This window comes from Limanda limanda, chromosome 6, assembly GCF_963576545.1.
Source record: "Limanda limanda chromosome 6, fLimLim1.1, whole genome shotgun sequence".
In the NCBI taxonomy this organism is placed as follows: Eukaryota; Metazoa; Chordata; class Actinopteri; order Pleuronectiformes; family Pleuronectidae; genus Limanda; species Limanda limanda.
Genome location: NC_083641.1, coordinates 21,870,211 through 22,014,389, shown reverse-complemented (window position 1 = coordinate 22,014,389; position 144,179 = coordinate 21,870,211). Strand labels below are relative to the sequence as shown.

Genomic DNA, 144,179 nt, shown 5'->3' with positions numbered 1-144,179 from the left:
TGGAGAGAGAGAGAGATCCCTGCCAGGACAGAAACAGCTTTACACTCTCACAGGTCAGAGGGGGTTCTGTTTGAACACTTCAACAAACCCTTGATGGCATTTTATCTTCCTCATGATACCACTTCCATATTTGTTGATATCCTCTCTTATCATCCCTCCATGATTTCTCTTTGAGTATGAAATTCTGCAAGCCCATCTGATCACTGGACAACTGGCCTGTGTTTACTGGCAGCCACTGGGCGCCTGGATTGGGTTGGCCGCATCTGTATTATTACTCTAAACACTTAAACACATTAACCGACATCCTTTATGCACAGGATTAGAGAAGCCAAAGCTGCCCCCTTAATTATTGCAGTCGTAGATGTTGTGCAATAGCAGTAGACTTGACGTTGGCTAATTATTAATAATCATGAAATATGATTATAAAAATAATAAGATTATTTATTAACAATAATTAAAAATGATAAGGCCATAACTTATTGTAGAGGGGCACCACCCTGGTTTCCAGGGACCAACGAGTCAAACTATAATTATCAGTCTCATAATGATAAATGTTAAATTAATAATGTCAATATTTTAATATTAACAATTACTTAATAAACAGTGAAGGCTTCTAAGTTCGAGCACAGGCAATCATAATCCAGCTGTATTCACACACATGTGCACAAATAATCACAGACTACAGATACTTTAATTATAAAAGTATTTATTAAAAAGGGGAAATAAAGTTATAATGTTATTCAATGATTCCTCATTTTAACAAGCTCCAATATTTCAAAGATAAACACAGCAGCAGCACTTATCACAATTCAGACAATACATGTAAAACCGGCGGTCTACCTATGTATGTCTGTCTCTATGTGTGTGTGTGTCTGTGTCAAAGTGTCTCTCTGTGTGTATGTGTCTATGTGTGTGTGTGTGAAATAAAGTTAGTGTTATTTAATGATCCATCATCTTAACAAACTCCCATATTTCAAAGATCACAACAGCAGCAGCATTTATCACAATTAAGAAAACACATGTATTCATCTATGTGTATCTGTGTATGTGTGCATCTGTCTGTGTCTATCAAAGTGTGTGTGTGTGTGTGTGTGTGTGTGTGTGTGTGTGTGTGTGTGTGTGTGTGTGTGTGTGTGTGTGCGAGAGAGAGAGAAAAAGAAGGGGCGTGGCGATGACGCAGTCACGTAGTGACATCACATCTAAGATGGAGGCCGATCATGATTCGTGGAATCAAGGCCTAAAAACTCTCAAAATGGCGGATTGACTACAAAACAAGATGGCGGAGCCGTTATGAATTTAGAGCCAGGATGGGAGGAGAGAGAGAGAGGAGGCGTGGCAATAATAGACTCAAAATGGTTGGTTAACTTGCGTTATTCAAGATGGAGTCTATGTTAATGATACCATGTGGCCGGAACTCACAATGGTGGTCGCCAGATGAATTACACAAAGGAAATTTTAGACAAAGAGAATTCTTATCTCTGCTTGGCTTTGGGGGCCGAATGGTTTCCAGATGTGTTCAGCCTCTCTAAGTATAGATTTAACTATGTGACATGAACTGTATTATAAATACAGATCGGAAACGGGGGTATACTAGGTTTAAGAGAAGAGAGAGAGAGAGAGAGAGAGAGAGAGAGAGAGGGAAAACATGCAAGGAGAGTTCAAAGAAGCTCTTAAAACACGCCAGAGATTAACAGTGATTTAACCACTCAGCCCCAAGCGGACGTTGTGGGCTGAGTTTCTGATCGGTAAACTCACTGCAGACTAACACAGACGTTAATAGCGTGGCTGGAGGCTTTCCTCGCGGCGCTCAAACACTAACACAAAACCCAGAAATGAACCGGAAGAAGCGGCTCGTAGTAGCCGGTTAAACAATGAGACTCAGCGGTCTCGCAACAAATACAATCAAATATTAAACAATATGCTACGTATCTGCCCAGATAATCAAGTCTCTTACTGTACAACCCTCGCGATGTGCCTGCGCGTCTGCGCGAATGTGTCGGGGGCCAGTGAATCACGTGGTCTCTCTCACGAGCGGAGCTCCGGGCTCGGCCGCTGGACCGGAAAGAAGCGAATTTCTCTTGCTGCCTTGACGGAATTAAACTTCGTCTTCTTCTGTAACAGCGGAGATCGTGCTGTTTTACAGGAACGGAGTGGATTGCCTCTTACTCCTCAGCGGGATGAACGTCGCGCTTCTGCAGGGAACGGCTTTGTGGAAGCCGTTTGTGGATCGTTGGAAAAAAGAAAAGTCTATGGAAGTGTCGAAGTCCGTCCAGCGGGGCACTTCCTGTTTCGGTCTTTCAAGTTAAAACAGCAAAAAGTCCTATCAAGATAAAACTTTGACTGAGATAAAAGAAGAAAATGAAACGACTTCAAATAAAATGATATTAAACAAACGTCTAATCGCCTCCTTAGTTACTGAGTCGTGTAGTTAGGCCCCTGGAGGGTCTGGATATGACTTGAGCAGAGTAGAAAGAGAGGACAAAGAGAGTCTCTTAAAAATACCGAGTTAACTAGTAAGACCCCTAGGGGTCTTGTTGTCGCTTGGGCATCTGAGTGAAAAGAGAAAGGTTTCTGGGAGCTCAGCCTTTTTAAGTCATGTTCCAGGTGACTCCCCCCTGGGAGGAGGGGTCAGGGGTCAGTGTGGCCCCCGGCCAATTAACTATCAGAATTTGGCCCCAAGGGGCGGTTTACAGTGGGGGACCCAGGAAGTGATCTGCTGCCACATGGAGATAAGAGCTCCATGCTGGATTTTTCATGTGAGGGGTCTCCCTAGGCAAGTCTCACGCTTTATGACTCATTGTTCTAAGTCAGATCACTGGGCCTTCCCCAACATAGATTAGTTTGAACCATTCTCCGGTGTTTCTGTGCGAGTGCATTCACTTTCTCTCTTCCGCACGGAGGCAGCAGAAAAAACATACACACGCTGACATGTCATCTTTTTAGTCGATGGGGCAAACAGTCACTTTGTTGTGCATCCAGCAAATATTAGCATTCGTCTGGAGTCAAGTCTCCCAGCACCTCGGAATGTAAGTTTCCCTTTTAGCTCTGTTTTGCTCTGGACAAACTCCTGAGGGAGATATCTGCCTCTTTAGCTGCTACATCTTCACGACAGTTTCCAACTTTGTTTGCTATTCAGTGCTGGTCGAGTCTTTTTGGTGAAAAAAATCTTTCTGCTGCTTCTGGAAACGATAGCAAGTTTTTATTCCAATCAAATTTGAAGGTTAAAAAACCCAAACAATGACCTGCATGATTTGCAGAGATGAAGGGAAGTGCATAGGGGGCTGATAACTGAAACTCACACGACACAGTCTTCTAATCTTCTGTTAATATAAAGTGGTGGTTAAAAACCGTTTTAAAAACACTAATGTTGTTATTAATTAATTACTCCCGAGTGCATGTTGTAGTGAATTCAGACACATTTCTGCTTCACGTACGAATGCCACTTCTTTTGCTAACAAACCTAAGCAGCCGTGTTGCAAGCGTTAAATCCAAAGTTTGGCACTGGAGGAATTACACAGGAACTAAAGACCTGCGCTGGTGCAAACTAAGCACATTCGATATTAAAACACAGACAACTAAATCAGGTGACAGGGTTGTGCAGTAAGCTTTGAATTCAAATTCTCCTTCGCATAAATATCAGATGCTTTTTGAATTTTTTTGGGAAACTGAGCAGAGAATGTGTTTTTGTTTATTTGTCATTGAAATCCCTCATTGCTTGGGGAAGAAATAAACTTAATCCTTGTATTTCTGATGTCAAGAGTCCATGAATTGAGGACTCTCACTTTCACAGGACAGGAATACAAAAGAGCTTTTCATTCACTGTTTACATACTGTCGCCCTTTTCTGAGAGAGGAATAATAAGCACGATGCTACGTAAGCCCTCCCCCCCAAAATCGCTTTTGTTTTCAGCCCTCTCATCATTTCAAGAGGTGATATCTGATTATGGTTTGTGTGTATTCTGTCTCTTAACCTCATACGTCGGCTGGATTTCTGAGTGGCAGAGAGTAAACCCCGTTCACCTCGGGGGTTGGAGGCCTCTGTCGTGTCGAGTTGTGTATTTGTGACACGTGCTGACAAATGCTTTGTGCCGTGTGCGGATGCAGGAAGACATCTGACCTGATCTCTGTCAGTGTGAGCTGATGGGGGGGTGGGGGGGGTGGGACACTGTGTCGGCCAGGTGGCTGGAGCAGGGACGGACCAAACCATTTGTTTTCCTCAGAAACCCAAGGGTGGACTTCTGTTTCTTTCATTTATTCGTTCTGGTGAAACGTGGGAAAAACCTAAAAGTATTAATTTTGCTTCTTTGTTTACCAGTTGAACTTGCTGCGACATTTCATTTGCTCATTTTATAAAGTCAGGAGAAGAGACTTGGGAGCGTCGCTGTCTTTGTTTGATTTGAAATCAAAGAATTTGATTCCACAGAAACAGCGGACGTCCAAAAAGTTTTGTTGTCGTTTTGTTTTTTGAAAGTAATTATGCTTTTTATTAAACTTCTCACTGGGCCCTGATCTCATCTGTCCTGTCAAGATAAAATACCAATTAATCCTCTATGACGACTTTATAAGATTTTCATTTGATCACTTTCGGGCCGTGTTCGCTCTGGGTCGATCGTCCGTGTTATTAATCCAGAATATTGACATCTTTTCAGCGGCACCTCAGAGACACAGGCTGCGCTGCCTTCAGGTAAAATCTGTCATTCACACGCTGCATTACCTCCATCACAACAGACTCCTAATGGACAGCAGGGCGGGTGAAATACTAACAAGGCAAAGTGTGTGTGTGTGTGCGTGTGCTCAAAGAAACTTTCAGATACTTTTAACGAGTTTATCGCAGACACTACTTCCTGTAGAATAACAATAATTGTACCATAGACAGATTACATGTATATATAAGGAACAGTAACTGTGCAGCAGTGGTGGAGCAATCTCGCATTGAAACACCTTGATTCCCTCCATCTGTTTTCATCCTTACAGGACTCTGTGTGAGCGCTGTGTTCTTTTGCACTTGTAGGAATAAATGCTGAGTCATGTCCCCGGCACACGAGAGCAGATCAAAGCCTTGAACTGGGCGTGTTGTTAATGGAGTGCACTGGACAGTGTGCACGTGACATCACAGCGTCTCTGGGCAGAACTGACACTCGTCCGCAAATGTCAGCTTTCTTCTCCTCACCGGGATTTAAAGGCATCGCCTCTCTCTCCCCCCGTGTCCTTGTGAGTGTGTGTGTGTGTGTGTGTGTGTGGGGGGGGGTATTTGCGTGCAAAGTAAGTCTGTTTGATCTGACAAGCTTGAATTTAATTGCCTGTGATGGGGTCTACAGAGGACATATGAGAAGGACGGACAAGAAGCAGAGAGTGTTGCCTTTTTTTTATTTTTTTTTTATTTATCTTTTTGGCTCAGCTCTTTTGCAGTGTTGACAGAGAGGGAGAGCAGAGAGTGGTGTGCGGCTCCTGTCACTCTGAACCCCGGTAACAGGGTGTGTAAGCCTGGCAGACTTAGAGGCCGGGTTCTGAAGGTGTGAAATCAAGTTTATCTGCAGCCACAGAGCTTCTGAGGTGCGCCTGGAAAAACTCTGCTAGCCGCCGCCGGGAGTCGGAGCCGCTTCTCCGCCGCCTGCATCACAGCGATCGCTTTCTGGTCCTTGTTTACTAATCACAGTCGCAACCATCCTGAGATATTCCTCTAAGTCTTTGAACAGAAACCTTGCTTCATGAAAAGATGCATCTCCTGCACACCGCACTGATGTGAAGCTTTTCAGAGGTAATCATTTCAATGCACAACATTCCCCCTTCCCAACATTTTCAGATTCTGACAGTTGCCTCCCTGGTGTCTGTGGGAGAGAGAAGAGTTACACCAAAGCTGCATGGCAGAGATGGAATCTCTTAGAGTCTCCCTGTTGAGACGACTTAGCAAACGAAGCGATATGGGAGGCAGGTTTTTTCCAAGGGTTTAAAATCTTATTTTTAGCGGCGACAAAGAGAGAGGCACGCTGCCACACGAGTAGCGGCTCCTCTCGTCCCCTGTGATGGAGTCGCACTGGCAACGCCGCCTCACCGTTTGCTGTCAGCGCCGTGGGGATGTGACGTGGGAGCTTGATTCTCCGGTTCAAACTCCCCGGGGAGACGGCAAAGGACACTGCCGGGTACATTTTTACATTTTGATAGCACGCGCGCCGTGAAACGCTACCACATCAGACGGCAGACCATTTCCCCCGCCATTAAATTACAGTGAAAAGGGAAAATCTTTACTTTGTTGAATGTTTTCTTTGTTCTCTGTTTGTGTTTCCATTTATCACAGCTGTCACCGAGACCATTTTCCCATTTAAGCCACAAGATTCTGTATTTTCACAGAATGTTATTCGCATAATTTTGTATATTGTATTACAATGCACATATTACATCGTTTTACAAACTTTTTATTTCTTTTTATAGTTATTGTCTTGGTCTGTATACATTTATTTTCTTGGCTGGGGCGAGCAAAACCTAATTTTCTCCTCTTGAATCAATAAGGTATTTCTGATCATGATTAAAAACTCTATACTAGGACGCTGGCCAGTAAAGGAAAAACTATGATCTCCAAAATGAGCAGAATTTAATCAACTCTCCATCACAGGCTCAAAAGGAAACTGCCACAAGTTATAAAGCCGAGTTTTTTAAAAGTCCAGCTGATTGGATTTACCTGGATAAACCCGTTGGAGATGCAGGAGCTCTATTACATTACCAGCTGTATTAGAAGTCCACAGGGTTGTGGATATTCCTCTGATCGACCCACAGCACATACTGCATTAAATCATGGACATCAGGGAGCAAAGAGACCTCCCTCACCTGTTGGTTGCACATCTGTGTCGGCCAGCTGTGCCGTCCCCGAGCCGGGAGGAACCTGATGGCTGAGGTCGGCCGGGGCCGGACTTCATAAGAGCTTCACCCCCGAGTGTGGAGACTTCAAAGTGCCGTGTGGAGTTTGTAACCTCGGCGGACGAATGCTTTAATGAGTCGATTGGTGGTTTGTATGAATCCGATCTGCTCTGTGTTATTCTGCATGAGTACACTTACTATGACAGAGGGTTTTTTTTTCACACTTTTCCACTGATCAACAGTAACAGTTCATGTAAGCACAGACGGGTGCACCTGCTGGTGCAATGGAGCCGACCGGGTCATCAGCCAGGAGCCACTTCGTGGTTGTTAATGCTCATGGATAAATGGAGCCCTAAAGCAGGACAACAATTTATTGCTTTTCAAACATGTCTTGATGAAAGAATAATTAGTTTGGGCTGATAAATAGAATAAAAAGTAATTTTGTAAATTCAAAAGAACTACGTCCACATCTCTCTGAAGAGATTCTTCACACTGGGCTGAAAAAGTGTTGTTTGACAGGCACGCTCACAAGGGCTTTGTTGCACCTGTCACCAAATTTGATAAAATCCATGATTTTTTGAATGTTTTCATTGTTATTTTAAGTTTGCACTTTTCCCCATTTCGTATTTTCTTGGTTAAGGATGCAGCACCCTGTGGGAAGGACACACACCTCTTACTGGATAATTGACAACGTTCAACCCTTTTTGTCGTGTGCAGCTTTCAATTAATCACGTACAACAACACGATAAAGAGAAAACTTGCTCCTGTAAGTCAGCTAGTTTTGCCAATTTGCTAGTTTTTGTCATTTTCACACCTGCAGCCACATCCAGCATAACACATCCTGGCGCACTGTTCTGCATCACTGCTGCAAGGTGGGGAGTCGGCGGTGGAGGTCCGCAAGGTCGTTATGTTAGTATTATTTATCTGCAACAACATCACCTGCAGCAGCCCACTACTTACTGTAACAAGGATGTTTGTAACTTCACGGCTATTGACCAGAACTCCTGCCTCCGAGATGATATTGGTGTTTGGAGTTGTCCCACCAGAGACACTTGGGTTATAAAGGGGGTGCCTGTCCTCTGCCACCGGCCGGGAGTGATTATTCTGTGCTGAGCATCACGCTGCCCGGGTCCCGGCAGCGAGTCCTGAGCCGCCGCGGCCTCACGCAATTAGCTCGGGGGACTCCGCATGCACATATCCAATTAAAGCGGAGCCTGATTCACTTGTCACAAAATCGATGCAGATCTGTCCCCAGATGCGAGAGGCAGCTGTGCCTGAAATGGTTTGAAACAAAGTGCCCCCCCCCCCCCCCCCCCCCCAACCCCTTGCTCACCGAGTGTGATTTAACAGCCCGGTGGTATTGAAGTACTGTCAGGGAGCAGCAAATGAATTGTTAGCGCAACTGCAGCGGATCAAAGATGAGTATTTTGTTTTTCCTACTCTTTGTTGTTTTTTTCCGGGGTGTGGTGTATTTTGTAAAAATAAATATACATTTTTGGAATATTCTGACCTGAGTGCCGCCTTCCATCTCTGCTTCCTGCACATTTCAACTCTGGCACATTTCAAGACTAATGAAAAAGAACTGACAAATATCTGAGGGGAGTATTTCTCTTTGATGTCACATGTTGGTTTAACTCCATGCTTACTTAACTTTTGGCAGTTGTTGGCCTTTAATCTTTCTCATCTTATTCTATTCTCTCCCTTTTATTGATAATAAAGCAACTGACTTATTTTCTCTCAAAACATTTTCATTATTTCGAAGCACATAAAGTAAAAACAGGAACAAACAAAGTTATACGTTGTGAATCAACACTGTTTTCTTCCGACCGTCATCGTTTCCAGGTTCAGGAGGTGACTGACAAATCTCCTCCTGCTTATAGAGACGTCAGAAAAGGCTTGTGTCACTCTGGAAGACAGTGACCACCTTGTAGATAGCTCTGCAGACTCGTTACGATTAACATTAGACTCAATAGCGCCTCTAAAAAAGAAATATGTAAAACATAGTCAATTAGCTCCGTGGTATAATTCCAAGACACATGAGTTGAAACAAATATCAAGAAAATTAGAAAGGAAGTGGCGCTCCAGCAACAGTGTTGAAAATCTCCTAGACTGGAAGAGTAGTGTTAAAGAATATAAAAAGGGTCTGAGCTGCCTATTATTCAAAACTAATAGAAGAGAATAAAAACAATCCCAGGTTTCTCTTCAGCACTGTAGCCAGGCTGACAGAGAGTCACACCTCCACCGAACCCAGTATTCCTCGATCCCTAAATAGCAATATCTTTATGACCTTTTTTAATGATAAAATTCTAACTATTAGAAATAAAATCAACCATCTCCTGCCCTCAATTGGCACTAATACCCACCCAACAACAGAGATCTCAGAAACGGCTGAGAATCCTTCCCATTATTTAGACAGCTTCTCTCTGATCACCCGTGATCAGTTTACCAAAATAATCTCATTTTCTAAACCAACAACCTGTATCTTAGATCCGATTCCAACTAAATTACTTAAAGAAATTCTGCCCCTAATAGATAGTTCGTTACTTAACACAATAAATCTGTCATTATCATCAGGTTATGTACCACAGTCTTTTAAAATAGCTGTAATCAAACCCCTACTCAAAAAACCCACCCTAGACCCAGAGGCTTTAGCAAATTACAGGCCAATATCCAATCTCCCCTTCCTCTCTAAAATCTTAGAAAAAGTTGTAGCCAATCAGCTGTGTGAGTTTCTCCAGGAAAATAATATATATGAAGACTTTCAGTCTGGGTTTAGAACCAATCACAGCACAGAGACAGCCCTGGCAAAAGTCACTAATGACCTTCTAATAGCTTCAGATCAGGGACTTGTGTCTGTCCTCGTTCTGTTAGATCTCAGTGCAGCATTCGACACAATTGACCATCAAATTTTATTACAAAGACTAAAACAGTTAATTAACATTAAAGGAACGGCCCTAAACTGGTTTAAATCTTATTTTTCTGATCGCTCCCAATTCGTACAAATCAATGATGAGTCATCTGTGCGCACCAAAGTTAACCATGGTGTTCCACAGGGGTCTGTGCTCGGCCCAATTTTATTCTCATTATATATGCTTCCAATAGGAAACATTATCAGGACACACTCGGTAAATTTTCACTATTATGCGGATGACACCCAGTTATATTTGTCAATAAAACCTGATCAAAGTAATCAATTAACTAAACTTCGAGCATGTCTCAAGGACATAAAAACCTGGATGACCCGCAATTTTCTCTTATTAAACTCAGATAAAACTGAGGTTATAAAACTCGGCCCTAAACACCTTAGAGAAACATTATCTAATGATATAGCTGCGCTAGATGACATTGCCCTTGCTTCCAATGAAACAGTCAGGAACTTGGGAGTGATCTTCGATCCTGATTTGTCCTTTAATAGTCACTTAAAACAAATTTCTAGGACCGCCTTTTTCCACTTGCGTAATATCTCAAAAATCAGACATGTCCTTTCGCAAAAAGATGCAGAAAAACTAGTCCACGCCTTTGTTACATCGAGACTGGACTACTGTAATTCATTATTATCAGGCTCCAGCAGCAAGTCGTTAAAGACTCTGCAGCTGGTCCAAAATGCCGCAGCACGTGTCCTGACGAGAACTAAGAAAAGAGAGCACATTTCCCCAGTATTAGCATCGCTACACTGGCTTCCTGTTAAATCAAGAATAGAATTTAAAATTCTCCTCCTCACCTTCAAGGCCCTTAATGATATGGCACCTTTTTACCTTAAAGAGATGTTAATACAATATCAACCTACTAGAGCACTCCGATACCAGAATTCAGGTTTACTTGTCGTCCCTAAAGTCTCTAAAAGTAGAGTAGGAGCCAGAGCTTTTAGCCATCAAGCCCCACTCCTGTGGAATAATCTCTCACTTTCAGTTAGGGAAGCAGACACGCTCTGTTCGTTTAAAAGTAGACTCAAAACCTTCCTTTTTGATAAAGCTTATAGTTAGAGCTAATTAGTGGAATTTATGACACAAGACACACGGAGCTTCTCTTTCCTGCTTCTCCTTCCTTTTCTCCATCCCTAACACATCAAGGTAATTCTTATCTCATCAGTACATGTTACTAACTTGACCCCTTTCCCGGAGTTTCTGTGCCTAAAGGCTCTTATATACTTCTACGTATCCGTTTCTCGGAGAGGTCTCAGCGACTACTATCCGTCTAAAAACAATTCCCCGCCAAACCCATAGGTGGCGCAACGGAAGACGAGCTCAGAGAAGCTTACCCCATTTGGGAAGAAGAAGTCCACGTGTCTCTGTTGACATGTTAGCTTGCGTCCCACACACTGAACCATGGCAACTAACAGATCTAAATAAAGTGACACCCAGCGTGTCAAGATGCTGATGTAATCGTTTCTTAGCGCAGCGGTTCCCTGGTCTTGTTTCCGAACTGTGTTGCTGATTCCACAGCTTGAATCTGCTTGAGGCTACATGTAGCTAGAAGCTACCCGGAGCTAGCTCCCCCCAGCTTCCACACACAGTCAGCAGGGACTCCCAACACTAACTACTACCCAGTGTTTGCTTCTAACCTGACGGTATTATAGAAACAGTGTCATGATAGAAGTGGAATTAAAGTCGTGACGGCGGGTTCTTGCACTGTTACCACCGCAGTTAGCATGGTGGCTAGCCTAGCCCGCTAGCCTAGCCTGCTAGCGCCGTTTTGAAAGCTCGTTATAACCGTATGTGACCGTGCACACATGCCCTCAGTGCTCTAACGAGCCACCGTCAGCCGGACAACTCCGCTGGCTTAACACACACGTCACATTAATCGTAGAATCATAGTTGTGTTCATATCTGTGGTTGTGTTCGTGTTTGTGGCTACAAGTAAACAGGAAGTTTGAGGTCCGGAAATACGGAAATGACGTCATACGGAAATGATGTCGTTTGCGGACCAATCACAGCCAAGAGCGGTCCGTCGGGTCTCCAACATGAAGACGGATAGTTAGAAAAATCAGACGTGTACGAAAAGCTCTCCGAAGCACTCGGAGAGGGCGTTTCACGACGGATAGGGTGGTCTTATCTGTCCGTAATAGAAAAAACGGAGAGGCATAAATTGGCCTTTAGCACCCGCCGATGCAGGGCCACAGCTGTGGCCGCACCATGGATATGATTGTGGATCGCGCGTCAGAGGTCGCAATGGTGGATCCAGTTCGGTGGATTCTGTATCGTGCCTGCTGATCGTAGTGGTAATGGAAGATCCTTTGTCGCGTTGGCATCGGATGATGGTGGACCACGACCCAGGCGGCAGCTGATAATGGATTCTAACTGGCGGCGGTGGACAATAACTGTGGATTATAGTGGATCCCATCCTGATGCTGGATCGTGATCTTGCTGCTGACCAGAGACTATGCTTGCAGCAGGACTGCTTCACTTATAGTATTGAAAAAATGTTTACCCTCATCGATGCTGCTAAAAACTTTAATCCTGATGATGTTTTCTTAACACTTGACATCTATTGGACTTCTGTCCGTCCTGGGAGAGGGATCCCTCACATGTGGCTCTCTCTAAGGTTTCTACATATTTTTACCTGTTAAAAGGGTTTTTAGTAGTTTTTCCTTACTCTTGTTGAGGGTTAAGGACAGAGGATGTCACACCATGTTAAAGCCCTATGAGACGAATTGTGATTTGTGAATGTGGGCTATACAAATAAAACTTGATTGATTGATTGATTGATAACATATTTGTCAGACCTTTCAAATGTCAGTGTCATTGTTGAAAAAAGTGGTTTCTTCGTTTTTGGGAAGAAAAACAATTCCTAAAAGTGAGTGTTTGCACATTCTGGGCGAATTGAACTAACATCCCTGAAGCGGTGGAATTCAGTGTATCAGCGCTAAAACACACATGTCCTCGGGGGGTTCTCTGGCTCCTGCCTGATCAGCTATATCCAGGTATAATGTTAGAAGACTTTTAATACTGTGTGATGGATGTTTCCATCAGATTTTGTTGACTTTATAGGTTCCTTTGTTCTGTGTATTGTTTCAATCTGTTCAAATAAAGATTCAAATCATTTCTTACAGTCAAATGAAATAAAAACATTTTTTGTTGTTGTTTCATTCTTAGGCCTCATTTATTCCCCCACACAAATTTGACTGTTTAACGTCCGTATCTTGGAAAACCTCGGTAAGCATCGTGTGACCTGCAATTCTGACAGTGACCACATGGCAGAATTGTTGCAGAACCCAGCGCAGTGGACGGATCCATGGAGGCTTGTTTGACTTCACTTTGCCTATTGATGGTATCATCAAAGTATGTGACTCAAAGTCTCTGAAATCTATAGAAAATGATTCCCATAATTCTTAAACATCTGTGATCACGTCCTCCAACCTGAACGACCGTACCTGTGTCTGTCTCTTCCCTCTGGTGCGTCCCTGTAGGAGTGTCTCCTAAAATGGCGTCCCCACAATAATATACACACGGTTAAGGAAGAACGTTCATAGTTAAGAGAGACACAAATAAAAATTATCAGTTTTCGTCTCTGGTGTGAAAGTCCTGTGTTTTGTCGACTTTCTCTTCCTCCTTCCATCCCCTCATGACTGCTATGGTCGACTAGAGGTCTGTCAAAATTTAAAATGGCAATGTGACAACTCTAATTCCATTTGTTGAAGGCTGTTGTTGACCAAGGCACTGGCTCAGAAATGAGTCTGTAAAAATCCGTGAAACTATAAAGAATATTAAAATCATGTGAAAAAGACACGCAGATTGAGGTTAATTGGAGATGCTAAATTGACCGTGTTGGTGAATTTGGGTATGAGTGGTTGTTTGTCTCTGTGTGACCGCCCTGTGATTACCTGGCACCTGCCTCGATCGATTTCAGCCGGGATGGGCTCCAGCTCCCCTCTCAACCCTCAGAGGATCAGCTGTTTAGATGACGGTTGAAAGGAGGCTTTTAGTTCCAGAATCCCATCTCACTCGGCTGCTGTTTTAGACGTATTACCTCTACTTCTACATGTTAGGAAACATTGTTCATCGTGTTTGTAAATCCGGATATAGCACGAGTGTATGCAGAAGGAAGCCTGGCATTTGTCCACCGTCTCTGAGTTCATCTGCAGGGTTTGTTTACTGTAAACACAGCTGGGGTCTGCTGCTTGCGTGGGTGGTACAAATCTCCTTGGAAGCCACACACAGACCCACAGATACACCCGTGCACGCTGGTGTCTCAGAGGAAAGGGCAATGAGCGTCACATGTACAAATACGTGTTTTTAAGTGCATGTTTGTGTGAGTATTATTGTAATGTGCAGCGCTGCGTGTCAGTGTGTGTTTGTGTGTTTATCGGAGTGATGCGTTTGCCGCAGGGCAGGAGCGCCGAGCGCGGGAGTGAGCCGACGTGAACTCAACCTCAGAGTGGGAGCGGGCGGATGTGAAGGGACACACTGGCGGCATCTTCTTTTGTTGGAGTGGCAAAACTTATGATGATCACCATAACAACTAAGATACAATATTCCATCCACCGGGGTTGTGTTTGTGCCTGTCAGTGTTGTGTAACTCTGCCAGCAGCTGTCACAAATTGAAATGTTATCCACCGCTGTTTTTTTTTCTGATGCTCTTTTTAGATCCTTGTTGTTTACCTTCAGTTTTTAATTGGGAAGAAGAATTCAGCCATCGGACATATGAATCTGATATTTGTTGTGTTTGTAGCTGTTGTTAGTAAGCCCGTTTGTTTTGTTTTGATGAGTAACAATGACATTCTTTCTGTTTTTGTTCAATCCACTCTGAATATGACTTTCAGGCTTCCTTCCAGCGTTTTATGAATTCAGAACGAATGTGGTTTGGACATTTGTTTTTATCAAGTTGTTTATCCATGTTGAAACCGTTAATGTTAAAATAATAATACAATTTAGTTTTGTTTACAATATGTATTTTATCACCTACCCTCTGCAACTGTGCATGCTCCTTTTTTTTGTCTTATCAAATAGGTTTTACACCAGAACTTTGAGAGCAGCATTTAAAGGCTTATATCATCTTTTTTATTGATTTTACACCTACATTACTGTTCATCATCAATCATCAAATTCAACCGAAACGCATAAAATCGATGTTATTTGATTAAAAAAAAACGTGTATCTGATTAAGTCCAAAGTGTTTTTTCTGTTTTTATCAGTCCAACTTAAACAAAGGTGTTCCACAGGGTTCTATGCCAAGACCACTCTTTTTCACTACCTTCATAAATGAATAGGTTGTAAACATTAAAAACAATTCAATTCGTCTGTATGTATCAATGTACAACATCACCCTCTATTTAAAGTGTATCCTATGGGTTATTGTGTTGATGATGAGTTGTCCTTAAAAATAAATTATTATTAAAACATGTGTAATCTTGATCTAAAGAAAGCTAATTATTAAATCTTCTGCTATTATGGACAAAGTGATGCAATTAATTAGCATTTTCCTGCCTCAGCACTTTTACATATTGATACATTATCATTCAGCTTATATAATGGGGCAGCAACTTATTTACTTTAGGAAGAAGTTGCATGTCAGTCATCGTCAACATTGAGAAGACACTGCATTTTATCTTGGCCTTCTTGATGAACTAACATGTGTTTTTTTTATGATCAACTGTCACACTGGCTTTTAAATACTATGCTGAACACAAGTGAAACAATCTGCAGTAGCTTGTAAAACTAGACAAGTTAATCCCTTTTAATCAATTCAAATCCCCTCGGAATGATAGAGCAGCGTGAATGCATGTGTTGTCTTTGAATTGATGCTGTCCCTCATGTTGGGGTCCTTGTCCCGTTTGTCGTTATGTACAGTAACGTTTGTATGCTTTTATTTTTCATGTTTACTATTGCTTTTTGTATTTATGTCTGGTCGTCCTTGTAAATGAGAGCTTGTTCTCAATGGCTTTTCGTGTTTGTATAAAGGTTATAATATTGATTTAGAAATGGCAGCAGAGATGCCAACATCATAGGGAGAGATTTACTCGTAATGTTTTTTTTAAATGAAATGTGCTCAGGTAGTGTTTATCTATTTCTTTGTCACTTTTAATGTTATATTTTGTTGTAATCCTTGGAACTGAGGGATTTCGCAATTTTTTAAAGGGCAAAAACAGAAAGCAACAATCCCCTCTTTGATTGTTAAACGGTATTCTGTTGTAGAGCACAATCAGCCCAAAGCTTCAAAGTATTGGCTTTAGGAGTGTTGTCATTGTGCTATTGAAATATGTGCAGAATATATCACTATGATTATCCACACTGCTGGCCGGTGATCAGGCCCATCAGCTTCAACAGACACCCTTCATCCCATTTTAAACTGTGTGGGAGTGAGCCGACTGCTCTGTGCTCTGTGCTCAGAGAGGAAGAGAGGATGAAGTGGCTCAGGGAGGGTCTGTCACCGGCTCGCCTCAAGGTGAGAGACAAAATCTCGACCACATCAGCACATTTCATTCTCTTTGTACCCGGCAGTTTGAGCCGAAGAGCCAGTTTGTCAGGCGATCTGAGTTTTATTCAAATTTAAAAGTGGGAGATATCTGGACTCCCAGAATGTGCCGTGAAAAAAGCTCAAACTTTAACTTCTCACTGGTGTTGAATTTATCAGCGGGTCATGGCTTCCTGGAGAATTTCCTTGACAGAATACAGAGTTTAAAGTAAATGTCATGTAAGACCAGTAACTTGGAGATCAATCAATCAATCAATCAATCAATCAATCAATAAATAAATAAATAAATAAATCAATCAATCAATCAATCAATCACTCAATCAATCAATCAAACCAAACAATCAACAATCAATCAAGGAGATTACATATTGCAGGTAGGTGGATTTTATCCCCTTGTTTCTCAACCTTGTGCTAAACTATTCATCTACTGGCTGTCGCTTCCAATCTGAGCATGAAAGCTATGGCCGGGCTGATCATCTAAGTCTGAGCAGGAAAACAAATAAGCATATTTCCCATAATGTCAAACTCTTCCCTTGAACCCAAGGTAAATTTGTATTAATTATTCATTTGGGCTTTGTAAGTGTTTCATTTAGTGTGTGTCTGTGGGCAAATTTCAGGTCTTTTCATGTTCGGGTCACCTGCTGTGCTCTGACTAAAAGACTGTCGAGGTTTCCTTGGCAATTAATCGTAGGTGTAGGAATAGTTAACTTCAGTTCAACACTTTATTGTCTATTTCACGAGGTCAGTAAATTGCAAGGTTTATTTTAGGAACATTTCTATGAATTTAAAGTCACAGAATAGAAATGTCATAAAAAATAAAGAGCTACACAAAATATTCCCACTTTGCAATGTAACAGGTTTTAAACAGGTTCATGGTTGAAAGTACTTATTGTAAGTCGCTCTGGAGAAAAGCGTCAGCTTAATGAAATGTAAAAATATGGAAGTAATACAGAAAAATGTTTTTATCCCATCATCTCCTTTTATCTGTTTTCTTATTTGTAACCTTTTAAACCAATTTATATTCAAAGAAAGTATCTTGTTGATAACCTGTTTAATTACGCTGTAATGTACATGATGCAAGAGGCTGCTCTTGATTTCCTTACACTTGTGCCTATTTTGCTTCTGTTTGAGTGGGAGTTTGTATTTCTGACCTCTGAGTTGTGACTAACGGAGGTTCGCACGTTAAATAATTCAGAGATAGCGCTGAGAGTACAAAGGTCATTGGATCCTTTTAAAGAGGAGTCGTCGGTAAAGCTTTATTCTGTTTAAACTGATTATCACAGTCTTACGGCAGTTTTTTGCACAAAATTTCAAAAAGACAGATGCACACTTTTATATAAATTACTCGAAATATAATATGGATTTGCAATCTCAATTATTTTTGTCACCATGCTCCAATAACAACACCTGAAGGTTTGCATTGATTCTCTGCAGAATGTCAACAGACCTGATCTTGCTGCTCTCAGGAGTTTTCCCTCTGCCAGTTCCAGCAGAAGAGTGATTGGTGCTGAGAGCCGTGTGTGTGTCATTAGCCTCTCGACTGGAGCGTGGACCCTTTCAGGACTGATGGGCTCCGCGGCTGCTTCGCACTCAAAACACGACATCTCTGTTTTACAGGCCTCCACCGATTGACTGTGTGCGTTAATTGTGGTCATTGATCTGAACGAAAGCCTTTTCAGTGAGTGCTCCAAGACGAAGAAAAAGAATAGGGGGAATTCGAGTTCAACACAATGTGGATTTCATGTCATAGTTTTGTCCATTAATCTCCTCAGTAATAAAATCATACTCACCAATTTTATATGTGGATGAGATCTGGAAAAAAAATTGAAATAAAAATAAAATGAAATAATTCAGGGGCACGACACAAACAAGTTAGCAAAGCCTATTTGAAGAAGAAAATTAAGCTGAACTGTGATTTAATGAACAAACGGCCCTATATTAAACAGTTTCAGGTTTGACCTTGACAGAGGAGGAAGTTGCAGTAGCTGTGCATGCAGCCACATCCTGTCAGGGTGGATGTGACGCGTCTGCTGGAGATAATCGGTTTCCATTCCAACCCAAGTGCCAGTGTCCTCGGGATGAGTCACCTGAGTGCTCCCCTCTCTGCTCCTCCATCTTCACAGCCTCTGCCAGAGGAGCCTGCAGCTCTCTGAATCCATATGTTAACGTTCATATTTTCAGGAGCACTTGACCTGAATTTATTCACTACTTTCAGTACTTGTTGATTTAGTTTTGAAGTTATAGGAAACTGCAGCAGAACCGGCTTCATGGAGACGCTGTGATACTGGACGTATGAACTGAGATGAAACTGGATGGAGCAACTGCATCTGTACTGATTCATTTGGCGGAACTATGTATTATTTTTATATTTTTAAAAACCAGCTCCATTTATCTATTTGTTTCTTGCCTTGTTTTTCTGTGCGTCTGCAGATTTGAATAAATTCTAAGTGGAAAATAATTTTCCTTTAAATGGACACTGTCAAATCGACAAGAGGGAAACGTGATTCTTGAAAAGTATTTCAGTCACCAGCCCGTCCCTCCTCCATCTACCTACAGCAATATCAAGATCCTGAAGAAATCATTTAACCCACATGCATTGTTATGGAGAAACGTGCCTTGCTGACTGTCAGTAATTTCTCTTCACTTTCTCTCTGACTTGGGGTCGGACACGAGAGGATTTGTGAGTCTCTAATCCATGCAGGTGGTGCTGTGGCCTTGGGCGGCTCCAGTCCTCTCAGTTTAGTATGCAGCCTGTCTGGTTTTTGCAGAATTGGAGCACACCAGCGCTCTGGGGGAACTTTAAGCTAAATAAATAGACAGAATAAAAGAGCTGGAATAAGAAAGGGTTTCAGAGAAAGAGGTGATATTAGCTTTGTGATTGAGTAGGGAGAGTGGGACTCGGCGAGGGAGAGGGAGCCGTGCGAGTGTTGTGGCTTTTTTTTTTTGGTGGCGTTTCTGCTCCTAATTATCATGTCCTCCAGTGTGCCGTCTCCCCTCCCGGCTCACCCACTTTCCTCATCTCCTTTTCAATTTTCTAATTGCCTGGTTTTAATTAAAGCCACACAGTTGTGACAGCGAGTCAATTAAAAGCCAAGGAATGGGCACAGATAGTCAAAGGCTGCATTTTTTCCAGGGGGTGGAGGTGAGGCAGGAGGGGAGGTTTCCTGGGAGAGCGGTGTACTCTTAATACTGTTTCACCTTCGGGTAACTCAACAAGCTGCTTCACTCTCCATGAATGTACGAGGTGTAATCTCACGTGCTGCTGCTACGTGAGGAGACCTTGTGGTGTGTGAAGCCCGTGTTGGTTCTGTATCTGCAAGTTAGTGAGGATCTGCTAAAGCATGAGGTAAATTCCATCATCCCAGGGGTTTGAGGGTCTGTGCACATCAAGTGCCGTGTCAACATGGACACGGGTACTTATGCATGCAGTCCACCACTCCCCTTACCTCTGAATCCATCTTTGACGTAAATGCTCTGACGTCTTGCTTTTCATTTCATGGCCCAGGCTATCAGGTCAGCTGCTCTCGGGATCTCACTAATTCCCTTTGTGTCCCGCGCCTGGCTATGAAAAAGAATCCTGAATCTGTAAACTTCCTGTTCCCGCTTTGAAATAAAAGCCCTCTAAGTGTTTCTGTTGATTCACTTCCATTCATTTGTTTTCAAAAGGTTTTTATTCTCATTGCAACAGATACGCTCCCTGTTTGAACAACAGACACGTGAGATGCAGCGGGTCAACTAGGCCAAAACCTTCTGCACATGCACCCAGTTAGAGATTAAGACAATGTGCTTTTTATTGTGGCTCATATTGGAATATATAAACTGTGGCCCACTCAAGGTGACATCATTGGCGTCCTCTGTCCACTTGGTCTCCTATTCGCCTCACCATCTTGTCTTACTCTGACCTTAGCATCATTAGCTACGTGGAGCTTTACAACACTCACTGTAGCTCGGCCTGCTGCACATCTAGCTCTAGAGCTTCGTCTCTAACAAGCAATTAATCCTGGGACAGGTTCCTGCCCACCAATTGGATCCCTGCTCTTCTTTCGAGCTTTTCAAAATGGGACACTCCGCTCGTGCCGCCGTGACACCATCGCTTTTAAAACGCAGCCTCTGAGGAATGAGGCTGAATTGGGACACAGCCGACACTGATCTACTGCACGTCCACCGAACTCGTCCTCCAAGTGGACTCCACGCGAGACGTCATCAAAACAACTCCAGCGTCCCTGAGGGAGTTTAATTGACGTAGAGGACGGGCTTTTTGTGTTTGCATTTACATGCACGGTGTATTTATAGGGACGGCTCCTGCAGTGTGGTGACGTGGCTCGCACCTATTTATTTATGCTATCTCCTCACTTCCTTTCTTCTCTGATTCATTACCGTGATATCATGTCGGGCTGTGTTCCCTCTGTGTGTCATTTGAATCCCAGTCAATTCCCCTCCCTCCCACTTCTTTCATTACTGTAGCCCCCCCCCGCTCTCTCTCCCTCCGCCTCCTCTCATTTTGTTTATAACACCACATTCCACATTTAAGAAGTTTATTTCTCCCCAATTACATCTTTTAATTATGCAGCAGGGTTTTGGCTTCGGCTTCTGACGGCCGTGTCCTACCTGCTCCTACACGGAGGATGTTCCAGCTGAACTGAGTCCTCCTGACTGAGAACTGATTGCTCCTGGATCTCCTCTGCAGTGAGACAATTACAATTACGTCCCGGTCTTTGATGTGCTTTCCAAATAAGTGGGTCAATTCATGTGAGAGCCTGTGAGTCAGATTCCAATTTACCCCCATGTTGAGCAAAAATCAAAGAGTTCTGTGTAAAACTCGCCACCGACAAGACAAGCTGGAAGAGATCGCCACGGTGCTGGAGTGCCCCAGTTGTGTGGCTGCCATTTGTTTTCAGGGTCTTGTTTACATCTACTTCAGCTTCATTACTGCAGAAATAAACGTAATTAATGTGTTTCTTATAATTCTCGATGTGGAAAAGCTTGCGGAGCTCAGTGAAGGAGATGAATTGATTTCACAGTGAAGTGTTCATACCTAATGAGTCAATGGAATCTGCAGGATAAACCAATAGATAACAACCATGGTCTTGAAGTTTAACAATTTTTCATGTATGAAGACATTTTCAAAAGTTTATAGTTGCACATGGGAATTCTGAGTATTACTCTTTAAAAAAGACATGCATTAAATATCTTAGTCTTGATTTTATGCTCCAGTCATTTGCTGTTTCAGACCTTTTTCTCACCACATCTCATCATCTCCAGCACTAAATAAAAACCGGGCCCTGTCATTGTCATAAAACCTGGAACATTGGTCACATGATAACGATCCCTGTCAGGCTCCTGTGATGAATGTGAGCTTCTTCCCTCATTTTCTCTCCAGTGTCTCCGGGGCAACAGGTTTGGCTTCTACCACAGTTGATGCCGGGACCAATTTCTGATAAGCAGCTGATGTTCGGAGCAGCTGCTCACTTGCTGAAACCTTTTCAGTAGAATAATTTGACATTTCAGCAAATAACCTCTAGAGTTTCTGTAGATGAGAAGTTAAACCATGTCTATATATGGTCATATGGTACAAATGGCTTCAGCTTGAAGGGATAGTTCAGCCAAACATGAAACTTCACTCATTATCTATACTCACCACTGTATCGATGAAATGTTTGAGTCCACAAAACACTTTGAAAGTTTCAGGGGTAAACAGTGTTGCAGCCAAATCCTATAAAATTGAAGTAGCTGGGGACCAAATGTAAAAAACACAACAGAAAAAAACATAAATTGGCTCCATACCGCTCCTGTGGTGGCACTCAAATGGGTTGGCATCATTAACACTATGTTTTTAGACTGAATGTCTGCTGTTATCCTCTGATCCTGGAGCCGTGTTCACATACATAAAAAACGCACAAGTTCTCGCCCCTACATGCTGTCGCCCAAGGGATCAGGGAGAACTTGCGAGTTCTGTTGCGAGTTCTGATCTTGCCTCGTGCCCCTTGGGTGTGAACTTATGCAGTGTGTGAGCGCGAAGGTAAACGCGGCTCCATCGGCAAAGTGGTGAGTAGATAATGAGTGAATTTTTATTTTTAGGTAACCCTAACCCTCCCTGTTAGACTGGAAACTGGGGCAAACAACACCTTATCAGCACACCTAAACCTCATCAATTAACATCTTCCATCTTAAAAATGTTTCCAGGCTTGATGCTAAGCTAACACACCCCCTGGTTGTGGCTTGATATTTAGCAGACAATTATGAGAGTGATGTTTAAAAGATCTCAGCTGCTAAACCGTGGACACAGAGGAAGAAGTGGAATGACGCATCACATTAGGTGCTGCAGCTGTAAGAAACACCGGTTGAGGCGTAAAGATAAGACTTTGCTTTCAACCACATCTCGTGATATTCATCAGTGAGCGGAGCTGGCTCCGATATCCTGTCGTGTCTCGGGTTTAGCTGTCAGCCATGATGTCGTTTGAAACTTCCAAAGTGACCTCGAGATTATTTTCTCACACGAACTGATCCAAAGATCAAAAATGACCTTGCATCAGTTAAAGTGCCAGTATATAAATCTGTTAAACTAACGCTGGAAACACAATCTATAAAACAGTTCTGAGCTTTCATTAAAAGTAAAAATTTGTTTTTTCTTTACCCTGCAGTAAATAAACTGTCAGATCTATATGAAAATGTCTATATCAAATGTTCCATTAACCAATGCTGCGATGGCTGGAAATGAGCACTTACATTCTGACATGCACTTCTGTGCCCATCACGTTAGTAAGTGCATGTTTCCATCTCCTCTCTTTACTTTGCATTAATGGATCTTTATGTGCAAACTTATTAGAGAATCCACGCCCCATCAGCTCCTGTAAATAGTTACAAATGGATACAAGGATGCCGTTGATTTTTCGTGACGTCCAGTTAGCAATTCATTCAGCTGGTACCAGTGCAATGGAAAATAGAAAACCATTTTGGATATGATCACAATAGAAGGCATTGACATTGACACTATTTGAATCTATATCAACTGAAGCATATTTATATTGTAACTGTGTGCATCATATTTAAAACCTGAATATTGGCAAGGTTTGGAGTGTGGGCTCAGACCAGCATGAGTAGGCCAATTTGTTAAAGTTTAAGTGTAAAAAAATCGGATTCAGCTCTTTAATTTAATTGATTCATTTGGTTTTTGCACAGTTCATAGGATAAAAAAGTTTAAACAATTAAAACGAGGGGATTTAATGAGTAATGATAACAAAAGCGCAAAAGCATTGGAAGATGCAGAGTAAGAGTAGCTACACCAGCTGCGAGACCAGCTATCAATCTAAACATAATTACACAGCACTCTTATCCATGCACATCACCAGTCCTTCTGGGCTCATTTATCATTTAACAGAATATGAATAAAAAAATTAAATTGAACACTTACTCGTGGATCAATTTCCATCACAGTGAGGGATATTTAGAGAAAAGGAAATAGAATTTATGTTCTAAAGGCCCATTAATAATAATAATAGCTTGGAATATCTACAGATTCCATGTGACACTTTCATTAATAACCTTAGTGTTTTTTAAATGATTTATTGACCTGCAGTATTTCACATTACAGCCTTCACGAATTTCCCTTTTTTTCGCCCCCCCAGGTGGCCAGGTACTTATTTGCTGTGTGTTGGTGATAAAATCCCTTTTGCAGCAAATATTTCTCTAATAGTTACACTGTGTAATGCACATAAATCCGAGATACGCACAGGGGGAGTTGCAGGACGAAGCCGTTGTTTAGACAGCGAGGTCTGATCGGTGGAGACAGATTGCACGGCAGAGCAAAGACAGAGGGGGAAACAGGGTGCAGGGAAAAAAGCTAAATTTGCTGACAGAATCAATTTCTGGTTTAAATGAATTAAAAGGAGCGAGAGGCTGGAGAAGGGGATTGAGCATGCATGCCTTCTCCCTCCTGTGGGTAAGCCCATAAAACCTTGGGCGCAACAATAAACAGACTCAGACTGCAACGGTAGACATAAGAAGATATAGATTTTAATATCTTTATAAACATTTTTGTACTGTTGTTCTCCGATGATAACTTACGGAACGACTGAAGTATGGCAAAGAAAGAGGACGATGAGGCATACAGTCGAAGAAGAAAGAAGGAGGTGAGGAATTTTGTGCATCGACAAAGCAAAGGTGCTAAAAATATAACGATGAAAAAAAACAAAAACGTAAATAAACATCTCACCAGGAAATCCAAACAATGTAAAGACTCCCCCCGCCGACAGCGGGAGGAGCAGAGAACCCTGTTATCATCATTGATGTCACTGATATTGTTTTTGTCATAGTAATACAGTAAATGATTAAATATCAGCACTGCAAGAAGTCCTCGTCTCCATTGTCTAATGGTACAGTTCACATCACTGATACAAACACCGTCTTATCCGTGGATCCAAGGGAGGCACCCCCGCTCCAGAGGAGAAACAAGATGTCCGCCTGTCTGTCCGCACTGTGCTGCCGTCCCCTTGCTCCTTCAGAAGCGATTGTCTTGGTCTTGGAAGTCCTCACGTCCACGGACAGTCACGTCACTTAATTAAGAGGCAAGATTCTCTCGGCACCATCCCTGTTTTGCCATGCTCCAGTTTTTTAAAATCTTTTTTTTCTCTCTCTCTCTCATCACAAGTCATTTTAGGTCCACGCAGATTTCCGCCCCCTCATGTTCTTGTGTTCCTCAGAAGTTACGTGAAAAAAACAAAAACCTGTGTTCCTCATGTTCTCAATGAGGGAAATACACCCGTGCCGAGGAGGGATCCGCCCAGCACGACCTCACTGGGAAACTGAGAAAGCCCCGGTTGACCCCCCCCCCCCCGGGCCTCTAAGGCTCCTGTCGTCTAGGTCCATTTTGTGTCTTAGAAAAAATTAAATGAACAACATCTGACACAAGATATAGACAGACTCTTCAATATTCACAGCTTGATCAACCAGAGACAGTTTTTTTTCCAAGCAAATGAAAATAGCACATGGCAGTTCCCCGTCATCTTGAAAAAACAATTAGCAGCTTATTATTCAGTTGCACGGAGGAGGAGAAAAGTGGTGAAAGTGAAGATGGAGGCAGAGTTGTGTGTAGAAATGTGGTTAAATACGCAGAAAGCTTGTTGCAATACCTGGGGAAAACAAAAAATGACAATTTCCATTTGTTACAGATTCATACAGTGTATGAGCAAACTGCTTGTTATACTTATGGCCTTAATACATCTGTGGCTATAGATTTCCATTAGAGAGACACATCCCCATGTCTGACACTGACGGACAATTTATTGCCGAGTTCACACGGAACCTCTGTGAGTATGAGAAACTCATGTTGGGACATACTGTGAGAAAAGGGTGCAACAGAAAAAACATATTTGGCAGAAATCATGAGACCAAGAAAAAGACCGATACCAAAGGCTTTACAGCTCCGTAGCTTCTTGACAGCGACTAACAAACTGAAAATTAAAGCTGGACCGAGCACTTAAAGACCAAGCTCCTCTGTCTCGGAGCTCACCAACAAGTTCTCCCTCTCGTGCTCTGTCATCTCCTATCCGTCGCTCTCTTCTCACCAAACAGTTTGGTTCCGTGAGCTCCGGCCGAGGGAAAAACAGGAGTTACAAAAATAGATTGGACGACGAGACACATGGAGATGTAGTTGTTCTGGCTTCAGTGGCAGTGCAAGCTTGGTCTGTGTTCATCTTCCCATTCCCAGTCCCTCCAAAGTTTTGTGCTGCGAGTCTCTGTGCTGATTTTTTTTTCAGTCTGGACAGTTAAGCTCCCTACACAACATTTACACATATAATCACACACACACACACACACACACACACACACACGCACACACACACACACACACACATAAGACACACAGGCCTTGTAGTGCAGGAGCAAGAGAGGATCTGAGGGCTGTGTTTTTTTGTTATTAGCATTAGCAAAACCCTCTGAAGGTCAACGGAGGATATTGTCCAGATTTGCTGTTATCAAGGCCACAAGGAGGGCGTAGACATGTAGTAAGGAATGGGAGGAGCTTGCCCTGTTGGCTTGCTGAACCCCACTAGGGGGACGAACAGTGGTCCGGGGGGGGCACTTGTGCTTCCTCCTCGTGACGGTGCCGTCTGGGGACGTGTGGTCGTGTTTCCCCCCGTCTGTGAAGTCTGGGGAGGAATCCTCCTTGTCGGCCATGACCTCCTTGGAGTGAACCTCGTTGTCACCCTTCCCCTTGCTCACCCTGTTACGAGACTTTGTGCAGTTCCGAGAGCGGCCGGGCCTGGAGGGGTGCACGATGAGGGTCTGCCCTCCAGAGTCCCCCGCCACGCTGCGGTTCAGGGACGGATTCACCGTGCCAGATAAATTGTTAATCTGGGCTCTGGACTCGGAGTTGGGAACAGTTGGGGAGCAGTTGGGGAAATCCTCCTTGCGCAGCTCTTTGAGGTCTTTCCCGGCCAAATCAGCTGGTGCCTCACAGCCCACGGAGGAGGTCGACCCTCGGAAACGTTTCAACCATTCCCAGAGCGTCAGGGCCTTGCAGTCGCACGTCCAGGGGTTGTTGTTGAGGCGCAGGTATTCGAGGCCGGGCAGCATGTCCAGGCACTGTCCGGACAGCTGGATCAGGGAGTTGTTGAACAGAAACAGGGTGGTGAGACGTTTCAGGTCATGGAAGGCCAGGCGGTCGACCCACTCGATCTGGTTCTGGTGCAGGAGCAGGCGGTCCAGGGCTCGCAGGCCCCGGAAGGTGTTCTGGTTGATGCTCCACAGACGGTTCCCATGCAGGAACAGGTGGCTCAGGTTGTGGAGGTCCATGAATGTGTCATCCTGCAGGAACTTCAGATGATTATCCTGAGGAGAGAGGAGAGAATCCAGTCACAAATTACACATCATGCAGTATTTTTCACTTCAATATTGTACTGTTATACTGTAACTTTAATAGTTTGCCTGCAGGCCACGTTAAGCATTCGTATAAATCTAAGTTTAACGAACCTTTTAAAGTACAATCGTAAGAGAGTAACAAAATCAGGTCACTGAAATATGTCAGGGTACATTTCATTTTATCGTAAGGACATAAAAAGGGTCTTTATGGTTTTGGTTGTAATTCAGTTGTTTCAATGTACATTTAAGTTGTGAGTTAGAAAATGTCTACAGAGAAACAATGATGAACAGAATATTTTACAAAACTATGCTTTTTTTCCTCCCTCTTAATCTAGTGAATGCAGTAAACCAAGAAAATCCATAAAAAGGGTATTTGGTTATTTGTCTGCACGCCACTGTAAAATCAGTTTGTGCTGTTTGTCCGTGGACTACAGTTTAAACACAGGAACTAATTAAATATTCAACATGTTTGTAACCCAGGTTTCCTTGAATTCTGAAAAGGGTCAGAGAGAGTTCACAAATGTTTTATAATAGTAATTGATAATGTGTGGATGTTTGTGCCATTTAAAGAGCGGTAGGAGGCAAATTACACAGAATCTCAATGAAGAGATTTATATTTTATTTCTCAGATCTCAGTTTATTTTCTTTCTTATGCGCCCAAGACTACTGCAAAGTAACTCGACTGAACACACTTACAATCATGAGAGATTAACAATAACACGTCGCTGAAATAAGTATTTTATCGTTTGGACATAACAATGGTCTGTATGATTGTGGTTGTATTTCAATAGTTTCAATGTACATTTAAGATGTGAGTTGGTTTAAGAGGAACTGTTAAAGAACATATACAATGTGCACAGAGAGACGAATGGGATTCATTGTTTTGTTTTAGTTTTTTGCCATGCTATCGAACTGGGTGTAGAGAATTGTGGAAATGTTATGTTAACTGAATCGACAACAAAGTTTTGGGTGTTGTGACATCCCTAATGCACATAAACACATGTATCCTCAAACAGAGAATACATGGGTTGTATTTGAATGAATTTGAATTATTTACACATTGAGTGACAGCCCAACTAGGTCTTAGTGATACACTGAACCAGAAGCATCGAGCTTACCTGCAAGTAGAGATACTGCAGGTTTCTGAGGCCTTGGAAGATGTTATTCGGGAGCGAGCTGAGTCCACAGCGGTACAGGTGCAGCGCATTGAGCCGACTCAGGCCGTGAAAGGTGTCTTCAGCCAGGGAGCGCAGGTGGCGGTTGTCTCCCAGATCCAGCTCCTCCAGCAGCGTGAAGCCGTGGAAGGTGGAGGGCTCAATGTATGTGATGTTGTTGGAATAAATCCACAGAGTGACTGTGTTGGCGCTGAAGTGGCCCCGAAGCAAGCGGTGGATCTTATTGTTCTGTAAGAAGATGCGCTCGCTGTCGGGAGGGATGCCTTCAGGGACCGACAGGAAGTTGTGGGCCTGGCAGGAGACGGTGCTGGGTGCGGTGTAGCAGATGCAGTGACGAGGGCAGGACCAGGAAAACTCAAGTCCGCAGAGAACCAGCAGGAACTCCAGCCCGCAGCCTGCACACAAAGAAAGAGAGAAAGAATTTAAGTTCCCTTTTTTAACTTGAAAGTTAAACTTAGTGCCTTCTGGTATAGCTCAGAACCTGGAAAGAAGAAACATTAAATGAATAACACTCAAGAGTCTTATCTATGCTAGGAGGAGAAAAATATACCATGTTTAACATAATCATAGTTTGAAGTCGAGGGATCACTAATGATCCTCTGATGATGCTTTAATATCTGCAGCAAATCTCATGATAATCCATCCAGCACATGCAGCTGAACCACACATCTGAATTTCATGCTCATGAAGGTCTGCACAAAATATCACAGCAAACCCCTGAACAGTTGGATATCCAGGCTGAACATGAACATTACAGTATGTGCTGAAGTCAGGTCAGGATACAAGAGCACCAAGAAACCTGTGATTAGCCGAGCTGTTAATTTGCAAATTGATTCCTCATGTGATTCCGTGCCAGTCGAGGATGTGTTTCTTGTCACAATTCCATTTAGCGTTTCTGTTTTTCACACAGCAGAGACATTTTCTTTCTTATCTGTTCAACTCATGGCACAGTTATCCCCTCCAATATTCTGCCACCTCAGGGAGATTCACTATTAAGCGTCCAATCTCTTGCCTGAGTCCATTGGTGCTACTCTGCAGAGAGAAGGCGCTGTCATCAGTCTGTTTGAGCTGTTAAATGGGGCGTGGAATACTTATTTAAACTTGTAGTAAGCTGCTCTGAGGCGCTTTCTGATCGGTGACACGATTCCCCAGAACCCTGAGACAGGATATGTGACTTATCCACAGTCTAATCTAAAATGAGAACATCTCAAACCCCCCCCCCCCCTTCGCCCGCCACCATCACGAATGTTCCATCTGACAACCCCTGGCTGTCTTGTGCTCAATTTACTATTCACAGCGTGACACGGACCTGATTCACTGCCACTAATCGATATGCCTTTGTGCCTTTGAACTCACCCTGTAATCCTGGGTCTTAATGCTCAGAATTCAGGAGCTGCAGAATTACTCTCCGCCCGAGAGACAGGCGTATTTATCTGAATGTATTTTCTTGCCAAATTGTGGCTAAGCTGTGACATTCAGCGTCTGACTCCACTGACCTTTAACAGTAATTCGGGGTCTAGCCGCGGAGCCGGAGCGCCGAGCTGCATGTCACCTGAATGGGAGTGTGCTCGGGCACGGATCTAATCCTATTTGTTAAACCCCTCCGCCGGGCGACAATGGAAATGTATGCATCCTCCTGAACCAGAACTGTGCCCACTAAATGAGCCGATTATTCACGGTTGAACACTGTCAGAAACTTTAATTTGAGTGTGTGCTCACGCGCAGGTGAAACGCTGTCTTTGAGCCCCATGATTTTCCACGAGAGCTCTTTATTTAGACTTTTCATTATAATGTCATAACCTTCATCTCCTCTATATTGCCGGCTGCCAAGGCCAAACAAGAATGTATGACTGTTTTGTCACTGCACCCCCGACTCCCCATGAAGATGTATCAAGCCTGGCACCTATATTGACTTGAGTAAATAGAGGGAAACGTTTTGCATTACTCTCGTGAATTACATGTTTGGTTTATTAAGCAGATAAATAAGTAATAAAAGACACGATAAATTTCCCAGTCGCTCCTTGAGGAATATTTGCATGAAGCAGCAGCCACTGGGAACCTGGGACCCAGCTCTCCTGTCTATTAGTTTGGTGTTGGTTCACATTTTATTACACCACTGACCCTCACAGAAGATTCCTCTTTTTATTAATAATGCACAAAATGATGGAAATTTAATCTTTCCTTTAGCTTTTTACATTTGTTCTGAGATGAAATGATACTTGTTTCAATCGCCTGCCTGTGCAGGAACTCATCCAGGATGTTCCATTATTCATCAATCTGATCTCCTGTCACTCTCAAAATTATATTTTTTCCGGGGCCTTAAACTATTTCCATTAACTGTTTTCCTCATGCATGACTTCAGTGGAATTAGGTACCAGATAGTGAAATTATCCGAGGAGGTGAGAGACACACAGATAAGCGGGAGACACAGGGAAAAGCAAGGGAATGAGAATGAAGATGCTGCCTAGATAGTGAGACAATTTGAATCAGTGATCTGCTAATCATCTTGGACACATGAGGATGCACCTCCTCGCCTCTCACTCTGCTCGGCTTGTCAGGACAAAGTAATAGATTCTTTACCCTGCTTAATCTAATCCTCTCAAATGGCTGTTTTTACTGCTTTGCCAAACATCGCTCTATTTGTGGGGGAAAAACATTGAGACTAAAAGGATGGCGGATGAAGTTTAATGTCTCTTTCTCATTCCCTGTGAACAAAACCAAAAATCTTTCAACTTCATCCCTGGTGAGGCGTTAGAAGAAGTGAACTTATGATGTGGATGCTCTTTTGATGCTGCCACTCAGTCTTTTTGCGCATGCAGATGGAGTGACTGGGGAGAGGCGTACACTCTTCTCCTTGTTTTTCTGCCACACTGAGAGCTTGTGTGTTCTCTCTCTTACGCCGACACAACATGCGCTTCCACTGGAGACTTCAACACCTGCCAGCTCACTGGTCCCAGCCCCCATGTATGTACACTGCCAACACTTGCATTCACGCAAACACAATGCGGCGTAAATGTATTTACTGTTTGTGGCGGCTTTCTGGAGCTACAATGAGACATTACATTCTGGAGCACACGTGGATCAGGTTTGGGAACGAACGGGGCCAGACTGTGTCAGTGTGACGAGCATAAAAGGCTGAATGACGCTTGTTTACACTGCTTTGAATAGGGAGACTGGTTTTTGGGCAATAAAAGGAAGAAATACGTATTGTGTGGGAATGCTGTCCTTAAATGAAATGTAAGAAATTAATGTGTGTCATAACTACATTGTGCTTGGGCACAAAGAGCCATTCAGCTCAAATTGTATTATAAAAATAGCTTTGGACACGACGTAGCGTATATGTATGCCAATGGTGCCTGTTGGAATTTGGCAGGATATAGAAGAGGCCCTGAAAGAGAGGGAATGTATTTTTTTGGAAAGCAAAATGTGCATCTATTTCTGGTAGGAGTCTGGGCTGTATTAAGACTTTCGTCACAAGTGGTTCACCTCCAAGTGTTTCCCTCTGCAGCTTCCCATCACCCTCTCTTCCCTGCCTACTGGTTACCGATGACAGATGCTAGTGATGGCTTCTTACAGGGAGAATCACGTTTGACACCACGACCCCGTCCTCACCAAAAGTCTCTTTTTTCTTCGGGGGAGTGGAAAGAAAGTGGATAAATAGATGAATAAAACAGAGTGGTGCGGGTCCCCCGACAGACAATGGGAAGGGAATGAGTAGAATATCAATGAAACATAGTTCACACTAGATTTGCCCTCATGAATAACACATCCCTGCTAATAGGTGGGAAACGGTACGTCTAGAGTTGTGTGACTCTGCCCATCATTAGACTGGACAAACTCAATTTCCTGTGTCTCTCCTAAGACCCTGATAAGCACCCTGGTGTTTTCTCTGCAGTTATTACCTGCTTCCAAATAACGTCTTGGCTCTGCACTCAGAGGTGTTTACGGTCATGTTCATGCATATAGCGGTTAATAATGGTAAACTCTGGTGAACTTTTCCGCTGTGGAGCCAATTTAGGTTTCACTCTATACTGTAATCACATGTGAATACTCAAAGTTTTTCTGTGTTAAATAGTTTGTCCAACTGCTTTTTAACAAGTTTAACTTTTGATTTGTATTCGAACCAGGATTTCTAAGAATACAAAAGTAAGTCTAAACAGAATCTAATATGTTTAGCTAATAAAATTAATAGTTGAACTAGAACTGAAGGTCTGAACAGTGGCCATTTTGTATAACTTGAAGCATTGCATGTTGGTTAGTTCAACATGTACTGTCAAGTCACGTGCCAGACTTCGCTATCAGACTATTTATTAAAAAAAAATATTAACATTAACTAAAATATTACTGCAAAAAAACATGTGGATGCTGTTATTATATTTTTTCTATTTCTCGTGCCTCATCTGTTTACATCTGAAATATGTATTTGTAGTTGTTTACATCCCAAATATGTCGTTTTAAGATCTCTAATATATGTTCAATCCCAAGCATCTTTTTATAGACTTTAATAGGCAATATTAATAAGGAGTAACATCAATAAATTACAAGTTTTTACATAAACTTGCTTATTTATCTTCGTTAATATAAGCTTTGGTCTCACGGCGAACTGAACAATGCTCCAATCAAATCATCAGCTCCTGACATTTCCAGTGTGGGTCAATGACTGCAATTTTATTTAATTAATTTATTTTAAAGATTTAAAGCTGTTTCTTACAATTTGTAAAGGAAATCTCTGACTTGTAAAAAAACACACTTCTATTATTTTCTGATTGAACAGCAAACTCACACATGAGCGACCGAGCCAACAGCTGTGACCAGCACCACGTCTGTCTGGAAATATTTGTTTAGTTTTTTTACAGCCAACTGCAGAAGGTAATAGATTTATTCTCATTTGCCTTTCCCCGGCCCGGCTGCAGGCAATACAGCCTCAAAAGGTTCCCTGACAATTCTTCTAGTGGATGAAAGTAAAATAAGGGAGAACAGTGACAATGATGAGGTCTCGAAGAAACGCAGCAGAATTGAAATGTATCACTTTGCTGTGATATCCCTTCTGGTGCATGAGTGTGAGTGTGTGTGTGTGTGTGTGTGTGTTTGTGTTTCTGTCTGTACTGGAGCTGGTCTCATCTCTTATCTCATGGCGACACACTACACATAAATGAGGTCACACAGAGCTGATAGGGTAATTATTCTATACAGTGAATTTTCTAAATATCAACGAGTAGTTTTTGTTCTTGGAAAATCCAAAAACATTATATTTTTCTCCATCTTCTCTTGTGATAGATACAAATAAGAGATATAGAAGTCTTACTTTTACCTTATTCACCTTATCACGATTCTTCATAAACTTTTCAATACTCAGATATCGCGGCTCAGTGGGACTCATGCTTATGATTTATATGCCGTTGTTCTGCTCCATTTTCCTTTCTTTGGTGCCATGTCTGTCGGCACAGTGCTGTGCTGTGCAACTGCAAATCATCAACTATCTTCAATGTCGTCATCACTTCCTGTGCACTAATTGTCTGAACATTCTTTTCTCATTTTGGCCTAAATTTGAGGAACACAGTTTGTGATTCTATTCCTGCCGAGACGGGGGAGCGGCTGGAGTTTAAAGCAGATGTAAACTGGGGGCAGCACAGTGCCAAGTTATGTCAGGGTTAATTGGAGCAGCGTGCTCTCCACAGTATTGATATTTATGTCTGCTAAGTGCTACTTTATGGCGGTTTTAATATTGTGAACAGCAGCAGCCGGTCAATGATGTGGCTCTGTCGATGAATATCTTTAGTTTCACAAAAGGACAAAGGGAGAGAAACTTAGAGTTAGAGAGAGAGAAGAAGATGAAGTTTATGTGGGAAACTATGACAGAGGTCTCTCACCTCAATAGAACAGACACTTCCAACTGCAGAGAGTTAGTTATGATGCTTTTGCAACAGATAAACACATTAGGAAAGCAAGCAACGGACCAGAGGGAAGTTAAACATGAAAAAGCCAGAGATGGTGTGAGTGACAGCAGTGTTTCTCAGGTTGAGGAATCAAGAGGGCCTAAAAATAACTCATCCAAACAAGCTGCACCATGTGAAGCATGTACAGAATAAAGATGAGGATTTGTGGAGGGTGCGCAGGTGAATAAAGCACGATGCCGAAGGAGCCAGGCAGAGAGGCAGGTAGCAGTGAGCTCAGCTATCCACAGATGTTTAAAACCCAGGTTTTAATTATCAGAGTTTAATGGATACAAAGTAGAGGCGGATTCCACTCTTCTTACATTTGGAGAGACACATCTGTGCCTGCAGGTCTTCCACTCGTCACGCTTCCACCGTATTCTGTTAAACGTTGACGGATGCCATGCAGGACACACACACACACACACACACACACACACACACATCACACGCACTCCATCGAAGCACAGACGTACACAGGAACACTCACCAAATCACCGCTGTCGGGCCAACACTGTCAGCCACCAACTAAATTATCATGACAGCACAAAGCCAAATGATTCAAATATATTGCGTTTCCCTCGGCGGTATTGCACAGCACCGGCTCAACTAAACTAATGGTTCTGCCAAACCTTTATAAATCATCCAAAGTGTGTCTATATGTAGTTCATATAGTTCCATTTAAGTGAGAGCATCTATAATGGACTGCCTATCTGCGGAGTGACTAATAATTATCTCTACTGGTTGATGGTCTGCGGCTCTTGGAGGTGTTTGATATAATGTCGGATCTTCAGCTCTGCAAATGGAGAGAAATCTTTACAGTCTCGTTCGCTGCCAATAACACGGACAGTAAATATGTGTTATTATCTCAGCTTCTCCATACGTGTTGAAAAGCCTTGTGTGTTGATCATCAACCAGTTATTCTAGACTCTGTTTTGGCCGTTTTTTCTTTAGGGAAATCAGCTTTGACTGCCACCAATGCAAGCAAAGCAGTATTGCCAGAGTCATTACGTGTGATGATGATGAGTCAATCAGAAAACTACTGTCGGATGCTCATTTAACGGAGATTTAAGTAGCAATCGTTGCTTCTCAAACTGGTAAATGTGTTGATTAAGTTCAAAAGGTCTTATTCGTACCACTTATGCTTCTATGACAAGTTGAAAACAAGATGATAATGACATTAATTTAATTAAATGAGAAAACTACAGCAAGAACTTCTAATTAATTTCTTTATAGATAAAAAAAAAGGTTGATAAGAGCAGTCCTCAAATGGCAGAAAAAGAGCCTCACAAACTATAGAAATCTACTTGAATTTAAAAGAGTGATTTCTACCTGAATATTATCAGTGATGAAACTTCACTGTCTTTAGTGAAAGTGGTTGAAATCTTAAGAGAAAAACAAGATGATTACATTTGGCCTTTGTTTAAGAGCATTTCTTAGTAAACAGATGAGAAAAAAACACTGGGTTATAATGTAAGCGACATGTAACTATTAAGCGACTGCCTTTTAATGTCACTACTCGATTTAGTGGGCTGAACTAAATCTGGTAAAACTCTGAATTTATTCTTTTATTAAATTAAACATGTAGATAATTAACCATTAATTGATTTGCCTTTTTACAGACTAGTGGGACCAATTCCATCCAAGCACATTAACACTTGATTTCTTAGCTACAGTAAATTCTGTTGTGCAGAGTGTGTGTTGTGAGTACAGGAGTTGATAGCTATCAGCAGCAGGCTGGTCACTTGTCGGTCTGCCCGGCTCGTCCGGTTGCTGCGTCTCGTTCTATCATGTGCATGAATGTCAACTACAGAGTCCAGCGCTGCCACTCATCCTGTGCCTCTGTCACAGTAACAGCTGCGTTGTGGTGATGCCGTGTGACAGCGAGCCGACAGAAGCAGGGAAAAGGAGAGAATCAAAACATGTTGCTTATATTGTTGAAAAACTATCAATGACAGCGATCCTAGCTCAATCTTTAAGCAACGAGAGGAAAAGGTTAGAGATCTGTTCATTGCCCAGTTAAAAGAACACATCTGTAGCACCGGCACCAGGTGACCCAGTTACAAGCCTTGTGTCAGTGAGCATCTGTCCTATGAAGAAACCAGGCAAGGTATTAAATCATTACCAGCTCCAGGGCGGCTGCTCTTTAACTGAGGCCGTGCTGAGATGTTTCTGTTGAACGGGCAAAACCAAAGAGGGAAATTTCCCCATGGAATCCACAAATTACCGTGGTGCTCAGAAAGGCAGGATGGCCAGTGAGAGGCTGCAGCCAAAAGTGAAATAAACAAACATTTATTTCCTTTTTTTCCACTGACACAAAAAAATCTAATTATCTATTCTATTTAAAATGATCCAAACAGTCTTGTAGCATGCAGATGTATCCCAATCTGCTCTGCATGTTTATTTGGCTGTCCTTCATTTCAGATACCTGTCGGCTCAAACGCTACAATCATCACAAGCAATTTGCAGCATGACCTAACAATGTCCGTGTGCTAACACAAATAATTTCATGTTATTTACCGGACAAATGTTCAATTGGTCTTAGCTGTCGAGTTGTTATTGTGCTGCCAATGCTTGTCAACAGGAAATAATGGCGGTAAATTGTGTTGCTGAGTGTTTTCTTAGCTCAGAGGCGCGTTTTTCCTGTTATCAACAATTCTGTGCTCCACTATCTCGCCCTCATATTTTTAATATCGCACATTGTCTTGATTGAATTGAATCATCTCTTTAAAATTGCATGTGTAGATATAACATTCACTAACCCTGGACACATACACACACAGACAATGCTTTTACATACCACTAAAAGCCGGATTAATGATTTAGGAGTTGCACAGCTCCTCCTTTGGCATCATCAGGTCAGTATAGACCTACATACCTCACCTGAGAGGCGGCATTTTCCACCACACTGGTCTTCACCTCCTCTTACATGACTCTCTTAGGACAAACTGTACCTTCCTGCTGCTTCAGCTTACAAACCTGAAGCGCCCTATATTCAACTGATCAATTATTCATAGCAGGTGAGAGTTTGGTGCTGCGTGTATGTAAAGATGTTCACACACACACACACACACACACACACACAAACACACACACAAACACACACACACACACACACACACACACACACACACATACAGGGAGTTTCAACAGTCTTAACTAATGGCTTCAAAGAGGCAAAGAGAGATGTGAAATCAAGTGGAAAAGCATGATGCACCGTGGTTCATTAGTTCAAGAGAAGGCCGAATGACCAAGAGACCAAAAGGACTAAAGGATGTAATGGAAGTGCAAGCTAAAAGACAGAGGAGTGAGCTAAAAGACAGAGGAGTGAGCTAAAAGACAGAGGAGTGAGCTAAAAGACAGAGGAGTGAGCTAAAAGACAGAGGAATGAGCTAAAAGACAGACGTGTGCATGAAGGTTTGAATAGATTAGACAGTGATGCATACATACAGAGTGTAAAAAGAAATATATATGTGCAGACTTATAAATGATGAACTAAGCAATACGCTTTGGTTCAGTAATGTATATTATATGAAACAGGTGATAGAATATTTTAAGGTATGCTCTTGAAATAGTTTTCAGTTTACTTATGGCCGTTAGCTGAAGATTTAATGCTGTGAGTTTTGCTGTTGATCCATATGCTCAGTACACTGAACGTGCTCACTATTTTCCAAACAGGCAATCCAATCACCAATATACTGCTGAGTATGCTGCTCTAAGTCTTAGGACCAATGACAATGCAATAGTGTATTGAAAGAGAAACTATGAGTGATTAGACGAAAGTGCTGAACACAGATCAGAGGTCTGTGAAGTTTCTATTAGGCATATATGTTTATTTTCCTGGTTGTTCCAATTGGAATTCCCCAGTGTTGTTGTTGTTGTGAAGCAGTTAACGTTGGCATTGACGCTGACATTGACCCCTGAAAAGATTGTATATCATCCTGCCCAGGGACAGCTGATGCAAATGAGCTATATACAGTAGCTAACTCCGGCCTAATGTTTTTTTTGCACTTGGCTCCTGATAAATAAACTAATAGCTAAACACATTGATGCCGATGCTGTGGATCAACGTTTCTCAGCGGAATTTTAAAGATATGAGAGTGAAACGTTTGCTATTTTTCTAAAGGACAGCTTTTAAGTGCATGGTCTCAAATTCCGTCCATCCATCCCATTGGCTGATCCTCTGAGGGTCTTGTTAAGGCTGCCAGTCCCAGTTAACATTGGGTGAAAGGCTGGGTACACCTTGGACAGGTCCCTAGCCCATCATATAAACAGCTATGGTCAATATCGAGTTAACCTAACTCCAATCTGCATGTCTTTGGACAGTGGAGAGAAGCCAGAACCTTGAGAAAAACCCCCACAGACACCAGCATTCTAACCATGAGCCGTCTTTGCTGTGCAGCACTTTCACATTTCCAGAGAAACTTTGTATTGAAACCTGCTGACTGGAGGGGCCTTGTCAGACTGTGGTCATAATTAGAATTTGTGTGTTTTCTTCAGAAGTGGGCGAAGAGAGAAAACACAACAGGCGAAAAGCAGCTGAGGGGCAGAATAGAAGTGGAAGACCTTGATCTTAAGAGAGTAATCCCATTTCATTAAGTCTAGTTTCTCAGACCCTGAGAGGCTCCCCATTGATCCTGGTGTAATGTTAATTTATTAATGTAGTGGGCCTCTACAGGGCTTATCACCTTCAAGGCCCCCGGCTCTCTCTCCCCCCAGCAAACACACGCTCAGCATTCACTGCAACTTTCTCACAATGCAAGAGGGGGGGTAACTGCTCCTCGTCATGTCAAATTGTCATGAAATCACATTCAGAATTGTTTCGCTCCCAATTGGCTTCCATTTTGGTTCCTCCACTTCTCTAGCCCCACTGTTCTGTCTTCATTCGGCCTCTCTCTGGTTTCATATAGTCCGGCTCCAGCTGAGGATGATAACTTATTATCGTTCCATTCGCTCAATTCTCTGCAGTGTATTAGAGTTGCCCTTGAGTCCCTGTTGTGGCTCCATGCAGCAAACGCTCTCATACCTGTTTATTGAGTTTGAAATCCTGAGGAATTCACCAGCCCTCACCGTGGAATGGTCTTAAAGTCTAACCAGCAGTGTTTTCCTGACTGTTACCTGCCTCGTTTCTATAAATTGATATACTTAATGTCCCTCTGACTCATGCAAATTGCTGTTCCTCTTTATGACCTGTCTCTGCCATTATTTACTCCTCTCCTCCCTCCTCTTTGCTGTTTAATTGATTCCGCGGTTGTTTCCCCGAGCTACAGAGCAGGAGGCTTCGCTGGATAAAACATAGTCACTGTCTAGTTGTGATTAAAGAAACCCCGGTCTGGCCGTTAGAGATACTATAGCAGCTTATGGGATTTTGTGAGTCACCGGAAAAAAGCCCAACGCCGAACCAAAGAATCACTTCAAAGAGTTCCATCAACAAAAACCTGAAAAACACACAACGCGATATTGAATTTCTTCCCTGGGTTACTTTACCCACATGCTTGTGTTTTATCCATGCGGTAGAAATAAGGGTCACGGCAAATCACCGGATCTTTTCTCGAGACGTCGTGACGATGTGTCCTGTCGTGAGCGCTCCTGCTTTTTGCCGTTTTCACTTTCTATTTTGTTTTCCTCCCTCTCCACTGTAAACCTGAACCCTCCGGAGGCCTACCACACACACGACTCAGAGAGTGCGTGTGTGCTTCCCCCCCCCTCTGAGCTGCCAGTGTGCATGCAACTACCAATCCCCCCTCCCTTCTCTCCTTATAAAGCTAAGTGCCTTGCTGCAGACGTTCCACAGATAAGTGGTTTATTCCCCCCCCCCGCTCCCGATGATGGCCTGTGACTAATTCACGTTGCATGTAATGACTTGGTCCCTTGAACTTCTTGCGACGTTGGACCAGAAAGGAAAACCTTCCTATTTAATATTTCACGGAACATTTCACAACAGACATGCTAGTCAGACGAGCCACGGCTAAAGCAGACGTCAGGCTCCATCTCAGTTCATACGGCTGGATGATGAAACATGATTCCCTCCAGCCACTTTAGCCCCATCTCTCCTTGAAGACTGATAACAAGAAGTAAAGTCAAGGAGAGAGAGAGAGAGAGATGGAGAGAGATAGAGAGAGAGATAGAGAGAGAGGGCCAGTGAGGGGTTTGTTTACACATGAAATTGCGAGTGGGGTATTTGAAAGATGGAGGAAGAGGCCGAGAAATGAAGGCATGGGACAGGGAGGTCGTCGGTATAGAGAGAGAGGAGAGTAAAGGGGAGACAATATAATGCAGTATCTATCCATCCATCCATATATCATATTATATCATATAATTTAATGACATTGTTGGGCGGAGCTTATTCAATCCAAGCCAACATTGGGCAAAAGGTGGGGTACACCTTGCACACCTAGCATATCGCTGGGCCAACATATAGAGACAAACAGCCATTCACATGCACACTCACATGCACACTCACAGCCAGAAATCTGCAATCTAGGAAAATCCACAACGGGGACTCTAACAGTCGTAGGTCGACAGTGTAAACCACTTTACCACCAAGCACCATACAATGCAGGCAACTGGCGAATTTGAATCCAAATCCACAGGGTTAAACACCCAAGCTCGCCGAGAGGAGAGAAATCCCATCGGCCAGCTGGACATGGGCCTCAGCTCCTCTAGCACAATCTGGACTGCCAAAGATGAAGACGTGTACATCAGCCACTGGACATGCACAACAAAACAACTCTATGTTATTTAGAACTGAATAGAAAATACCAACTGGCACATTATGTGTGAGGAAACTGAGAGAGACAAACGGTCTGGCTGCCGAGGCTGGTGGCCACTCGACATCCCGGAGAAAACAGACTCGGTTCTGCCAACAGCCAGATAGGAAAGAGAGCAACCATTCCTGCTCCACTACTCAGCCTGTACAGAGACACTACAGCCATGTTCTTTACAAATATAAACACTTAAATATCCCTCATACCAAAACAAAATTCAATGTTCACTTTTACAAAAATATGCGTATTGCCATAGAAACTGTTAAACTATGTTAGAACATATCACAGCCTGAGGGGGAAAGCAGCACAACACACGAAAACCTTTTTCTTCTCCATTTTCCTGATCATTAATTTTCATTTCATCAAATCACGAACACACAGTCATTTCTCTTGTTAATGGTTTCTGTCTGAGCAATGTAGTATGTTTAATACGTACAAATGATACTTATTTTTTCTGAAAATAGATGTATACCTTCATATATAAAACCTTCACATTTGCGGTAAATATGCTAAAGATGCGATAATGTAAGTTTTCATTTGAACATAAAATGATATTAATGAACGACCACCTTGAGAAAAACACATAGACACAGAAGAGAGAGTGAGGAGAGAGAAGTGCTGTAATTATTATTATGTCGCTGAATACTGTATTTCATGAAGTATATAGAGGAGTGAGTTGCTTTCTTCTTTGTTACAGTCAGAAAACTTTTGAACCTTGGGGAAGAATTCTAAGTTAATTACTCTATGGCAATGCTTTTGAAGAAAATATAAAATAGATAATAATAATTTTTAATAATATGACAAAAGTGGTAAGAGAGAAAGCGAAAGAGATCCAGAAGTAAAACAAGTGAATAAGTTTCACTCTCTGTTTGCGAAAGCAGGACTCCTTCACACCAGACTGCCCAGGCCTCATAAAGCACCCCCGACTTGCATATCTCCCCATTGGGGCTATTATCTTCACACCTCTGTGCGCTCACCAGCACAAACGCTACCACCTCACCATGTCGCCCTCCCTCTCGCCCACCCGTTCTGCTCTAGCCTCAGGCAGCGGCGTCGGTTGGGCCGTTTCAGAGGTTAAACCGGGTCCCACTGAACCATGGGAAGCTATAATGGCGAAAGCCCAAACTCAAACACGCCAAGTTTGCCAAAGTGATTCTTTCCGCTGAGCTCCCACTGTTGACAAAATAACAAACTTGATGTGTGTGTGCGCAGCCAGTTTTAAAAGGGATAAAATGTGCTTTGCAAAGAGCAGACAATGGAAATAAATCATTAATATAAACGAGGAAATGTCTTAACGTGCAGGGGTGAACAACCGGAATGTAAATATTAAAATAATAAATCATCCTAAATACTTAAATGATCAAATAAGTCATTATCCCAGTCCTACAGAATGAGTTTTCTTATTTTGTACTCCAACACAGCTTTAGCTACGGTTTGGTCAGGTGGAGGCAATTTAAAACACATTATTTAAGGGGGGAAATATCCTATAATTTTCCCACTGTCATTAAAACAAATGAAAATACATTTATACTACAACTGATTGATCGTTTCACCTTTCCCTCTGTATGATAGACCTCCATTCGTGTTCAGTGTCACGCTGGATCACATTTTCTTTCATTCGTTTCTTCGAACTCGATCCCTCACACTCAGTCCTGTTGCTGTAAACACTCACTCTGCACCTAATGTGTATTGATGTGCACCTGAATAAAGTCCTCAGCAGATTCATTATTCTCTCCTGTTTGAGTAATGTCTGCAGTATTTCATACCCCTGTTTTAAAAGCTTTACATTTTCAGTAATGAAAGAGCCTGGGGCTGAATCCCAAGGGGAAGTCAGAACATACTTTTTGGACTAATACATTGCCGGTTTGATTTATTCATGGGATTTGGTGACAGTAAGAATAATGTAAAATAAATGACGCCTCACCCTGTGTAAGGGGAACTCATGGTCATTGTCACAAGAAAACAATTTGTTGGTTTGAAATGAAAGAATGTAAAACATTGCTTTCTGTCTGAAAGTCAAAAACAGATCCACAAACTTAAAGTTGCCTGGAATTCCTCATTCAGTTTATTTTCTTTGTCCAGTACCTAATACAACTATTTTCCACAGTGAATAAAGTGAACATAGAGATCAAGAAAACCTGTCAGGCAAAAGAAGGAGTTCAGTCATTGAAACCTCTCAGGGCCTCAACATAATATGACTCAAAGCCATGAGGCAAATCAACCAACCCTTGTTCTTGTGGATGCTTTACTTCCCCTGTGGAAATGCTCACTTTTCTTTACAAAGAGTTTTCCTCTGTGGGGGGAAGAAAAAAATAGAAAAAGTCACATTTGTCTGCAGTGGAAGTTGAATGTGTGGGCGAGTGCGTGGGCGGGTGGGAGCGGAGTGGGAGTCTGTATCGTGGTCTTCCCTGGGACGATGGTGGAGCCGATTAATAAACACCATGTGGTTATCTTGTCTAGAGGAAACGGGGATTAGCACAAAGTTGGAGATAATTAAAGGTAGAGCAAAGGGAGAACTGCACGGATTCCCTCACAGCTGAGGCTTGAAATGAAACTTTATTAGTGGTTAAACGCACTCGCTGATAAACTGACTCCCACGCCGCGATAGTTAAAGTACTACATCTCACATTTCCGTTTGTAGAAAGGCAGCAGAGACGGGGAGTAAATGAGAAGCAGTGTATGCAAATGATGCTCTGCTCGTGGCAAAACCTCTTTTTACTCTGAAAATGGTCCAAACCACTACAGTGTAAACATTATGATGAAACAATATCTGCTTTACTTTAAAGGCCACACATTTCAACATTTAATACTCTATTAGCTGCATTAACTCAAATTCCCCATTACTTGAAATCGATCACATCATATGATCTTGGTCTTTTTTGATGTCTCTGTATCTGACACTCAGCTTTATGATGTTGATGTTGTTTGCTTATTTGTTGGAATGTCGATCTTGACCCATTTAATCAATGTCTGCACCATGAAACTATATTTCATGTCAGTGAATCATAAAAGTTTATCAACTACGCATGAAAAGTATTAAAGAGGAGCTAGTGTCCCTGGACCCGACAACAACTCCAAAGGTTTTATTTTTCAATTTTATTTCATCAACAGGTTAAAGTTTGAAAGACAATCTGTCTGTGTTATATTTTATTTAGAGTTTAACTAAATAAAAGTCCATTAATACATTATCCATAAATTGTGTGGGAATCTGGTTAGACTCATCTTTAAGACCTTTAAGTCTCTTTCTTGTGTGCTTTCCATTCTACAGTCTATAATTATGGTTATAATTTATATGTGTGCAGGCCTCAGTGCGCTGCACAGTGATAAATTGCTCTCTAACCATTGCATATTATATAAAAAAGGTGGGCGGATGCTCTCTGGTGTCGTATTAATATAGAAGCTTTCTTTTAATGTCAGTTCATTTAACAGTTGCTGCAACACATGTTTAAACAGAGCTCGAAAGAACTGGATTCAGATAAAATGCTTGTGTGTCAGTTAAACTATATTACAGCTTGGAACTAAAATCAAACATTTTCTCTTAAAGTTGTGACTCACATATTTTCAAATGTTTGCAATTGTGAAATGTCTTCTCTTAAAACTAGTGTGTGAGTGTAATTTTTCATTTTACGTTTGCTGTTTAAACATGATTAATAAACTGTACACGTGAATTCTGAGGCTATGCTCAGGTGTTTTTAAATTCTGGTTACCTCATGAGAATCTTCACAGATATTTTTCTTTGAACATGAACACGCTCCGGCTACAAGATTAGAAAATGATGTCGTATCACTCACTATTGAATATTTTAAATATCATTGTTCCAGGGACAGCGACGCTCCAGTCCACGTCTCTCATGTGACCTCATGGAGAAGCACACGTAAACAAAATGTAGAGTGGCGTGGAGCTGTCAGAAACACAAAGCCTCAACGAGACTGGATGGAAATGATCGTAAAGATGCAGTCAACACGAGTTATCTATTTTTCAGGTGAGATTTCAACTGTCGGTTCTAATACCTGTCAACTGTCGCACACAGACTGACGATCGGCTCAGAATGTTTACCGTTACCTGGAGGCATCGTCAGCTGCTCCAGTCTCTCTCATTGGCTGTTGAGGCTCTGCTGATGTAGTACTGAAGTAATAATCTCGGTTTTAAATCCTAAATATCAAAGATGTTCAATAAACATTGGGGTGATTCTGCGAGCAATTTAGCAGTTTTGCGAATGGCTCCAAGGTTGCAGATTTCTTTTGATTCTTACAGGGTTCAATCAGGGTTGAATCGGTGCAATATTCCTCCAATCTGAGCCCATATTAAAGGTTCAGTGTGTAGAATCTAGTGGTTAGGTTGCATGTTGCAGCTGAATACCAATCAGCTCACCACCCTTCCCTTTCAAACATGAAAGGGAACCTGTGGCAGCCTTCAGTTGTCATTTAAACTCAAAAGGTGTTTAGTTTGTCCAGTCTGGGCTACTTTAAAAAACATGACGGTATTAACATATAAAGGGCTTATTCTCAGGTAAGGAAAAACAACAATTTGTATGATTTAAATGAAACACACTAGTGAAAACATCCTTTGGATTATTTTATATTCAATTTCTGCCAATGGATCCTTTTCACGTAAATATTACACATGGAACAGTTAAACTAAAGGATTAGATAAAAGCTAAATCATTCAAAACATAATCTGCCAGGAATCGGTGGTTTTAATTTGATCAGATTTTAATTGTAGGTTGTGTTGCAGCATAAGTAAAACTAGAGAAAATAGGTTTCCGGGCCCTCTAGGTTGTAACACAACACAGGCTTGTTTGTCACAGCAACAACCGGCCAAAGACGTCTTAACAACAAGTCTGAAGCTCATTAATATTCTGTAAAAGCAAAGCAAGATAAACAGATTTTTTTTCACCACATTGTTAGCTGACTGGAAACTGATCTGGCAGCTGCACAGAATATGTGCCAATCCAAACGCACAGCTGGTCATCCGGGCGCCAGAAAGCGCTCTGTCACGATCAGCCACTATCAGCCCGACCCGCCTGGCCCGGAACACCTGAATCCGTCTATTCCTGTCTCCCTGCTCGATACAGAGCAGCACAGCAGGCTGATAAACTGCAGGAGGGAATAGGATCACTTTAGAATAAGGTAACGCACGGTATCTCATGCGCTCTCCCCCCCCTGCTTGCGGTTTGCGGCTGCCTTCAAGACATCTGGATGTGACACGTTTTGATTTCATTTTCAAGTTCTCGAGTTCAAAATTCTGCCAGTACTCCTTCCAACAACTCAAGAAATGTGTGTTGAGGCGGTGGCATAAAAGCCGGGTACTTCAAGTGAGTGTGTGTCTGCTTGATAGCGGGTAAAGCTTTTTATGATGTCAGCTCCTTAAAGGTGTTACAGTGAGCACCGTCCTCCAGAGAAATACAGTGTGGAGTCATAAGCCGGGCACGTCTAACTAACAAGTGCAGTTTTTAAAGGCAACACAACGACACTCACTTGAATCATGAACTCTTCTGAGAGAATTGCATGGGCCGTAGGATTGTGTATGTTTCATCAGTTAAAGGAATATTCCACCCAGAAATGAAAATTCACTCATTATCTACTAACCCCTATGCTGATGGGGGAGTGGGTGAAGTGTTTGAGTCCAAAAAACACTTTTGGAGGTTCAGGGGTAAACAGTATAGCAGTACGGTCCAATACAATTGAAGACAATAGTGACTCATCTTCAGACGTAATGAAACAACAGAAGAAACATAACATGCATCCCTACTGCTTGTGTGGTGTCAAAATCAAAATGTCTGCAAGCCCCCGACATTCACACTCAAAACGAGGTCATTTCCAACGTGTTCTTAGTCTAAAAGTTCACCAGAAGTGGCTAAGCTAGCTGACGTTAGCATTTCCGACAGTTCCTGAATGTACATTTTGATATTAAGTCTTAAAACATAGTGGAAATGATCTTGTTAACTCATGTGTCAATACTTAGTCATCTGTGAATGTAGTTGTGGCCAAGCAATTGTATTCAATCAGTGTTCATTTTGGGTGGGATTTTAATTCTAGTTTTAACGACTGTTTTTAAAATGTGTCATTTCTGTTGGCATTAATTATGCATTCCTTTTTTGTCTGATTTTTTTTAATTGGTTAAAAACCCAAAGAGATTGTGATAATGAACATGAATGTAATACCAAAGTTGTGTTGGGAGTATTAAGTTGTGTATATGGTTGTGAAGCCAGTATTTGATAGTGCTGTGCGTATTTGGTTGTGTCGTAAGAATTTGGTTTTGTTGCAAGTATTTGGTTGTGTTGTGAGTATTTCGCTGTGCTGGGAGTATTTGCAACGCATGTATTACCAAATTGATGAAGATGTTTACTCCATTTTCTCCTGTCTCTTCGTAAGTTGCAGTGCTACGAGCTCTTGGGGCCACTGCACAATTCTGCTTGTTGGTGCATTCAAGTGCCAGTAGGAAACAAAAAATGTACATGATGCTTCAAAGAACATGTCTGTTCAGTCTTTATTCTCCAAACACAGCTTGTGAACGTGATGGTTTTTCTGCTGCAGAGTCTCAAACAGGAGATGCCAGCGCTTCCTGGAACACGCTGACGAGTTTTCAAAGCCGTCTCTGCTTACAACCGCGTTACAATGAGACGGTTATGTAGATTTGACAGTGAGCAATGTGTTTGTGGTCAGGAGTAGAAACATAGTTACCGGGCGCCAACATGGTGTGTCAAAAACAATGGTTTAATCAAAAGCACAGGAATATATGTATTTTGTTCTCCTGCCATTGTCTCCACTACAGTAAAGACTTTTCTAACACATGATTTTTCTCTGTCTACATAAAAAATTGGCATGGAACAGAAATATTTAATTGCTGCTAGTGTGCCCCTGTGTGATGTGGAAATAATAAGAAACTATAATGTCTACGTGAAATTGGCCCTGGATCCATTTATTTCCATCACCATGGATCAAATAATTTAATTGTGAGTCACGTGATATGAACTTACACATTTTGTGAGAGAGGGAATGAGTGACAAGCGGCACGACTCTCATTCCATTCAGCGCCGCAGCGTTATTATCCCCGGTCCCCCCGCTCCACTGTCAATGACTGCGTGTCTGAAAGTGTAGATCTGCAGCAAGATAATTCCCTGTGCACTGTACTTGTGGGGAAAGAGAAAATTAACCTTTTTTTTTTTTCCTCATGCAGATACTAATGACACCAGGGGAGTTTCAGGAATAGCGATTGAGGGGGGGGGGGTTGTGTGGCAAATGCCTCTCAGTCAAGAAGAATTATTTCCTGTTGAGTGCGGGAGATTTTTGTCCTTCCCCCCTTTTTAACTCTCTCTCTCTCTCTCTCTCTCTCTCTCTCTCTCTCTCTCTCTCTCTCTCTCTCTCTCTCTCTCTCTCTCTCTCTCTCTCTCTCTCTCTCTCTCTCTCTCTCTCTCTCTCTCTCTCTCTCTCTCTCTCTCTCTCTCTCTCTCTCTCTCTCTGCGGTACTCTGGGAATCCATTGTGTGGATCCATCCAGTTAGAAATGACAGAACAGAAATACTAAGCTTGGCCGATGGAATGAGAGGAACACTGTGAATGGCATCTAGAGTTTTCTACCTGGAATCATACACTATGCTGATTGTGTGGCAGTCACACAGTCAAATTCAAAATCCTGCAGATTCAATGATGCTCCATGATGTTAATCATGATGATGAACCGGCCGGTGGTTGACGTTATCAGACGTGCGGTGCAACTTTCAATGCAAACAAATCAATGTAAGATCAGAGGACGTTCGGGCCATAAATAATACTACGCTTGTCTGATTTCAGATTTACTACTTGTGTCCTGCTAATGCTGATGTTCTTGAGCGCCTTGCCCTCGTATAATCAAATCCTCTGCTCTCTAGGACTGAAACCCTCGAGCTACTAGATTACTGTTAATGTCATTTTAGATGTGTTATTATTCTTCATTTTGAATTGGGTAAAAAATCTGAACGAAAATTATTTCTATTTTAGGAGGTTTTCTTATATATATTTACAATAAAAAGCAGGTTGGGTTTTGGTTTGGAGTCGTTATTGAAACACAGCAATATTGGTTTGCTGCTGGAAACAAATGTTCACATATTCATTCATCCACACCGACCTCTTCTCTACGCATAACAAAGTCACCTGACTTCCTCCTATACCTCCGTCATCATTTCTACAGATGTTTGAGGCCTTTGCCACTGGAACGTAAAAACATTGTTGCGTAACGCCTCCTAAAAATATAGTTCTTCCAGGGTACGATGCCATTTGCAAGGTTTTCCTCAGGGTTTAAGTGTTTTCAGATTGATTTTCCCTCAAGAGAATCTACTGTCTGTTTCCAGTTTGGAAAGAGGAAGAGACAAGTACAATAACACTGCATCAATCATACATCCCCTCTGCTGCCAAAAGATTAAATATTTTACATTATCTCTGTCCAACACTGTTCGCCTTTTTACGAGTTCACATCAAACACGGTTCACATGGCTACTGCTCCAGCCTGGAACATCTTCGGAGTCAGAGGGAACTTTGTAAGAGCTCTTCAACATAAATTACACTCGCAACTTCCCGAGTGGGAGTCGACAGGTTCACGCAGCACTCAGCCTCTGCCCGAGTAAAACCTCTAATGGGTTAACCGCTGAAACTGTGAATGCCGAGCTGGATAAATGAAGTCTGTCTTGATTTCCCTGATAAATGCTTGTTTTTGCCGTGGCTCACTGCTGTGTTGTCTAGTTGTGAGTCGCTGAGGTGTCTGATTTCCAGTCTCAGCAAACCAGTCTGTGACTATATTGCCATCTGTGCCGCCGCTCCGTCTTCGGTGACGGCTGTTTCCTACATCACTCGCGTCTCGTCTGCTCTGACTCGTCTTCCTTCGGCTTCTTATCCACAGCATTTGCGCGGAATAGATTATTCATGCGCCTTGTGGGAGTTCAGGTTAATTTCTCCTTCTTTCAAATATCACGCTGACATCCAAATCAGTGCATTCGTAGTTCAGCAGCCGCACAATTGAATTGTGCTTTTGTTAAACTTTCACTGACATTTGCTTTTACATTTTAACTAGATGCCATGAATAAATCACACATTTCTAAGAAAGATGATTTCCAGAGTTTAAAGCCAGAAAGATATGAATTAGCTTTGATCAATGCTTCATATTATTATTGTATGTTTTGCATTTTATATGTTACACCAATCTTTATTTGCATTTGCTTTTAACTCTGACCCGACCAAAATCACTTTTTAAACACCACTTATTTTGACAGTGGGATAATGTGGTAGCCTGATACACTCCATGAATATTTCCCACATTTTGAAATGGTTTCTTGTTACTGGATTGGCCTGAAACCTCTCAAAATACTTACAATAATATTTACTATCTATAGTTGACATTCATACATGCTAACCTCCTCTCACTTACTGCACCTCTACAGAACACAAACACAACCAATCACGTAGCCTCACATTTGCGATTGGAAATCACAGATAAACTGCCAAGTTACCTCTGATGACATAAGAATGATCCCTTGTGAACTTACATAAATGGCTCCAGCTGAGCTTACGTTCATTTCCCCCCTGGAGCAAACATGGTGTTTTCAGGAAGTGATTTCTCTCAGAACTCTATCATTATGTGTTTTTCACTGATCTACCACGAACCCTCTAGAGCTGCTCCAAACATCCTGTGTCTCTTATTTTTCTGCATTTATGTGCCTCTCCTTTTTAAGAACCTCTCATTTTTGGCCACTCATTTCATAACCACTCCACATTTTTCTCTTCTCTCGCTCTGACCGTCCATATTCATTCACTCTTGTGCTGTCACCTGTTGCAGAACGCTAGCAGCACTTTCACTGGCAACACTAACAAGCTAATCCTGCAGCGGAGACAGTGATTGATGACATTATCACATTTCTCCCTCACTATTCATGTTTCAACGCTGTCAAATGTGCAGGATACTTGCTATCTCTCAGAGATCACATCTGCTCACTTCTGTTGACAGATCATTGTTTGCTCTAGTTTAACTCGCCCATTTCCCCCCCCCTGGTGCTGTGCTTTGATCATCGGCCATAGCTTGTGGTCACATTATTCATGTGGCCGCTGTGGCATTGGAGGTTGTTCCAGACCTCCCACTGGTCGCACTCTGGTTTGTTTCTTACTGATAAAAAACCCGTTACACACAGGAAATGTTGTTATTGCTCGGTCCACAAAGATCAGAGACCTGGAGGAAGTATTCACATTCTTTATTTAAATGAAAACAGCAATACTACAATGTAAAACTACCAGGGTACCTGAGTAAATCTATGACACAACAAGAACGACCCTCAGAGAGTGCATACCTGCACCACGGCTAATGCCCTATATCGCAGAGCATATAGGGCATTAGCGCATATACTAATTTGTCTTGTCCTTCACACTTCTCATAACAACAGAGACGTCTAACGTGGTGTTTTGATCCATTGCTGCATTGTGTAGCTGTGAGCTGCACTATTTGACACGTGCTTGTTGGCACTATCATCCATAAAGTTGTTACTGCCCATGCAGACAGTAAGACCGTACACAAACGACACAATAAAAACAAAAAAATTGAATTACCCAAGCAAATGTACTAACATCGGCCACAGTATCTATAATAAGCACACACTTTGAATAGATGGTCATTTTACAAACTTAGATCAGCACTCCAAGTATAACAGTAATAAGAGTGTTTTTTTAGAGGCTGTCGTTTTTATATGACAAGATAAGATGCCACAAGATGTTTCCAGGCAACTAAACCCTCAGAGAGAGCAGAACATAAATGATTTGAGTTTGACAGCATCGCATTTTTTCGCTGTTTGTCAGTCTCAGTGTAAAACAGCACATTATCCTTTCCTGACTCGCCATTTACATCGATGCTCAATTCTCAGGCAGCGAGAAACATGTCATACAATAGATGCAATTTTTTCAGAGAATAAAGTATCAGGTATGGTGCTCACTTTACCAAATCGGGAAGTCCTCTCTTGCTGCTGCTGTTGATGTTGATGTTCCTGCACATAACTGAGCTGAATGACTCACCGTGCCTTTCTTTGTTGAGAGACATTTTGGAAATCACTTTTTGAAGAGGGAGCACACAGGCCAGGTTTTAGAGAAAATGTGAAAAGTGAAATGCGACACTGAGCGTCACACATCTGTCTTGTTGTCGGCATTTTAATTGTTTGGGGATGGTTTGACGTTGAGTGAACTTAAAGAGGTCAGTGAATTACACACCAGTGAGTGCAGTTAGGAAAGAAAATGCAGCCAAAGGAGAAGTTGTCACTTTGAGGAGAGAACACCCTGCTTGACATTGAGATAATGAACTCATAACATATATTTAAATGTACCATCTGCTTGAAGGCCATGCATGATTTGGCACAAGTATTTATGATATTATATTTTAACCCGTTTCTTCCCCAGCCTATTATCTAGAGTCGTATGGCCACATTTTCTACAAACCACCGCCAATCAGAAAGTAGTGAGGGAGGGGCTGCCTGACCATGTTTGAGTGGGAGCCTGTTACTGAATGACATTTTGCTCGGGAAGACATTTCAGAAAAACTAAATCTGCATAATTGCTCCCCTAAAATGTGACAGGCTATCATTATCGCTGGACAGCAGCTCTCGCTGAGCTGTGCTCATTCTTTTTTAGACTGTGATGTGGTCAAAAATCGAGTGGACACAAAGCCCTTACTCTGTTTCATCCCCGGTGCGTCTCCCAACCCCCAAACACTTAAAAGCTGCACTGTTGCAGTAATTACAGCCACATGGCTCTGATCATCCGCCAGAAGTTGGATATTTAATCTTATCAGAGGCAATCAACACGAGGAGCAGCGTCCATATGCCTGATGAAAGCCTGTGAATTCCACGTCCCCTGATGTTCACTTCATTTTTTGCAAAGCAATATATTTGAATTTATTCATATGAATTAGCTTTTCTGAAGTGAGAGAGTGCCAGTAGCTCTGCCATGCTCCATTACAACTTAGCATTCTGGGTAATGACATTTCAAGCTCATCTACATAATGTAAACATGCACACAAACTATTTGTTTCTTTTTTAATTTTTAAAAGAATTGATAACAAAATTGGTCTGGAATATACAACGCCACAATCAAAATGGTCTTAATTAAAATATAAACATGCGGCACATTTAAACATTAAATATACATTCACATATCTCTTAAACCTGTCACTATAGATCTATGGACATTATAGACTAATTTCAACACAATAAGTCTGGATTCATAAGCTCAGAGACAGCATCTAACTGACTAATAGACACTTGAGTGAGTAACACCCACTCAAAACTTTGGTCTCAAATGTCTGCAGGTGTTTCTTTCAGGCAGCGTTCATCTAAAAGGAGAAACCAAGGACAAAGAAATCAGTATTGAATCTAAAGTAAGCAAATGAAGGAGACTTAACTCAGATATTCTTTCATCTGGACAGTCAGAGGACAAGGTTAAAATTGATGAGTGGGAAAGAAGAAAAAGAGGATTTTCGAAAGGGAACATGTAAAATCCTCCTCTGTCGACCTGCCGAAGGTCAATTAGACGCGATGTATGAAATGGACCAGCAGTTAGCCAGGTTGTGTGTGGGAGTTTTTCACTTCAAGATCCTAAAATACAGGCTGCCACCAGCTGCCATAACACTCACAGGGATTCATGCACTTACACAGTCAAAGAGACTCACACAGGAATTGTAAGCGAATCATCCTGTTAGTTAAACCCGTCATGGATCGGCCAAGTCCCGTGGGTTTTATGTCTTTTGAGAATGTTCTGATTTTATCGAAAAAACAAAACCGACACAGCATTTCTGTTTCCCGATCCAATGAACCCTCAACTCCAACTCGTGTTGACTTTCGTCCAACTGAACAGAACATACCGAATTATTTGCAGCGGCCTCTGGTGAGACCGGCTCAGTTAGATTACCTGTCACATGTCACAAACGGAACTTAAATGTAAGTCAAATCTGCCTAATCCTTGTTTTTCCTTCTGATGAGTCATGGTAAAGGTTTGAGCCTGACCTTGAGTCAGGCATGGAGACGATCCAACCCTCCTCCTGCTCATGGAGGAACATGTGGGACAGCGGCGCAGGCAGCGTAATCACCACATGACATGCATCTCCACTGCCAGACGTTCAGGCAGATTAGGTTCCTTCATGCCAATTTAGCAGCATCTTCATGGGACCAACATTTTGTGCCGTTTTCTGGAATCAAAAAAATTGCTGTTTTTGTTGATGGGCAGATTTGTCGTCTACATGAATATTTAATAATGACCCAGGAAGTGTAAGACCAGCATCTCCAAGGCGAGCATATACAACACTAACTTTCTTGGCTTTGCTACAGTGGGATCTGCAGTTTCCTCTTCAGCACCAGGAGCTTGATTGACTTTGCTGTGGTAGAATCCTGCTCTGTAATTACCAGTAATTACATGTTTTCCCTCCATGCCAGTGTTTGCATGTGTTGTCTTTATTTTAGATTGCGCCATTAAACGATTCCCAACTCTCACTTAGTTGCGAGAGCAGTAATAATTATGCTGATTGTCGGTGCTGGGTAAAAGCAGGGAATCACAAGAGGCTTTCAGTATGAAAGGCTGAATTTCCTGTGTGTTGCTGCTGCTGATAGCAGATGAGGGGATGGAGGCTGAGCAGCAAGGCTGATGACAGTTGCAGTCTATAGGGGAGTTCTGCTGGCTCATGTGCAGATCTAGCAGGGAATGTATCTGTCTTTCTGTCTTCCTGTCTGTCTCCCTGTCTGTCTCTCTGTCTGTCTCAGCAGTCTCTTTCACTAGCTGGCAAGTAAAACTTCCGCAAAGGAAGGAGACCGTCTTCCAGAATGTGGACAAACACCAGTCTCCCCAGCCTGAAGAGTGTTGTTTTTAACAAATTCCAATTATTTCCCCTTAATGAGCTCCCGTTGTGGTGGTGGTGCTCCCCCCATCATCATTACTGTAGGGACAGCAGTTGCAGTGCTGAGCCTGACTGGCAGCTTACACAGACCTGTTCCTTCTGACTGAATGCAGGCTGCACTTCCTGACAGCTGGAAGCCCGCCTCCTGGAGCACGAACACATACACACACACACACACACACACAGACGCGTGCACGTACACACATATACACAAACGCACAGACACACCAAAAGCACATAAATGCATGAACTTGACCGCACAGTGTTGATTCTGGGAATAATGGCTTTCCTTAAATATCACAACTATCTTGAAGAAAATCAATATTACTATACTACTACCACAACAGGCTTCAAACTTTTACCTCATAACATTCAGTTTTCATAGGTAGAATCTGAGTCCTGCTCATAGCCAGTGTGGGAGAATCCAGTCAGCAGTTATATAAACATAACACCCCCGCGGATATGCAAATGTTATCCCCTTTTCCACTGTGATGCTAAACCAGAAACACAGCAACGACTAATTTTCATACAGTTTATGGGCAACACTCACATCACGGCAAATGCTAACTAGCTGCTTGTCATGGTAACCGGCTGCTAGTTGCCTTGCAGGCCCACAGACTGGGCTGCTTCGTTCTTATTTCAGGAGGGACGCTCACTTTAACAACACATTTACTGTCTGAAGTGTAACACAGAGATGGATCTGTTTTACCAGTCTGCACGACAGCCAGCTGGATTGTTTGGGTTCTTGTTGTACTTCCAATACATTGGCTAACTTGATTCAGTTCTTGTTGTATGTTTAGGAGACACTTTGACTGTCCTTTCACTTTCACCACAGGCAACAACTAGAGGAGACATTGAGAAGGGAGTTGTGAACAAGATACCTGCACTAGTAGAAAATCTAAACTCAAATTGTCTAACCTTCAATTTGTACAAAAATGTTTCCTGACCAAATTAGATTCAATGCCGTGCGTCTTTAGCTAAACATCCTCCAGTTTCTCTTCATTTTCTACTGACATTGGATTTGAGTTTGCTCAGACTTCAGCTTTTCACATTAAATAAAAGCATTGGGCATTTGTAAAATAAAACCGCAACCTCAACCATTCCAATTCTCTCCAAATCAATCTTTCAAAGAGAGAGAATAAGTATTGCACTCATTTGTTATTGCATTACCACACGGAGGAGTCTGGAGGTCAACACGGGTATAAAAAGCAGCAGCCATGGCCGACCCACCCAGGACTGCTATTAACCTGGCATTATGTTCTCCGTCTGTGTCTGATTTAACTAGTGACATAAGCATAGCCGTACATTTTCCTTTCGTCTTTTATATGACTTTCCGAGAATCTGCGGTTGAAACTTCTCAAAGTGCAATTTCTTCGCATTATGTGTCATTCTGATGATTAATATAACGTGCATGGCCTCACAATAGGTTTCATATCACATTTCACAGCATTGACTCTGCCTGATGGCGTTGCAAGCACAGAGTCCCAAGAAGAGCCTGTAAAGAGCCTGAAAGAGAAGCTGAATTAGATAGCTAGTGCTTTGAAGAACGCTGTAGCTACACCTTCACCCGACTATGAGGAAGGATGTGAACACAGTGTGTAACATATCTGTGGATTTGTTCCCCATAAGCAGCTACCACAGTCTCTGTGCACAAAAGTAGCCCAATGAGTGGGACTTCCTGAAGTGAGTGGATGATTATTTTTCACTCAAACAGCGTCTGACGTCAGGAACCAGCTGTTTCACACACTGCAAGTTTTGGTGGTGGTGGGCAAAAGGGCAGATGCCCACGTTGCTAGATGGCTCATATTCGTTTGTGCCCAGGAAAATATACACAAGCTCCTCTAAAGAAAAGGAGAAGGAGGAAGGCTGACATCCAGTTTTAGGAAAAGGCTTTTATGCTTTTTTCTACTCAATACATGCTTTCTATGGTAACAAATATCATTCTATGAAATCTGTTCTGCATTAACCCGTCTGTCGTTTCTACAGAAGTTGCCTTAACATTTGACTCTAATTTAATTTAACTTAATTTACCTGCTAATCCGCAGTTTGTTTTATCGGAAGGACGGTCGAGTCTTCTGATTTGCAGACTGCTCAATGTTTATTTAGAGTTTGTCTTACAGTAACTGATAGTGGACAGATTGTTTTCCGCCTTCTCATATGTAAAGTGAATTGTAGTTGCTGTGCTGACTTAACACTATATAGCAAAATGTATTTAATTTTGCTTATATGCTTCACACAAACACAAAAAAAGGGGGAAACAGGAAAATATGAACACTCTGCTTGTTAAATGCAGATGGTTAATGGTTATTATGTGTTGCTTTTCAAGTCTAATCGATTTCTCAGTCGAGTCAAACAGTCATATAACTCTATTCTATACACAGCTTTCTTTCTATCACTCGCCATTCACACACAATCTTCAATATCTTGACCAAGGTCACTTTGAAATGCAGACTGGGGGAGCCGGGGATCGACCCAGCGACCTTCTGGTTATTGGACGACCTCTGTCCCCTGAGCCACAGCCAGTCCGCCCCGGTGCTTTCACTGCTGGTTCTAGCAGGGCCTTATTCCTAACAGCAATCTGACAAGCACATGTGGTTTGAAAAGGGAGGAGACGACGTTCTGATTGGTTCGTTGCAGCCGAACACACCCGGCAGTGATAACAAGACTTAGCCCAACACTTTTGAACCACGTGCCCGGTGAACCCACCCTCACTTCTGCTGTTAAACTTGAAAAATGCCCCTAAATTCACTCGCTCCATGCACTTTAGACCATAAGTATCACCAGCAAGTCCGAGTCCCACCTCCGTCCCCCACCCCCCTCTGCCTAATGAGCGGTCCAGCTGTGATCCGGGGACTCGTGCACCGCCTGCAACTCGACAGCGAGTGAAGCCGAACACTGTGACCTTGATCGCCGGGCTCGGCTCAGAGTGGGAAAAGAATGAAGATTGACAGAATCAAAATGAAGTGTTTGGGAATATTAAGCGCTATTCTCACTGACATTGCATCGCGGTAGAGAAGGAGATTTTTTTTTTTCAGAATTGCCCACTGCCACTGTAGAGCATCTATCTGGGAGTCAAAATCACCCCATAAACGACACAGAGAGAAACAAACATGGCTTGAGGTGATTTTGCAGCCAACACTGAGAAGCAGCTAATTCCCTGCTTTGCCTGGATTTCACATTTCGAACAAACTGTTCCCTGCCATTAAAGCAAACCACTGGCAGAGATGAAATGTTTGTGTAATCATATAATTGCCCGAGAGGTAAAAGACATTTGACATTAAACCGTACACCGGTAGACAGTTGTCGTGTTTCTCTGCTCCCCCAGACAACTATTTGCCACCCACCCGTTTTCCTGTGGCCAAGATCCCCACTCCATGGAAGCGAAATTGCTTCTTGATGACACTGTTCTCACTCCTCAATCCCCACTTCTCACAGCCGCAAACACTGACATGATTCAGGATGGGGGGGGGGGGGGGGGGAAGGAAAGAAAATGATGAAAAAAGGTGTCTTGCACATATCTGGGAGTGAAAAGTAAGATTTCTTTTTTGATTCGCTCCTCATACTCCAGGCTCGCTACGTCTCCTCTATCAGTGATGTTAGATATTATGGATTTATGGAAGCTTTTCCATCAGTATTTTGTGATATGGCGACACCTTTGTTTTCAGGGAAGTGCAAATTGCTGAGGATTGTGTCGCAAATGACAAAAACTTTCCCTTCGTATGGTTCTTGGCAAGAGCTCAATCCAACAGAAGATCATGTAACTTTCACCTTTTCAGAGTCAGTGGATGTCACATAATGAGGGATATAAAAATTCAAATGCATTTTTTTGTGCACAGTATCGTTTCGCGTGGAATGACTGAATAATACTTTCAGGAGGTCACTTCAGTATACAGCATTTCAAGTTTCCTAATGACAGTGCAATCAAACTAGTTTCTGCAAAGCCTTCCTGAGATTTAGCCGGGTTAACAAGGGAGTTCAAAGTAATACGCGATCAAAAGGTCTGATGAAATATTCACTATGAAGCATAACTGTGCATCCTCAGCTTACCTCTGGCAGAACATTCCCCTGGTGCGCCAGCTGTGTCCCTACAGTCCCCCCCCAAAAAAAAAACATTCAGGAAACTGTGTTGATGACAAACTATCGATAAAACTATTTTGTGATGGATGATGCAGGGATGGCGGATGAATCATTCTCGCTGCTCCTTCAGGAAATTTGCACCCTCAAAGCCACAAGCTGAAGGCGAAGGAAGACTCCTTCAAAAACTCTACAAAGGAAATTGGAAGGCGCCGGAAAGAAAGTAAGAGAAAAGTCTTTATTCTATATATCGAAGGACGCGAAACCATTTCAGAGAAGCTGCACGCAATAAAAAAACCTTTCATCAGCCGTAACCAGCAGTACTTTGTCTACCCCTCCCAAGCTATGGTCTTGCTTTTCCTCACTAAAATTGTTTGATGTTGTGTGAACCCATAAAAAGCGATGTCTTCTTGTGATAACTCATCACTGGAGGCTGCCAAATGATTGGATATACAGTATGTGGACATATTTCTGTGCAGCACTTTAAAAACAAGTCAGGAAAGGAATCTGAAAAAAAATTAAATTTGATCTCGCTTTGTCTTTAGGATATTTCAGCCGTCTTCTTGGGAACCGGTGGTCGAGAAGACTTCTTTAGCACTTTTCTATTTATATATTTGGACAAATTTAAAACCTGTATTGTGTCTTGCATTTGATTAAATATATACGAGGTGTTTAATGCAAAAAAGCTCTAATATAAAGTGCTTTAATATTAATAATAACAATTATAACGTTACAAAGTGCTTCACAAAAGCCATGACAAAAAATGAGTGAACTAAAATAAATGTTATTTAATTAAACTTAAGTGATCATCGAGATTAGAAAAGTGGTTGTAAATACGACCAGTTACCATTAACTATATTTGTTTGAGCATATCTGGGAACCCTCACATGCACTAAAAAAAATACAACTTGCATCTTAAAAACATTACTCTACGGCACTATAGTGGTCTAAAACTCCAGGTAGTTCTATTAACATGTTTTAAAAAATTTAGGAAGTAGTAACTTACCTGAACCAGATATTCTTTTTATATCGTAATAGCCATTGTTGGAGCAAATTTCACTTGGGTCACCTGACGTCATGTTTTCTGTCTCACAGATTAGCGCAGTGGCTAGTTGCGCTTTTCCAAATTGATTTTTCAGGATTTAAGTCAAAGATATCATTGAGCCGCTCTCTGCATGTGATACAATGGATAAGTTACAGGCTCCTCGGGGAAACTGGTTGCCGGCAAGCGGGAGCATTTTTGTTCCATAATGAGCTTGTGACTGATTTAAGTAGCAGATAATTATAGATTAAACATGTAATCCTAATGCTCCAAAGGCAAAGAAAGATAGTTTGCCAGATTAGTTTTTCAGTAGAATAAGGATTTGGGACTTTGCAGGTGATAATGAGGTTGGGAGACAGAGACTTGCGTTGCTCTGATTTGCCTTAAAGACGGGATTGTCTTCAGTGGAACCCTCATGGGAGGATGTGTCCCACAGTGACACGTCTTCTTAAGAGAAATTTGGTTGCATAACTCGAAGATAGCTTGCACAGCGGTATCCGGGAGCAGCCGCCACTTTCATCCGAACTCATCACAATTACTTTCCGCGGCATGGCCCACTTCAACACCAACATAACACTCACTCACGGCTTATTATATTCCATCTGCATGCCGGTCCTTGCAAGCCAGATTTCATAATTACTCCACCTCATAAAAATTCTCTGTGCTCGTCCTTTGCACTCGGCCCGGCGCACGGGCGAGAGAGTTTAACTCGCAAGGGTTCAGGGTGTGAGAATAACACTCACCCACCTTCATCCCCCATTTATCTATACCTAATACATTTTTGCATTAATGCTAATATTTGTAAACGGTGCGCTGGACTGCCGCTCGGTGTTGTTCGCTGAACTGGCTCAGTGTTTGTAAATGCACTGAACGCTGAGGTAGCTAGAGGAGATAATGGGAAGGAGTGTGTTTGTGTATTTGTGTGTGTGTGTGTGGGGGGGGGGGGGGATAAAGGTGGCAAAAGTGCAGTTAGCTGGCACCAGCACAGACTGGATGGACAGGCCTGGCTGGTCCAATTACACCTGAGCTGAGGTCAGGAGGAGAGAGCGGTAGTAATACAGGCGACCGCAAACAAGACTGCAAATAGACCTCCTCTCATCTGTGTCCACAGCTCTTCATTACTGATCTACTTCAGAGCTGGAACATCAATCAGAGTGAAGAATCGCTGGGTAACATGAAACCGTTTGATTAGTAAATTTACCGTTTCACAAACGAGAGTCAAAGTTCAAGTTCTCAGGAGTTCGTCAGTGAAAATGTCTTTTTAATTAGCGTCGTCAATATTGTGAAGGTGTTGTCTGATCAGATTTAATTGAAAGTATTTCTAATGAAGTGGTAAAATATGTCCTTTTGGTGGCTTTAATTAAAGTTTATGCTAAATCAATCATTTGGTGAATTGGTACTTTTTAATAACCCTTTTTCTCTCTTTGCATGCAATGACCTTTTTAAAGCACGTTCAGGCTGAAGATGAACAGATCCTTGGGTGTAACTAACATTGCAGCCTGTAGGGGGAAACTACTGAGAATGAGTATTCTAGACCCATAATTGTATCTTTTATACATTGCAAAAAAATACTTAGACTTTTATTATGTTATTGTGCATTTTCCACCGTCGTCACAATTGCAATCACCATCGATTCAAGCTCTTTCTTTTCTAACTACTTGCTCTTCCATCCATTTTCCTGCAGTGAGCGGGTGATGCTTCCGTTTGATGGCGCACCACTTTTCTTTACACTTCTCTCACTTCCACAATCACTGGCCTGTATAAAATAATTCCATGGACTGCACCGATTTGTCTCCATTGTGTGAATGGTAATAACACGGAGTCTCTGTGCTCATCCCGGAGGTGTCGTCTCTCATTTAGTGCACAATCTTAACGTGCTCAATTAACATGGGAACAATGCTATTATGGAATGCATCCATTTGCTTTCCCATCACACAGTTTTATATTACAAATGGGAGCACATGAATAATGGTGAACATCCTTGGTATCGATGGTGCGCTGTTGCCCAGCAAATTTGAATTCTATGAGGGAAGCTGATTAGTCTGACACGAGTATTCCTCCACGGCCAATTCTACCCACTGCTGTGGTTTATTTATATGTGCAAGTGACTTTCTGTGTGTGTGTGTGTGTGTGTGTGTGTGTGTTTGTGCATGAGTCAAAGTCTGTTCTTGTAATCAGCCTCTTTTATTAGAAGAGCTGTGCGGAGGTTTTTTTCTGTATTACTGTGGGAGCAGGCGGTTTGTCATTTTGGCTGATCGATATTTGATCTTTTTGTTTGTTGCATGGTGGCGCAATAAAAGCAGGAGGCAAAAATAACATGGTGCACCTCTGGGGCATCAGATAGCCCCCAAGGCAGACCGAGAAGCCCTTTAAAGTGCTACCCCGGCGGCACAATGACCGAGCAATTGTTTTTTGATAGACGGATGAGTTGCAGAATGGATCAGCCGGAGACGGGAAAACGGAGCAGGGGAGGAAATTGCAGAGCAGGGAAGTTTTGACGGAGGTGACGCTAACTTGTTTTGTGTTGCTTCAGTCGGTGAAATGTTGCCCTGGTCGCCCGCAGTGTGAAGGCCTTGCTCTGATGAATGGGCTTTTTCTCATTCGGTCTTTAATGAGTATTTCTCCGCTTTTTCACCGAAGCCTCTCCTCCGTCCGTTTGTTATATTTCAGGAGTCCTTTTTGAAAAACTGACTCCTGAGCTCCCTCATGGAACTGCACTGAAACAAGGAGCTGACCACTCGCTCACTGGCCAACTTAAAGCCCATTTATTCATTAAATGTCTTTATTTTAAAGTATCAGGGGACAAACTCTTAGCCTCCCTCCCATCACTCTGGCAGAAGAGTCCAAAATATGCGTCATCACAACCAGACAAGATGACACTTGTGAGCATATACATAACAATTTTTCTGTCTGCAAGATTGGAAAGGTAATTTAGGGAAAAAAGTATTCTGCTGCTCGGGCATTAAGTGGTGTTTATGCGAAGGGGGATTGTCGCTCAATGTAAATATTTATTTGTAGTCATGCTTCCCTTGATTGATTTTCTGGCGACTCCTTTCTCTGGGAAAAACAGCAGAGGGATGGCGCAGCATTGTTAAACACAATCCCCCTGAATATCCTCTGACTACAAGCCCCCCGAACCCATACAAATCCATCATAACACAGGAGTCTATCTATTTAATTTTGTACACGCCGTCCCCCATTGTCCTCGAAAGACAGCCAACCCCGGCATGAAATTGCAGATGCTTTGCTCCGGCTAAATTACAGCTCGCGGGCTCAACTGGCGCTTCCTAAAATAGCTGAGAGACAAGGGGTCAGTTACACTTTTGTCATCCGCTGATAGGAGCAGCTCTCCCCGAGTCGGCTCCACCTGCTGGTGTCACCAGAGACAATCCCCTCATGTGTGATGGGCACGAGAGCTGTCGCCGTGATTAATGACACAATAACATTTGCAGCCAGCGTCCAGTTTATTCTCTCTCAAATGTGTCCCCTTGAACTCTCTGCTTCTCCCCGCAGATATTTCACTGTTACTTTTATATCTGAGGGTTATTTGAGGGGATGGGAAAACATGAAGGAAGTTCACTTTCCAGTCTGTCCATCTGTTTCGATTACAACCTAGTTTGCCCATTCAGGAACATTTCCTGAATTTTTATTTAACAGGGCGATAAATCAAAAACTAAATGTCAAAAACAACTGAGGGCAGAATAAGGTTTTTTGTTCAAATAAGGAACGGTCGTGGTCGTGGGTCAAAGAAACACAAAGTGTAGATTTGATACAGAAAACGAACAACCATGTTAAATTCTCATCCATCCAACCCCTGTCTCCTTTGTGGCTTAACACACCTCACATCCCATAATGGATTTGTATCTGGCCAACTCCAAATATAGGTTTCATAGCATGATGTTTTAGGAACAAAGACCATGGGATACTTTACTCAATATACTCAATACTCCACACAAAAGACGGGTCTGACCACTTTGTCTTTGCATCACCTCTCTCTAAAGCACCGTTTCTGCTCTCTCTCTCTTTCCTCCCTCTCATTACAGGATCCAGAGAAGGAGGCGGTGAAGCCTAATCGAGACAACCTGCCCCCGGCTTGAGTCTCACTCCCTGGGTTCCTGCACGCCCTCTGGCATATCATTGATCTCATTTCAACTGTCTGTTCCTCCCTTAGTGCCCGACCCTCACACACACACACACACACACACACACACACACACACACACACACACACACACACCTTTCTTGCCATCCCCTGACTTGCATACTTAAATGGTTTGGTCTACGTCACTTACTGACATTGGACTCTTCCACCCTCATAATACCTTAGTGGGAGTTTTCTGTGTGTGTGTGTGTGTGTGTGTTTAGGATGGAAAATAATGGCTTGTGAGCCTCGGTGCACATTATGTGTGTGTTTGACTTACATGTCTGATGTGTGTGTGTGTGTGTGTGTGTGTGTGTGTGTGTGTGTGTGTGTGTGTGTGTGTGTGTGTGTGTGTGTGTGTGTGTGTGTGTGTGTGTGTGTGTGTGTGTGTGTGTGTGTGTGTGCTGGGCTGTCAGGCTAAAAGCCGGCCAGTGACAGGTCCTGTGTGTGAGATTGACAGGCCCACTGGGAGTTGGACGAGAGATGGATATGGTTGCACTAATTGAACTGTAAGAGCACTGGAGCTTTGAAAGCAGCCTGGGCAAGCACTGTTTACACTTCAAATAAGTTAAGGTGCCTGTTTGTGCAAGTGTTTTTGTGTGTGTGTGTGTTTGCCCTCCATGATTGTTTGCACATTTGTATCTCCATTAACGAATCTGCATTCTCACGGCGTTGATGACATCGGATCGATGTGCTGCTTCTAGCTTGCCACAGACAAAGAAAGCCCCGATTGAGATTTTGCTTTGTTGTTGTTGTGAATTGTCTCTGACAGGCTGAGCCGACGCCCCACGCCTCAGCATTGACAGCTCTGCTATTAACTCAGTGTTATGTTACATTTGCTATTTATCAGCAGCCTCAGAAGCGTCTTTATTAGGCCTCGTGTGTCAATCTGAGGCCTGAGGGAGGAACTTGTTATAGACCTAACGCCCTGTGATGTGTACACAGTAGTTCCGCGACACCAGAGGACACACACCACGGGGTCGCCACCACGCAAGGTCGCACTCGCGCCCGCCCCGTGCACACACACACGTCGCGGCCTTCTTCTGTGACAGATCGATGAATCTTTTATATGTTTATCCATTTCAATTTCGGTGGCTGGTGTATTATTAAAGCGCTGGTGTGCAGCTTACGTTAACCCCCTCAGACAGGGGCAGAGACAGGCGAGGACAGGGCGGCCTCTCTCGCTCTTCTTATCTCGCCGTCTATCATCTATCATCATCTGTTCGTCCGCCCGCTGTGTGTTTACTCGCCTTGTCTCTATCTATCTCCGTCCCCGGCCTCTCACCCTGGAACCTCGCTGCGCGTCCTGCTTCTTTCAGCCCACCCCCCCCCCTGCATCTTGAGTGTGCGTATACATACATATGTGCTGTCAAGAGTCCCTATGCTTTCTCTCCGTCTCACGGGAGCTGTCTTGAAGATGAGCGGTGACCGTCTGTCTCTTTCTCTCTGTGTTTCCGAACCAGCAGATCAGGTCAGAGTCTGACTTTCACTGTGCTTTGGCCGCGGAGCTCTCACGAAAAAACTTTAGAAAGCCCCGTCTGGAACGAGAAGGTGAGGGGAAACTGAGAGGGCAGGTTGTGAATCCCTGCAGCACGCTCTCCGCTGACAGGCAGCTCCTTCCACCTGGCCTCCAGTCAGAGGGGGGGGCTGTACCGGGGGGGGGGGGATGGACGGGTCCCAGCTGGAGAGACGGGTATGAGGGGTGACGCTGGTGAAAACAGTGACGGGGGATGAGCCAAGTGATGACCATGTACAATTAGGGTTGCAAAGGGGCGGAAAGTTTCCAGTAAATTTCAGGAAACTTTCCGGAAACTTTCCATGGGAAGCTTAGTTCGGGAATTTTGGGAATTTTGAAAAAACTACGCAAATTAAACGCCGAGCAATAAAAACATCATTCAAAACTCTATTTTAAAGATGTATGGAATGCAGCCCACGCTTCATGTTGAGTTTCAACCCTCCACTGTGCATTCTTCCATCACATGCACAGATAACTCCCAGCATCCTGCACACTACAGCAGGGCTACTGAGGCCTGCTGTAGTGTGCAGGACTAGTCAGGTAAGTTTCGATGATATTACTGGGGAAAATATATTAGCGTGCTGATTGAGGATTGTTCATCTGTTCATCTAGCCTATTTCCATTCATTTATCCATCAATCGTAAAATATGTTTACAGATGATTCCAATTGTTTTGCTAACTATTTATATCTCTGGCATTGCATTAGTGTTTTTTTACAACCTTTTTTCTCATCTTATTATACAGAACAATGCCACGTGCACTATCTCATGTGTGGAGACATTTCACCCCATCCAATGTAGAAGGAAAGGCTGTGTACATTTGCAAATACTGTGTAAAGACCTATGTTAAGAATGACACAACGATGCAAAAGCATATAGTCAAGTACCAAAAGTTTCCTCAGGGCTCAAATCAGCCTATGACAAAACAAAATGTTTATATTTATGTCTGTATATGACAAGGTAAATACAGTTAGTATAAATTACCCACAAAATTTCCAGTTTATTCCCGTTTATTCCCGTTAATTCCCGTATATTCCCGTTTATTCCCGTTTATTCCCGTATATTCCCGTTAATTCCCATGGAAAGTTTCCAACTTTGAATATTCCCGGAATTTTGCAACCCTATGTACAATACACTTAGAGCATGAGCGCACAAATGTTTGTGTACAGCTGCATGTTTGTGTTTATGTGTATCCGTCTGGGTGCAGGCAAGGTAAGAAAAGATGGGACATAGGCTGAGGCACTGCAGAAAGGCAGATTATGACGGAAAATCCCTGCATACAACATTATGTGTGTGTGTGTGCGAGAGAGAGAGAGACGGAGGGGAGGGTAGAGCCAGACAGGCCACATCAGGCCGTGCTGTTTCAGTAATCTCCGATTCAGCACGGCCTCAGCTCCTGTCGCGTCTCTTTTCCCTCGACCCGTCTCCTGCGGTGCACCTGGCCTGGCACCGGGCTCTGGTTACACCTCGGCCCGTCCCACCTGCTCCTCCTGAGGAACACAGTACTCCCTCCACAGACAGCAGGGCCTATTGATTGCTGTGTCAGAGGCCATATTATACCATCCTCTCTCCGGACTGGCAGAGGAACCCACTCAGTCTTCCTGGGCCTGTGTGAGCAGCCAACAGATGACATTTAAACTATGGCTGGTACACGAGCCCGCTGGACCGAAGCTAACCGCCTTCCTAATGGCTGCTTTACAGATGGCATTTCACTCTTGGCTTATCAACACTATTAAAAACACAGCTTGTTTTGCGAAGGCCAGTCACGTTGTTTTTGGCCGGACACTCTGTCATGCAAACATCAAACCATTACCGCGACATGTTATTCACTCAGGGTCGGAAGGACGTCGAGCTCCAGGTTCTAAATACGTCTCATTAGTAGAAGCTTCATGTAAGCTTTGAAATCAGTGTTTTGGTCTTTCTTCTCTGACCGGTAGGCGACGCTGCAGCAACACAGGAGATCCGTCCACGCATGTAATTCACTTGACTTACAGTGAACATAAAGGTCGCGCCGGTGGAATGCAATACCTCAAATGACCACCGGAGCCGAAAGGTTTCAGCGGCAATTCACAGAGACACCGTGAAGCGGCTCAGCCAAGCGCACCAGCTCGTTTAAATTCCCATTCAGAGAGGAATCACTCATTATTGTCACGGTATTAACCAGCTTGATGCACAGCGCGGCTCAGAGACACGTCCGATTCGGTTGAACCTATCGCTCCGGTCCCACTATGTGTAGCTCCCGGGGGTTATTGGCTCCCTGCTCACATCCGCAGGTAGAGGATATGGTCTCATGTGGAAAGAAAGGATTTCCTTTGACCACAATGGAAGCTTGATTATTAAATATAAATGAGGCAGAGACGCTCGCGGACAAATGCACGTGTTCACAGGAAACAGCAGTTAAAATTGTTTTTTCTATGCGGCGGAAACTCAAGATCATTTCTGGACATGCTGTCTCGTCAGATGGCAGCGTCTGATTTACATGTCGAGCATACGCCACCAAGATAAATAATGGTAACAGCATCGTATAATTGGCTATTGAGTGAAGCAAGCAGATTGCAGTTATAATGATATCCTTCAAGTTCCACATGACAACGGTGACACGCACGAGGTTCTGCTTTCACCTGCAGGAAAATTTGATTAATTGCTATTCATCGACTTGAAGCAGTCGAAAAAAGAGAAATATCACTAGAGAGCAATTTGATGAATTAAAGGTGTGACGGAATAAATACACAGTGAGTGATTTGAATAGTGGGAATGGAAGTTTCTCACAATGAAAGGCTTTCAATCAATTATTTTCTTTGCCTCTTATCCGTACCAATTTTTATTTAACTGTTTTTTAATTTTATTTCTCTGCATTTTACAGAGTTTTATTTCCTCAGTTCCCTCAGGTAACCTTTTCCTTATAACGTCTAACCGACCTGGGAGAATTCACCTCGTGTTGTTGTTGTGTGTTGTTGTGACACAGCTCAGTTTACTCGTCTTTCTTCATCCTTTGACTTTTCTGAAGCACAGGAGCCTCTGTGCTTTTTCAACCCGTCCCTTTTGCTATTCAGTGGCTGCAGCTGCATCTCGGTGAAAACCCCTCAAGTGGTTCATAATCAATTGCCAAAACAGCTTTTTGGCTGTTTCGCGGCTGCATGAAGCTTATTGCTATTGCACAGGCATTTGAAACACACCTCTCTTAATAGGTTTGTGAGAATAAAAATAGAAAAATGCTGCTTGGGAAAGTGATGGATGAATAATGATCTAGCTCTGAGAAAATAGGAAAAGTGAGGTGTTATTAAAGAGACTTTAGAAAGTGGCAGGAAAGTGAAAACTCATTTTTAGTTTGTTTTGTTGGAGCGATTGGAGGCTACGAAGACTTTTGTGTGTTTTTTTTCCCTTTATTTAACTCACTCCATTATTTATTTGTGAATTTCATTAAAATTTCGATTAATCAGAAAAAGCCTGTCAGTGGTGTTTGTCAGAGAAATCCAACGGAGACTCCGAGCTCATTTCACACCTTCGATCCACGTTACCGCCGCCTGAAAGGTGAAGAAGGGTTTCCCAACAACAACACCTGTGAAAAAAACAACTGGTGTGTGACATTTTCATTCACATAATTAGGGCGGTGTAGACGGGGACTCGGGGAAAACAAATGCAGTTTTCATATCAGTGCTAATAAGGTGATGAATAGTTGGAGTCACTGTCCTGGCGCAGGAGAGCTGTCCACGGGGACGCCGGGGGTCGAACCGGGGGCTGGAAAAAATGGGGAGTGACAGAAGAGTGTGGGATATCGGAAGGAGTCATCAAATGGGGGGGCGAGAGAGAGAGGAAAGGGGGGGGGGTGTTGTCACTACCCCCTGAGAGGACAGGTGTGGACCACGATTAAGACTGAGTTTCACTGGCAGCCATCTGGAAACGGCCTTCACTTCCCCCGCAAGGGACGGGACATTCGCAACCATCCGCAGCTGTGTGCACACACACACACACACACACACACATACGTGAGGACAGACACTCATGTATTCACAGACACACACACACACACACACATGGCACTTTATGAGTGCACTGCTGGGGTGAAACAAACAAACTACAGTGACGCTGCGGTTGAATCTGAGGCTATACGGATGCTTGAGATGAATAATGAATGCAATAATATTTCCCACCATTTTACATCTTCCTCCTCCGGATCAGCCTGAAAAACAGACACCGAACCCGGCTCCAGGTCTCGGTCCGTCTGTCCTCACCACTCTGCCGGCTCAACCCAAATCATTTCCCTTGCTTTCACAGCTGCAGGGTAATAAGGGAACAGGAAAAGGGAGGGAGAGACTGAGGTAGAGTCTAAATGAAAAACCGGTCCCGGTTTAACATCTTCTCTTTCTGGGGCACCGCTAAGCTTTATTGGATTTTTTTTTTCTTCACTCCTACTTTCGTCAAATCAGAAAGAATTTTCTCATAACCTTTGGCACATGTGCAATGTCAAATTTAATCACTTTCCTTGTCAAAGTACACTGGACATTAAATTAAAATGCAAAGACATGGACAAATAGTAATCTAGTGTGTGACAAGGAGTGCCTATTATCCGGTGGCACCATCCTTGTTAGAAAAAGTGACGCTGGAGTGTCTGCTCTGCATCTTAACGCTCCTTTAATCAGAAGATATATGAGATTCAGGAGTCTCATGAAGCCACTTAATACCCGGCCTCATTATTGTTACACAGCACAATAACTGAAAGATAATCCTCAGACTGCTCTTTTTTGATTGGAGACGGCACACTGGTACAGTCAATTTCAGGCTGCATACCATGAGGGTCAAGACTCTAAATAGAGCTGGGAACACAATGTCACGACGCAGATTGGGGGGGCGGAGATGGGCTCTTGACGGCGTCACCGAAACAACGCGGCGTTGTTTTTGATGTGAGTAGAACAAGGAGATGTTCCCGCTGTGGAAAGAAAGTCGGGCTGAAGTGAATCGTCTAAGTTGTTGTTGCTCTGCGAAACGAAAAAAACATGGAAAACTACTTTACAAATGTGCAGCTCCGCCATTCACACAAACGCCCACGCAGCCATTTGTCCGTCCATTCACTCGCCCATCAATAACACGGTTATATAATTTGCTGATGAGGAGATTATATGCATGTTAAGGACCGGTCATAATCGCCTCTAATGGCCCGTAGACGATCACACGTTCTAAACTAGAGAGTCGGCCTCTTTACATTTGATTGCAGTTATTGTCTGTCTCGTTAATTTTAGTCTAGTCGTTTCAAGGACTCAGGACCAGTTGCTGCTATTATGTTGATAAACGTAAGAATTTAATAATATACAATTGGAATACACGTTTTTCATTTCTCAATTTAGCCTGTAATGTTTAATGTAAATTCATGCTCTTAATAAAGTTATACTGTGGTGGTTTTCTTGACAACAAAACCCATGATTGACAAGTGTGGGTGATTAAAATGTTCAGCATTTAGTGCACAATCTGTCCTCCGTTTTATATTTGAGTGTTTTGATATTGATGCTACATCAAAAACTCGTCTCAACACATGAATAATTGATGCTAATGATAACAGTAAAAGACTTTTAACAGTCTGACCAATGCATTAACTGCAAAGCTGCGTTCCAAAGGGGGTTTGCGTTAGAGTCATTTCCTGCTCTGTGATCGGTCATTAACAGATACTTCATCATCAGCTCCGAATCTTCTCAGCACTGAAATATGATTGTGTTTGTCAGTGGGATGGAATAAACCATTCATTAAAAAGCAGGAGAGTAAATGTCAGAACAGATTGTGTCGTGTGAGGAACTAAGATTCTTGGACATCAAGCAAGAGCCAATCATAGAAGAGGAGAAGCTATCGTCAAATTAAGTATAAAAGTATTAAAACCAATGTAAAGTCCACTAATGACTTTGCACAGTTCTTTATCTGATGGCTGCATTTAAAAAGTAATGAAAAATGTTTTTACAGAAAAAATGCAAGAATCACCAATGCCATGAAATTGTTATTGTATATTGTCGTCATGAAATTCAAAAAGTAATTTGTATGTGCTTTCACTCAGAAATGAGAAAAGAAATCACGGCAGCATCATGTTAACGGAGCTCAATCATGCGTGAACACAACAGTGAAGTGAACGTTTAGATTATAGATCGGCTCTTATGGCTCAGTTGGCTCGTGCTAAGATAACAACTTGTATTGTTTGTACACTGTAAACAAATTATCTTTTGTGGTCTTAATTGAAAAGCTGCTATATGGCGCTGCAGGTATTCTACAAATATTCTACAGACATTCTCGCGTCTATCAATTCTCCACCTGATACACCCACAGCAAACAATACCCTCCTGCTCTGAGTAATTGCGCACCTTTTTCATCAGTAAATACACTCGGTAATCTCACACATGAGAATGCATTCCTGTTTCTCACTTATTACATTTGCTGTTATGTTTCACAGGGAGGATGTCTGAGATAATCCCACTCAGCACATCCTGAAGAGCTCTGTTGTCTGAGTTGTCTTTGCTCATGAGCAAATACAAGTTATTATCGTGTTTCATTATATTGCCAAATTGTTATATAAATCCGTAAGCACTTGTGAAAGTTTACAATATGAGCAAGGACAATTCAAACATTTACATAGTTTTTATAATACATTTATCGGAACTTTCGAATCTTCTCTCCACGGGTGAATAATGCAGAATTGGAAAAACTACATTATAATAACATTTAGTCTTTAAAGTCAGAAATAATTAACCCTCTTTGGGGTCCTCGGGTCCTGAGGACCAGGACCCTCTTCAACAGCTCGGAAAAATGTACTTAACTTTGTTAAATGACCTCTTTACTTCTATTAATCTTCTATTGGATTAGACGGTTCACCAGGTTAAAATGTTAATATGAATTTTAAAAAGTTTTATTTTCAATAATAAGGACATAAAGTACAATAATCATCTTGTGGTCAGTGGCCAACACCAACAACGGAATTAAACTTCATGGTGTCAATTTATGGCCAGAAACAGTTTTTTTTTGCAGAACAATATGATGTGAGAGTGAAGTTAACCTTTGACCCTTTGGATGTAGAATGCGTTGATCTCACAATTTATCCAGTTAGATATTAGTTTGAAACTAATGTATTAATATGTGGATTATGGCCAAAAACATGTTGACTGAGGTCACTGTGACTTTTGAAGGAAGAAATCCCCTCAAGAAATACGACGGACAAACAGACAACAAAGAAACATAACGCCTCCAGCAACAGCTGTCGTCGAGACATGAAAAATAAAAAACATCCATTTTTGCTGGTGGGATGAATTCTAAGTATATTTCTCAGCTTGTTTGTGTGTACAGACCTTGATAAAGAGGTATCTCAGGCTTACTATCCTGCATATCTTCGATTTTTTTTTTAAAGGTCACCGATACAGAAAAAAAAAGCTTAAGTACAGACTTCATAACTTCTCTTATGTTACTGACCTCTGGGTGAAGTCGCTGACACACATATTTAATAAGAACTGCACCTCCACGTCCTTCTTCAGCCTACAAGTTCACACTGGTATATCAGTTAACATCTGATGATGTTAACTGAATGAGAACCTCTGTGATTCATAATCAAAATCAAATCCATCACAGAAGTGCCAGAAAGACGATAAAAACAACTGTATGATGATATTTTTATCTGGTGCCTATTTTAAATACAATCCTGATGCAGCACTGTGGCGTGCAGCAGTAACCCGTAGGCCGCAGGATCATCTCCACCAGAGTCTGGCTCCACCCAGTGATCAGGCCGAACCAGGCAGGCGGCTAATGGTCCGGTGTGGTTCATAGCAGGGGCAGGCGTTCCTAATGACCTGTAACAGAGCAGCACTTCCCTGTACAGTAAGAGCACTCGGGAGCCTCGTGAAATCTAACGCCGATCTCATTTTGTAGCTGCGTGTGCTTCCTCTCTAACATGGCATCACCGGTGGGCGTGAATAATAGAGTGAAATCGGCTGGAAGCCGGCAGCCTGACAGCCGCGCCCCCCCCCCCCCCCCCCCCCCTGTCCACCCTAAGAGTTTCACCCCATTTGTTACAGTATCCTCCCCACTCCCTGTCTGCTGTTGACCCACAAGCATTGTTGACCAGATAATAAAATCGGCCCCGGCTCTGAGAATTTCTTTCCACTTCACATTTATTCAAGTCAACTTTGGGAAATTCACTTCTACATGCACGTACACCAGCGAGTGGGTCCATCGCTGAAGGAAGGGGAACGGAGGGGGGGGGTGAGCGTGTGCTGATGCTTCATGGCCCCTAATTGCATTGGAAGTTGGGCCTGCTGTTTCCCTGTGTCGGCCCTATCAGTCACACTTAGATGAAGCCTGAGGGGAAGTAATACGGGAAGATTGGGCCTGAGTGGCGTGGGGGGAAGCTACCGGGGCAGATGGGAGACTGCGGAGTGATACCGTGTGAAGTACCAGATCCAGGGCTTTGGCTCGCTGTGGATGGGTGTGTGATGGTAATGAAGAGAGATGAGATAAATCTGATACTCAGAGGATGGAAATGTCTCACACGCGCAGTCCTCCCAAGAACGGCCGCTCTATGGATTACGCTCAGAAACGCTTGCTAGCGATAAACATCATTCAGCACAGGGCCGTTTCTGCAGTGTCTCCATTTTTAAGTATTTCAAGGGAGAAACTCAGAAGAATAGTACGCACTGATATGGAATATGAAGGGAATGTGCTGACATGATCCGACGTTGGTTCTCGACTCATGCACGCCTTGAGATACCGATAGGATAGAGATCCGCATGAGCCGCAAGCTGTATCAGTGGGTAATGGACTTGAGTATGCACTGAACAAGGACTCTGAGAGATGGGAAGGGAGATAGGCTGGCATTTTAAAATGTCTGCACTCGATCTGTCGAGGTTGGTGGGACAGCAGTGTCAATGGGATTATTCAGAGTACCTATTTTTAAGCATTTACCAGACACTTTAATGCGCAGCTCTGTTTTAACAGAATGTTCTATGATGTGTTAAATATGCAGTGATGGATCACATGCAGTCAGAGTGCATTTCTGTCCCGTTGCCAATCAATAAAACATAGATGTGATCTACTTTTTACAGGATTTATCCCAAGTGTGTGAATAAGCTGTGATGTAATCGATAAGTTCCCCTTTGACGAAAGCTTGTTATCTAAGAAGCAGGTAAATACACTCAGTGCTTCCACAGAGCAGCCACATAATGAGAAATGAGGGGAAATGAGAAATTATGCTGTTTTGCTACCCTAGCCCGGTGGCTAATGATCTCTGAGTGTCTAACAATATCTCGGAGAGAAATGAATGGGTGGGGGTTGGGGTTGTGATTTTATTCAAATTAGGGTAAACGCCATCAATAAGGCTCTTTAGTTGGCTGCAAGGATAATGCTTTCAGACCTACACGACAAAACAGGAGTGAAAAATCCGAAAGGAGCTCCTTCCTCTTTCTCTACCTACTAATGAAGATTTATGGCTGCTGGTGTCAAATCCCAGACGATTTACATAACACAACAGGGAAGCCTGCCGCCAGTGGAGGGAGAGCGAGGGACGGCCAAGCAGAGAGAGAGACGTCCTCCAGCCGACATGACACACTATTAATATGCATACACACACTTTGTGAGGGAGGTGATCACATCAGTCATATTTATGATGCCAACTACTCTAAACAGAAGATAATGGGGATTAGTGCACACACACACACACACACACACACACACATACACACACAACGCACACACACACCTGCAACCAAATACTTAAAGTAAATATCAGAAGCAGTTGTAGTTTAAAAAAAAATCAGTCAAGAAAATGTGTCTCTCACAAAGCTTAACAAAGCCGTGACCCTCTGTAACAGCTCATAAATATCCAATTGACATTTGATGACTTCATGGAACAAATACAGATTATAAATTTAAAGTGATGTGTTGTGAAGGTCTTTTATAGATAATTACAGGTCGCACACAGGGTAAACAGCTGTGAGTGACACAAAAAGTAATGTCACCATTCATGATAAAAAGTATTTGTCTCTGAATGTTAATTTATGGCAAACAATTTATATAAATGTAATACAGCACAGAGCCTCCAAAGAATTACCCGATTTGTTTTTAAAGTATGTGTGTTAAAATCAAATGCACAACATCAATTTCAAGGGTTAGCATTCATATCTCTCACTTCACAAGGGTTTAAGAAGGTCAGACACATAGAAAAACATTAAAAGCAACTTCAATCTCAATACAATAACTGAATAAAAGTCTGGCTTTTATCTAACAAGACCCAGACTGAGAACAACATCCATCCATCGATCTCTTTAGGCTGATGGGAGGATGCTGAGGCCAGCTGGCATTGTACGAGGGGCACATTAAGACCAAACAACCATCACACTCACATTCACACTGAAAGTTGCGTGGGAGAAATTGATATTTAAATAAAGATTAGTTTTGAAAACGGGTCAAGAGCAGCTCCTCTGTGTCTGATTATAAAAACGTTAGAAAAAAAGGCAGTGAAAGGAATCTGGGTCCTGGACTTCCAGGGACGGGAGTGATAGTCATCAAAATGTCATTTCCCTTCCACCTTTTAAAGGCACCCAAGAAGCAGGTGGACATCCCGACAGCCCGGGGCTTGGAAAATCAATCAGGAACTTAAGTGAGTGTGAGTTCCACACAGTTCTCTTGTGTGGCTGTCTTGCTATGCCCAGGTTAGCTTTAATCATCGCTGATCTTTCGCTGCTATTCAGAGGCTCTCGGCTCCTTCTGCTGAGCCGAGCGCCTTTGATATGGAGAGGTGTGAAACCGGCTCTCATTCGCTGATCCCTACCACCACTACCAGGCTCACCATCCCATAGTAATTTTAGTTTGCAGTCGCCGGTTTGTGAATTGATTACTTTGCTTTGCATCTTCAAAATGGTGTCTGGAGAGCCACTCTCTCGCTCTAGTCCAAAAAAAGAAACACTCCTATTAAAATCAAATGGAAATCTAATCTAGGGAGGGTATTGGGAATGGATGGTGGTTGACCTCTGGTTCAGCTTGATTGTGGGCAGGTGAAAATTTGACATCTGCAGGGATGCATCCCACTCGCCCTTCGCTCTCAGGGTCTTAAACAAGCCCCGGCAGAATTGCCTCGGGAGCGAGAGCGGCGTGATACAGATCCAAGGTCAGACTTCTGATGCACTTATCAGAAATGTTCCCTGATGGGCAAATAACTACAGTACAACAATACCTCCTCTGATTCTCTCTCTTCCACTCCTCTCTTCTCATTCCTTTTTTTTTCTTCCCTTTTTCACTACCTTGTATCAAACCACTCTGCGGCACTGCTTGATGCACTCTGATCGTATGTTGAGATTACATGCTTCATAGCTTGCCAGCACTCAGGATATTGCCGGTGCAGCAAGACGCTGTCTGGTAAGGGGGGGGGGCGAGGATTTGAAGTGACTGTATGAATAATTATGTAGGTACCTATAAGTGCTTAAGTCTAAGTAGTGCATGTCGAGCTCGCAGTGCTTCTGGACCCGGCTGGAATCGCCTCCTCTCTGTGCGACACTTCATCTGCGTTGCCATTTTGCTCACATGCATCATCACCTCCGTCCTCCAGTGTGTTTCTCATGTTCTCTGGCGGTGTCTGTTCTGTATGCCTCACCGCAGTGCCACGTCTAGACAGTCATTGTTGAGGCAGACCTCGCCATATCGCCGATCGATGAATCACCCGGCGTGATACATGCAGCACAGCTGGGCAGTGTCATTTTCCTCGGAGCCGCAAACACACCCACATAGGTACAAGGATCTTGATATACATAACCCCTGACTGGGTCTATATATACTTTAATAGATGAGAGTTTTCCCTACAGGCTTACCTGCTTATACCAATCAATGCACTACATGGAAAATATCCTGCTGCGATGTTATTATCATGCGTGATGCGCTCCGGTGGGAAAGAATTTCAAGGAAAAAGGGCATCTGAAGGGCATCTTGATCCCAATAGGTTAGAGCAAAACCCATGAATTACTTATGGAGTTGTTGCAACTGACATGTCCACACTCAACATTCTCACCCTTTATCCATCCTTCCCCAGCGTCTCTGCTGGACCGACCCCGGGCCGAGTGCAGCCCAGCGTCCGAACCCCACAGGCCAATTTGAGTCATTGCGGGACGGCGTGTTGACATGCCATTAAACAGAAACAGAAATGTTGGTTAAATATTTCATCAGCCGAGAGAAAGAATAGCCGGGGCGAGAGGACGCCGTCGGTTTTAATTCACGGGCGGAATCTTCTGAGAGCGAAGATGTGTTTTCCGTGCGTGAAGGAGTGAAGGATGTGGAAGGGAGGGAAGGAGGGAGGGATAGATGGAGTGGCAAAGTGTGACAAGTCAATGGGAACATGGGGAAAGTGAGTGAGAGGGAAGAGGGTGAGAACAGAGCGAGCAAGTCAACATGCTTTTGCTTCCTCACTCAAAAAATAAAGGCCTAAGGGTACGAGGATGTCTTAGCTTAGCCTCACATTGTGTTATTACTGAAAAAAGAAACCATGGATGGATATACAGAGCAGTGCATATACTCAGAGAACATGTAGCAACCATAATCTTGTCCCCACTGAAAAATTTAAGACGACTGTGCAGTGGAGAAAGTTCACAAAAGGGAAAGAAAATACAATCCAACACCAAGGACTCACTCAAGGTCACTTCTTCTCTTTTCTTCTTTCTCCCTTTTCTTCTCTCACAACAGCTTTTTCAGAGCAGAACCACTTTGTATCATACGGACTTCAATCACTGCGGGTTAACGAAGCAGCATATGCTCAATTATTTAAGGAGCCGGCTCAATTTTTTAAGAAAAGCAGGTTGGTTTGCAGCGACGCATCGATATATCTGATCAGCAGCAAAGTGGGCCAGCTGCACAGAGGTGCTTTGTATGGATAGAAACATGTTGTCCTATTTATATTGTCATGTAATTTACATTAGTTAGAACTATATGAAAAATCTATCAAATCGAAAGCACGTGTTCTCTCTTCTCTCATGTTAATATCTACAGGTAATGACACAGGGAATGACGGATGAAGCTACGTTTCATCCTCCGGTGTCACAAGCTATATGAGCACGTTTGTCTTAATTCCTCCTCCAAGTGAAAAAAAAGAAAAAGGAAGCCATGTTTTTTAATTGCCTCAACTCTGAGCTAAAAAAAATAATTCCCTCTTGAGAAAATCCAGGCAACCTCGGAGCGAGAGGAGCCGTGCGCCTCTCGCTCAGTGTGCAGCCCACATTTCCTCCTCCTGAGATTTGTGTCTCCCTGGCGACTGTCTGGTCCAATTCAGCCCAGTGCTGATGGCCTGTGAAATCCCAGTTCCTGGAGCGCTGGCTGCTAAAACATTCATCATTCCCTCACTTCCCTCTAGGTGCTAGCTCAGCCTATATCAGAGGATTTTGACAAGGGGATTTTATCTGTGGCCCCAATGGAAGATTAACGGACCTTTTGCCCCCTCACTCAAAGAGCAGGGTCAGGTAATGGAGAGCTTTCTAATCCCACTTCCTTTCTTCTCCCTGGTCAACAGGCCGGCCCGGGTCAGGACCTACGCTCTCCTTTCCTTCAAAACCCTGCGAACGCTGACTCACCTGGCGTGCCTCTGATCCGTTACCTCTGGGTAATGTAGTTGAGTTACAGAACTGGGACAAACTATTTCTTTGTGATCCTTCAACAAGTTTTGAAAGATCCTTGTGGAAATGTTCGAGTTAACACTTTTATTTCCGCCGCACTCAAACCACACTGCATAAACACGAGGCATATTTTGCTCACGGTATTAAAATACACATTTCCCAGGAGTGTTGGGATGTAACAACATATATTCACGTCATTGCTGTACTTGCATTCATCTGTACTACAGTAGATTTATTTTAAGGTACTAATTATTCCACTATGCAGATCTGTAGTTTGTACTACACTGCATATTTACAGTGTATTACGCACACGTTCATGTGGTTTTGATTATGTTTAAAAGTAATTAATAATGAGAGGGGATATTACATTAGACACTAGATTAGATTAGTGTGATAAGACTCCGCCTCCTGCAGCAGTAGCATCACTGGTATGAAAAATAACTAAATTGAATTCAGAAGAGACCACAGCCAAGATGGCGCCATAATTATGCAGTCGACCATTGCATTGCGCAACAGGGCCACACTGGGCTAATACTTTTATTTGTAATAATATATTTAGAAGCAAGTACTCAAGCTTATGTGGTACTTTTACTTCTACTTGAGTGCATTTTGGTCTAATTTGTGCTTTTACCTAAGTCATTTTCTAGCTTCGTAAAAGTCAGAGCTCATACATTTGTTGGTATTCAACACCAGGCCTGTGTGCTGCTTTATCCTCACGTAATGAAATTAGTTGACGCTTTAAATCTTCCAACGGTGACGAATAAGCAGTTTTCCACAGTCCTCTCTACACATGCAGCTTCAGGGCTATTTGTTGCTAAATAAAGATCAATACGGAACAAGAGATCCATGCAGATACTCGTGCTCATTGGTTCTGCACATTTGTGTTAGAAAATCTCCCTTTTATATTCACAGAGGAGGAAAATGGGGCAGAGAGAGGAAAATGGATTCACACTAAATTTACAAGTTAACAAAGGACAAATGGAAAGAGGAGTTAAATCCTGTAAAACATTCAAATCTATAGTTTTTTTTTAGGCCTTTAAAAAACCCACAAACAGCAATTTTTGTCTGCAATGGGAAAAGACACAATCAGCATTCGCTCTCGGGTCAAATGACTCTGCAGTAGACACAGGTTTTTTTCGGGCACCAGGTTGAACGCGCCTAATATCGTCTTTATTTCAGCAGTCAATATGCTGACGCTGCAGTTTTTCCGGCGCAACGTCATGCTGTAGATCGAACTCCCAGGGGCGTTGGCGCGTAAGTAGCCATGAACATCTGTTGTTGTTGTTCTTATATCTGGGGGACACAATAGTGATGTTTATCTTCCTACTGTAAGACAGCGAGGTGAGAGAGCTTCTCGGGTTGTTAGCCCGTTTGCGATGTTGAAAATTAACTCATCAGGGGGGGGGAAGAAAGGCAAACTCCCATTTCACCAATGGTAAAGGAATAAAAAAAACCTGCCTTTACCAGGTTATCTTGGTGTAAAAGAGATTTTATGTAATACAAATAATTGTGAGGTGTATCTACGACGCAGTGGCCCCCTGTTAACTCTACCTCACATGGATGCAGGAGCTATAATTGTATATTACAGTAGCTGTTTTGTGTGTTGCTGTTGTAGCTTCTATCAGAGCAAACAGAACACGTCCTTCGGTGCTATCGCTCTCCACCTGCACCACCGTCTCCAGGCTCTTCTCCTTCTGTGTAAATTCAAAAAAACCCTCTCACGGTATTTTTTCCTCTCAGTGTTTCTTCATGTTTGATTCTATCCACCGTGATAAGCTGTGATAGAGTCAGTTCAGAGGTCTGGGCTCGGATAGTGTTTGTGTAGTCATCCAAGGCTGGGTCCTAAACAAATGGATCTCTTCCCCCGTTGCTGCTGGTGCCTTCTGTTGACACATCCCCGAGTGTTCGGCTTTATCACTATTCCTCAGAGAGAATCCAGCCAATAGAATTAATTGCATTTCATGTTCTGTTTGTATTTTCAATCGTTGCGTGCACACTCTGTTAATTCCTCCCCGTGGTTGTCTTTATCAAGGTAAATCCTTGTATTTAATGGCCCGCCTGACGCTGTAACACACACCACGACCACCTCACCCTTGCCCGTCATCCATTTGCTCTTTGTCTCGGTGTGTGATTGTGTCCTCGGCCGCAACCAACCGTGAAAATAAACATCCTACTGATAAAGAGGGAAGGAAACACCAACGGCTTTGCATCTGACAAATCTGCTGTTTTTTCTTTATGGCACTTTCAGGCGGCACAAGTATGCAGATCAGCTACTCGGATGAGAAGCCTGAGTGGAGCAGTGTTAGTGCTCAGAAGTACCTCTGCAAGGGCACCTCGGAACCGTGTACAGTATGTGGGGTCATGTCCGCCAAGGTCATGAAGTGAAGATACTGTCAGGGTGAAAATAAATAACACACATACAGTCTCAAAGGCAGTTTCTTTTCCTAGGTGAAGATCCAGGCAACTCGCTCTTACCTGCTACTTTTACTTAAAAACGCATTAAAGTGCGATGTGAAGCTGGGGACCAAGCGTGTGCGTGTGTGTGATATTTGAATTAATGGCCGTCTTGGTTAATCGCCCTTTATCAACACCCATCGGCTGCATGACAGCCCCCCCTTCACCGGTCAGCCTGACACCGCCACCGAGACGCACTAATAACTCTGCTCATCTAAACGGTATCGAACCTGAAAGGCCTCGGTTATTAGAAGGATCCCTTCATGCCTGAAGCTGAAAATCCAGGAAGCAGGAGCAGTCAGAAGTGATTTTAAAAAAAGTGCACATGGAGATACAGCAGCATGCGGCATTAGAATGTTTGAGAGGTGATCCGATTACATCAGTAATAATGCAGCCATATTGGAATCTGAATCCCAAACCGTCCGTAATGCCTTAATTCTTCGGGTCCTCGCAGCAGCATTGTGGTGTGAGCTACATTCAGCTATTGTGTAAGTCAAAGCCTATTTGGAAGGGATAAAAGGCTTTCTTATGAAGTTCATGTGGGAGTCAAGTTCATTAGTGGTTGTGATTGAGTAGGAGGTGTGAATCCAACCTGAGTCAGAGAGAGGAAGAAACAGAAAGAGAGAGAAAAAGAGGGAGAGAGAGAGAGATGATGAGAACCGCTGAGGATTTCACTTAGAGCTGAGCAAACCACAAACTTTGGCCTGTGTCAACACTGGGGGGGGGGGGGGGGGGGGGGGGGGAATTGATGTGAACTAAGATCAACACAACACCATATATTCACTTCTCACTCTAATCTACACACAATTTTTTTGATAAGGTTGTCAGGGCCAAACAAATTCAGGTGGAGTGGGGCTGTTTTTCCCCCCCCCCGTGCGATAACTTCCACATTCAGAACACATTTCTGATTCCCGGAGGACGTGTTGACTGGGAATAGGCTTCGTTGCCAAGTGCACTTAATGGCGTGCCAATAGTTGCCTCAGTTTTAGAAGCCATTTCACTATTCACTTGCTAGTTTCGTCACAGGGAGGACATGATGCATTTAGTTGCTGCAGAAATTCCAGCGTGTGACACAAGCGGCTAAACGACAGAAAAAACAGCCCCAGCTCTTAATGTTCAATATTGCACATTTAAAATGAATTTCGTCTGAGACATTAGAAAGCTAAACTGCTCCTTCTGCAGTGACTCACAAATTACCAACACCCTAATGAAATACCAGTATTCATAGGCTGTAGTAGCTCTTCAGCTAATCTGTTGGTGTTTATCAGCAGATAAAAGCTAACAAATTAGCCGCTTTGCTCATTTCTTCCATTTAGTTAACTCCAGAGAAGATGAATGAAACAGTTGCACTGACAGATATGAACAAGCTCTCCTGGAAATGAAGGCTAAAAGCAACTTGGCAATAAAATCACTTTTCACCGCGAAGGCTTCCACTCGTGAGCGGCTGGAGATTGAGCCTCCGCGCAGGCCAATTAGGTCCAATAAAATAAACAAGACTGGGAGCGACCTGATGAAACAGTGACAGTTTTATTTGCTGACAGGCCTCATTAAATCAGTTGAGCGTCGAACACGACACAAAAGGCAACAATGACATGAAGCAGAGATAACGCGGTCCAACCCTCAAAGGTTCTGGAGAATCGCACGACAAGTGAAGCCGGAGTCTTGGACGTGTGTCTCCTCCTGAATCTGCAGCGTTCGGCGTGATGAGTGAGGATAATTCTGCTGAATTGGTGTGCATGAAACGGGAAGGAAATATTACAAATTCAAAAAATGCTTCCGAGACACGGTGACCTGATGAGTCAAGTAGAACCGCAGCCGTGCACGACCTCAGCACTGACATCCAATCAGCCGGAGTTTGGGTGAGAATAAGCCGTCGGTGCTAAAAGGGGTCAGGAAGTCCACGGCTATTGATCAATTATTGTGAGCATGTAACACATACACACAAACACACTCTCCGTCGCTCTCTCTCATTCCTCGCTCTCTCTCTCTCCACAGGAAATATACCTTGTTTCAGATTGGAAATCGTTCCCTTCAAACCATGAAAGCCCGGGTAATAAGACACGCAGCCCTTTGAACACAATCCACACATCTCCTTGTTGTGTATTTACTACATCACACCCGCAATTGGGTTGATGGTATCTCCTTGAAGCCTCCGCAAAACATTTAGCCGACCCCGTCTCTGCATTATCAAATGTCCTTGTCATTATTTCTGATCATTTCTCTGGCGCGTTCCTCTGAAAACAGGAAGTCCCTTATTCAGCGGCTCCCAGGCGGGTAGAGACAGACAGAGGAGTGGGTGGCGGTGCCGGGAACGCTGGGGAAGAGATGATGGGTGAGAATGTGTGTGTGTGGAGGAGAGACGGGGAAATCTGATCAAATGAGCCAATCCCCATGTTAAGCAGTAATGATGAGCCTGCAGGAGAAGCCTCTATGCGCTCAGCAGATGTGTGAGATAGGAGCTATATGAAGATTGCCGGGTCCATTACGTGTAACTGCCTCCACTAAAAGTTTAATGTGATGCAGAGAAGAAGCTTTACATTACAGTGAGTGAGCTACTGTAGTTTTCAAAAGACTACCACGTGTTCTTCCTCGGCTGACTTTCTACTTTCCAGGCAGCAGTTCACTTTCTAGTCAGTGCTATTAATACCAGCTTGAACAGTCTTGATATTTAAGATCATCACGTCTTTAGCTGTTCGTCACTATGAACAAGTCAAATTCTTTCAGGGCCATATTCAAATTTTTTAAACGTGATGCCAAATTGAAATCTAAAAACTGAAATTTGGCAAGGAGGCTGTGAAGTTGACCATTTTTTTTATAACACAAAGATTCACTAATGTGTAGCAAACTATGTAATTTCAGATGTAAGATAACCTGCATAAATTGTATGCATAAATTCATGCACATGTGACTGTAACAATATACTGACCTCCAAAGGAAAAGCATCACTGTGCACAAACTACGGCTCTATTCTGAAAAGAGGGATGAGTTTGATGTTGGAGCCACAAAGTCTGCACAGGAAGGAGTTCGATGAGTACACACAATATAAACAAGGCGTTGACATTGTTTGCTTCCCATTTCCTCTCAACAATCCACCTTGGTTCCTTGTTATTTTCATGACAATTGTGACCTCACATTACCAAAGCAATTGGAAGTCCACAATCTTCCTCTAACCAAAATTTGTTTGTGCCTAAACCCAAACCCTGCAGCCAGCAGTCAAATCAGAGAATGTGTCATATTGCAACAGTTTTGCAAACCACTCGTTCCCACATAGAAAAAGAGTTTTGGCCCAGATTTGACCAACATCCCATGGAAGGATGGCACCTGTTTGCCAGATCTGGGCCACAAGTAAGCTACAGCAATACCGAATTACCAAAGGTAACAAAAGTGGCTCAATTAACACGAAACACAAAGTCACCATTTACCACATGGGACTCTGAAGGTTCACATTACTCCTTGCCGAGAGCATGTTGGCCAAAAACACCCACATTTGTTTTGGGATATTTGTGCGGTATTTGCTGTTTCTCATTTTACATTTCGCTTCACAAGCTGAAACAGTCCGATGTCCTGTGAAGCAGTTAAAAACAACCTTTTTGTTGATTAGTTATTTTAATGTCCACTCACTAATAGGGAAAAGCTAATGAACTATATCTATTGGTTTGCCTGAATGGTACTGTAGGAAATCAACCTTTAGCACAGGCCTCATAAAATGATATGGTTAAGTGCCACACAGGGTAAAACATTCAAAACCGCTGATGTGTTCCTTACAAAGTCTAATTTCCAGTTGTTGCACAAACATATTATTTTTTCCTAAACATAATCAGGTCTGCCTGCAAATAACCAACTTTCTTTGGGCCCAATTACCATCTATTTATTGACCGAGGCGATCCTGAGTGATGTGTGTTCACAGTGGGTGATCTATGATTCAGAGCCATTCTTTCTTTGAATATCATCACTTATGCTCCACATGTGCGTTAATGAGTCACGGCTGTAATTAGGTCAATGAATTATTCATATTGTTGGTATTAAAAACTCCTTATTAATAGTTCATCCTTATGTTCATCCTTGTGCACTGTTTACCTTACACTAGAACGACGAAAACATGTATTGAGTGGTTGTTGTCAGGTATATTAAAGAATTGATTTGTTGGGTGAAAAGGGAAATTCTTATTATATATGAATAATACTGTATTGATAAGCTGATTATGTATAAGCCAAATCGTCTGTTTTAGCTTGCAAACATGAGTTGATTTGTTCCTTCAGGCTAAACAATAGCAGCAACTATTCATGGCTTTATGTAGTCGTGGTATTGATTCTCATGTCGGTCCGTCTACTTATCTTAACCTTTGAGCGACTGGTCTAATTCTCTCCACCGATCCATAACCTCGGGCTTCATGATGTGTGGAAAAGGGCAGAAAATCCACATGTTAGCTACACGGCGGAGTTCCCTCGAGTCAACTGTCGGGGGAGTGAGAGTATTGAATACTTCCTGATCCCAGCCTTACCTCCAGCTGTTTATATTACTGATGGATATGATTACCAGCTGCGACACAGTGTGTGTGTGTGTGTGTGAGGTAAAATGTGGTAGTGGAGACACTCACTGCAGTAGGGACTACTAATGCAGCAGTTTTCTATATTTTCTATGTGTCTGTCTGTCTTTTTGAAGATGGCTTTGGTCCTGAGTATTGAGTACTCATGTAATAGGGCTGTAACACACACACACAAATAACAGTTTGGTCCTTTGCAGTATTTGTTTTCAGCCAAAACAAGAAATACAAAGTCTGTAGTAGTGCGGCAATATGGCTGCCACCTAAATTACATTTACATTTAGTCCCTGTTCGGGCGCTATTTTGTGGAGAGGCGGTGGACTAGTGGCAGAAACTTGGACTATGGGCAGAAAAGGTCTCTGGTTCGTCTCTGGTTCGACTCCACGGAGAAACAACAAAAAGGATCTGGAAAGAACCTGGATTGATCTGTCCAAAGATCCAAGAGGATTCTCCCTACCCTGTCTAGTGCCCCTGAGCAAGGCACCTTACTCCCCCAACATCTGCTCCCCGGGCGCCGAACATGGCTGCCCACTGCTCTGTGTGTCCTGCACCAGATGGGTTAAAAGCAGAGGTTACATTTCCCTCCTTGCATGTGTGCTTGTGCTTGTCTGTGCATGTGTTTGGGACAAATAAATGTATCTTAATCTTGACAAAAAATGAAATATTAATTATGGCCGCTTATCCTTTGCTATTTGAAAGCATGAGGGCATTTGTTATCAGAGTGTGGACCCCTGACCTGGTCATGCTGGGCTTTCAACTTGATCTTTCTACACAACACGTGTCTGTGATTGGGGCGAACGTTGGGCTCGGGTCACGTTCGAAAACATAATACAGAATGCTTGTCGGGTCGGGTCGGACTTGATTGTCCGACCCCGACCCGACAAGCATATCGTGTTCCGACAGAAAATGGTGTGGTCTCAGCTGCACTCTATTTATAAATGCTTTGGTCTGGTCTCAGTTGTCGAGAGGAGGCTGAGGCCCACACACATTTTTTTTTATACAAATACATGTACAACCACAGCCCGAGTCATTGACGTCGACATGCTGACAGCTATTGTGGCAGGTGTGATCCCATTTCAAGACCGTCTCCAGTTCTTTTTATTCCTCCCATCGTTCCCAGGAGATTGTTGCCTGGGTGTCACTTTCTGAAGACGACTCATGGACTCACTCTTCAACAATAATCTTCACACGTCTCACATGTACAGGCGCACGCCGGCGAGCACACGTCCACACACGTGCACACATCTTCTCCCTCTTCCAGCGCGGGGACAGGCTTCATTTCTGACTCATCTCCCCCCCCCCCTCACGCCCTTTGCTCCTCTCATTTTCCACCTGTCTCTGATCCTCTGCCTCTTTTACAATTCAATCCAGCTCCTGTTCCTCCTCGTCCTGACAGGGGAGTGAGCAGAGAGAGAGAGCAGGAAAGAGGGAGTTGTCCCCTTTGGGTAGCTAAGCGATTACCGTTTGAAAGATCCAATCCCTTGCATCATACCTCTCTCCACCTCCTCTGCTCTCACATCACTCTGTGGGAACCGGCTCCTGCCTCCCCCTGCACGTCTGCAGCCTCCTCTCCTCCTTTCTTTATCTCCCCCTTATCCGTCTCTTCGTACTTCGTTTACGACTCCCCTTGTTGTCTCTAATCCCACCCACAAGTAAGCTATTTAATTCCTGCTTATGAGTTTCTATGTTTGTGTTGACATAATTCCTTGTGTATCTAGGCACCGGACTGAAATACACGGGAAACTGTATTTAGAATTGATGAGTAATAGAAAACCAGAACTATGAGTGCTTTTTGAGAGAGAGAATCATCCTGTAGGTATTTGAAAAAAAAAATCACTTGTGCATACATGTACCTGTGTCTACACGAGCACATCCACACTCACAGTTTTCCTGTATGTGTGTGTGTGAGCGAGCGAGTGTTAGCATATGATGTGAGCAGCTTCAGGAGCCATTTCTTATCTGGCTGAGTGGAGTGCTGGCTGTCCACTGCCCAGCGCTTAAATGGAAGAGGACTAATCCCTCTTCTTAAAGCCCACTCTGGTAAACACCACTTCTCCAAAGCCACCCATGCACAGGCAGCCTGTCCAGCACCATCGTCCCCCCCCCCCCCCCCCGTACACACATGGATAGGGTCATGTGGAGCCTGCGGGGGGGATTTCACAAAGGGGGAAATTATTGCTGGCGCCTGATATCATATCAAATAATTACCAGTTTTAGTGAGAGTTGAGGGAAAAGATCTTTCCACGTATGAGCACTCAGCCATTAATCGTCCCTCAAATACTTGAACAGGCCCATGTGCGCTTCCCTGCATCAATGTACCAATCTGCCGCATTCATTTCCCTTCATCTCCATGATAAAGGGAGGAGATATTATTATGGAAAATGGAGGAGAGTTGAAATGTGGGAAATCTGATCCATTTAACAGCTGGAAAGGGGAATAAAACCACGAGTGAAATGCTCTTAAATGGGTTTTCATAAAAACCTTGGGGTAATGTTTCCCATATATGTATATATATTTAAATATATATTCAATTGTGAAAATGATCTACTCCGAGCTTGGACGTCTTTAGGGCACAATTTATCCTAATGGAAAAATGATTACATCTTGAATTAAACGGCGCTCATTGCTGACCAATACACCAGAAGTGGAATCATCTCGGAGACAATCAAAAGATTCCAATTACTGCTGCAGCTTTTAATAACTTACTCCAGAATAGAACACCTGCTTGAATACACACCTCATTCAAATCCCATCGCTGCAGTTGTAATTACATTCGGAACATCTGGAGCAGAAAAAGCACAATGGTTTGACATGAAGTGCAGTTTTGCGTCTGGTCGAAGGTTTTCTTGAGCTTGGTTCTGCACGAGGAGTTTGACAAAACATCAGTTTGAAAGAGTTTTCTGGCCCCAGCAGAGCAACTGAAGGCCGACAGCTACATTCCTTGCTACTACGCAACAAGGCATTTAACAGGAGAAGGTCAGATGCAAAACAGAGATCTGTCATACGAAGAGACGAGTTTTTGATGAGAAAATTCATCAAAATCCCTGTATCTGGCAGCCTTGTGATTTCCTTCCTAACACTTCCCTTCAACCGTTTTGGGTACGTTTTAAAGGTGTCTGGGTGGATGGAGGGACAGGGGGGAACAAATTGAAATTCATTAAAGTGAGCTTTGCCTGCACGCTGCACTCTGCTCTGCATGGATGGTTGGCTCTCTACTCAATCAAGTTTGGTAAAAAATATACCCACATCATCCGTTCCTCCGCGAGTCAGGAGCAGTGTGTAATGCGGCATGCTTTTTCCATTATTTCAAGGGGGGGGTGTTGCTTTTGATATTATTTTCTCTAGAATTACAGAAGGCATGAACATAGGCCCTTCTGTGCTGCAGGACATCTCACTGTACATTGCAGACAAAGCAGCTTTTGCAAGAGAAAAATAGAAGACAACAGGTTTTTCTTCTTCCTGTTCGCAAATGATACAAACTCATGTCCTGCCTAGGATTCCTGTAGGGATACCAAAGAGGAAAACCTAAACCGGGGCCTGTGGAACACTGGCAACTTGTTCCATGCCTCTCGCCCAATAACAGCTAGGAGTTGCCCAGTTCCCCCTGCGACCTTCAGGATAAGCAGTAAAGATAATAGATGAATGGATGGAATAATTAAATCCTTTTTAAATGTTTGTCACATGATTTCGATGCCAGGTTTGAAACAACAAGATGCATGAAGATGAACAAGGGGCGGTGGACTAGTGGCAGAAACTTGGACTACTGGCAGAAAAAGGTCTCTGGTTCGATGCTGGTTCGACTCCACGGTTCGCCTCCACGGAGTTTCAACAAAAACTTACCTGGATGGAATAACAACAAAAAGACGAACCTGGATCTGTCCAAGGTCAGATCCAGGTGCCCTTACTCCCCGGGCGCCGTACATGGCTGCCCACTGCTCTGTGTGTCCTGCACCAGATGGGATAAAAGCAGAGGTTAAATTTCCCTCAATTGCATGAGTGTGTCTGTGCATGTTTGTGCACGTGTGTGGGATAAATAAAAATGTATCTTGTCTTATCTTATGATAAATCAAAAGTCAATAAAAACCAATATGAGGCTTAAAGAGGTTAATTCATTCTTATTTTATTGTGTCAACTATTAGGCTGAGAGTTCAATTACAGATTTTTATTAAGTGTATTTATTCAAACCGACCGCCATCCGCACAGGCAGCCTTTGCAGTGACCTGTGGCAGAATGAGGGTTAATTAAAGTTCAAGTCTGTTGAAATCCCTGCAGAGGACACAGAGGAAACTGTGGATCGAAGTTAGAGTACTTGTTATGAAAGGCACGCTGACAAGGCACGGCATCACATTCTGCAGCAGCCGGAGTGGAGGAGGGTGAATGAGGAGCTTGAACCATATCAGAGTTGTCGATTTGTTGAGTCAGGGTGAGACGGGCCCAGTCAGGATGTGTCTCCAAGTTCCATTAGCGGCCCCCCCCTGCACCTGTAAGACCGCTGTTTGCTCCGGGGGTGCTCATCAATCTTTCAGGATACGCGCCTGCGATGGCTAGGTGGCTCCGGAGCTGGGTCACCGCCAAATGCAGCACAGCCAGACAGAGCCGGTCCAAACAAGCGGAGACAAGCCGGCCGAGCTCGGCTGCTCTGCCTCGGTCTGGTGGACGGGCGCACCGGAGGAACTCAGCCTGTTTGTCTGTCGGCACGGCAACAAAACAGTCCAGCTCAGCACAGTCGGCGCCGATATGAAGGCCAACAGTCAACGCGTGTGTCGGACGCTTCGGGAAACAACAGGGAACAGGTGGAGAGCTGGGACGGTTCCAGGAGCAGCGAGCATGCTGGGTAAAGTGCGTTTCTCCCTGCCAGTGAAACCACAGAGCGCTTTGATCCATTTTACTCATCTAACCCCGGAGCACACAAACACAGAGGCTGTCTGAGAACAGTCTGTCAACTGTCAGAGAAACACACTTGGACCGAGCGCTGTCTTTTTTCAAAGTCGCTCACGAAAGCAGGAATCGTACTTTCGGTGTGAGATCTGTTACAGGTGTAACCCTACATTGTTACTGTCAGGAAAAACTAATGAGCGTCAATTCCCATTCATCACTTTTTCACTTCACACAAATTTCCATCCAGCACACACATCCCATCTCAAGCAGCAGCAGCGGCAGCAGCAGCAGTCGGGGACGTACTCCAGCGCACAGTGGGGGGGGCAGACCCTCTGTTTGCTGCTGATTCTGTTTGTTGCTCCTGTTTGATGGAGTTGAGTGTCCTCAGGGAACAGTCAGGATATTGTGGGCAGCCACAGAGCATAAGGGATCTGAAGTCTGCTTTTTAGGTCGCTCTCACTATCACACCCACGACAATGAAGGTTTGCTTCTCATACAAGGGATAGTTTGGATTCTAGCGATTCACTGGAGATGCATTTTGAATCCTGAGTAGGACTCTAAACCAGTCGTTAGTATGTTTATTTCTGTTAAAGTTAAATGGCATCGTAGAGTCTCTGTATTTCTGAAGGGCTTCAATTAACCTTTTTTAGCGATCGCACTGCAGGACTCATTGGAATCTATCGTTAATCCAATATTAATCGTCTAGTGGATGCACTTGAGTTCGCCCGGTCCGTCGGCTAATTCACTTCACTTTGTTAAACACATGAAACGAGTCAATAATTCTTCTGATTAGAATTGGATTTGCTATTTAAAAGCGTCCATCAGGTTGTTTTCCACTCAGTTAACATGCCGAACACACAGGTCCATGTAATTAACATGTTAAATTGCAAAATAATAGATAGCTTAAAGTAATACGAATGTCACATTTAAACTGGAGATCAATGTGATAATTGGAAAATAGCATTTTAACCTTTTGTTTTGTTAACTTTTCCTCCGCTGTTGTTTCAGGTCTCACAGTTAAAAATGCTACAATGCAAAAACAAACCTGAACTTTCTTCTGACGTTACAAAAAATTCAATTGGCTATATATATACTCAAGTTGTAACCTTTTCCTTTGTTTCAGCTGGATTACACATTAATGAAAGTTAAAATAAATCATAAAATGATAAATTTTTCAAGTTCTTACAACAAACAAAATTTTTTTTTTGTTTTGCGGCTAATAAATATAATACTGTTTTCTTTTGTTTTTAAAGAAAAATCATTGGAGCACTTCATTAGGGAGATATCTGTCTTTCTGTTTGACCTCTCTGGAGTCTCACTGACCCCAAACACTGCAAAGATTTTTACGAAAAATTCAAATAGCAGAAATCCACTGATGGGTAAATAAGGATTTAGCATTAGGAGGGTTGTAATATTGACTACAGCTACAAAGCAGATGAAAAAAATCTGCATTTAACAATGTTTTACAGCTTCCAAACAAACCAAGTGTTTTTTATAAGAAAGATTCCCATGCAAAGGTTTAAGATGAAACTAAAATTATGTTAATTTATCAATCCCTTCCTTGACTCTTAAGACAAAACCCTTTAATATGGAATAAAAAGCTTCACTCTCCTCGAATTTGCTTGGAATTGGTCTCACAGGCAAGTGATGAGCTCCAAACGACTCTCATCTGTCTCTGATGCTCCACAGCCTCATAAGAGCACTTCCCGTCACAAGAGCACAATTCCCTGTCAGCCGCGGTGCAGCCGGCGACACCTCGGCTTCAGCTACATGCGCCGTCTCAAAGCTGCTTCGTGACTCGGTTAAATTTCGCCCTGTTGGTCGTACGAGGTTCATGCTTTCCTGCTTATATGTTTATGGAAAGCTGTCATAGACGGGGGAAGTCAAACTATTCCGGTTTATTATTCACCGCAGGGCTCTGTGACAACGGGCAGCCCCTCATCCCTGTCGTCCTCTCACCAAGCTATTTCTCCGGCTCTCCACGAGTCCCATCTGTTGCTAGAAATCTATTTATTGATAGCTATTTCCCTTCTCCTGGTTTTGCTTTTGTGCCTCAATTTGGCCTCCAGAGCCATCCCAGCATTTCAAGTGTTTGTCTTGCAATTCAAAGAGTGTAAAACACGACGGTGGAGCCGCGGCGCGTCTGCCAACCTGGTTAATATTCCAACCGGCGACAGGAATTTGAAAGCAAAAAGTCCTTTCAAAGTGGTTCATTTAGCTTGTGTCTGCCCACGCTCTGACATAGTGAAAGGCCTTACAAGGCAAATCCCAATTAAGAATTGAAAGGCTTTAAGTGGTCATTTGCTAAAAACTGAATTTGCCACTGCTCCTGCAAACTTTGTCCCGCACGAAAGACTAAAAATGTCGCCAGAACTGATGGTAATTGTTGTGACGGAAGAAGACTAAGCCAGAAAAACACGGCGCCGAACCTCGTCACTAACAAAGCAGCTACAGGCAAGAGACACCGAAATAAGAGTCTGAAATCTGTGGAACTGCAGCAGGTTTATATAAGGCTGACAGCAAAGGTTGAAATTAACAATGATGAAACGCTGTGAGAAAATTAATCTGAAAGATTTCTACCAGTGCAAAATGGTTCTAATGAAGTGAGACAATATCAATTAATGAGAGAGGGAGGAGGGGCGGAGGGCAGTAGGGGGAGGGGGGACGCACGGGGGGGGGGGGAGTCGGGATCAGGAGCGAGAGATAAGAGCGGAGTAATGGAGGAGAAAGGTCGCGCAGGAGGGACATTTCCAACGTGAATGTTTTTCAAGAAGATTCTTACACTCCATTGCGTGGCTAAGGAGGTCAATGTGAGCGTAGCAACAAACCGCTGTGTTTTAATGATTGATCTTCCTAATCTGATGCAGATCATTAGGCAGAGGGCCCGACAAGGCAAGCACAGAAAACATCAGTGAATCTGCTCTCTCCGACAAAACAACACAATTCTTCCATCTGCAGCACTTGCTAAGTATGTTTGGCAGCGTGCTTGGATGCATCCAGCGTCGTCGGAGGAATGGATCTGTCCTCCTTTCACTGTCGACTGCCAAAACCTGACTGTACAATGCTGAATATGTATAAGTCCCACTGCCAGCGTCTCTTCTTCTCTTCACTTCATCTCTTCTCGAAGCCAGTGGGAGGTGTGTGTGTGTGTGTATGGGGGGGGCTAAGCCATGTGAGATGGGCCGCTGATTGAATTTTCTTATTAGCAGTGACTGATCAGGACGGGTCTGTGGCAGGAGGCGGCGAGCTTTGAGGGAGAACCGGCCCAGACTCTCTGCTGGTACGTTACCAGCAGGAAGCTCACACACATGGAGGGATGCAAGCTTTCCCGTGGAGTGGAATTTGTCACATGCTCTCCATTATAAATGAGAGCGCCTCGCTAGGGCAGCTGGAGCAGGCGTGGGGCAGCTGGGTAATTTGGAGAGTTGTGGCGAGTGGTTTGTTGGCCCAGCTGTGTGAGCTGAGCTGGTAAAATGGCTGTAGATTGCATGATGGAGTGTGTGTGTGTCCGTACACAGGCCCCTGCTGCTCTGCATGTATCCACATGCTTCCGCCAGGATGGCTGCACTCTCAAACCCTTGATGTAGACAGAAGGAATAAACAGGCCTGGAAGTGAGATGACACTTCACTGAAATATTGATCGTCCTCCTCAGCAGAGGGAGAATGCACAGACCCACTCAGAGATAGATAGATGAAACACAGTAATGCAGTAACTTGAGGGTGTAGCTATCTCAACAAAACTCACACACGTTTTTATCTTTTACTTTGACCCCGGCACTGATAATTTGCCGGGATGTCAATAGATGCTGAATTATTTATTTTCATTGATTCTGTGTTGACGACACGTATATTGAGGGTCCTGAAATAACTTTAAATAAGTAAGGAGATAGGATAAAAAAACCACAGTGCTGTAAATGGAAATGCAGCAACTAGTACGGCTCCTGTGTGCAAATAAATTATTCAGCTTACAATCAACTCACGTTATATGCAACCAAACACACTCTCTCACACGTGCAAACACACAAACACACACACACGCACGCTGCAGGTGTAGGTATAGGAACAGGAACTTTGGATTGTTCTGTTTTGCTCTCAATTCCTTAAAATAACTAGGGAGGCCAAGATCCTTTTTAACAAATCAATTAGCACCAATCTCCCTGTGATGCCGCTGACACCGGGCTGTGAGAGGGAGAGAGAACCGGAGGGAGAGGGCCTGTGGAGGGAAGCACAAAAAGGGAGAGAGGCCTTTTGTTTTTCCTTCTTTCTGCCTCACTCTAATTAGACAGGCCAGTGTGAGCAGAATCCCAATGGCAGGAAGCAGGGAATAATAGACGTAGAAGGGAGAAATGGAAAGCAGAGCCAGGAGGAGGAGGAGGAGGGGGGTGGGATGGGGTGGGGGGATATACCATGACACCAACCTGAGCCTACAGGAGGAAGAAAGCTGCAGAGGTTCAGAAGGTCTGGTGCTGGGAGACGGGATGATACAAATTTTTTGGCGTATGCAAAGCAGACAGGTGCAGGAGGTTGAGATCTCTTCTCGGTAGGAAGAAGAAAAACAAGAAGAAAGACGACAAACAGACGCTGTGTGTGTCACGCCGCAGACAAAATGTAATTTAGGAGAGATGCCGAGGAGTGCAGCGAGTGGCTCCACAGCCTCTGGAGCTATCAAAGACCTCGGCACTCTTTGCTAGCTCTGCTCCTCCCTGAGTGATGGGCTCACTCAACGGAGCCAATGCACTGTCAACCGGGTTAAGTAAACAAATTACTGCAACGTCCCCAACCCCGTGTTTTTGTCAAATATATGAAAATATCAAATTGATCCCACAGTATGTGCTCGTGTAAACAACAGGGGGTGATTGAAGGCACTTGGTTTGAGGAGATGTCGAGCTCGTGGTCGTATCTGTGGTTACAGTTACACGTCTAATCTGAGGAAAACAATGTTCACGAGGTGAAATGAAACGTGAACCGAAAGCTGAGATATAGGAGACAAACCCCCGGGCCTGAGTAGATGTACAAGCATCCGGCTCGAGCAGAAGCTTGATGCATAGTTTTTTTTTTTTCTGTATCAGATGCAGAGAATGATGTGGAGGGTTGCACTGGAGGAGTATGCTTTTTTTAAACAACACACTCTGCTGCTCAATTATGGCAAAAAATCCTAATCAAGATTATTTTGGTCAATGTTGTAAACACAACACAATTAGACATCGACTTTGGAAACCTCCGCATTTAAAGAACTTTAAAGAAACATATATCTTATAGCCTGAGTGAGCAGGGAAGAGCTTCTCTCCTGTCTGCAGGAGTGTGTGTGTGTGTGTGTCTTTCTCTCTCTCTATGGGTGTGTGTGTGTGTCTCTCTCTGTGTTTGTGTCTCTCTATGGGTGTGTGTGTGTGTGTCTCTCTATGGGTGTGTGTGTGTGTCTCTCTCTGTGTGTGTCTCTCTATGGGTGTGTGTGTGTGTCTCTCTCTCTGTGTGTGTCTCTCTGCTCGTCTCTGTCGCTCTCTTCACGCAAACAGACAATCTTATCTATTTAGTTATCAATCATTGGTGTAACATCAGGAATGTAGATCCGGTCACTGATCAAAAGTACGCACAAAATGTTGGACCCCCCCCCCCCCCCAAATATGTTTAAATAAGTGTCTCATAAACTCTCGAGCGAATCCATTGAACAAAGTAAACTTCAGCACTCTTCAGGTCCTAATAACTTCTGATTAGTGTTAGCATGTAAATGAGCGCGGGTCAGCGGGGGAGGGTAATACAGAACGATACATGGATACCTGGCCTATAATTGGCATCTTGCATAAAGTGTCACCTTCCCAATCAAGAGGGGCATCCTCACCCTTTTTGAAGCTTCTCTAAACGGCCTGTATTTTATAGCAGTTTGAGGGGAGGAACACTTCCTAAACCGGAGCAGTAATTGGAAGAAAAAAAACCACACTGAATCAAATAACGCTAATATTAGGGCAACATTAACTCTGATATATCTCATGTTCTGAAAATTATATTAACTTGAACGAATCCTGTGTTTGCAAACTAGGAACAGCAAAGAACTTAACTGATTGAATTATGGTGGAGCCGCAGCAAACGTGAAAGTGCTGATCCACGCAGCGACATAATCTCTGCCTATATACCAGTGAAAGAAATTGGGTACGGCGTCATTAACATCAGACAAGATACAAGAATCTTTTGTGCCAAATAAAGCTTTAAATCCCAATACACGTGAGTCTTTTCGGACTTTTTTCTTTAATAAGCGACATATCTCTCTACTCTGCGAGTCTGGAAATGTCGCTGTCAGCTGTGTCAACTTTCAGTGTAACTATGCACTAGGTATGAAAGAGTGTCTCTGCAGAATATTTGAGGGAACAAATGGATTATATGCCTGGAGCTCAGCCTCATCGTCATAGGCCAGATTTGTCATTCGGCAGGATTTAAAATGTCTTCCTCCAAGCTCTTAAAATGGCTTTCCTTTATTTGTGCCACTATTTGGATTCCAAAGCCGGCCGATGAGTCAACACCGGGCTAATATTTTTTTCAGGTGCCGTGAAGAGGATTTCCGGCGTGATGAATGTAAGCGAACCTGACTTCAGTTCAACGTTATTTCCAAATTTGAGACTTTGATGCACTGAAAAATGTGCGGAAATGATATAAGGTCTGAAAACAGGTCGGCTGAACTCTTCTTTACAATGACAAGAGGAGAACATCACACAGATTGAGAAGCCTAATACAATGGCTGCTCACAGAGGAGATCTGAGGTGGCTTTATCAAATATTGAGCGGCATTTCAAACACGGCCGTCAGACTGCGATTGAGAACAGGCCACTTGAAAGTGAGATAATCCATCAACACGTTTGAAACCTGCAAACACTGATGACCCATTTTCTCCCAGACACCTTTTTTTCCCACACGCTAAAGTTGAAAAATGCATTATTAACGACATTTATCTTTCACTTCCCCTGGGTGTGTGGGTGCAAGTGACAACATTTGTGTGCGTGCGCCGGTCATAACAAAGACAAATAACTCAAAGCTGGATTCTACGAACTCTTGACAAAGAAATAAATAAAGGTCTCTTTTGACACTTTTTTGTATGATGGTTATAAACCGTTATAAAATAATTAGGCAGGAATAGGTTACAGCCCAGTCTAGGGGCAGGAAGAGCTGACATTTGATTTCTATGAATAAAAGATAAACTAACATTTGTTTTCTGTGTTTTTGTGGACTCGTATTTCAGCCCTTTCAACCCTCATACAATGCTCAGATGTTATGAAAGGTGTCTCTTTCATTTGAGAGCTCGGTTGCCATGCTTACATGTGCTCCTTTAATTCAGCACAATAGCCTTTGAATGGCTGTGAAGTCCATATTCCAGCCTTGCATTAAATGGACCTGTTTAATGATGTGTTTTGTCTACACCCTGTCTCTAAATGGAGGCTAGCGAGCCCTAACTGTGTTCCGAGAATTTCCTGGAAGCCTCCCACTCTGACACAAAGCTTCATGACCACTGTGGATAATCCATCTGATTCAATTTTTTCAGGAACTGTAATTAAATTTCCTAACGATCGAGGCAGTATAACGGAGGGGGACTGGACGCTGAGTGGAATTGGAGTTCAGAGGAGCGAGACCTCCGTAATGAAGCTTATTCATTTAAAGCATATAGCTCGCCGCCAAGCAGTGCTATCTCACTTTCTCCGTGTAGTTGCCAAATGACCTGACAAAAAAAAAAGAATGATATACCGAACTCTGTGCCGCAGCAGCAGTAATCCAGTTTAATACAAGAACCTGGTGGAGATGGCAAAGACGCAACACATGTTTTTTAATGAGGTAGACAATTAGGCTGCGATTCTGAGGGTTCGTGGGTATGAGATTGTTAATTTCAATTACGAGAAACATCGGTATCCACCTCAGCTCTGTTCCTCGTCTGTGGGGAAATCTCAGAAGTGCCACTATATTAGGGAACATAACTGTGTTAGGAATAGTTTGATGAGCCTGCAGTCAATATCAACAGCAGAGGAAAAGTGAGGCCAGTGCTTCGAAGACGGGAAAACCTACTTCTGCAAATGACATGTGAATATTGAGAGCTGCTTCCTTGGCCTGAAGATTGAAGTGGTGACCCCTATTTCTTATGTAAAGAGAGAGTCTAATCATCAGGGTTACTTGCTCATGAGTGAAGTTAAAATTGAGTATTTGATCTAAGGCAAGTTTTGTCCGACAAAAACCTGTACCAGACAAAGTTTGCAGCAATAAAACCCTGAAAGCAGATTTCTAAATCTATCAGGGGATCTTAATTCTACCCCTTACCTCCAGCTCTGGTTAGTGGCTGAAAGGATACGATTATTGAACCTTTGGGAGAGTGTGAGGGAAAAGTAACAGTTGAGTTGGTGCCAGAATGCTTAGAAACCCTCACAGGTGCATTGGAGGTTATTATCTGACAGTTAGGACACAAAAAAACAACTTTTATTATAATGCTCCTTTAGATAATGGAGAGAATCCACTTCCTATCACATTTTGCGAATTTATTCCTTTTGGAAATCTCCGCCGCAGGGAGTCATTTGGCCTTAAGACGAGAGCCGGGTTCAGTCCAGGTTGTGATACTGTTATGCACACTGTCAAGGTTGCACCCTGCTGAGCTTCCTATGACATTTTGATTGAGCTGGGATTGCTGTGTGCAGATGACGCCTTCCTTCTGGCTTAAGTGGCTTTTGATCTTCGCCGTGCGCTGGCACATTTTCGCAGTTGAGCGCGACGAGTCGGGATGAGCATCGGCACCTTAAAGTGTGAGGATTTTCTGGTTTCTCCATCCACGTGAGAGGGGATAACATGTCTTCAAATCTTACTCATGTGTGACAGTAAGTAGGATCCTGGGATTAATGGTGGGTGTCGGCTGCGGTTATTGTAGGTTTTGTGTTGAGATACATTCGGAGGGAAAGGGAGCGTGGGCCACAGATCGAGAATCTTAATTTACGGTCATCTGTGAGATTTTGGTAGAAAAATAACGAGTTATCAGTGATGAGGTTTCAGTCTGAACCAGGGCGGCGTCTCAAAAATCACAGTAAGTTGTATTGAAGCTGTAGAAAATAACATCTGGTCTGCTCCCGACTGGCACCACAACCCCTTAAACAGATTACTTGGTGGAGGACGGACGGATTAATGGAGACATGACTGGAAAAAAGAAAGAACGAGCTAGGAACATTGTCACATTCACAACTGCTCCGGCTGAAAAACATCAACATGAAGACTCTGCAATGGCAACAAATGGCTCCACTCCCTAATCATTACTGTAATGCCATTATTATTTTTGACATGACGCCGACTCAAGGCCGTGATACTGTGCATCACAGAGTCATTCTGTGTTCATATTTCACAATTGGATGGGGAGAGAGTGCTTTGAAAAAAAAAAAAAAAAGGAAAACAAAATTAATCTAACGAGCTTTTGCTTGTTAAGTACGTGCTCTGTCTCCAATTGAATGACAATGATGAGACATCCGCTTATACCATGATGCGCATTCCATTGTGAATAAATGAATATGTGAGCACACTGCAAAACAAAAGGCAAACAGACAAATTAATTCAACGAAATGAAAAGCCTGCGTTGCCAGATAAGCCATAAGGCTTCGCCGCCGAGGTATGAAACATGTCTGGGTTTGTTGAACACCGTGGCTGGGTCTCCATGTTCCAATCTGTCCCTGCCCTGTCCCCCAGTAGTCGGCTCGTAGCACTGGCCAGAGCTTCCTGCATCATTAATTCACCATCTCCCTGACGCAGTGTTCTGGCTGCTTCCCCTACAAATGGGCAAAGAAAATGCCAAGACAAATAGAGGTAAGAAAGCAATAGGAAAAAAAAATGTAACTTGCTCTTGCAACCTAGACATAAATCCAGTTTTGGGCTGGATTGTGACAGCGGGGCCAGAACTCTAAGTTCAATTATCTGTCGCTGACTATCTGAACGATGAAGTTTCACAATTGATCGGCCGGCTCAGTCCTGGGTTTTCTTCATTGTTTCTATTAAGTCTTCAAGGGGTCATTCTACCACAGTGTTGCCGACTTTGTCACCAGATTTACTGACGTGATCCCGGTACTCAATTTTTTTCCCAAAAATGCTCAAATGTAGAGAACTTGGGGTATTTTTTACTACTGTCTGTAGAGGAGAGTCACCAGTCCCACCCTGTAAGGTTGTGTGTATCTAATCCAATTGACTGCATGGCGGCTGACATAAAATGCACAGCAACAGCACAGCCATTGTATGTCAAATGATATTGCAATAATAAATCTTTTTTTGCAGCGCTGCAGTTTGGACATGTTCTGGAAGTGACTGCTGGTGCCATGTTTCCATCACTACTTCCAACTTCATTTCATATTTTCATAGAACAAGAAAAACACCAAAATGAAAACAGCTTTCCTTGGAATTGTGTGAGCGCAAAGAGCAGAAAACAGGTAGATGGCTGAAACTGGAGGACTCTATAAGTAGAACAAAAATACAATGGGATGATGTAGCGTATATGCTGATTCGTCTAATTTGCCCTCTTGTGATATTTAGCGACTCTCTGTGCAGAGTTTAGCTACGTTTCATTGAATGCAGCTGTTCACACTGGTTTTACAACAGTTTTCAACGACACCTTCGATTTCCCACATTGATCTTTCCCACTCCTCTTGTTGCCATAGGGATCTGCAAAGTGAGCCCATATGTTTTTGATGAACATCAGCCGTGGTCTGTTTTGAAAAGTTTGGCAGAGAGAGAGAGAGCGAGAGAGAGAGAGAGATGCGAGGAGCTTAAAGATAAATATGTATTATGTGTGTCTACTACAGTGGGATAGATGAGAGGGAGAATCCACACCAAGATCCACATCCAGCTAGACCCACAGCGGTGCATCAGAGCCGGTGGCTACCCGGGGGGTGGGAGGCTGCAGCTCGAACTCCAGCAAGGCCACTTGGCTATCAGGCAACTAAAACAGGCATGGGTCTTGGCAGCGAGCTTCAAAGCCGGGGCACCTTCAGGGGGAGTCCTGTCTGATGGGGAGCGGATAAAGTTCACCCTGCCAGCTACCTCTGAGATATGAAGCAGGGAAGAGGCTTGTGGGCATATGTCAGTAAGACAGAAAGCTGGATGGTAGAGTACAAGCTGCACCAAGGAGCTCTGAATGCTGGGTAATTAGGGAGAGCCCTTGATGAGAGCTCCCTCTCACAGCCGTCAAGATCCTGCTCAAAAACCTAAGGAGATCTTTTACCCTGACATACTTTATTTCACAGCCATACCGAACCTGAACTGTTGACGGAGCCGTTGAGTTTTGTCCTGGCTCGCTGTGGCAGACTGTGAATTAATCCGACTCCACAGAGACAAAGACAAAAGAGGGGACAGGAGTTTCCAGCATGTGACTTATCTACCGGACAAGCTGTGACAGCATCCTCGCAGAACGCTGCTCCGCCTGAACGAGCTCATATGGTGACCAAGATGGGCAGTGTCCTTATCACTCAGCGTAACGCAAAGGCAACTTGAGATGTGCAGATTCTTCAGGAAGAAACGACTTTCCAGGAACTGACTGTTAAACAAACGTACCGGCTATGAGATTAACAGCACGACCTTGACATTTACACAGATAAGCAGGAATTTATATGCCTGAAGGGAAGAAAGTTTAATGTGCCTACAGGGCATCCAAAGAGCAAATATGTTGACGGACAAAAAATGCTCAACGTATTTTGAGCACTTAAAAGTTAAAGTTCAAATTATTTGCTTTGTTTTTTTGTACTAATGCTATTTTTGACTGGTTTCTCATTAATACGGTGTTTAAAAAACAAACAATAAAAGACAAGGTAAGATATAGCTATACAAATAAAACTTGATTGATTGATTGATTGAAGATGGAAACTCAAATGGTGTGGTCAGGGGAAACGCCACATTAAAATGCAGCTCGGCAAATACTCGTTATTTTTAAGCCTCTGCATTGTATTACATGAGAGTAACACTTCAGATGAGTGTAAAGGGAAAGAATGAGTGAATTTGAATGAGTGAATTTGAATGTGTTCCATTGACGACTCCCTGTTCTTCCCTCAGAAGTGTGTCCAGAATGAAGGGAAGGTACATGAGAAAGGTATTAAAGCATGACAGTGGGGCTGGAATTAGTTAAAGCTACAAAACACCGCTGCCAGAATCCCTTCTGTTCAGTCACACAGCCGGCGACAGGCCCGCTAGTGACCTTGAATACATCCATAAATGTATGAACACATGGAGATTATATAGAAATATTTACATTTAGATTAACTCGCGGTCCACTCAGGTTTATTCTCATATCCCATGTCTCAAGTTGACACAACTCTGACATTTCATTTCTCAAGTGTCAGTTGTACATTGGAAACATTGCACAGATATCAGCTGTGATTAAGAAAATATATTGTTCTATTAAATGTTTGATCAACGTGGGACATTCACAAAAACGTGTTGAGATCATAATTCCCCACGAAACGGAAATCAAATCTCCGGAGTGTCTCCTTATCTGAAATTAAATGGTTAGATGCATAAAAGGAGAAAAACATATCATCACGCAGCCTATTCTATAAAATGAGTGTATTGTTCAAAGAGTCAGTCAAAGGATAAAAATGAAAGAAAAATGGCAAATGAGGAGTGAGAGCAAGAACAGTGTGAAAATTGTACCCTGATGTTTCTGTTTTATTCAATTTCCATTTTACTTCACGCTTTTTACCAAAGAGCTTCAAAAACATTAGGACAAAATGTCATAAAGGTACGTTCAGGTTTAAAAAAAAGAAAATTGGTTATTATGGTTAAGAGCATACAAAATAAGCTAAAGTAAAATAGAAGGGATCAAATATGAGAATGGAAGTTACAGTGCAGTGCAGGAAAGGAATAAAAAGACACATTTGACTCAATAAAAGATGGCGGCAAATAGACCTGATTTGATTCATAATAACCTAAAGTTTAAGTACCAAGGAAATGTATCTGTATATCAATACTACTTCTCTTTATTTTCATGGATGTGAAATGTTTTTATTGTGCAGAAACGATGACGTTTTTAATTGCAGATAGATGACATCATTAGTGACCAAAATTTGGTCTGATTGGTTTGATCAGTTTTGATTTATTTGACCTTTGAGCTCATGATATGTCTGTTTATGAAGACGGACGACATTTCAGCTTCCAAAGAGTGAAGCCAAAGCGTCTCGATTGCCCCCTGGTGGCTGGCTGCAGTCTAAGTCATAAGTTTTGCCTCCTCCATGTTGGCGGATGGGACGCGGGCGAAACTTAAAAAGTCAAAACACACTTCAAAGTGTCATTTTTCTGGGATTGAACTGTTTAGGATTGAAAGATGCTCTGCTTTTCAATTCACACTTTGCACAACTGGTTTTAAAGAATGAGAAAATATTATGGAAAACACTCTATTTCACTGCACTTTGGGCCATGATATGGTGAGAAATATACAGATCAAATATGAAACGATTGGGTGACTTTGTAATTATCTTTTTTGCAGACAGTACATCTCGAGCATCTGTAAATCTAGGGTTACGCTTTCCTCTCTGTCTTAGCATATTATTTTGAGTTATAGGCCTTTATGTGTTCCATTACTATGTGGCACTCACTGTGCCTCCTGCCATTTTAAAAAAACATTATTTATTTACCAGGAGAAAGTTGACTGAGCAAGCTTGCCCTTTCTCTTTATTGGCCCCGCTAAACAGTCGACACACATTTACACCTGGGACGCCAGCGACCACAGACCATCGCTATTAGTCACCACGTCCCTTCCGGGGCAATTGTGGGTTCACTGCTTCTCTCAGAAGATCATTAACAGGGATTGTTTGGGCAGAGAGGAATAAACTTGATTCATTACTTTCCCCTTCGGTCTTTTATCTGCTCGTCAGGGGGCATTACATTTCTTTCCGGTGACAAGCCGCGCTCTCTAACAGTTTGACCACGTTACACCTCCATCAGACAATTTTGATTTGACTGCAGATCGGGATATTTTGTGTTTTCTCAACAGTCTCAATTTCAGGCAGCTCCGGGTCACCGAAAACATTCATCAGACTTCTCATCTGTCGAACGCTTCTCGTTAAGACTCGCATAACCTTCATCATGCAGCCAAAACAAAGGAAAGCATCAATGACTGTAGATGTGACCTTTCACTTTCTCTCCTCTGGTTCTTTCTCCTCTTCTCTCTCCCACTCACCAGTGGCACTACTCCTGTCCCTGTCTCTTATTCCCATGCTATAACTATGTATTGTAACATATCATCCATGCTCACTGCACCGTCCGTGCATACATACATTAACCTTTGCACAGTGCATAAGAAAAATACCATTAAAAATCGGCTGGAGGACTCGAGGGGTGAAAGGCCATTAAGTGGTCTACAAGGAGCCTTTTCCTCTGTCCAATATAAAAAAAAAAAGGAAAAGGGGAAATCAAGATACCACAGGCTTTTTTATTCTCGGTCCCAGAAGAGAGATTTACACTTTTAACATCATCAAAAACCCACTGACCACAGAGTCCACCAGCGTTTGTTTAAAGTCATAAAAAAGACAGGACCCCTCAAACCATTTACAGTGTGATTTCAGACCTGAGATTCATTAAACATTTTCAGTACGTGGGAGGAGAGGCTGTCTCGACCAATAGGAAAAACTCTCTTTTTGATATGGCGATGACATTGATGTTGTCTAGTCTTCTGGAACAAAAAAAAGAACTAAACTCACCAGCGTGCTGTATTTTTCACAGTCAGAATCGGCTACTTTCTCTGCGACTCTAGTCCTGCCAGTCACTGGCTTCCATTGTTGTCAAAAATTAATTAGAAACAGCTCGAAGACACACACTGCAGCGTAGACTGATGTAACACAACGTGATGAAAAGCTTGTGTACTGCAGTTCAGCTCTGGCAGGAACAACAACAGGTTTGACACAACTGCAGGGATTTTTTAAGTCACTGAATCATGCAAAGAACGCAGCTTGTGCTTGTTTTAAACATCATGGACTGTATTTATATAAGCAGCAGAAATCCAATTGTTTTCTAACCCTTCAGTTTTTCACTCGTAATATTGTTTTTGAATTCATTAAGGAACTCGTTACTGTGTTTTGAAAGGTGCCGTATGAATAAATATAACTTTATCATTATTGTTATTCTGTATTTCACCTCAATAATATCTCTTAGAGGTAATTATCTGGTATATGTGCTGTTATCAATTCTTGGTGGCAGTGTAATGTAGCCCATGCTGTGCATTAATTAACAGTAATTCATCTACAGATCAGATAACATTGACGCCTTAAGCTTCCTAAATTGATTTTTATGTATTTTTACTCGCATGCAGGATTTCTTGACACCGTGAAATACTTCGAATAGCAGTGGTTGAATTTTAACAGCGTGTGTATTTCTGTACGAGTGGGAAAATGGTGTCTACATAAGTGCACGACGCCGTAATGCACGAATGCATCACCACTTCATACCCCTGCTTTAAAGGTCCCCTCGTATGCCCATTTCACCACAGTTGATATGGTTCCTTGGGGTCTTAATGAAATGTCTGTAACATTTTTTGGTCAAAATACCACAAGGATCATTTAAAACAACAGCCTTTTTACCCTGTCTAAAACAGCCCTCTTAAGATTGACCTCTTTTGAGTCCCCCCCCCCCTCTCACCGCCCCGCCCCCCCCCCCCGTCAATCACACACACATCCACTTTCACGTCTTAAATCTCTCCTTAGCATATGTAAGGTTGTTCAAATAATTTTAAGTCACTGTCCTGCACATATTTCTGTATTTGTTTGTTGTGTTTCTTCATTGAAGCTACAATTTTAAAACTACTACACCCTCTGATAAGGATGTACATTTATTTAAATACATGCATTAGATATGTGTGTATACAGTATATAATTGTATCTGAGCGCTCGCACACACACACACACAGACACACGCACACACAGACACACGCACACACACAGATAGACACAGACACACACAGGCAAAGGGATGTGGGGGCTAGCCTTGGAAGCTAACACTGCTGCAACTTCTGCGGCGAAATGCACTTAAAACCCCGGTACGAGTCTATTATAAAGCGAGCGACGGAGGCGGCAGCGAGCTGCTGGTGACCGGCACCGGTTCGTGCAGCTTGGGGTGCGTGGAGCAAATCTGTAAGAGCCACAAAAGTTATAATGTGCAGCTCTCTCCCCCCCTCCTCCTCCTCCTCCGCTTCGCCACCCTGGCGCTGAGCGAGCCCCCTGGCACCGGTACAATGCAACCGGAGACCGGGGGGGGGGGGGGTCCTTGAACACGTTCCAATGCTAGTTTCTAACAAAGACAGACACACACAGAAGCTACGAGTCGGGTTTGCCTCCGAGTGCATTGTTTTCTATGTAAACGTGCTGCATGCCCGGGACGCCACAAACATACACACACACAAGCTAGACTCCGAGAGCTAACAGCGGCACCTCCGGGAAGCCCTCACCGGGACGTCCCCGGAGCTAACAGCGGCACCTCCGGGGAGCCCTCACCGGGACGTCCCCGGAGCTAACAGCGGCACCTCCGGGGAGCCCTCACCGGGACGTCCCGGACCCGACAGCGGCAGTGCACGGAGGTGCCGGTGCCGCAGCTAACGCTAGGCTAGCGTTAGCGTCGCTAGCAGCAAGCTGTTTTGTATTCATACATGCTGCTTCCACCGGGGCAAAACACACACACAGAAGCCAGCGTTAGCTGCTGCTAACAACAAAGTCACATCCAGTTGAGGCAGCATAACCACAGCATCAACACAGTGAAGCAGCTCCGAGCTCCTACCTGGAAAAAACACCAACAGCTCACTCTCCCGGCTCCGGGCTCTCGCCTCCCGGGCTCCAGGCTACGGGCTATGGGCTACGCGGTGGCTCTCGGTGGTCGAATTCGTTTCATGCTGCTAGATAGCTTATCCAAGTGTTTACAAGGCTCGCAAGAATGCAATCGCGGCGCAAACCGATGGACGGTCAATAAAGTGGGTGGTTCTTAAATCTATTGTGGTTCCATCGATTGGTGGGTCGAGTGTTGGTGGGGGTCTCTGCACTGACGTAAAACTGCCAATGACGTAAAGAATGCCCATAACCCCATTGGACGCTCGCTAGCGCATACTTCCTGACATAGAGAAACCACACCAGATTGCGGGAGTTGTGTTTTTCCACAGTTTTTGGATACCCAAATTAACGTGTAGAAGCACTACAAAAGTGGAATTTTCATACGATGGGACCTTTAATGTAGAGGAATTTAAAATTCATCAACTCTGGAGATGCGAGCCGTTCCCACATGCTCATAATTACCATCGCAATCTAAAACAGCGTGAGTAACACCGACGTGGGGAATCTTGTTTTCGGATTTTAACCAAAGGCTGTGATATCTTTCCAAACACCTCCACCCACGCTGATGCAGCAGAACCTCCAAAGTCAGTGAGAGGGTGAATAGCCTCCAGTATGAGGAGGAAAAACCAAACTTCATCCAGCAGCCCCCGAGGCACTAGGTGTGTGCGTGTGTGTTTGTGTGTGTGTGTGTGTGTGTGGTGTGTGTGTGTGTGTGTGTGTGTGTGTGTGTGTGTGTGTACATTGGCCTACAGAGCATTTGTTCTCTCCGGATCATTCTCTCTCTGGCTTTCACGGCTGCTAACTGCATACTGTATTTAGTATTTAGCCAAAAGTCCTGTGGAGCTTCACACCATTTCCTTGTGTTGTTTTAGGGCATCAGAGCTTTATTCAAGTATCCAGCTCAATTATTTAAGCTGGCCATGGTCAGTGGTTGAGAGGAGGATCATTTATTGATGGCAACGTGAGTGCAGCTGTATTTTATGCAGTGCAGGTTGGTGGAAATGGAGTGAGAGGGCGCTTTGTTTTATTTTGTTGGTGACAGTGAGAGAGACAAGGATATGCTTTGTCTCTGTCGCTCTGCCTTTCATAACCAAAGTTACAGCGAAAGATTTACAAAAAAGATCCATTCAGAGGCTCTCACACTGTTAGACATCATCCATTTGATGAAATGTGGTAATTTTCACTTATTTCCTCTGGCTCCACTTTGTTTCAACTTGTCTCAGCGACTACTTCAGACAGCAATTTCCCAGAGTTACTAAATCCAGGTGCCAGATAACAGCCCCTCAGAAAAGACAGGATTTCCTTCACTCCAGGCGTTTCAAGGCTCATTATTTGTTAAACTATTCGATGCATTATCACAATCAGAGATGCTCAATTTAGATTATTATGGTGTCTCTGTTTCAACTTCAATCGGCACCTTTCAACGCAAAATGAAATAAGGAAATACCAGGCACCTGACAGTGTTTTCCATTTGTACTGTACTTAGATTATGTTATGTAACATATTTTAGACAGTATCCCTATATATATGTATTAAGTTGTATTGCTTTAATATACTTAATGATAATACTACAGGGTACATTTACATTAAATCACAATACCACTCTCTAAGTCATAAAGGTAATCTACGGTGCAATAAAAAGCCTTAATAATACTTTTAAAATGTTTTATGGATCATAAATGAGAAACGAAGGGTTACTTTTACATTATAAATGTTGGGAATCCATTTGACATTTTATATTCAGATAAAAAGTCTACTGATGTTCATTTTACTATAGGTAATGAATTCATTTTGGCCCTAAATCTCCACAGGGTTTTCAACAAGTGCTTACTTATTATGGTTTCCTGAGTAAATAAAAGTTTTATGTATAAGAAATATATACATCAACAGGCAATTATATGTTCATATCAAAGCTCAGAGACTAACATGAGACAATCTAAATCTTCAATGTTTATTCATCGTTAGAAGATGCTAAACTCAGAAATGTTCAAACTGGGACAACACATCCACCACTGGCTGGTGGGACGATGGATTTTTTAGGACAGCATTCTGGCATTAGAGGAAAGAAAACTGACGGGTACAATGAAAGGTCAACATCTCACATTATACAGGATGAAATATCCTCTCCCTGATTGATCCGAAGGGCGGGCTGCCTCCTCTTCTTGCTGTTTGGAGTCAACAATGAACTCTCCCAAGTCCCCTCTCTCCCTCTCTCTCTCTCTCTCTCTCTCTCTCCCAACGCTGCACTTTTCACAGCCAGGACGACCTTACACATTGTCAGCAGTTGCTGCATGCATACTGTCCTCATTAAACACGTTTATGAGAGTGATGAAAGAAACAAAATGCCATTTTAAGGGCATAAATCAGAACAGCTCTCCGAAAAAACTGTGGTTCGTTACTCAGGTGGCGTATCATCGTTTCTCACCTTCCGGATCCACGGCCTTCTCTCGACTGCGGGTCGCCTGTTTCACCTCCAGAACACCTCAGCCATTTTATCTGTATCCAGTTTACCACCAGGAAAACATGTCCCGGTGTAACTACAGTCTACCAAATACCTGTATCTCCTTTGATGAATAGTGAGAGTGGAAAAGAAACTGGGACAGAATAATGTTCATGTATGACTTCAAAAATTCCGTGTGATGGTGCAGATCAAAAGTGATCTACGTCTTTCAGGCCATCGATCACTGAGACACGCCGGATGATTTATGTTGCCTCCGCATAACACTGCCGACGAGAGTAAGTCATGCCACTTCTTGTTTTCATCCTTCCCACTCGGAACCCCAAATAATAAACGACCCATCACATAAAATGTGAGATTGAAGGCTTCAAATTTATTTTTCATTTACATTTAGGGCGCGTTTAGTGCCGACGGTGCCACGGTGGTTTGGATGAAATCATTTTGATGTTTTGAAGCCTCTGCTGACAGAGGCTCGACGGAGAGGAAACACAAAAGACTATTTTTGTCTCGGCTTTGACATGAGCAGCGATAAAGTAAAGTTTGTCTTTAGCATATTAAAACAGTATTTATGTAACACTGTGTATTAACCTATTCAAATGAGTCCATTCAATCATCATGGAGTGTATTCGTGTTGGATGATGCTTCTGTGTGTGGCTCAGTAACCAAACTTGATTAAGGGCCCCCACCTACCTAACTGTGCCGTGCTTGACATTTCACACAAGCACCGCTCCAATCTTCTTCTCTTCTTCTTCTCCGCAAAATTACAGCTTCCTCTTCCCGTTCCCTTCTCTTTTCTTTTTCTAATCTAACAATAAGCAATTTATAGAAACATGGGTTACATTAATGGGAGCGTCTGAGCAGCTATACCCTGTCTCAAATTGCCCACTGTATTTCCATGCATTGTGATATAGTAATCACAAAGGTTAGTAATTACCTCGTGGAGTGAATGGATGGTAGTAAATCCTGTTGCTTGGACTGTGCACACGTGGTGTATTGTCCTCCGAGGGTTTCATTGCAAATTCATAAAAGGCTAATAACATGTGAATGGGTGGTCTGTCAAATTTTACAATAGCCCGTTAATGTGGCATTCATGAAAGAACAATGGATTTCAAAATAACAGGGCTCCTGATAATTATTTTAATTGTAACGTCTGTTTAAGTATTGTAGAAAATTTTGTTTTTGTTTTGTGCACATGGCAAAGACAAGTTAAAACTCATATGGTCAGGGCAATAACCGATGGATGAAGAATAATCCAACACATTCACTGGCTTTATGTTCTTTCAAAGAAGGCTGTTTGGTTTTCATCGTGTGAAATCAATGGGTATTTTTGAGAAAAGTGTGAGAGAGAGAGAGAGAGAGAGAGAGAGAGAGAGAGAGAGAGAGAGAGAGAGAGAGAGAGAGAGAGAGAGAGAGAGAGAGGGCCATGTTTCCATGACCCCTTCACACAACAATGCTTATTGATTGATTGCCAGTACCGGACTAAAACCCTGTCCAAGGACAAGTGGCTTCACACACTCATCCAAAACACACACACACACACACACACACACACACACACACACACACACACACACACACACACACACACACACACACACGTACACACTCTGTGTCTCTTCAGTCTCTAAAGTACACTGTGTTTGCCTTTGTGTTTGATGGCAGATCCTGTACAGGAGCGGCTGCAAACCTCTGAGTCTGCCTGTACACGAAAAGATGGCTCAACAAAGTCCAACCCTGCTGCTGCTGGAGGAAACACATCCTGATGTCTCTCATAAAAACTTTAGATGCCTCAGTCTGAGAGTTGAATGCATTCACTATATACACATAGCCCTATCTGCTTTAGGTCCTTGGCTGCTTTTATGGTTTGGATTTTGTTCAAATAAAAGAAAATATTGCTTTGTTGTTACAGTTTGGGGAAGTTTTGAGCTTTTAATATGAGATCCAACACCTTTGTAGCATCACTGCAAATCAGTCCTCGCCTCCTAAGATCAGTGGTCAACATGAATTGATGCGATAACGAGGCAAAGGAAATCTTGTGAAAAGCCTTGAAAGAAGAAAAGAAGCCGTTACAGCTGTAGATGTACGTCCAAGGTTATAAAATGAAAAGACGTGGTTCAAATGTCTTCTTCTATTTACTTATTTATATACAGTATACTGTATATTGTGTATGTAGTTGCCAATATACCCAAGCAAATAAAGCTGCCTCAGTCCACAAGTGTTGTTCTGGCCTCTGTGCTGATGAATGTGTCTTTCTCCTCACCAGGGACTCGACTCAGGTTCCGCTGCATAAAAACAGTGTAAATCAATGGCTCCCAATAGAAACAATGTGGAAACTACAGAATAGTTATGTTGGCAGACAGATTTGAAACCTCTGCAGAAATGCTGAGCTAGAACCAATAACTTTCTTTTTATTTTTGACAAGCAACACCAAAACCCAGTTTTTCCGCAGTACATCTTTTTAATACGTAGCATTAATCTTTGTATCACCGAGCAGCATTTATTTCCCTCTGATAAATTGTGTGTACATATATACACAGTGGACATAGTCACTTTAACAGCAGTACCCTGACTCCTGTGTGTGTGTGTGTGTGTGTGTGTGTGTGTGTGTGTGTGTGTGTGTGTGTGTGTGTGTGTGTGTGTGTGTGTGTGTGTGTGTGCTCTCCTCTGATTCTATTCCTCCATCCCTCTTTTCTTAACTAAAACATGAGGATGCGCTTCCATGTAAACATCTCCAGCGATCTTCAGCACAGCAGCCCATCCTCAACATATCACAGACCAAATCCCAGCTCCCCCCCCCCCAGTCAGCGTTACTCCCATCCACCCGTGTGCCTGGAGGCGTGTTTGGATTGTACACATGCAAATACACAAAAAAAACACACCTGGTGCCGTAGGGTGCATGAATATATGAGTGGCGGAGGTGATGGGTAGAGATATGAGATTGTGGTAAGAGGCTGCAGTGAAGGAAGGTGGTGAGGGAGTTGGAGGAAGGGGGGGGGGCAATGTGGAGGCAAAGACTGCCACCAAGCAGCTGTTAGGCTCTGCTGGCCTGCCGTGTGTTATTTATTGCAGCGCTGGTTAGCATCTCAGCGTGGCGTCTGCAAAGTGGGTCAGCGTATTATCCAGCTCCCTCCGCCGCTTCTTCCCTCCATCACTATCTCGCCCTCCTCATTACGTCGCCCAACACCGACTCTCCGCCTGACATCTACATATCTCCCGTCCTCTCTCTCTCTGTGTCTCAGTCCGTCTCCCCCGTACCTCGCCGTTAAGCCTCTGGTTTTTTTTTGTTTCCTCGAACTTGACTTGGCTTTCTTCACACCGGGATGATTCCTTTCATTATCGCCCTAATCCCTTCTTTCCCTGGCTGTCCCCCGATCATCGCCTCATCATTGGGTTGCAGTTTGGGACAAGGGAGGAGGGAGGCAGCCTGTAAACAGCAGGAGTGAACTAGTTCAGCCCAGGCGCCCAATGAGCTTCATTAGCAGCCTTCCACTGTGATTCAGGATTCACATTAAAAATAATAAATGCGCAGCGTTCACGGGAGAGTAGAAGCATCGCCTCGCACACCGAAAATACACACAAACACAAACACAGTCCCGTGCTCAAAGGCTTTTCAACAAGCGTGAGTTCATGGACGTTTCACAATAACCCCCCCCGCTGTGCAAGAATATGCTCAACCATGTTCAGAATTCTCTCCCCTGACTTTGCATTTCCTCCTCTGGGCAAACGCTATCTCACCCGGGGCCACGGGGGCTGGGAGGATTCACCTGCTGAGTCATCAAGGTTTCTCCTGAAATGTGGCTGGGTTTGGTTTTTGGACCCTCAAGGTCTGAGAGCTGCTACGTTCCCACAAGTGTGAAGAGCTGCGCCGATGATTTGCAATCCCTTCTCCGGATGGCCCGCAGCCTTCATCAGGATCGCAATCCCAGCAGCCCCTGGGGCATGGGCGGGGCACCATCCTATTCCCACAGCCGGGGTTGCTAGGATACAACGCTTGGATCTAATGAAAGTGAGCACCTGTGTATGACTTGCACCTGCTACTGTAGGGGAGAAATTAATCTCTCCTCTGTTTTCATCTGAATTTGAAGAGAACAAGTTCAATCTTTGAGGTAATTTGAATTGTTCGCAAACACACTCGATCCCTCGTCTTTGTCCAGGGACAACAAAAATAAGTTTTTTTCCCTCAACCTTTCATGTTTCTGGACTGACTTGAAACAAAATAGAAGAAGAAGAAAAAGAAAAAACACAGAATCTAGGCCATGCAAAGTCTGAATGTTTCATATTCTGCTTTTAGAAAACACATGCACGCGCACTGAGAATACGATAAAGGAAAATTAAGGCACTCCAGCAAGTCTTGCAGCTGTTGGTTTTTCTGATCCCCTTCCTTTACTTTCCTACCCGTGGTTCCTCCTTCACGGAAAAAAACAATACAGAGCATGTGCCAGACTTGTGGAGAGGAAATTGCTTTGGAGGCATTGCAACCAATTAAAGGGCGTGCTGTGCTACTCTTTGAGGAAGTGCTGCAAACAAGACAAAGCGCTATGTTTGTAATCTAGCCCGGTGTCTCCTCACCGGCCCGTGCTCATCAATCCTGGCTACAGCAGGTGGCAAAGGGGCAGGGAGGAAGAGAACTGGCGCTTGTGCACCAGGGTCACTTCATCATCACCCGGCGCCAACCCAGCACTCTCACGCAGCCTATTTCCTCATCCACGAGGGGCGATAAATGTCAGCAGTGCCCACCCTCCTCTGCAGCCATTGCCCATACACTGAGAATCAACCCCCTGGGACTTGATCGATGTTCCTGTCCTTCGCTGTCCACTCCTCTGCTCCCCCAGAGAGCGTAAGGCGAAACACTCGGCTTCGCAACGGGCATCGGTCATGGGAGCTCACTCATCGCGAGGCTGTGATGTCACGTCACCGATCCAAACAGCCCATTCAAGGCAAGCCGAGACAATTACATTTTCCACAGCGCATGATCTTCTCTTTGCACTCTTGATAAACAATCATGTTTCTCAGCGAATGGACAGAAGCTCCTGTGGCATGAATATTTCCCTTGACACGGGCCAGTCCTTCTAACCCCAGCTCCTGGAACACGAGACCTGCAGGGCTGTGAAACAACAGATGAAGACCCTCTGCAACAGTGACAGAAGACTGTCTCCAGTATAGAGACCTACTGGCCATGTGGTACATGTCCCACCGGACCACTGCTCATCTCCTCCGCTCCCGTTGTCTCTGACGTTTACTTACTGCGTGACTGTGGCCCTTCCTTATATCTTTTAGAAAAAAAATCTTTACCATCTGTCAGTTTTTCATCTTCCTCAAGCTCCTCAAGGACGATGGGTATTTTTATCCTTTTGTTTCTTGCTTGTGTCCCTTTTTTATGCCTTTGCCCTACGGAAATGAACCTACTGTTCTTTTGTCCTTAATTCACTCCCCAAGCTTCATATTCTGCATCAACAATACACAACACAAATTAAAAAAAAATTGGAAGATAATATCTTATCTCTTATCTGCATTATCCTCTGTATGATATTGTAAATAATTAATAAAAAAATATAATCGGTTCAACTAGAACAATTAAATTAGACAATCTGGCAACAATTTTGACGATGGGTCCATCTATGTAACTTTATCAGTATTCTATATGTCAAAATAAAAATACACACATGCTTGTGAGGTTTATCAGGTCGACTGACACATGTGATATTGGTCTATGGTAGAAAAAGCAACTTGACTTTTCTACATGTGAAATTCCTGAATAACTTACATTGATTTCCTCTCTCATGTTCATTCATATGGATGCTGCTGTGTGTGTGTGTGTGTGTGGGCAACTGTTTGTGTGTGAAGGATTAAATTAGCCTTCCTTGTCTTCCAGTCGAAGGATGTGTGCTTACTTAGGCAAAAGTAACCTTGTTGGCCAATTGACTTAATGTCATGATGTGTTGCCGGGCTGCAGTGTGTGTTCTGCAAACTGGGCTGTCAGGCCGGCTCTTTGCTCACAGTGACAGGTGCTGAGAGAGACCGAGGGAAGAATGTGGGAGATCAAGGCTCGGACATCACTCTTATTGTCAGCGACTGCATAAACAGCCGACTTGGACCAGGCTGGGTACGCAGACCTGGCATCCTGACGCCTGCATCTTCAGTGTCATGGAGGAATCCTCATTGTCTCTGTTGGTGGCATCAGACGGCTCCCCAGAGGATTCCAGGCTCTTTCAGCCTCTGGTCCTTTCACAGCACTGAATGAGAATTGCCATGCTCCAGTCTCTACTTCAGTGAGTCAGTGTTGAGGGAAAAATATGCGTGTGACAGAAAAATGAGTGTATGAAAGCTTAAACCAGCTGTGGCCTGAATGTGTCAGGTTCAAACGTCACTTTGTGTATTGAGTGAGGAATAGAGCGTAAGCGAGGGTAGAGCACGGAGGAGCTTTATGGGGTGCCATCAGCCTTAATGTAGTCCGAGAGGCAGATGTATACCGCGTCCACTTGGATTGTCTTACAGCTCCTTTCCCTCCCTCATTTTCTCCCCAATCCCTCTGTCGCCCTAAACACACATTTCGAAGCTATTAGAAAATGTCATCTGGAGCGAGCACACAGAATATCGCTCAGGCACATTCAGTAAATATTGGCTTGACACCCATATTGCAGCACTTCTTACTACTATTATCCTCGCCATCACACTTAGAAGTAATTTCATTCCCGTATTCAGCGCAGCCTCATGTTTCTTCCTGGGAGCAGATAAAGTCTCGGGTCCCCTGTTTCATATCTGTTCACATCTCGACAAATGTGAACAAATAAGATCGTTTCCCGGCTTCGTGCCAGCGCATTTCTCGACATTATTTTCCATTGTTCGACTGAGGCTGCTGGTGTCAGCTCCTTGTACCATAATCCACCACTGTGTATTGTGAAATGTCTCCCTCTTTTCCATGGTTACTTGTCTCTTTCTTTCACCATCTATGGCTTTATCTGTCCCTCCAACACACGTTTTTAACCTAATGATGTTAAGAAAATGCACATTTTAAGAAGCTTAAACATACAGACGGTAAATATTCATGTAGCCTTTTTCTCATCTCATCAGTATCTCCCTTCCTCAGCCCGTGTGGAAGAAATAAAAGAAGACTGTGCATTGTTTGGTGCCCTTGATGAGGCTCTGCCGCCATAAATGAAAAAATAAACATTTCTTCATGCTGCTCTGACATCAACTCCAAAGCCCCCGCGGAAAAGAGGAGAATTAGCTTCAGACGGGATCGTGGCAGTTGAAACGTGGATTGCCGTTTGCCTTCTGTCGCACAGGAAGCGGTTGACTGTGCGTCACGTGTGGTGCGCGACAAAACGCCTCTGAGCCCAACACAGGCGCAGATGAAAGAACCGCATCTCTGTCTGCACACCAGGTGGAAAACATGCGAACAGTTGGAAGACGCACCGCTGCCGGCTGGGAGGTGATTCATGAGCAGCAACTGTGAAATTAACAAAAGAAAAAGAAAAACATGAGGGATTTTCTGTGTTTTGCACGGTTGTCCGGTGTCAATAAATTGGCAGAGATCAGCTCAGATGGGTTTAGATTGGTGTGGTTACAGTTGGTAGGATTGAACAATTTGACTTTTAAAGGACAACAAGAACAGAGATCGCTGCTAAAACAAAGTAAAGGTGCTGGATGAGGTCAAGGCTGCGGGACTCTCTCTGATGCGCCCGGAGCGGAAGCTAACGTGAATAGCTTATTGTGCCACTTCTTTGAAAAAACATATTGGACATGCATTTAATTTAAGCTCTGAAGCTCGGCATGGCTTTCCTCCCGGAGTGGAAGGGCTGAGTCCGGAGGGACAGGTAGATGAGAGGCCGGGGGCAGACTTGGGAATTCAAAGAAGAGCTTCCAAACAATAACGACTTGTTAAATAATAATTAATTCTTTCGAGCTGCTAAGTGCTCAGAACAGTAATTTTTTCTTTCTTCCCACACCTGGCATGTTCCCTGTAGATACATGGCACGCGTGACAAAAATTCAATACGACTGAATATGAATGTGTACTTTTTAATGGTCACAGCCTCAAGCTCATTCTGATTATCTAATGGACAATATTCCGCCATTATTTTTACATTTTAAAAGTATACACTAGACTGCCTCCAAATGCATAAATCTACATTTCATTTCATATCAAATCAGGGCATCGGGCTAAATATGAATAAAACTGGTCTCAGCAATCATTCCCGCACAGCATGGCATCAAATAAAAAGGATTCATCCGTAAATAGCATATGTGGTTACAACTTGCAGGTTGCCCATGAAGCTGCAGCTGTCTGGGAGGCACAGACCCGTTAATCACAGCGTGCTCCAAACAAATGGCTGCGATAGGTCAGACGGGTTTACCAGCTCGGATTCCACACTCCAGACGTCACACACTTTCAACATGAAGAGACAATGTCACAGCTTGTCGTGCAAAAATTGTGGTAATAATGCAGATTAGAAAATATAATCATGATTATTAAAGTATTAACTCCGTTGCTTGATAATTGAGTGAACACCCCAGCGGTTGCCAACATCTGTGACGTTTTGTGTGGCTGTCAAACCTTTATATTTGTGAATGTGTGCCATGGAGCACGGTATTGTGCGTACACATTGTGTAGATTGTTTATTATAGAAAGTGAAAATGGGAGAAATATACAAAAGAAGCTGTGACTGGGTGTAATCAGGCGCCATGCTCCGCTAGAGATAGCGATATGAAACATTTTATTCGTGACTATTTGCAGGTATTAGGGTTATGCATATACACAATGCTGCATATCATATAATCAGCACTCCACACATGAACAGATGCCGGTGATGAGCTGGCACACCTAGCTCGCGCCCGGTGGAGAAGATTAAAAATATTGAGATATAATGTATGTGTATCTATATTCATGAATCACGGTGCATGGGCCCATGAGGGGGCAGCAGGAGGGTCGGTGCAGGAGGAGCCAGGATGAGGCGAGCAGATGTGCTCTCCAGCAGGAACGCAGGTGGAGGACGGTATAATGAGGAAAGGGAGGACATGTGGACCAAAGCCCCTCATCTGTTGCCATCCCACCTATGATGAGTACATTTTGGGGTCAATTCTGCTTCATTTACCCCCCTCCAGGACAAACTAGATTCTAAATCCAGCCATATGGAGCCGGAGCCAGGGCGCTGGAGCCCCTTGGCTCTGACCTGTTGGAACTGGAGCACTGATGGGCCAGGGCTTTCCTTTGCTTACCTGCTGGGGCTAAAAAGCTTAAATTGAATTAGGATAGTGATAAAGATGAAGGGGAATCAAATGAGCTGCAAATTATATTTGGCTTCTCACAGAAAAAAAAGCGGCATCAGTGTTATATTATGACAGGAAGTGGCTGCATTATGATAAAATACAGAGGGTCAAGCTCATTTATAGAACAGCAAATTGTAAGCTGCTGTCATGTAATCATGTGCATATTGGTCTCCATCATGGCAAATTATGTTATGGATAAAATCAGTGGAGACCGAGGATGGATGGATGTTAAAATTATAAGGTTGTTTTTTTTCACCAGATTTGCCGGTTCCTAACATTTCAAACTCCCTGTCAATCAAACAGCTGCCCAAGGATTACCTGAGGTCTGACTATCAAATTTTTTTCTAAGAGATATCCTCCAAACCTCTCTGAGCCTCACAGGCGCCGGGTTCTGGTGACTCCAGATTAACAATCATTCAATCACCTCTGAGATACTGCACTTCTTCATGGGATGTGAACAACGTTGCACGCCCAAGAGGGCAGACCGGGGGGGGGGGGGTGTGCTCGAGTGGGGCTGCTCAGGCTGCTACACACATCTGGGCCAGCCTCTCAGAAGACCCGGAAAGTAATTACAGGATGCGGAGTGATAATACTGTATGCCACTCACTCAGCCACCCAGACGTTGGTTTTGAAATTTGCAATCAACTTGAATTTCCCATTAGATCCAGACACGGCTTCTGCTGTGCCAGCGGCCGGCCAGAAGCTAAACGTACGTGGGCACAAGTGCTGACCTGGAGCTCTCATCGCGTCCTTTTGTTCTGCTGCATCTTGAGCCGTTTGTTTTGCTTTGTTCTGATTTACTGAACAAACACATCAGCTGTAAGATGCTGGCCAGGGCTACCATCGCTCCGCTTTGGTCACAGGAGCAGATGTGGGACCGGTGGTAGTGGGCTTTCGGAAGGGGATAAAACCCGCATTTGCATTTCTGCCTTTTGAAGTTGCTCTTGTCTGACATGGCTGTTACGGATGGGTTGCACAGCAAATAGACTTAGCCGAGGCAGGGCACATGTGGGAGAGCACGTGTGGGCCTGGACAGATGAAAGATGGTTTTGCTGCCCTGCTTGTGACAACAGCGTGCAGTCACAGATCTCTGCTTTGATGGCGGCACCGTGTCCTCAGCACCTGTCCCATCCCACTAACCCGCTGACAATCCAGGAGAGGAGAGGAACCATCTCTATCTCCCTCTCGCCCTCAGACCTCAGCAGCAGCCACTAGGGTTGCAAAATTCCGGGAATATTCAAAGTTGGAACCTTTCCATGGGAATTCACGGGAATTAACGGGAATATACGGGAATTAACAGGAATAAATGGGAATATATGGGAATTAACGGGAATATACGGGAATTAACAGGAAATGTTGTGAGTAATTTATACTAACTGTATTTACCTTGTCATATACAGACATAAATATAAACATTTTGTTTTGTCATAGGCTGATTTGAGCCCTGAGGAAACATTGGGCACTTGACTATATGCTTCTGCATCGTTGTGTCATTCTTAACATAGGTCTTTGCACAGTATTTGCAAATGTACACAGCCTTTCCTTCTACATTGGATGGGGTGAAATGTCTCCACACATGAGATAGTGCACGTGGCATTGTTCTGTAGAATAAGATGAGAAAAAAGTTTGTAAGAAAACACTAATGCAAGGCCAGAGATATAAATAGTTAGCCAAACAATTGGAATCGTCTGTAAACATATTTTACAATTGATGGATAAATGAATGTAAATAGGCTAGATGAACAGATGAACAATCCTCAATCACCATGATAATATATTTTCCCCAGTAATATCATCGAAACTTACCTGACTAGTCCTGCATACTACAGCAGGCCTCAGTAGCTCTGCTGAAGTGAGCAGGATGCTGGGAATTATCTGTGCATGTGAAGGAAGAATGCACAGTGGAGGGTTGAAATTCAACGTGCAGCGTGGGCTGCATTCCATACATCTTTAAAATAGAGTTTTGAAAGATGTTTTTATTGCTTTTTTTTTTTTTTTTTTTTTTTTTACAAAATTCCCGAGCTAAACTTCCCATGGCAGTTTCCGGAAAGTTTCCGGAAATTTACCGGAAACTTTCCGCCCCTTTGCAACCCTAGCAGCCACCCTACTTTGTTTCTTTTTACCATTGCCTCATCGAAGTATCAAATTCCATCCACTATACACAGTAAACCCTCTGATTCCAACCATCATTGTTCATTACCATCAGCAATTACAGTTATCTAAGCTTATTACAGTGAAACAGACCTGGAGAAAACCTGCTAAGCATTGATTGCGATGACGGTGAAACTGGAGAATGAATGGCTCTTGGATATCACAGTCATTTATCAGCATCATGTCATGTGTCTGCGTCCGTGTGTTCACATCATCGACGTGCACGAGATATTGTTGGTTGGAAAAGATTTTGCAGTTAGTCCATTTCACAGCGTGTTTATTTTTTAATCATCTCTCGATGTCTCTGGCAGCAAAATACAATACCTGCAATTTATATTCTACCCGGGACTGGTTTACAAAAAAGTTTTTGGAAACACTACCTTATTTTTTCTGCGCTGCCGGGTCTAAACGAGCCGCCGGCCCTTTCATGTAAGCCTATACTCGCTCTGAGTCCGTTTGGAGGAGTTTGAATTTAGTTACCCTCCGTGGATCTAGAGATGTCGATAAGATGCAGGATCACGTGGACGGATGGTTCTTCCCTGGATGGAACACGGGGAGTCATATGAGAGGATATACTGCAGGTCTTTCAGGCCAAAGAAATAAAAAAGCAGCACTGTGGTTTGCATCGCTCTCTGCGTTTGACCTCCGAGCGCTAACACAGTATTCACCACAGATGGCCTGCGTGCGCCTCGCTGCTCATTGCTCACCCAGGTAACATCGCTGTCATCTTGTTACCCCCCCCGACTCACACACACCAGTCACATAGCCCACTGACAGGGCTAAGAGCTGGCATGTGCCCAAGCAGCCCCGGGCACACCTCAGTGCAGCCGGGGGAAGCTCTTAAACGACTCACTTGAAGGAGCGCTCGGTCAATACACCCACCGCTGCCTCTCATGCAAATGTGAGCTTTAGCCTCACATCAGCATCACGTTTTGTGCCAAAAACCGGGGTCATAACTCAGTCAAACCTGAATACACACACAGGACGTGATTCACTGTGGCTTCCTCTTTCCAAGAACACAATTACATCCAATGTCCTCTGCACGAGGACCTGCCACATTAACCCAGCTCTCGCATCGTGTCTGTTATTCTAGTGTCAGGTCAGAGGAGATTTTAACTTGAGTTTGCATGTTCAGCACAGGATGTCCCTGCAGAAGAATAACTGAATATGTTAAAGTGTGTTTTCAATTTCCGAGTGTGTGTCACTGCTCTTTTTACTTGATATATCATTAGAATATAGATGTATATTAACTCCATGAGTCAATCTCTGTTATTTGAAGTTATGGACGCAACAGAAAAATAGAGGATGCTCAGAAACAGCGAAATCCATGTGAGAGTCACTATTTTGGGCAAGACATATTCTGTAAGTCACAGTGGGTAGTGGATATAAAATGTATGGATATAAATATGGACAGAATTGGGAGGTCTACCTTGCGTAGGACTTAAGAGGATCTACAGGCAGGAATGCAATCAATCTATGTATATTGTATAATGATGTGAAACAAAGGATAGTTCTGTTTCTTTTAGTTTAAAATGAGCCATACATATAGACATATGGAGTGGGTCCTCCTCCACAGAGGCTGCCAAGTTCCAAGCCCAGAATGAACAAACCAAGCTCTGGCTCTAAGGAAAGACCTTCCATGTGTTCACATCACCTGAAGGACACCGTGGATTCTCCTACGCACTTGGAAAGAAAGGGCTGAGGGCCGGGGTATTCAGTGGAATGCAATCTGCGAGATGCCACTGAATCTTTCGCCAAAGTCCTTTCAGATCAGCGGAGTCGTCTGTGCACAGCTTTAATTATATGCTTTATCATTACTGCAAGGATATAAACTTGCGAGCACTTTGTGTTTTCAGTTGACGAGCGCCGTTTGCTGTTTTTAAGATCCGGACCCTTCTGTCGCCCGCTCACCTCCCGCCCGCCCGTCACATGACCACTTCCACGCTGTCTGTCGAGTGCAGTGAAACGCTCCATCATAAGATGCAAACCCAGAGTCAAACATATGGACGCACACACACGCACCAGCCCTGCAGCATTTTCATCTGCAGATTCACAGCAGTGGAGACTGCAAGAAGGAGAGAGAGGGAGCAAGGGTGGGAGAGACAAAAAAAGAGACAAATAAAGAGAGAGAGAGAGAGAGAGAGATACATAGCTAGGAGATGTTTTGCTCACAATAACAAGCATGGTGCACTGCTAACTGCAAGGAGCCTCCAGCGCTGATAAACACAACATAAAATGCTTCTTTCACATATGCAGCCACTAGGAGTCTGTAAACAATACCACTTGAATCCTGAGAAACCCAGTGAACTCCAACATGCACGACACATGCTCATACATTATTAATGCACAGGCAATATGGTTACTGAATGTGCAGCAGTATTTCTTTTCATATATGTTGGGGTTAGTTCAGGCTCTATATGTTTGTTGCAGGGTAACCTCACCGAGTCACCCTGTCACAGTCAACAGGCCCCTTATGAAACAACACTTAAATTCACTATATCTGGATTTTATTTGAATTTGGACTAAATTGGACTCATATCAGTCCCATGAAATAACAAGATTTTCTTTATTTCTATCAAGATCCATGCCATATTCTAGGAGAAATCAATAAATGTTCAAAATGCAATGTTCAAGAACAATCTGACATCTGCTCACTTATATAAATCCCCACCAAAATATAATGGAGTCTTTCTTGGTTTCACGGCCCACCCCTCCACAAATTGTGATGGAAATTGGTTGAGTGTTTTTTTTGCATAATCCTGTGAACAGAAACACAAACAAACAAATGCAGACGACATCAGCTCCTCTGTGAGGTTTAATAGCTGAAAATGTCAATGTGGTTTTCAGGGATTTGAATCATGCTCTGTCATGTTGAGTGATTTGATGAAATAAGTTGTGTGTTATATATAAGTTTGTATTAAGTTTGTATTAAGAAATTTGATTTATTCTTTCTTTCTCAACATGATAAAACATTTAATTAAATGTGAACTTTTGCATTGAAATTGTGTATTCAAGTTAAATATAATTGTATGTGATATTAAAATATATTAAGTCACTGTTTTTGGGATGGTTATTGTATTGAGCGCATGTGGCTCATAGTAGAGTTATCATCCAGTTTTATCAACTTTTTGAAACTTTTTAGGGTTTTTTAAGGTCCTTGTTTTGGTTTTATAACTTTTCTGTTTCTTGCTGCAGCGACAGTGGAAGAAGTCTCCGGATTTGTTATAAAAAACTCCTGTAATTAGGCGAGACTCTGTAACATCACTGTTGTGTTTACAGCTTGTTCAGAAACCAGTTTTGTGCAACTCGCTGTGACGTGGTTCCCGTCCCACGGTGCAGCTGGCTCCGGCAGACGAGCAGCGGCTTTGAGATGTGAGTCTGTGTCAAATGATTTCTGAGAGACAGCGTCAGCGTGAAGAAGTGTCTGTGTCAACAGAGTCAAGGACCTAATGTGGAGTTGGTTTAGTGCAAATGAAAATAACAGCGTAGCACTGATAGAGTTATTTTTCTGTCAAATCATCCTCAAGCAGTATTCGGTGTTGCCTCTCGCCCACATCCTGTGTTTGTTTCAACAAATATTTCCTCTTTTGATATATTCAACGAAGCGCCGGAGACAGGAAGAGTATGTTCGCAATCTGGCGCCTGTTCACGGCTTGTAAACACACTGAACTGCGCACGTGCACGCTGGTGGGGGGGGGGGGGAATCAATGGTGCAAATACCTTCTAGATTATTAATTGTGTCCTCATTGACATTCATCTGCGCAGGGGGCGTGTGCTGAGGTGGCTCACATGTGAGGATAGCTACGGTGCTTTCAGGCGCTTTCAGATCTCCGGCTCAGGGTGTGTGTGCGTGTGCTGTGTGTTAATGTCAACACGGAGCGCGGTGGGTGAGGCTCATTGTCTTTGAAGACGTCAGAACCAGATGAAAGGGTTTATTCTGGCTGAAGCCCCCACCTCCACCCCCAGCCCACATTAACCCACTCCACCGGCCTCTCTCTCCATCTCCATAATCCAATGACGTGCCGAGCTCACTCGACCCGCTTCCTCGGCTTCTATCCACACACACCGTCATATTGACATGCTCAGGCCATACAGCACTCTGTTCTGTGAGGGAAAATGGATCGGGCGGAGGTGAGTTCCGATGCACTCTTGCTAGGCTGAACGTCCCGTGGGGTTTGGGAATGGATGGAGCTTTGCTAGGAGCAGAAGCCTCATAAAACACACACTGGCCTTTTGTTTTTCCACCCGGCTCCATACAACCACAAGCATCACAGCAACTGGGAAACACATTTTTTTTCCTACACTCAAAGGTCAGGTTAGGTGACCAAGGTGAAGATGAAAAATAAAATTGTGCCCAACCCTTAAAATCATTGGTGACTCTCGTTTAGGTAGAACAGAATTCTAATTCTGTATGGGATGATATTTGTATCTGAAGTAGCAGATGGATTAGCAACATCTTTGTTTGGTAATATTTATAAGTACTTTGGCCTTAGTTTTGTATTTAGGCTACAACTTCACACTTATGCGGGTGAAACAATTAAAAAACTGAAAACAATCTGGAAACAAAAACAACTCATAGCTACAAAATTCACACTCAAACCAAATGGATGTTAATGTTGTTGGTAACACATTTCAGTGTACCTGTTTATGAGCCCATTTCACTGATGTGGGTTAGCAATACGTACAAAGATTCACACGCTTTTCAGTTGTGTATTAGTGTATAGTTTCTTCAGGGGTGTGTGAGTATTTCAGGTGTGTGTGAGTATTTCAGTTGTGTATTAGTTTATAGTTTCTTAAGGCGTGTTTGAGTATTTCCGTTTTGTATAAGTGTATAGTTTCACCAGGCGTGTGTGAGTATTTCAGTTGTGTATGAGTGTATAGTTTCTTCAGGAATGTGTGAGTATTTCAGTTGTGTATGTGTGTATAGTTTCTTCAGGCGTGTGTGAGTATTTCAGTTGTGTATTAGTGTATAGTTTCACCAGGCGTGTGTGAGTATTTCAGTTGTGTATTAGTGTATAGTTTCTTCAGGCGTGTACGAGTATATCAGTTGTGTATGAGTGTATAGTTTCTTCAGGCTTGTGTGAGTATTGTAGTTGTGTATGAGTGTATAGTTTCTTGAAGTGTGTGTGAGTATTTCAAGTACTTTGGCCTTAGTTTTGTATTAAGGTGTGAATGTGATCTTAAATAAATAAAGCTTAAAACTACTGTAATGAAACTTCACACACACACACACACACACACACAAACACACACACTTTAACACGCACAAACACACAGAGATCATTTACATTTACAAAACTGAAAAGCGTCAAACACACTGCTAGAATGTGTTAATTTACACATCAGAAACCAAACTCATTTGCATGCTATAACAACAACTTCACTAGCCTGGTTGCCAGACGAACTTAGCCCCGCCCACAACATTTGTTGTTCGGGAAGTTCGGTCTGGCATCGCTCCGTTGGGGAGAAACTATGATAGACCCGAAGCTGGTCGATCCAATCAAATCGTCAGGGCGGGCTTTATACGATGATTGACAGATGATCTACAGTGACGTAATCAACCACGTCACCAGAGAGCGCTGCCTGCAGAGCTGAGAATGAGATGTGTCGATGCTGCCATCGAGTCTGTTTCAGCAGACATCGACAGCGCATTCATTTTGAAAGAGGAACAGAGGAACGTGATCAAGGCATTTGTAGATCGAACAGATGTTTTTGCCGTCCTCCTACGGGATTCATAAAAAGTTTAATTTATCAGCTGGCCCCGATGCTGCAGCCACACAAGCAGTCATATAAATAAAAAGAGAGTGGGGGGGGGGGGCGCTACGCTCCTCAGCACATGAGACAAAAAAGACACAAGTTGGGACGCTGTAGTAGTTAATGTTGGAGCAACAAGGAAGTGTAAAACGATTAGCTGCCGTTTCTCCTCCTTGCTGGCTCCTGCAGAGCCATGACAGCGGAGCTCTGCAGCGTGCGGATCAGCAGCTCCGTGGATTTCTGGTAGGGACGGATCTCTCTCAGAGCCGCGGTCCCGGGCCTGTCACGGTCCCGGGCCGGTAGCGAGGCTCTGAGAGAGATCCGTAGCGGGCTTCTTAACGCCGCCGCCGGCCGGGGCTCTCACAAGCAGCCCTGGCCTCCAGCTGCTTCCTGGGGGCTTTGCCTCCGGTGGATATACGGGCGGCATTAGCAGCATTTACTGTACATTGATTTATTTAGAGAGTGAACAAACTCGTGAAACAGACAACTGACAACAACTATGCGTTGCTTGACATACGTCACATACTACGTTGCTCTGATTGGTTGTAGGTCTATCCAATTGAGCGAAGAGGCATTTTGTTTCCTGGTTCTGTAGAAACACGCCCCATAATCACAGCCCAATGGAGCGGTCTCAGACTCATATTCTGACTAGAATAATGAGTATGACAACGTCAGGCTACAACTTCACACTTATGCGAGTGAAACAATTAAAAAACTGAAAACAATCTGGAAACAAAAACAACTCATAGCTACAAAATTCACACTCAAACCAAATGGATGTTAATGTTGTTGGTAACACATTTCAGTGTACCTGTTTATGAGCCCATTTCACTGATGTGGGTTAGCAATACGTACAAAGATTCACACGCTTTTCAGTTGTGTATTAGTGTATAGTTTCTTCAGGGGTGTGTGAGTATTTCAGGTGTGTGTGAGTATTTCAGTTGTGTATTAGTTTATAGTTTCTTAAGGCGTGTTTGAGTATTTCCGTTTTGTATAAGTGTATAGTTTCACCAGGCGTGTGTGAGTATTTCAGTTGTGTATGAGTGTATAGTTTCTTCAGGAATGTGTGAGTATTTCAGTTGTGTATGTGTGTATAGTTTCTTCAGGCGTGTGTGAGTATTTCAGTTGTGTATTAGTGTATAGTTTCACCAGGCGTGTGTGAGTATTTCAGTTGTGTATTAGTGTATAGTTTCTTCAGGCATGTGTGAGTATATCAGTTGTGTATTAGTGTATAGTTTCTTCAGGCGTGTACGAGTATATCAGTTGTGTATGAGTGTATAGTTTCTTCAGGCTTGTGTGAGTATTGTAGTTGTGTATGAGTGTATAGTTTCTTGAAGTGTGTGTGAGTATTTCAGTTGTGTATGAGTGTATAGTTTCTTGAAGTGTGTGTGAGTATTTCAGTTGTGTATGAGTGTATAGTTTCTTCAGGAATGTGTGAGTATTTCAGTTGTGTATGAGTGTATAATTTCTTCAGGCGTGTGAGTATTTCAGTTGTGTATGTGTGTATAGTTTCTTCAGGCGTGTGTGAGTATTTCAGTTGTGTATTAGTGTATAGTTTCACCAGGCGTGTGTGAGTATTTCATTTGTGTATTAGTGTATAGTTTCTTCAGGCATGTGTGAGTATATCAGTTGTGTATTAGTGTATAGTTTCTTCAGGCGTGTACGAGTATATCAGTTGTGTATGAGTGTATAGTTTCTTCAGGCGTGTGTGAGTATTTCAGTTGTGTATGAGTGTATAGTTTCTTGAAGTGTGTACGAGTATATCAGTTGTGTATGAGTGTATAGTTTCTTCAGGCGTGTGTGAGTATTTCAGTTGTGTATGAGTGTATAGTTTCTTGAAGTGTGTGTGAGTATTTCAGTTGTGTATGAGTGTATAGTTTCTTCAGGAGTGTGTGAGTATTTCAGTTGTGTGTGAGTGTATAGTTTCTTTAGGCGTGTTTGAGAATTTCATATGTGTATTAGTGTATAGTTTCTTGAAGTGTGTTGTCAGTTGTGTATGTGTGAGGTGTTCAGTATAGTACGAATATAAGTTTGGTTTTATATGCCCGGTATTTCTAAATGATGACCCTGATGGCTGCTTAGCCCGAGGCGTCGTCCAGCAACACACACATGCAGCGACGGTCTTGAGGAAAATAACATAAATAACCAAAGGTCCTGACTCCTGCTTAGTTTTAAGATCAGTCGGAGCCTGAGCTGTCACTCAAACACATCACAGTCACCTGACAACAACATGGACGCTGCCGGTGAGCTCACTGGTACCGGACTGCTTCATTTGCTGCTGCCTTGCATTGAGGTCAGTCCACTAGAGCCTGCCAACAACTCCTCTCTACCTGCCTCTGCCGGCACAGATGAGGCCGTCTCAGCCATTCAATTACTCTGTCAGTAAAGAGCCAATGGTGAAGGGTGAGGCAGTAAAGGGCCGAGCTGGGCCCCTCCCCTTCAGTCCCTGCCTCTGACTCCAGGCAGGGTGTCCCTTATATTCATCAGTAGCGTCGTGGATGTCAGAGAGGGGAGGAGATTAGCTCCATGTCGACCCTGACGGAGGTTAACGCAGGAGCAGGCCGGCCATTTGTAGCCCAAAAGGAGATTAATTACTGTCTGACTGTGTGTCCGCAAGCTTGAGCGGTGACTATTTCATTCAGTGTGCAGTTTGTGTGTTTGTACTTGTGTCATGAATTGAAAACCTTCAGTGAGGTGCTATATCTGGGATCTTTCTTCTATCTGTGCCGATCTCCCTGGCTCCTTGAGTCCGCATCCACTGCACCATTTTCTTTTAAATTAGAAAGGGCAGGACATTTTATTTTAGTATTTCACGAGATCTTCCAGATACACAGAGAAGACAGATGGCAAGTCGAAGCCAAATCACATCCACTGCTTCACACATTTAGAATTATAAAACCTTTTTCTCTCATGTAGGTGCTGCCTTACATTTCCTGTCATAATCTGCTTCGCTTTTATTCAGTATTTAACGATATCTGAGGATAGATCAGTTTCACTGACTCGGGTACAAACACAGTTTTGCCTTTCAACTCTCAGGGTCGGATGTTTTTGGTTCATCCTCCTTTATTAAGGATTTTTAACGTATAGCATAGAGGACAATGCTGTAACTGAGCAAACAGCAACCGAGAAAAGAAATGAAAATTTTATTTTCATTCAAACCACTTTCTTCGATCTAACCGAGTAGTTTTTGTACCTTCACCTTATCAAACTGTGTCCTCTCCATAAACTTAACCAAATGTTTATTATCCTAAAATGTCCTGAGGGGTTGCATCAGAAGGGAAAAGTTTAAGCCCAAGGAGCACAGGTTCATTTATTATCCATCCTTTTCCATTTCCTCTCTCATCACAGCTGCCTGAGCAATTCAAAAGGCTCCATAACTCAACGAGAAAAAGGAAATGAGACTATTGAGGGAAGAGTTGAAGCTGCACCAGAGAGTTTTGTAAGAGGAGACCTTCTACTGATCTATTAAATTACTGCTACTCACTAATAAAGGGCAATAAAGTTTTCAATGGCGCTTTAAATGTCAATGGATATTGAAAACACGTTTTTAATTGGGTAAAATTTGTAATACTTTCATTTTCCATGTGAAACGGGATTACGAGAACATGGGTGCGAGGTGGAGCCGAGGTTCAGAGAAAGGACCGAAGATGATTCAAAAGTTGCAGCGACGAGTGACCCTGGATGTGTTTTTATTGAAATGACGTTTTTGTGGGCAGCCGTGCAAGCATGACAAGTTGCTTCACATAAATCTGAGTTATGTGCAGGGTTAAATTATACTTATATAAGTAGTTCCGCATGGTGCTCGGGCCGGCGATGCTTTGTGAGAGTAGCTGCATTTCTTTCCTGTGAGAAATGACCCTCATAGTCTCCCCGTACAGAATATATTTTCTTAATGTTTGGTGTTGTATATGAAATAGGTCCATGTTTCACTGCAGTAGGGCTTTCATGTGGATCCACAGGGCAATGCCCTTCAAGGTCATTGAAAAGACAAGGACCTAAAGCACGGAACACGGTGTAGAGCAGGAATATATTATCTTTTCTGCTGCCACTATTTAAGGGCAAATAATAAATTCAAACTGCCCAACATGAGCTGCAGCTATTACCAAGGGAAATCAAGTGCTGGGGTGAATTACAGCTCACAATAAGCTCAAGGTGCAATGCATGTTTCTAACACAGCACCTGTAGCGGACTGCGGTAGTGAAGCAATTTGTTCCCTGTCACATGCTGACAGTCTCTGTCTTGTGTAATTCATCGCAGGCTCAGAGTGGAGTCACGTCTCACTGTTGTTGGAATAAAAATGGAGGAAGCTAAATATCTGAAGTTTTGCAAGGAGGCACAGCTTGGACGGAAGAGGCTCAGCAACATATGCAGGGCTCAGGGAGGTGAAATTAGTTGTTCACTGTCCCTGTGGTGATCCAGTCTGATGAGAAACAACAACACTGCTAATTGGCCGCAGATGTGCCAACACGTATGTGTGTAAGAGAGGAAATGGGACGATAACCTCTTGCACCTTCCTTCCTGTCTTGTATACCCACAGGCTCAGTCTGTGGCCCCGCAGGTTAGCCTGCTACGCTTTATCCTGCGTTTAACTGGTAATTGGTTGAGCTGCGGCGACAGCCAGCGCATGCATCCTCTCAGGTCCGAAGTCATCTATTCAATTCACACATCCATTGTGATTTTCTGCCTTTATTATACCAGGGAGTCGGCCTAAGCCGGGGCTCATTTTTTCCACAGCGTATTCCCATTTCAATTAAGTGTGTAAAAGTGGTTTAATCTAGAATCAGATACAGCTACATTTGAGGGCCGCATGCGGTTGTAATTACGGCTCAGTGGGATCCGTGACCCTGGAGGGAAGCCGGGTCTCTACGGTCAGACGACAATCACTGACTTCACATGTGGCCGCCTGCCTTGCTATGCCACAGAGAGCCCTGCTCCCAGCCAGGTGACGGTACTATCGGAAGCCTAATTGGCAAAACGTGTTTTTCATCGGCTGGGTAATGACTGTGAATGTTTTTATAGCTTGTCAAACAACAGGCTACTTTCAATTACCTGCAGACGCGAGTGCTCGAATGCCATGAAATTGAGCCATGGAGGAGTTAAGATAAAAATTGACACAATGGGAAACGTAAAAACCTGACACAGGTACAATTTCATCTGGTTTACAAACGGAAGATAAAAAATTTGAGGAAGTGTCATGAATTCATTAAAACAGGAGATGATGTGATCGAATAGAATAAAAGATTTCAATTTGATTTAATCTAAATTCTGAAAAAATATGTTAAATTGATTATTTCTGTAGCTGCTTATGTATTCTAAACAAAGAATTGCCATGCTGACGTGAACCCGCTTCCACAAAAGTTAATCAATAAATCCATCTATTTTTATCTGTATAATCCATAATCACATATAACAATTGGTCTCATAGGACAACCTCTGCCCTTAACCATTAAAGAGAAAGGAAGAACTACCAAAAAACACCAGCTATCAAGAGGAATACAGTCTGAAAACCCTCAGATAGAGACGCATGTGAAGGGTCCCACTCCCAGGACGGACACAAGTGAAGAGATGCAGCAGTTGAGAATGACTCTTTAAATTCACTCTGTGTCTCTTTTGTTTCCTCTTCACTTCCTCTTCTCCGTTCAGCCTAATGTCTTCTGCGCTGCTCAGCTATTCCTCCTTTTCCTTATCGTTCCAACTGTCTGCCCTTTTTTTCTCTGTCCTCACTTCATTAACCCCTCCCTAGTTTCTCTATTTGCTTTGGTCCCTCCATCCGCATCCCTTCCAACCCTCACATGCTGTCACTCTCTCTATCATCCGCTCTAGAGTTTACATTCAGTGGAGGGTGAATTCTCTATAAATAGAATTGCAATGTAAGGAATGAAAAAAGACGCAGGGGGAAGAGTGGAAAGAAAAGCCTGCACCAATTTTGTTTCTGTTTACCTCATTAAGGCGTTATCCGATAAAGACATACTATAAAGGAAGTGACGGCAGAGACTTGGTCTTGTGGTCAGCTCCGTTCGGGCGCCGACTCATTCAATCACATTACTGAGATGGAGAAAGGTGAGAACCTATACTTCCTGCCTCGAAATTAATCTTCTGTTCCATTTTCTAAAAAAAGGAGCGTGAGGGGGAAAAGAAGCAGGCGAGAGGTGGATTTTTCCTCCACTTATTGTAATGAAGGATATGTGGCTGCAAGAGAGCAATGATAAATCCTCCCAAAAGATTGCAGGGCTGAAAAAGAGTTGGGAATAAAGGGCCCGCTATCTCAGATCCTAATCGCAGTATTGCACAGCTTAAGGCATTACTGAATGCCATATCTATCATGATAAGACGGGAGAGGAATGATCCTGGGAACTGATTCTCTCTGTGATTACAACACACAGCTTGTGTTTGTGTGCACATGAGTGTCTTGGCTCGGATGTGTGGAGCTGGTGGTTTATGTGTTTTTTGCCATGATCACAATTTAGAGTGTACGGCCATTAATCAGTGTTTGTTACTAATGACAAAGTCACAACTGCTGCATTATTTCAATTTGTTTCCATTTCCTTGTTTGTCCACTGCTTCTTACAAAAAATGTGTATTATTTGGATTTCGTTTTAAGGAGTTGATCTAACTTAGATCTTTCAGAGTCTTTCATTGCATGATTCGCATTTGAAAACTCATGAGCAAATAACGAAGCAAGCAATTAAGGCATTTACAGATTCCACAAAAAATTCTCTTCAGCATCAGATTTCTAACGACTGAGCATCCTTCAATGCACTGGAAAAATGTTTGACATCTAATAATATGAACAAAAATTTAAAATTACTTTTTCTTTATCAAGGACCTAAAAATGAAAGCATTTATTGTGAGTATAAGGCTCTGTCAGGGGAGCTGGTGGGTCGACCAAGTGCAGCCTATAACGATTCTAAAAGATGTGTCTAAAAAGAGAGGTTATGTAGAGACGCCGGACTCTGGGTCAAGTGCGGCTATGACAACAAGCTTTTCTGTTTGTACTCCACCTGACCGATTAGCTGTGATTGCAGGGAAATTACTGTGCCGAGGCCGTGCCATCATAAACCCTGTTTACTGTCTGAGCCTGTGTGCCATATAATCTGAACTAGGCCATGAATTATACTGTATTTCAGAGTATGGACTATGTAGTTCCTGAGGCACAGTGTGATAGGGAAAGGTCAGAGGTGAGATAAAGCATGAGAAACTAAAAAGAGCAGATTTTTTGTTAATGTACGCAATTACCAAACCATGAAAAGAAATGCACAAATATAAAATAAACTCCAGCTGGCTTTAAAGTGTTGCAATTGTAAATTTCTGAAATGGTGTTGGTGGTGGTGAACTTCTCTGTTTCCTCAATCAAACAGGTTTTCAGTAGCAGAGCTCTGGTATTGATCAAGTCGTGAACACAAGCTGAACATCTTCTGAAGCTCGAGCCTGAAATAAAACTAAGGATATAGACAAATGAGTAGCGTTTAACTAATGTAAAAACATACACACTCTAGACACCTGAGTTATTTGAAGCCTATAGTTTGAACTTTTTAATGTTTTTTGGGGGTTATTTTGATTGTTGGTTTATATAATTACACAAAAACTGCTCAAAGGATTTCCAGGAAACTTTATTAAAGGATGATAAATGAACTCAGAAAGAATCCATTTCATTTTGGCGTGGATATGGACAAAGGGGTGGATCCAGGAATTGTTTATCACTGTCACACATTGAGCGTTTTATTTTTAATTTTTTGGATGGTTTCTCAGGGAACAATTCATGGACCTTGATGAAAACAAATCAGACATATGGGGGAACTGATATCTATGAGCGTGTCCAATTTGGAGCAGCTTGAATACATTAAAGGGGACTGCTGGGCCCCTATTACCTTCAAATCTTTTTTAGTTGAGGTATTACTTGTGTATGTTTGACTGATATTGATTTGCACGGAGGTTGGCTCATAAAAAAAGTTCCAAAAGTAACTTGATGTAGTGTAGTAGCTACTTTTTCCATGTTGTTGAAGCTAATCTGCTACATATCTATAAGGCTAATTTAACTTAACTGTTTTTTAACTTATAGCTGAATATCTATCCTATCGCTGGTTGTAGTTATCATGTTTGTGTTTCATCTACAAACCCATCATTTCCCTCACAGGATCATGTTTTTGCTGCATTACTCGGTTTATTCTTTCTTTGCTGCCATTTGTCATTAATATCTGTCATGTTCACTTTGCTCTTCTCTGCCCTGACATCCCAGCACTTACTACAGCTCCAAGCCCTCACCCTGTTTATATCTCAGAACCTATTGGTGAACCCAGAGTCACAGGAGCGCTGCTCTCCTCACAGCAGACTCAATCGTCAATCTCAGGTTTATTTCACTTGATATGCAGCTGCGTCTCCTGTCTCTGCAGTTCACTTAGGCCCAGCACGCAGATGCACAGACTAACACAAGACATAACCACAGACAGCACACAAACACACACCAGACACAAACACACACACACACACACACACAAACACACACACAATCCAGGAGGGGAAAGACTATGGAGCCGTAATGTATCAACCCCGCTGGCATGGCCTTTTCACAGAAGCTGTTGTGGGTCTCTTAACGCCCACACTTCTTTCACGAGCAGTGGCAATATTTCTCCACTGAACGGCTTGGAATGTAACTATACATCAGCAGAAAGTCTGCGTTGTCTGTAGAAGTGTCCTGGAGGAGAGAGAGGCAAACAGTTCTAGGGCTTGCAGGGTTGTTTGGCTCTTTGTTTCCGTGCTGTCATGTTGGAGAGGAGAGGCTCAGACAAGACGGGTGGAGACGATGCTGGGAATATGAGGGAAGCGTGCGAGGCGGCGTTTGATGTGTATTAGCGCGTGTGCATGTCTGATTAGACAAGAGAACAACAGCACATCTCTGTGGCTTCATATTTCAGCTCCTCCTCATTACTTTCTCATTCAGTATCAATAACAAATTGCTCTGTCACACAGTCTGCAGTGCAGGGCTGGCAACATGTTTATTGTCTCCCAAAATAAACCTAATTTTAGCAGGGATTATGGAGTGGCTTCAGGTTAGCTCTGCATCCACTGTATTTCCCTAAAGACAGACGGAACACATTCACGGGTGATTGACTTCGGTTCAGTTTGATTTGGACCTTCAAAAGCGTGTGTATCTCTGGTTGCCAGCACATTTCATACAATGAAGCTGGACTTGACTAGTAATTCACTCAGTTGCTCACTATACTAGGATGACAGTAGTCTGGATCACAGAAGCTGTTTTCAGGCTTGAACTCTGGCAAAAGTCTGGATAATGGGATCTGGAGTTTTACCCTAGTTTTGTTCATAAATGAAGAACTCAGGTGAGGGGGGGGCAGCATGCAGGATGCAATGTAGTCAGTCCACTGTAGAGATTATATGTGTTCATCGCTATCACTAAAAGCTTTCAAATCGTGCACCTCTTTTTCCTTCAGCGATATTTGTATTCTTTTTTTCTGTTTTACCTCAACATGCCTCAACGTGTAATGTGCCTTAATTACACCAATTTGATGTGTATTTACTGTATTTATAGAATTTTTAAAAAACATAATATTGTCTTCTGCTTGAAGCTCTGTTTATTCTTGTTCTTTTGGTGTTTTAGGGTTTTGAGGTCATGTCGTGACTTTTAGAAGTTTGAAACACTGTGTTGAGGCAAGAACAGAAAAATTCTGCATTGTCATTGGAGTGTGTTCTGCAGCTCTGCTTGCCGACGTGTAAAAGTCACAGCATGCCCCCGGGATAGAGTGACCTCTAATTTAGGAAGTATCGATTGTCATATCTTTGTTTATAACAGAAGAGTGAAGAGACTGTACTGAAGACGGCGTGTGTTCACAGCAAGAGAGAGACCACGAGAAGAGGTGGCTGCATTCATGCAAACTGAATCAGCTTGTACTGGACCAAGGGCATTTCTGATATTAATCATAGTATTTCAAATTTATTCTGAACATTCTAAATTAAAATCTTCCTCCTCTATCTTTTTTTCCTTCTCTGTCCCAGATACTCTGCAGCTTCACTTCAGACTAACACAAACAGCAGAGGCGGAGCGATGCTGCCTGTCTGCAGTAAGTGCAAGGACAATGATCGAAGATAATGACAATGAAGTGTTTTAAGAGACACTACAGCTCGTGGAAAGCTATTATTTCCCCACACTTTCATATGCATACATTAACTTGCCACACGATTTCCTTTCCTTCCTGTTTTCCATCACAGTGCAATCTACCCCTGGGATTTAAGATTGATTTAAAACCATTTTCTCCCAGGAAGCAGACTTTCTTAGCACAGTCCTCTTGATAGAGTAATGGTTACACGGAGATATCTTCTTGTGCCTGAGTCATTGTCGGTACAAGTCAGAGTTGATGTAACAACAACAATAACTAGTAATAGGGTGTGTCTTATTTCCACTCCTGCAGCGAGGTACATCCACCTGGTAGCCATTGCATCCATCTTAACTTCACCTCAGAAAAATCAATAACTATCCCCCCATAGGCTTTTCTATAGTTCTCCTATTCATAGCCTGTTTGTGTTACCTCATATAATGTCTTCCTTTTTCACCTCTTGTTAACATGACCATGGAGATATCGTTAAAAGTTAGAGAGCGGAGGCAGAGCAGACAAAGGGACAGTTTCTGACAATGTGCCTATTAGCACAGCTGCCATGTTTCATATCCGCCTCCCACCACCCTTCTCCTTGACGCTTGTCTGGAGTTTCTCCTTCCAGGTATCCTCCACGCCATAACCCCCTGCGGTTTTATACCCAGACACGGACCTGGCCACATCATACGCCATCTGGTCCCCTACGTCCTGCAGAGTGAATACCTCATCAGGGTCAACCGGGTAGTCCATGGGAACCAAGCAATGTCGGCTGGAAGAACAATTGTTATTTTCTTACATATCTCACATTTCCCGTGCAGGCACAGCAGGATGTGGACACTAGTGGGTAATGACATCTAATTTAAAAGTAGAAATGTGATCATTTTATAAATTAACAAGGCAATATCTACCGTCTGGCCTTTATTGTAGCCTATAACTGAGCTTCCTCACTGGAGGGTCGGAAAGTCAACAGGTGTGAGAGACAAAAGGATGAGCTATGAATTTAAAGTGGTTGTATTCATCAACAGACAGTGTAGTTTTGCACAGGCGACCATGACCTGGTGGAATCACAGCACTACAATGTTAAGCTGTCGATCTGAGAAACTCTTCAAGGAGTCGTATTTTCCTCACAACTAAAGAAAGATGAAGACGTTTTATTGACAAATTTATTCCTCGACTTTCTGGACGTCGTGAAAAACTACAATCTGGGACATTGTCCTGTAGCAGCAGATTCAATATTGCCGACACACTCTGCCTTTTACAAGAGTCGCAAAATACTGTCACAGGAGGAAGAGCAGGACCAAAGACCCTAGAAATGTTGGACTCTTTGTTGAAAGAGTGAGAGAAAAATGATTTATTAATTATTTGCACTTTTCCAGTGATGGTTCCATTACACACACAGCAAGTCGTTTCTTCCCAGTAACTGATTCATAATGATTCTCACCGATAATGTGTCTAACTTAAGAATAACTTTCATACTCTCTGAAGAGTGCAATTAAAAGCAAACGATAGCCCGGTGCATTAAGCAAAGTAAATCATTACAAATACAAGCTTTGTGCAAATATCAAGAGTATGATTATTTTAAGTAGCCTATTTAAAGAAAGCTGTATTCAATAGAAACCAAATATTTATCCAATAAAAGTTGCTATATCTGCCTCTAGTTAGGCTGGATACTGCAAATATTAGCACCTCTAATCTAAACACAATTTGATACTACACCTAATATTTTTAAGTGAAATCGCAACATAAAGATTAAACAAATATCATATGTAGAATTGTCGGGTGGTTGCTGGTGTGACCTGAATCATCCTCTCAGAAAAGTCTGGCAGTTCCAGCACGTTTCTCAAATGTCTCTGCCCTGTGGATGCTGTCCAACATCGTGAAGATCCTGAACAACAAAGTCACAGTGTTTCACATTGCAGACACGCAACTGACACTGCACTTGATGGTAGTCGTCATGGAAACAGGCCAGTGTGAGACCTTCTCCATTCATCTGACGGCTTCGTTTGGTTCTGGTGTTGTTCTCCGGTGTCTCATCTTCGGCTAAAAAGTGAGTTCCTGATCTCACACATCCCACAACAGAGAAGAATGACCAGTGTGTGACATCGGACTGTGACACTGGGACCACTTGATATTACTGTTGCAGGGAATAGTGATACTAAGGTAAAGATACGATCCCACGGTTTTATTAGTACAGGCACTTTAAGAATGACAGTTTGAATTGGGGTTAATACTTAACATCTCACTAAACATCATATAAATACTAAAATATGGATGAAATGAACAGTCGTGGTGACGAAGCTCAAACTAATGACTATCAGCCTGCACAGTACAATAGTGTACTAAAGTATACAGAACACAAATGACCCACTTTAGTAATTTTACTAGTTTTAAATATTTGTTAAGTTAGATCTTAAAATGACAATGAAAAGAGATCGTTTCATTAAAGATATTTAGGCAGGTATTATATCAAAACTTAATATCACGTAATAATCATAATATCAAACTCCCTGAATGACCATCCATACTTTTTGGCTTGGACATATTTTCTGCTTTGGCGCTGCATCATGAATAATAAGTTCATGAAAATAAAGAGCTGTAATCAGCCAGTTTTTAGACGGAGAACAACACAGAAAAGCTGATTCCACTTTGACCTTCAGTGCCTCGTAAGGAGGACACAGAGTTTGCTCCCTGTGGCGGCTCACAGCGGTAAAGTTAGTCCCCACTCGTTTCACAGAGCCGAATGTTTGTGATACCTGGAGACAATGGCAGGGCTCGGCCTCCCTCTCCTGAGAAACTTTTCCCATCATCTTGTTTTGCAACACCTCACTTTTCATCTGTTTACTGAAGAGGCACATTTTAAAAATAGAAGGTGTTTTTGCACATTTATAATCGGATATCACCTCTCTGGAGTTCTTCCCAACATCTGTTAAAGCTCGTGTGTATAACAGAGGAACATGTAGGTTTAAAAACAGATCACCAAGGATCATACCATTTTGTCAACTGTAACTTTTTTTTTTTAAATGATGTCATAGGGACTCAACCCACCTGGCAGACCAATCACACTGAGGAAAGTCACCTCCAATTGTTGTGTGAACTAAACATGATAAAAAAAACTATTTTTTGCGACTCATTTTTCCCTGCAATGTTAACAACCTGTTGTCGGGTTAAGTGAATGTCTGGTGCACAGAAAGAACTTTTACCTTCGCTGTTTTCAATCATCACAAACACGGAAAAGCTTGACACATGAAACCAAATGTTTGAAAAACCTCTGAAGACTGAGTGGGTCTGAAAATCTCCTGAGCAGCATTACCGGTGTGGTGCTCCTGGTCGCCAGCGGTGCGCACAGTGGGGTCCCGAAGTCTGAGACCACTTTCCAATGGTAATGTGCCCAATGACGGTGGGCTGAATAGGGACAAACTGTGAAGTGTTAACAGGGAGCAGAGCTGTAGGACTAGCTGTTGATTTTCAGTAACGGCAACTTGCAATTTTCAGCAGAAAGCTCGACATATTAAATCAAGACTAAGAAAGACTTCTAAGACAGATTTCTTTCGGTGATGTTGGTGAAGCGGTGGAGTGTTGTCAGGAGGAAGTCATGGCAGCAGGCAATATGCCCACACTTTTGAGTGTGGGGCCATTCAGAGAAGTTATAAAGGTCTCGGCTTCAGCTGCAGTGTTGGTTGGATCTGACACTCTCCCTCCGACTGTCCAGAAAGGTCATGCTGTAGGGATAAGTTCAGGAATCAGTCTCCAGATAATGAAGTGTGAACAAGTGTTTGAGTGGCACTCTTTCCCATTTCACTTCCAACAACGTCTGGATGCAAGATCATGAAGTGGTCATGTAATAAAACCTATGAAATATAATCAAATCTAAATCATGGGGGCGATTCTCTTTTTATGCAAAAAATAAAAATAATAAAGACAAAACCACTAATTGTGCTGCTCTTAGTGTTTCACAGCATGACATTCCCCTGCCTCTCTAACCTCCGGGATGCCACTGAGAATCCTGTGGGGAGCTTATTTTAATTGCCAGTTAATAAGGTGGCTCTCCACCAACCTCTTTACATGTCCTCCAGCTCTGAGAGCCTTCACGCGAAAGAGATCAGGGGCAAAAAACCCAAGGCTCTTCTCCCTCCGAGATACTTTCGTATAAATGCTTGAGCAAATCATTTCAATATTTGAAAAGGCAGCAGCAATTTCCATCATATATGACATATATCTCATCCACATTAGTGTCAGCGGGTGTGTTTCTCCTCTGCCTCCTGAATACCTGATGACTGACACGTCTGACAGTGGCTTGAATAACAGGAAGGACATGTTTATTTGTCGGTTATCCGACGTAAGTGAAATAACGTATTCTACAGTTGGCCTCTCCTATTAAACGTGTCTCTCGGGAGGCATCAAAGAGTGTGAATTTTAAAAGGCTATTATCCTCATATTAAGCCTCGCTTTATGACACTCACAATGGAGAGCTTTTTGATTGCATTATTTCATTATTTACCTGTGAGGCTCTCATTTGCATGCGAATAAACAGGGAGAACGAGCGGAAGTCAAAGCGGGGATGGAGACCTTATTTATCTTTCTCGAGGAAACATCATTTTGCCGTTGGGCTCCGTGGAATCTGCGGCTCTACACACCGAGCCGCAGATTCAAGCACACACATGTGACTGCAGAGAAACAAACTGAGGCAAACGTTAAGGCACAAACACACACACTTAGCAACAGCCGGCGCAGCCCACTGTGCAGGGGCGCCACACCAGGTTGTCGAAATTAACTCACAAACAGACGAAGGAGTGCGATGAATGCCAATACCACGCTGGAGATCGGTTTCCTCCAGACATATGACATTTAACCAGTTAGCGAAGCTGTCGAAAAACAAGCGCTCGCTCCACTCTGCAAAGCGCAGCAGGTGATGGCGTGGGAGACAAACAGGGAGTGAGGGTGGGATGGGAGGCGAGGCGGCAGAGCGGTGGTCTTATGAGGTGAGGAGAAGCTCGAGTGATCGCCAAGTAAAGGAAAAAATAAAGTTCAAACAGCACTCAAATCACCTGACAGGGCAGGATAGCACGAGAGCCGAGGGTCTTTCTCCGTGCATTAACTCTCCATTCCACACCACTCTCCTACCACACCCATCTCTAATTACCTCCGCTTCAACCAGCACATGACGGGCTCGGTGCAGTAGGCCTCCTCTGAACGGAGGCTGATCACAGACTGCCTCTCTGTGGACACATCCAGCCCTGGAGCCGGGCTCTGGGGAGGAGAGGCCTCTGGATTTCATTGCAGAGGATTTAGCTGCTCCTCTAATGATCCAGCTCAGGAATCCCGGCTCCCGTCCGATTGTGATTGGGTGTGACTGCATTTACGTTAACACTGCAGCCGGCACATTCCTGATAATTGTCCTTAATGCAATGTTTATGTTGGCACACTGTTGCGCTGTATGTGGGAATGCCCAAAAATTCAGTTGTTTTGGAAGAATACAGTTAACCTTGTCTCACGTATAGCTGCCATGGAGGTCCCTCTTGAGGCAAAGCTCTGTATATTAGCTATCTATCCTAATCACTTTGTACCAAGCCGAAAGACAGCACCTTGGATTAACTTGTGTATGCTTCAAGCCAGGAGAGTGATCGCTTTGAGATGGAAGAGTATGGACAGTCCTACAACTGCAATGTGGCTAAGGGAAATGGCTTCTTGCCTTGCCTTGGAGAAATTAGCATATGTGGTCAGAGGGAAAAACAGTAAATTCAAGGAAATATGGGACACCTTCATGCAATTTTTGGAAAGCGACCAAGTGGAAATTAATGAGAGAAACAGAATAAAATAGCAGCACCTAATAGGATGAATATTAATTGTAACTAACTAATATTATGAATAAAAGAACTATTAAGAATTATTTTATCTAGGCTTTTGATTTGATTGATTGGAATTTTATTTTATTTATTTGTATTTGTATAATAATGTCTTTATTTACTTCCATTTATTCTTATATTTTTATATATGTATTTTTTTTTTTCAATTATTTTATTTCATCTTATTTTAAGTTATTTCATTTCTGCCTCTTTTTCTTTACCCTGAGTGTTTGATTGTGGGTTGGGGGTGTTCATAAACGTTTGCATGTTTATAAATGTTTGAATGTATGTTTCTTATATGTAAAACTCAATAAATATATTGTTAAAAAAAAAAAAAAAAATGCAGCCGGCATGGAGAGACGCCATCTAATACAGTGAATTCACAGCCTGTTTATTATCACTGAGAACAGCGTGAAACCACAGACTGTCCCCAGAGCAGGACGGAGGTGTTTAATGACAGGACGCAGCTCGAGATGCGCTCTTCTATCACATCTCGTTGCCAGGTCCCTGCTGCCACACCACTAATAACACAGGTGAATAAATGCGCTGCTGCAAGGAGAGACAGAGTCTTTCAACGCTCAATCAAAAGCAGTATCATTATGTTGCCAAATCCTTACAGAAGCTTCCTCGGCGAACTAACCCCTGCATTCATTCTCCAATCCCTCCCCTGAACA

General features: G+C 43.1%; 1 protein-coding gene across 1 annotated transcript; it reads right to left on the bottom strand.

Annotated features, from left to right (window-relative positions):
- Positions 1-26,204: 26,204 nt before the first annotated feature.
- Positions 26,205-138,412, bottom strand: rtn4rl1b (reticulon 4 receptor-like 1b). The gene is made up of 3 exons (XM_061072535.1): positions 138,247-138,412; positions 28,241-28,692; positions 26,205-27,092 (listed from the first exon to the last, which is right to left on the bottom strand). Exons 1-3 carry the CDS (start codon positions 138,410-138,412, stop codon positions 26,205-26,207), a joined length of 1,506 nt encoding a protein of 501 aa, XP_060928518.1.
- Positions 138,413-144,179: the final 5,767 nt, after the last annotated feature.

Coding starts and splice junctions, on each gene's coding strand:
- rtn4rl1b (XM_061072535.1), bottom strand. CDS start 138,412: ATGGACTACCCGGTTGACCCTGATGAGGTATTCACTCTGCAGGACGTA. Junction 28,693..138,246: donor AAGCGTCAAGGAGAAGGGTG/GTGGGAGGCGGA, acceptor CTTTGTGTGCAG/GCTGCGGGCTGGAGTTCCTG. Junction 27,093..28,240: donor TGCAGTATCTCTACTTGCAG/GTAAGCTCGATG, acceptor CTCTCTCCTCAG/GATAATCATCTGAAGTTCCT.